At 46.9% G+C, this 128,096-nt stretch overlaps 2 protein-coding genes across 4 annotated transcripts; one reads left to right on the forward strand and one right to left on the reverse strand.

Moving 5' to 3' along the window:
• The first annotated feature begins 17,441 nt into the window (after window positions 1–17,441).
• On the forward strand, window positions 17,442–55,866 carry BTBD17 (BTB domain containing 17). The gene is made up of 3 exons (XM_029599242.1): window positions 17,442–17,568; window positions 36,647–36,923; window positions 53,094–55,866. The coding sequence occupies exons 1-3, from the start codon at window positions 17,478–17,480 to the stop codon at window positions 54,175–54,177; spliced, it is 1,452 nt and encodes a 483-aa protein (XP_029455102.1). The 5' UTR covers window positions 17,442–17,477; the 3' UTR covers window positions 54,178–55,866.
• Window positions 55,867–58,000: 2,134 nt separating this feature from the next.
• KIF19 (kinesin family member 19) lies at window positions 58,001–121,421 on the reverse strand. 3 transcript variants are annotated; one of them, XM_029599240.1, is made up of 20 exons: window positions 121,254–121,421; window positions 116,637–116,717; window positions 89,383–89,493; window positions 81,243–81,330; window positions 78,665–78,801; window positions 76,371–76,496; window positions 75,829–76,023; window positions 74,194–74,340; window positions 72,413–72,535; window positions 71,689–71,827; window positions 69,366–69,537; window positions 68,830–69,022; window positions 67,230–67,500; window positions 65,614–65,735; window positions 64,426–64,595; window positions 63,941–64,046; window positions 62,270–62,366; window positions 61,197–61,603; window positions 59,539–59,698; window positions 58,001–59,185 (listed from the first exon to the last, which is right to left on the reverse strand). In XM_029599240.1, the coding sequence occupies exons 1-20, from the start codon at window positions 121,290–121,292 to the stop codon at window positions 59,025–59,027; spliced, it is 3,045 nt and encodes a 1,014-aa protein (XP_029455100.1). In that variant the 5' UTR covers window positions 121,293–121,421; the 3' UTR covers window positions 58,001–59,024. The 3 variants fall into 3 exon arrangements, with proteins under 3 accessions (XP_029455100.1, XP_029455099.1, XP_029455101.1); XM_029599239.1 differs by having other exon boundaries at window positions 69,366–69,540; XM_029599241.1 differs by lacking the exon at window positions 74,194–74,340 and having other exon boundaries at window positions 69,366–69,540.
• Window positions 121,422–128,096: the final 6,675 nt, after the last annotated feature.

Raw genomic sequence — 128,096 nt, forward strand, 5'->3', positions numbered from 1 at the left:
TAATGGCAGCTTATCCTTTTCTGTGCAATGTCATAGCGCAAGGAGCACAATGAACCAGACGCTGAGGTGGGAAGCGGGAAATGGGAGGCTGGAGGGAGGAAGCCCACACAGGTCCTCCAGAGGCTTGGGGTGCCTCTTAAAGCATACGATAAAGCTAGAGGCATATTTCCCACACAGCACTCTTGAGGTCCTGTAGGAGCTGAGAATCTCTTCAATCACGGTGCACTAATGCTTATTCAGGCCCGGCGCGACCGGGTGTGCATGCCGTACATTTGCACAGAGCGGCACACCAGGGGAGGCAGTGAGCCAGCAGTAGCAGGAGAGGCTGCGGGCCACCGGCGACACCTAACCAGGCAGCAGCTAAAGAGAGCACAGGCGATGGAAGGAGAGACCCAACTTCCTGGTTTGGGCATGCATGTGCACACGCCCATGCTCAGCTTCCGCTCCCCACCCCCACCCCCACCCCCCAAGCAGGAAGATTGGTGGGCCGTATGGCCCAGAGATAGCAGGAGACCCGTGGCGCCATGGTGGAGCTCATTCCCACCATGGTCCGAAGACAGGACAGGAGGCCCACAGGACCGTGGTGGAGCTCATCGAACCACAGCCCAATGATAACAGGAGACCATGTGTGTGTGTGTGAGCTTGTATGTATGTGTGAATGAGTGAGAGCCTGTGTGTGTCTGAGAGCCTGTTTGTGTGTGCATGTGTTATGTCTATATGAGATCCTATGTGTGAGTGTGTGTCTGTGTGAGAGTGTGTGTGTGTGTGTGACTGTGTAACAGCCTATGTGTGTGTCTGTGTGAGAGCTTCTGTTTCTGTGTGAGAACCTGTGTGCTGTGAATGTGTCTGTGTGAGAGCTTGTCTGTTTGTGTATGTTGTGTGCCTGTGAGAACCTATGTGTCACATATAGGCTCTCACAGGCACACACACACACCCAGACTCTCACACAGACACACACTCACACCTATAGGATCTCATACAGACATAACACACGCACACACAAACAGGCTCTCAGACACACACAGGCTCTCACTCATTCATCTTTAAAAATGGCGCCGGCCATCCAGTGCTCCTACCATGTGACAGGGGCCGGCCAATGGCATGGATACCCTGTCACATGGTAAGGGCAAAGGGCCATCGGCGCCATTTTTATTAGTGGCAGCCGACGGCCCAAGAGCGGGAGATCGCTCCCGGGACCCCCACTGGACCACCAGGTACCTGTAAAAGGTTTTGGGGGGGTGGGGGAAGCTAAGGGATTAGTTTTAAAAGGTCGGGGTGGGTTTTTTGTTTATCGGCTCGGGCGCAGCCGATAAAAAAAACCCGATCGGGCCGGATGAAAAAAAATCATGATGTGAATCGGAACTGGAATCAGAACCGAATCCGGTTCCGATTCACTTCTCTAGAGGACATTGAAATGGCACAAATAGTAAACAAATACTTCAGTTCAGTATTCACCACAGAAAACCCAGGAGATGGACCACCACTGATTAACAAGGCTGTGGATGGAGGTGCACTACTCTGGGGAGAGAAGGGTATTGAGTGTTGTGCCGCAGGGATCGGTGTTGGGACCAGTGCTATTCAATATCTTCGTGAGCGATATAACGGAAGGGATTGAGGGTAAAGACTGTCTATTCGCGGATGGTACTAAGATCTGCAATAGGGTGGACACATGAAAGGAGTGGGAAAAATGAGAAGTGATCTAAGAAAGTTAGAGATGTGTCTGAAACATGGCAGCCGAGCTTCAATGCAATGAAGTGCAGAGTCATGCATCTGGGGAGCGGCAACCCAAAGGAACTCTATGAATTGAGGAGTGAAGAGCTGATAAGTACGGAGCATGAGTGGGACTTAAGGGTCATAGTGTCTAGCGATCTGAAGATGGCAAAACAGTGTGATAAGGCGATTGCTAAAGCCAGAAGAATGTTGGGCTGCATAGACAGAGGAATACCTAATAAGAAAAAAGAAGTGATTATTTATTTATTTATTTATTTATTTAAATTCTTTTAATATACCGATGCTCAAGACCAGGTCTTATCGTACCGGTTTACAATAAACTAGGGGGTAAATCATTTAAACCAGTAAAACACTGAAAGTGAAAGTTACATTACAAGAGGGAATGTATAACAAGGCTTTTGAAGAAAAGTAAAAGGAAAGATTAACAATTTCTAATTAGAGAGCAGCGCATGTAAGTAGAAAGCAGTTGTGAACATGGTAAAATTATATACAATAAATACTATATTTACAGTGAAGTCAATAAGGCGAGTTACTGTTTAAATAAGTCGATAATACCCTTGTACAGCTCCTTGGTGAGGCCCAGCCTCGATTACTGTGTTCAGTTCTGGAGTCCGTATCTCAAGGGGCCCAAAAAGCAACAAGGTAGGCAATCTAGAAAAGCCGTGAGCAATGTAAGAAAGTAGATGCCGAAGAGTGTCTTTTTCAATATCTTTATTGGATGGAGACGTATGAAAACAATAAAACCGCCCGACTCAGGCCGAGTTTCGCCACATCCGAGTGGCTGCCTCAGGGGCTTGCAAATAACTGCCAAATTTGTAGCAAATTGGAAATTAATCGCAGCAAATTGGAAATTAATCCTATGAGTTCTTGAACATGAACAGCAGCACTGACGTATCTTAATGAAGAACAAGTAGTTCCTACACTTTTGCTGGCTCCATACACTTAATGGTGCCTCATACGCTTGTGCTGCTAGTTAGTGTGTACCGTCTCCACTCAAATTATGTAAAGCACCATTAAGTGTATGGAGCCAGCAAAAGTGTAGGAACTACTTGTTCTTCATTAAGATACGTCAGTGCTGCGGTTCATGTTCAAGAACCCATAGGATTAATTTCCAATTTGCTACAAATTTGACAGTTATTTGCAAGCCCCTGAGGCAGCCACTCAGATGTGGCGAAACTCGGCCTGAGTCGGGCGGTTTTATTGTTTTCATACGTCTCCATCCAATAAAGATATTGAAAAAGACACTCTTCGGCATCTACTTTCTTACGTTTGCTCACGAATCTCAAGGGGGACAGAGACAGTCGAGTCGGTTCAGAAAAAGGCGACCAAAATGGTGGGAGGCCACCATCATATGACCTAGGAGGTTAGGTTGAGGGCCCTAAATATGTACACCCTGGAAGAGAGGAGACACAGAGGGGACAGGATACAGACCTTCAGATACTCAACTAAAAACAAACCTGGGATAGGAGGCGATGTCCTTTCGTGGATTACAAACTGGTTAAAAGACAGGAAACAGAGAGTAGGATTAAATGGTCAATCTTCTCAGTGGAAAAGGGTAAACAGTGGAGTGCCTCAGGGATCTGTACTTAGACCAGTGCTTTTCAATCCTACCTAATAAACGAAGGATGACCGACGTGCCGCAAATGCGCAGTAGAGACCAGCTCTACCGCGCATGTGCGGGCGAGCACGTCGGTCTGAAAAAAAAGCCAGAAAAAAAAGAAAAAAAATGGCGGCGTCGGGTGGCAGCGGCGTTGAGTGGCAGCAGCGGCGGCGGTGGCATTGAGTGGCGGCGGCAGCGGCGGCGTCCGGTGGTAGCGGCGGCGGGTGGCAGCGGAGGCGTTCGGTGGCAGCGGCGGCGGCAACGAGGGAGGGACTGAGTGAGAGGGGAGGAGAGAGAGGGAGTGGGACTGAGTGAGAGGGAGGGAGTGGGACTGAGTGAGAGGGGGGGACTGAGTGAGGGGGGAGAGAGAGGGAGGGAGAGAGAGAGAGAGGGAGAGGGGGTGAGAGAGAGAGAGGGAGGGAGGGGGGACAGGGAGGGAGGGAGGGAAGTGGGACTGTAGGGAGGAGAGAGGAGTGGACTGAGCGGGGGAGGGAGTGGAACTGGAGGGGAGAGGTGAGAGGGGAGAGTGCGGAGGGAGGAGTTGGGACTGAGGAGCGTGAGAGGGAGGGGGGGGAGGGAGTGAGACTGAGGGAGGGAGGGAGGGGGAGAGGGAGAGTGAGAGGGAGGGAGGGAGTGGGACTGAGGGATGGAGAGAGAGGAAGTGGGACTGAAGAGGGGTGAGGGGGAGGGAGAGGTGGGACTGAGGGAGAGTGAGAGGGAGAGTGAGAGGGAGGGAGTGAGACTGAGGGAGAGTGAGAGGGAGGGGGGGAGGGAGTGGGACTGAGGGAGAGTGAGAGGGAGGGAGGGGGGAGGAAGTGGGACTGAGGGAGAGTGAGAGGGAGGGAGAGGGACTGAGTGGGAGGGAGGGAGGGAGGTAGGGGGTGGTGAAGAGGGGGAGGTGAGAGACAGAGGGATGTAGCCCGTTTTAACGGGCTTAACGGCTTGTATATTTATAAATGATCTGGAAAGGAATACGATGAGTGAAGTTATCAAATTTGTGGATGATACAAAATTATTCAGAGTAGTTAAATCACAAGCAGACTGTGATACATTACAGGAGGACCTTGCAAGACTGGAAGATTGGGCATCCAAATGGCAGATCAAATTTAATGTGGACAAGTGCAAGGTGATGCATATAGGGAAAAATAACCCATGCTGTAGTTACACGATGTTAGGTTCCATATTAGGAGCTACCACCCAGGAAAAAGATCTAGGCATTATAGTGGATAATATATTGAAATCGTAGGCTCAGTGTGCTGCAGCAGTCAAAAAATCAAACAGAATGTTAGGAATAATTAGGAAGGGAATGGTTAATAAAATGGAAAACGTCATAATGGCTCTGTATCGCTCCATGGTGAGCGATACAGAGCCATTATGACGTGCTGTGTACAATTCTGGTTGCCACATCTCAAAAAAGATATAGTTGCGATAGACAAGGTACAGAGAAGGGCAACCAAAATGATAAGGTACAGAGAAGGGCAACCAAAATGATAAGGGGAATGGAACGGCTCCCCTATGAGGAAAGGCTGAAGAGGTTAGGACTGTTCAACTTGGAGAAGAGTCGGCTGAGGGGGGATATGATAGAGGTCTTTAAAATCATGAGAGGTCTTGAATGAGTAGATGTGAATTGGTTATTTACACTTTCGCATAATAGAAGGACCAGGGGGCATTCCATGAAGTTAGCAAGTAGCACATTTAAGACTAATCGGAGAAATTATTTTTCACTCAACGCACAATTAAGCTCTGGAATTTGTTGCCAGAGGATGTGGTTAGTGCAGTTAGTGTAGCTGGGTGCATAAAAGGTTTGGAGAAGTTCTTGGAGAAGTCCATTGACTGCTATTAATCAAGTTTACTTAGGGAATAACCACTGCTATTAATTGCATCAGTAGCATGGGATCTTCTTGGTGTTTGGGTACTTGCCAGGTTATTGTGGCCTGGTTTGGCCTCTGTTGGAAACAGGATGCTGGGCTTGATGGACCCTGTCTGACCCAGCATAGCAATTTATTATGTTCTTATGTTCTTATGCCTGGGAGTGGGAGGGGTGGATATGAGAAAGAAAGTGACTTCCTGGGGGTAGGAGGTGGATGTGAGAGAGAAAGAGAGCATGAGTAGGTGGGTGGGTCGATGTAAGTGACCATGTGTTTATGACAGAGAAGGAAGTTTGTGTGCTCTTTCCTCCCCCCACTAATCTACGACAATCTCAGGGTGAGTAGAAATCCATAGATACTAGATATGGAGAGTGGGGGATTTTTAAAAGCCTTATTAGTTTTAATATTGGGTGTTTGATGTGTCTGTTGGTTTGAAATATTTTATCGATGTTTGGTTAATTTTTTTTAAAATGCTATGCGTTCTTTATTATTGGATGTTATTCTATTTGTCATCTGTTTTGAAATATTTATATGGTTTTATAATTATGATCGATGATTTATATTTCTTTATTTTACTGTTTGATGTTTTATGAGGAATGGTGGTTTGTTTTTTCTGTGCTTACGCTGCATACAGGGTTTGGCTTTTGGTTTCCAGTTCAGTTTTTGTCTATATGTTATTTTAAGTGATATTTTTACCTCAGAAGAGTGTATTTTGAATGTCCTTTTTCATGTAAAATCTGTTATAAATGCATCATTTTTAATTGTTTGTGGAGAGGGGCTCAAGGCTGTAAGTTTCACCTAGGATGCCTGATACCTTGCACCATTCCTGATCGGGAACCACACAGAAAAGCACATATGGAGAGAAAGAGGAGACCATAGCAGTGCCTGCAGCCACACACAGGCAGAGAGAGGAGACTTAGAAAGCAGGAGTCTGGGAGCTGGGAGGGAGATCAGAGATATATTCCCCAAATTGTTGAGCATAACAGTCTGATTGTGTTTACCTGTCTTATGACAGGGGAAACAACATCTGCCTTCCATGGTACAGGGATCAACTCATAGAGGATCCAAGAGAGTCCAGATTTATACCCTAGACAACGCCTGAAAAATCTCACTCTTTAGCTTTCAATCTCAGTCATTGGGATGGACCATCCTTAGCATCTCTGAGGATGGGTTTAGTGTGCGGGCTGGGATCAGCCTTCCCTGCACTCACACCTCTTTCTAATGGGCTTTTTGTTTTGTTCTCCCACCACCGAAAAGGGACCGTGGGAGTGAAAAGGAGCCTTCACCACCTTAGGAGAGTCTAGCCCTGACCCTTGTGATTGATCTCCTGCAGACTGTTTGAACATTGAAATGCAAGCAAACAGTAGACTAAGCAATTTGTTTTTTAATTATTAGTATGGTTTCACTATTATGGTGTTTTATATTTCTTGATTTTATTGCTTGATACTTTATGAAGAATAGACAGATTTCTCTTTTTCTGTTGTTGCATTGTATAACAAGTCTGGCTTGTGGTTTTAGTTCAGTGTTTTGTTTGCATATTTCTGTTTATAGTTATGGTCTCTTTATTCTGAATTTGATAAGTGTCTGTCTGTGATCTGCATGTGTGAGGCACGGCCAACCGGCATCTTGCAAGTTCTATACGCTGGCTGTGAACTAGTGAGTCTCCTGGACAGTAGGGGTACTCAGAAGGGATGGGAATGAGAAAGAAAGGGGCTGCTGTAGGCTGTGCAAAGGCTGACAGCAAGCAAGAGCTTTACAAAATAATACAGCAGTGCTAGGGCAGAGGGGCACTCTCTGAGTAAGCACATGAGCAGCAGTATAACAGTAGAATGTGTATGTGTGTTTGTGTGTGTGTGAGTCTTTGAGGGTGTGTATGTGAGTCATTGTTCTGAGAGGTTGTGTATATGTGAGTCTTTGTGTCTGAGAGGGCTTGTGCATGTCTTTGAGGGGTCTGAGAGGATGTGTGTACATGTGTCTTTGTGTCCTGAGAAGTGGGGTGTGTGAGTCTCTTATGTCCTGAGAGGGTAAGTGTGTGTGTGTGAGAGTGTTTGAGAGGCTGTGTATATGTGATTCTTTGTATCTGAGAGGGTGTATGTGTGTGTATGTGTGTCTGTGTCTTGGAGGGGGTGAGGGGGTGAGTGTATGTATCTGTGAGACTTTTGGTCTGCTGGAGGGAAAGAGAAGCATGGTCTTTTCTTTCAGGAGAGAGGACATTCCCCCCCACCTCCCCCGGTGAAAGGCTGGCCACCCCTGCTATACTGCATGACAGATACTAGGCCACACTCCTCAGTAGGGGTCCCAGTGGCATCCTACACAGTAATAGTCAAGTGTGGAAATGGAATGACACCATCGGCGAAAATTTTACTTAGTTCATCCAAGTGTTTGGAATTTTCACAGTGGAAAGTTGACAACCCTAATAGGCATGTGTCCCCTCATCCTCTTACCAACTCCCATCGCTGGCGTGCGAAAATCTAAATCCTTTTTTGTAACATAGAGACATAGAATTGATGGCAGAAAAAGACCAGATGGTCCATCGAATCTGCCCCACAATCTTGTTTTGAATTCGAATCACAGACCTTTAGTCTGGGCCCTTTCATTGTCACTAGGGTTTAATTGAAACTGCTGACCCCCATGCTTCTTATCTTTAGCTCCTTAAGGAGTTCACAGAGTCTAACCCATTCACTAATTGATGTCTTAACCTGTATTCTCCTTCACAATTTCCCATTTACTTCCTCCTTCTTGTTACTGCTCATCTTGGATTTATTTCCCTAAAGATCCACATAGTCTATCCCATGCCCTTTTAAAGTCCTTTACTGTCTTCTTTCTCACCATTTCCTCTGGAAGGGCATTCAAAGCATCCACCACCCTCTCTGTGAAGAAGAATTTCCTGACATTCAATTTGAGTTTGCCTCCCTGGAGTTTCATATCATGACCCCTAGTTCGCTTTATATCTTTCAAGTAAGAACATAAGAACATAAGAAATTGCCATGCTGGGTCAGACCAAGGGTCCATCAAGCACAGCATCCTGTTTCCAACAGAGGCCAAACCAGCCACAAGAACCTGGCAAGTACCCAAACACCAAGCAGATCCCATGCTACTGATGCCAGTAATAGCAGAGGCCATTCCTTAAGTCAACTTAATTAATAGCAGTTAATGGACTTCTCCTTTAAGAACTTATCCAAACCTTTTTTAAACCCAGCTACACTATCTGTACTAACCACATCCTCTGGCAACAAATTCCAGAACTTAATTGTGCATTTAGTGAAAAAGAAGTTTCTCCCATTAATCTTAAATGTGCTACTTGCAAACTTCATGGAGTGCCCCCCTAGTCCTTCTATTATCTGAAATGTAAATAACCGATTCACATCCACTCGTTCAAGACCTCTCATGATTTTAAAGACCTCTATCATATCCCCTCTCAGCCATCTCTTCTCCAAGCTGAACAGCCCTAACCTCTTTAGCCTTTCCTCATGGGGAGCTGTTCCATCCCCTTTATCATTTTGGTCACCCTTCTCTGTACTTTTTCCAGTGCAACTATATCTTTTTTGAGATGCGGTGACCAGAACTGTACACAATACAGAGGCATTATGACCATCTGGTCCAGGTGATTTGCTATTCTTTAGTTTGTCAATCTGGCCTACTACATCTTCCAGGATCACAGTGATTTGGAGCAGTTCATCTGACTCATCACCCTTGAAAATCATTTCCAGAACTGGTATCTCTCCAACATCCTCATTAGTAAACACAGAAGCAAAGAATTCATTTAGCCTTTCTGCAATGGCCTTATCTTCCCTAAGCGCCCCTTTAACACTTCGGTCATCTAACAGTCCAACAGACTCTCTCACAGGTTTCTTGCTTAGGATATATTTTTAAAAGTTTTTATTATGAGATTTTGCCTCTACGGCCAACTTAATTTCAAATTCTCTCTTTGCCTGTCTTATCAATGTTTTACACTTAACTTGACAATGCTTATGCTATCTCACATCCTCCCTCCTCCATGCAGTCACTCTCTTTTTCTCACACACACCCACCAACTCTCTCTCTGGCTCACACACACAAACACGCACTCTTTCTCGCATATAGAAACTCAGTCCAGGTCCCTTCTCTTCTTTGGGTTGCCGGCAGGATTGAGTCTGCTGACGGCTCTGCAGGACCTTTGTCTTTCTTCTGGCCTACAGCCCTGCCTGCGCCAGGCCTCTTTTCTTCTTAGGGTGCCAGCGGATGGGGAGCGCCGACAGGTCTGCGAGGCCTCTCCTTTTCTTCAACCCGACAGAGCTGTTGAGCCTCTCCTCTTCTTTGCGTTGTTGGCAAGATAGTTGTTCGCTGATGGCTCCATGAGGCCTTTCTCTTTCTTCTGGCCGACAATGACAGCAGGCCTCTTTTCTTCTTTGGGCTGCTGGCAGGACAGGATTTGCTGACGGCCATGTGGGGCTTCTTTTCTTTGGTCCAACGGCGTTGTCAGTTGTCTTTTTTTTTTTTTTCATTTGCTCCGATGATGCTGAGGGGCCTCGCCTTTTCCTTTGGCTGGTGGGCAGCTGAATGCACCACCAGCCAGAGCAAGCCTGCAGCAGCAAAATGAACCCTGGGCCACAGAAAGCAGAGACAGCACAGGAATGAACTACCCTGCCACCTGTTCCCCCACCAGTCCTGACGGGAAGCTCCCTCTACAGCCGGGGAAGACCAGACAATGCCTTCATCACCTCTCCCATCAACTGGGGGAAAACCCACCACAACAGATAACAAAATTAAGAAATCTTGAGGACTAAAATCCAGACTATTTCCAGACACTTTAGACCTCCTTTTGACTTCCGGACATGAAAGCAAAAATCCGGACAGTTGGCAAACCTAATGCCAGCGATGGAAGTTGGTGGGAGCTTGAGCAAGGAATGCCCAAGCTTGAGAGGATGTTAAGGACATAGAGATCACAGATATAGAAATTCACTGGACAGACTCTGTTAAAGAAACTCAATTAATTTACTGCTATAATAAGACAAAAACACAAATATTTTGCATAAGCAGTTTGTTGATTCCAAACAGGATCAATATGTTCAAAAGTGGAGAGGGGTTATTGGCATCATAGCTAACAACTTATACAAGATATAATCAGCCACATTCCTTTGGCGAACCTCGGAGCCTCTCAATGAGTTGTCCACCTTACTAGAGATGTGCATTCGTTTATCACGAATTAGGCAATTTCAACAAAATTGCCTAATTCGTCGTTGTTCGGGGGACGGGAACCATGAAACGGATTTTCCCCGAACTTCAGTGAAAATTTGTTTTTTGGGTTAGTGCAGGGGGAGGGGCACATTTATTTAAAAAAAACAAACCACCCCAACCCTTAAAAGTTACTGTATTACACCCCCCCCCCCCCCACCATCCCGATCCCTCCCCAAGACTTACTAAAAGCCTTGGTGGTCCAGCGGGGTCCAGCGAGCGATCTCTCCCTCTGGGCCGTCGGGCCTGCTATGAATCAAAATGGCGCTGATGGCCTTTTGCCCGTTTGATGTCACAGGGGCTATGGACGGCCGGCTCCATCTTGTGCTCCTACCATGTGACAGGGGCCGACCAATGGCACCGGTAGCCCCTGTGACATAGTAAGGGCAAAGGCTATCGGCGCCATTTTGAATACTGGCAGCCGACGGCCCGAGTGCAGGATATGGCTCCAGGACCCCCGCTGGACCACCAGGGACTTTTGGCAAGTCTTGGGGGAGTCAGGACTTACTAAAAGCCCTGGTGGTCCAGCGGGGGTCCTGGAGCGAACTCCTGAACTTGGGCCGTCGGCTGCCTGTATTCAAAATGGCGCCGATAGCCTTTGCCCCTTACTATGTCACAGGGGCTACCGGTGCCATTGGTCAGCCCCTGTCACAGGGTAGGAGCACAAGATGGTGACGACCGTCCATTGCTCCTACCATGTGACAAGGGCCAACCAATGGCACCGGTAGCCCCTGTGACATCGTAAGGGCAAAGGGCCATTGGCGCCATTTTGATTCGTAGCATTCCCGACAGCACGACGGCCCGGAGGGAGAGATCGCTCGCGGGACCCCGCTGGACCACCAGGGCTTTTAGTAAGTCCTGACCCCCCCAAGACTTGCCAAAAGTCCCTGGTGGTCCAGCGGGGGTCCTGGAGCCATATCCTGCACTCGGGCCGTCGGCTGCCAGTATTCAAAATGGCGCCGATAGCCTTTGCCCTTACTATGTCACAGGGGCTACTGGTGCCATTGGTCGGCCCCTGTCACAAGGTAGGAGCACAAGATGGCGCCGGCTGTCCATTGCTCCTACCATGTGACAGGAGTCGACCAATGGCACCGGTAGCCCCTGTGACATTGTAAGGGCAAAGGGCCATCGGCGCCATTTTGATTCATAGCAGGCCCGACAGCCTGATGCCCGGATGGAGAGATCGCTTGTGGGACCCCGCTGGACCACCAGGGCTTTTAGTAAGTCTTGGGGAAGGATCGGGATGGTGGGGGGGTTGTAATACAGTAAATTGTAAGGGTTGGAGTGGGTTTTTTTCCGAATCGGATTTTTTTTTTTATTTGTTTTTCCGGTTTCGGGTTCGGGTTGCAGCTTCGTTTTTGCCAAAAAATGATCTGTGGAAAAATGAGTTTTCCCACTAAGCACCCGAACTGAAACCCGACCCAACCCAGAAAAACGAAGCTCATCTCTACACCTTACCTGCCAGTTCTAGAGGTGGATCTGGAAGCAAATGTTCTGCAACCTCCGCTTCCAGCCCAATGCAATGTTATGGAGCATGCAGCAGGTCTTAACAATGCTTGTGACCTTTTCCAAACTGCACTGCAGGGCACCACCAGACCAGTCTAAACATCTGAACTGGCTTTTCAGCACGCCAAATGTCAGCTCAATGACATTTCTTTTGCTGGTATGTGCCTTATTATAACATCTTTCGGCCACTGTACATGGGGACAGGAGCAGAGTAAGCAACCACGGCTTACAGCCATAGCCACCATCACCTATAAAAGGGTAAGAAATACTGAATAAAAAACACTATTGAGACACCACCAAACACATACACGACTCCATATGGCATATACATATACTCATTTTATACCTCCACCACCACCACCACCAATACAGTGGTCCAGAAATACTTTCATAAATAAACAATACACAATAACGTACATCTTTTTTAACAATGGGGCAATGTTCTCATGCTGGACCCCGCATGCCTCCATCTCACCTGGCTGTCTATAACCCCTGCCCATAGCAAATATTACTTACCAAGCAGCCAGCCATCACCGTATCTTCCCCGTGGGAAATGTGTTCCAAGCGACAAATGGGCAAGGATGTAGGAATCATGGCAGCTCCCAGGAAACCTTGACACTACATTCAAGATTCGAAGGTGTGCATCACATACAATCTGCACATTCATGAAATGGAATTGCTTGCGGTTGCAGAATGGACTCTCCTGTTCCTACTTCGGGGTCAATACGATATGAGGGCAGTCTATCGCGCCCAACACATTAGGCATCCCAGCTATTTTGAAGAACCCACGCCAGATCTCCTGACGTTGCACTGGGTCCTCTGGATAGTAGATGTACTGCTTCATCTGCTTCATCATCGCCCTCAAGACTCGTCCTAAGTGCCACAAGACAGGTCTTATCCATCCCTGGAGTGATTCCAACCAAATTTTGGAAACTTCCTGTGGCAAAAAACTGCAAAACACACAGAAGTTTCACCAGCTCAGGCACTGCATGGTTGCGATAGGCGATGCAGGTCCTCATAAAGGGTAAAAATTGCCCGAGAGCTGAGCTGGTATCTTTGCACCACATCTGCCTCGAGCAATCCAAGGAGGGTTGTCCGTGGTCAAATGATACGCTGCCAGCAGGGTCTACGGATGGCTCTGGGCTGTACCTAAGAACAAAGGAACATACGAACATAAGAACATGCCATACTGGGTCATCTGGGTCATACTGGGTCCATCAAGCCCAATATCCTGTGTTTACAACAGTGGCCAATCCAAGTCATAAGTACTTTGCAATTCAAGATAACATGTAGGAATAGATACTGTCCACTAATCATGTCAATATAACTTTCCACAAACGACTCTTACAAACCTGACACAAATGGACAGATAGGAAAACATGCAGGGAATGGAAGGACAAAGGAATAGGCCACATGTGGATAACATAAACAGGAAAACCTACATTTAATGAAAGGACGTCCATTATTTGTGTGTCCATGTACAGGCCCCTGGTGAAGAACTTCATGGACACCCATATACTGCCCCTTTCCTGGACATTCAGGAAAGGGGTGTCCAGGTATAGGCCCGTAACAGACACCCAAGTCCTGCTCCGTTTCTGGACAACCAAGAAAGGGGCATTTGGGAACAGGCCCGTAACGGACGTCAAAGTCCTGCTCCTTTCTGGACGTCCAAGACTTGGGCATCCGTTCACCAATATCCATTAATACTGAGTTTTAAATGAGCTACTCGCTTACCTGTGCCTGTGCTATCACCTGGTCCTCTTGTCTTCTAATGTTCTCTGGATTGTTTGCCTCAAGAATCACCCTCCTTTGCCTGGCATTCCTTATTCTTGCTTGCACAGGCAAGAGAAAAGTCAACAGGACAAAAAAGTGAATATAATCCATTGTTGAAATGGTAGAAATCACACGGAAAGCTTTCATGAACTGTTTGCTACTGATAGCACCACCACAATTGTGCCAGGGATAGGGATGGCGCTACATTTCATATGCAAAAAAACTCGTTATGAACATACAAATTTTGGTCATGCATTACTGCAACGGGGGTAATTGCTAATCGAGTCATTTACATGGAATGTAATTGTGATCTGAGCTATTTGCTATGCACTGGTTTGCATGCGGGTATGGATGTGCTAATCCCAGTATTGCATCAGACATTCATCTAGCGCATCCAAAACGTGTGTACAATGCGTACCGGTATATAGCGGCGTGCTGACCGGAGTGCCCGATATTGCATCAGCCTGCTATTCTGTATTCAAGATGTATTCTGGAAAAAGATGACTTTTGTACAATCACACAAGTCGTTTGTACTTACAGTAGTTGATTTACTGTAATCCTTTGCTTATTGGGCTTCCCCTGCCTCTACCATTTGCACATTTCAGGTATTACAAAATTCTGCCTCTCGTTTGATCTCAGGAGCTCATAGATGGGATCATGTTTCCCCATTGTTTCTTAAACTTCATTGACTTACTGTTATCAAGCAAGTGGAATTTAAGGTGTTGATGCTTGTTTTCAAAGCAATAAAGATTTGTCAGCCCTACTTAAAAAGTATAGGCCTAATGGGAATTTACAGTCCCAGGTAAAATTTTTATTACGCATTCCTTCTATTAAAGAGGCCTGGCTGATGGAGATTCATAAGCAAGCTTTTTGTATAATTGGACCCACATTATAGAATGCCCTCCCTGATTCGTTAAGAAATATAGATGTCATTGTTATATTTTGCAAGCAGTTTATTTATTTATTTATTTGTTGAGTTTTATATACCGTCATTCGGTGAAGCCATCATAACAGTTTACAAGATTCAAATAGTAATTCTTTTAACAATTGTGAAAAAAGGAATAACAGGATGCATATTAAACAAAAGATTAATCAAATATAGCCCAGAAGAGAATCATTTATGAGTGAGGAGGGTTTATTTGGAGCTGGTTGGAGTCAAGATGAAAGCATTCCTGTTTTTAAGAGCCTGAAAATGGTTGCCAGTAGTTTATAGTATTGTATAAGCTTTGCTTTTAGCAGTATGGATCACTTGTAGATATTAATTATGTATGTCTATTTTATGTAATTTGTTACATAAATTGATGTGATTTTATTGTAATTTTTATTTGCTGTAATCCGCCTAGTATGGATAGCCATTATAGGCAGAAAAGAACTTGTTTTAAATAATTAAACATTTGTGAGGGTCGGTGCTCTGCATGCGTGACTGAGGTGACGTATTTTGCTAGCATGTAGTTTCTGTGTAAGGATCTGAATCAGTCCAACTTGTTCAGTTTTCCAATCTGCACCTCCCAACAGAAAGAGTATAGGTGTTTTAGAGCACCTTGCAGTGTTTGCATTGTCGCCTTTTCGTAGGCTGGATTGTAGTTTTTGAGTTCTGGGTGTTAGTGCTGGTTTGGCACAGCAGGTTTGCTACACTGTCAGCGAAAAACTGGCACTCATGATTAAGCACAGCCACGGGTTAGGAAAATTGACACTCATAAATTGACCGCCCGTTTTCCGAACCTGACCGCCATCAAGACTTTTTTAAAAAAACTTTTTCCATGAGGCTGCTTTCTGTGGTTCCTCCGACTTAATATTGTGACGATATTAAGTCGGAGGAACCACAGAAAAGCAGTATTTTCTGCTTTTCTGTTCAGCTTTTGGAGCTCCTCAAGACAATGCCAGCTCCAGGGCTGGCGTTAATTTTTGAGAGTTAAAATGTGCGCATCGGGCGCAGAGTTATTTTTTACATCAGGGGTACTAGCTAATAGCCTCATCAACATGGCATTTACATGTGATGAGCGCTATTAGCTATGCACTAGTTTGGACGCACGTTTTGGACAAGCTGATCCCCTTATTGCATTAGGGGTTATGGACGCGCGTCCAAAATGCGGGTTAACCTGTGTGCTAGCCTGGGCACTCGGTACTGCATCGGCCTATGTGTTGAGTGTATATATTTTTTTTTTTGCAGGGTTTTCTGTTATTTTTACAGAATTCTTGGTAGTGGAGTGAGTTTGTGTCACTGGCTTTTAGAAAACACCAGAATTTGAATATTCTTTCTTCGTATGGTGAGTAGTAAGGGGAAGCATCCTAATTCTGCTCTGTGTCTGTTACTAGGGGTGTTTCTGTGCACAGGGAGTGTCTGTTTGCAGAAATGGGATGACACCAATTACACTGGTCATGGTCATGGTGATTTGATTCTAGTGGGAAGGAGGAGAGAAAAGGAGGGGGGATAACAAAGGAAAAGGGAGGATCCAGAGAGCTTTCTCCATTCCTTGTGTAGTGTAAGCACAGTCCCAGCATTCTCCTTCCCATGGGGGATTCTGGCTATAAGAAAGGAAAGTGAGAACGAAATGCAAGACACTCGGGACAAACCGCAGAAAAGAGTGCCAGGATCACCCATGCTCACATTCAACCGTCCCCTGGCAAACTTTCACCTCACTTGGCAGTTTAATGAAAAGAGCAGCGGAGCAGCAACTGTCTGCTTCAATCCTATTAATGCCACCAATAAAGGAGAGAGAAGAGACAAGGGGATCCCACTGGGGTATCAGACAAGGGAGAGGGACTCTGGCACTCACAGCTGCATGCCACATCTGGGTCCAGCTTTCCCCCTCTGGCAGCAGAAGATCAGAGCAAACAATCCCCCTCATTCACGGCCTTAATCAGAGTGCCACTCATCAGGAGACATCTGACTCTACACTGTCTACAGGACCCCCAGCATGCACCATTTTTACACCCCTCCAGGAATTCAGTGCAAACTACAAATCCCAGAAAGCTAGATTAGAAAGGGGAGTTGAAAGAAGTTGTGTACTTACTATTGACCTGAAATCGTCCCTGGTCTAAGCCAGCGTGGAACTTATGTTTTTATGTTAAGCTTGATGGCTCAGATTTGCTTGGCATGCAGGTGCGCAGTTAAAACAGTTATTCTTTCTCATGATTTAGGACAAAGATGATTTGCATGGAAAGTATTTGAAGGCGCTAGTAAGAGGTGGCGAACGGATGTGTAAAGTACAGCTTCTCTTGGATAGCTGGCACTGCTGGTAGGGCTTTTTCTAAGGCAGAAAGGCAGCTGTACCGGCTGCTCTCCTTCCGGGACTCCCATGTGATCGATAGAGCAATCCAGGCCCGGATGCATCCGTCTACAGGCTGAACGATGTCACAGCTCTGAGGTCAGACAGCCTTGGGGCACTGCTCCTGGTGCCTCCCATATGTGTGTATATTTGTAAATGTGCACATTAGTGGTGCATGTTCTAAACACGTGCTGAGTTTGCATATTTGTAAATACATGCATGGATATATGCGCACAGCAGGAAATATACCTATAGCGACAGATGCGCCTATTTGCACGCCTGTATCCGCGTGTGCACGCCTTGGCCGCGGCACTTGACTGACAGCTCCCCCACCCCCGACGCTTGCCCCCAAGGCGCAGGCATCAGAGCGGTTTCCCTGGGAACAGCCGCTGCGGATTTCCGCCAATGAGCGGCGCGGTGGCCGCGGAGACCCCGCCCCGGAGGACCGGGCTGCTGCATAAAGCGGGGCGCGCGCGCCTTGCCAGAAGCTGTGAAGCTGCTGCGCGAGCCGGAGGGATGGAGGCGCGCGGGGCCGAGCAGCGCGGGCTCGGCGGCTGGGGTCGCCGCCTGGCCGCCGTCACTCTGCTGTGCGTCGCTGCCCGAGCAGGTACCGTGCGGGGGGCGGGGAGGATGCGCCGGGCGGCCCGTGGCCCCGTTACAGCAAAAAGAGAAAGGAAACTGGTTCTGAGCGGTTAACTTGATTTCTGATAAATTGCAATGCGTCTTTTGGAGAGCAAAGAAAGTTAAGACCAGTCTACCGTGGGAGTCAGTGTGGTGAGCCGAGGCGATTTTAAGCTGTTTTGATCACTTATTGCATTGTATATGTGTTATATTGAATTCCTGTATCTTAACAGATTTATTTAAAAGTACTTACATTCCACCTGTACGAGAGCAGCTGTGCTAGGCGGATTATACATTTACATATTGTAAAGTATGGCTTGGAAGCCGCTTTGGACAGCGGAAGGTAAAGGATAGATAGGATCCCGGTCTTCCTAAGACGAGCATCCACCTCTGGATTTGCTGTTCTGGAGATGAGCCCTTCCAGAGCTCTCAGGATGTCAGATAACAGATTTTAGAGGTATGTGACCGGTGCCTTTTAGAACAGGCATTTCATTAAACTAGGTTAGTTACCGAGGACGAAGACTTTTCTGCTTCCTGTGAAGGAAAACTTAACAAAACTACCTGGCAGGTGCGCTAAAGGGTTAAGTGTCTTGCGCCACATACCCTGCCCCCCACCCCCTTCTGATTATACCCAAGGGGAACAGAGCAGCTGGGAGAGGAGACCCTCCCATGCTTTACTGGGGGTTTGTTATATTTTTAGTCTGCCCCGGGGCTTTATAAATGACTTCTCTTCTGTTAGCCCACAGATTCTCCTTCACAGCACTGGAAGCTGAACTCCTGTTGGAAAGAATCCCATTGAGGATCTGTACCTCAAAGAAAGGGACAACAAAGCAAGGAAGGGGCATCTTTAGACTCCTTCCAGTACAGCCTTACTCCCGTCCTTGGTGATTCAGGCCTCAAGGGGACAGTTCCTCTCCTGCTTAGTAAATGAGTCCCTCCCCCCCCCCCAAACAAAAGGCACAAAGGGGAAAAAAAAAGAAGCTGAAGGCAGGGGCTGCTGCATCCCAGCTCTTCCCCCACAGCCAGAGTCTCCCTTTGATATGCAAACCAGCCTGGGGAGTGTGTCCCACTTAATTTCCTCAAAGCTCAATGGGTTTTGTCTGATTTCCCATGTGGAGCAGAAACCGAGCTTCTTGGAAAACTGACCTAAGAGGGGCTTTAGATAAGAGAAGCTCCTCCCCCCCTCCTTCATGAACACAAATCAAACACCTGGGATTAGCTTCTTTTTTTTTTTTTAATCTTCCAGACAGAAAAAGATGAAAAATATCTACTTTATTTATTTTCATGGACTTGATACTCCATCTTACCATTATAAATCACAAAACGGATTACAAAGCAAAACTGTATAGAACAATAAAATATATGGTCCATGAGAATGGAAATGAAGCACTGTGGTAATCTGCATGGAGTGGTGGTTTATTTATTTATTTAATGCTTTTCTATACCGATGTTCGTATGTACATCACATCGGTTACAGCCAAAATAACAGTGATATGACTGCATTAGGCTTCTTAGAAAGCATGGGGGGTAACCTGCATGGAGTAGCAGTTACAGCCCTAAAAAACACACTGAGGAAATAGGTGTTTGGTTCCATGTGAGAATTTTGGTCTAGTTTAGGTAGATGCACATCCAGTTGCTACAGGGCAGACTGGATGGGCCATTTTGGACTTTATCTCCTGTTATTTACTATGTTATTGTGATATCATCATAAAATCGATGGTCAGACAAATAATATACTGCCACAACAAGATGACAAACCTTAAAAGTCAAAATAGTCACCTTGATCAACAAACTGATTACCTATATCAAAAACATTTTTTTGGGAACACTTATTTTGTTAATTGAAGAAAAAATGTTAATAAACTCTACAAGATGTATTTAATAATTATCCTTTTGAAAAATATTTTTTTAAGAAAACATTTTTGAAGAATGGAAAGGGTGGTGGTTTCATATTTCATCTATTTGTTAATTGGTAATGTCTTTTTAATCATTAACTGACCAACCGCCTTCCAACAAATATATTTTTATTAAAAATTGCTAACAAATGTCCTCTATTACTTTATTCAAAAATACTTTGTGAAAATTTTAACAATAAAAACATCTTTGCCTCTTACTACATTATTTTCCCCGATATTCTCCACTGTTCCATATATAAAAGAATGTAACAAATTCTTGAAAACACAATGACAAATATATGAAATATGAAATCACCACCCTTTCCATAAAAATGGAAATATTACAATATTTCTCAAAAGGACAATTATTAAATAAGTCTTGTATAGTTTAACATTTTTTCTTCTATTAACAAAATAAGTGTTCCCAAAAAAATGTTTTTGATATAAGTAATCAGTTTGTTGATCAGTCAGACAATAAATAATACATAAAAAAGTGAAACATCCTACCACCCTAGTCTCTTCCTACCCTCAGCTATTATCCAGGAATGGCCATGCCGGGATATCGGAAGCTGTAGTAGGTCAGACTTAGTGACCACATGGGAGTCATCTCTAGGGCTCTCTGTACTTCAGAGATGATCATGAGCAGGGTTGTTGCAATGTGTGGGCAAGCAGGGGATTGCCCTGGGTGCCAAACCAAGTGGCACCTTGCAGCCCTTTGAGTCAGTCTGTGAGTATGTGAGAGAAGGAGAGCACCAAAAGCAACTCTTGCCCAGGGTCAGAGATGAATGTAGGATTTTGGCACCCCCAGGCACTGTTACTGCTGTCGCCTCCTGTCATCCCCCTCTTCCCTCCCCGCTCAAGGTTGGACAATAGGGGGCAGAAGGTCTAAGGCAGTCCCCACTACATCCTGTGGCAAAAATTAAATTCAGAAGCAAATTGGCAAACATTTCCATCCTTTATATAATATTATGAAACTAAAGCAGTTTTACACAATATTCATTAGCATAATTTATATAACTTTTTTATTGGAAGGAAGCAAATCTTCAGCCAGCCTGCTGCCCTAGGCACAGGCCTAGTGTGCCTATTGACAAATCCAGGCCTGCTCAGTGTGCTGTTGTGTCCAGCGACTGCCCTAATCATAAGGGTCTCCTATTGGGGGCCATAGAATGTCATTCTTCCACGGATGCCAAGACAGTTTAGTCCAATGCTGTGGCATTTTCTATAACACTTTCATACGAACATAAGAAGTTGCCATACTGGATCAGACTGAGGGTCCATCAAGATCAGCATCCTGTCTCTAACAGTGACCAATCCACAATACAAGTACCGAGCAAATACCCTAACAGTCATTCATGATTTTATAGACCTCTATCATATCCCCCCTCAGCCGTCTTTTCTCCAAGCTGGACATTCTTAACCTCTTTAGCCTTTCCTCATAAGGGAGCCGTTCCATGCCCTTTATCATTTTGTCACCCTTCTCTGAACCTTCTCCAGTGCAGCTATATATTTTTTGAGATACTGTGACCAGAACTGCACAGAGAACTCAAGGTGCGATCTCACCATGTAGCAAAGAAATACTATGACATTCTCTGTTTTATTCACCATTCCTTTCCTAATAATTCCTGTATTCTATTTGCTTTTTTGACCACTACAGCATACTGAGCCCATAATCTCAATGTATTGTCCACTATGAAGCCCAGATCTCTTTCCGGGGTGGTAACTACTAATATGGAACCTAACATTGTGTAACTACAACATGGGTTACTTTTCTCTATATACATCACTTTGCGCTTGTCCACATTAAATTTCAGTTGCCATTTGGATGTGTTATGGTTTTGAAGGAAATTGTGAACCCCGGGCCGAGATGAGAGATGTCTCCGCCCACAGGGAGGAGCCTCGTGGGCCTCACAATCAGTGGGTGTGGTCTCAGCAAGGAATACAGCTGTGAGAGAGACTTTATTAGGGAGAAAAAGATAATGCATAACCCGAGGAGCGGGAAATGCAATAACACAGTTCTTGAGCAAGAAGTACTCAGGGTGGTACTGAAGATGAGAAGATCCAGTAGTGGCCCACAGCGCAGGGTACACCAGGAGATTCCTGTAGGTTGGTGGAGATACATCTGAGTGCAGATCCGGTAGTGGCCCGCAGCGTGGGGTATGCTGAGGATAACTGTACTATAGGTGACGAGGTAGCAGAGGTCTGGGATATAGGAACCAGGCAGAGGATCTTGAGTGGCTGCAGCAATACCCTGTAGCTCAGGATAGATAGAATCGATATGTTGCAGAATGGTAGTAGTCCGAGGCATGGAGTACACCGTGGAGACTTCAGCAATGTTGGTATCGTAGGAAACTGAAGAAGGTACTCACACAAGGAAGTTCCAGGAGAGGTACTTGAGGATCGGGTCAGGATAAGTCCAAGGCAGAAAGGCCCTCCCTCCAAGGAGCGGATAGCCAAGACTCAGAAGGGCCCCCATGGAGCGGGTACTCAGAGCGTCCGAATGCCACGAGGAGATTCTGGAACTGAAGATCCCAAAGTGGGAGCGGATTTAACGAGTGAACTCCTTGCTAACTCATCTTAGCAGTGGGCCGGTCAGCTTAAGTACACCAGCGGGTTGACTTCACGGGAGGGGACGCCCCCGAGGTTCCCGCTATGACGTATACAAAAGGAGGCACTGCGCGCGCGCGTCTAGGTGATTCCGGAAGTAAGATGGTGGACGGCAGTGCCCATGCCGTCCCGGGGAGGTCGGCGTTGGTTGGCGGAGGCCGCCATTCTTCCAATGATTGATGGTGCAGGGAAAAAAGAGGGTGAGCATGAGAGATCTCAGCAGTCTGCGACCGGGCTCAACAGGATGCACAGTCTTCCACTCTCGCAAGGTCCCTCCTGCAATTTATCACAATCCGCTTGTCATCTGCAAATTTGATCACCTTACTCATCATTCCCCTTTCCAGATCATTTATAAATACATTAAAAAGCACCGGCCCAAGTACAGATTCCCTAGGCACTCCACTGTTTACTTTTCTCCACTGAGAAAACTGATCATTTAATCTTATTCTGTTTCTCATCTTTTAGCCAGTTTGCAATCCACAAAAGGACATTGCCTCTTATCCCATGACTTTTTAATTTTCTTAGGAGTATCTCATTGGGGACTTTGTCAGACACCTTCTGAAAATCGAAATACACTAAATCTACTGGCTCAACGTATCCACGTTTGTTAACCCTTTTAAAAAATGTAGCAAATTTGTGAGGCAAGATTTCTCTTGGGTAAATAAATCCATGCTGGCTATGTCCCAATAAATGTCTATGTTCTGTGATTTTGTTCTTTAGAATAATTTCCATAGCTTTTCCCAGCACTGCAGTCAGGCTCACTGGAGCACTTTTTAAATATTGAGGTTACATTGGCCATCCTCTAGTCTTCAGGTACAATGGATGATTTTAATGATAGGTTACAAATTACTAGTAATAGATCTGAAATTTAATTTTGAGTTCTTTCAGAACCCTGGGCTGTATACCATCTGATTCGAGTGATTTGCTACTCTTCAGTTTGTCAGTTTGCCCTACTACATCTTCCAGGTTCACCATAATTTGGTTCAATTCATCTGAATCATCACCCTTGAAAAACGTTTATGGAATGAGTATTTCTCGAACATCCTCATTAGTAAACACTGAAGAAAAGAATTAATTTAGGGGCTGATGCAATAAATCTGTGTGGAAAATGGGTGCTCAGTAGGGATGTGAATTGTTTTTCTGACGATTGAAAATATCGTATGATATTTTCAAACTCATCAGAAATCGGGGGCTCCCCGAAACCGATAGGAAAACCCCACAAAATTGTTCATGGGGTTCTCTGATCGTTTTGGGGGAGGGCGGGGAAAAATGGCAAACAAAACAACCCCTAAACCCACCACAACCCTTTAAAACATATCTTTTAGCTTTCCCCACCCTCCAAAACGTTTTAAAAGTACCGTGGGGTCCTGGGAGTGATCTCCCGCTCTCGCGCCGTTGGCTGCCACTAATCAAAATGGCGCCAATGGCCCTTTGCCCTTACCATGGGACAGGGGCTATCGGTGCCATTGGCTGGCCCCTGTCACATGGTAGGAGCAATGGATGGCCCGCGCCATTTTTAAAGATGGTGCTGGCCGTCCATTGCTCCTTACCATGTGACAGGGGCTATCGGTGCTGGCCAATGGCACCAATAGCCCCTGTCACATGGTAAGGGCAAAGGGCCATCGGCGCCATTTTGATTAGTGGCAGCCGACTTCCCGAGAGTGGGAGATCGCTCCCTGGACCCCCACTGGACCACCAGGTACTTTTAAAAAGTTTTGGGGGGTCAGGAGGGTGGGAGAAGCTAAAGGATGTGTTTTAAAGGGTTGGGGTGGGTTTTTTGTTTATCAGCTCGGGCGCAGCCAATTAAAAAAAAACAAAACAAAAAACCAATCGGACCGCACGCAAACAATTTCCCGATAGTCCCCGAACCTGGAAGCGGAACAGATTCCGGTTCTGATTCACATCTCTAGTGCTCAGTGATGAGCGCCCGCTTTCCTAACAAGTGCCCAGCCACCTCTCCTGGGCGAGCGATCAAATATTTAAATGAGGGTTCATGCTGCTAACGAGGTGCTGGGGACAAATGTGCACCCCTAGCGCCTCCTTGGCATCGGGTGCTCAGGAGAGGTGGCTGTCAGTGGGTTAGGAAAACGGACGCTCGTTAATTGAGCTTCCCTTTTTTCCTAACCTGACCGCCGGCACAATTTTTTTTTTAAACATTCTGGTCCTTTTGTTTCCCCTGACTTAATATCACCACGATATTATGTCAGAGAAAGTACAGAAAAGCAGTATTTTCGGCTTTGCTGTACACATTTTGGGCTGCTCAGAAATTAACACCTGCCCACAGCAGGCGTTAATTTCTGAGGGTAAAAATGTGTGGGTCGGGCGCACTTTTTTTTTTTTTTTTTTTCAATAAGGGGAGAATAGCAAATAGCCTCATCAATATGCATTTCCCTATACGTACAAGGAGCAGTCCAGAGAAGTGGGTTGTGTATCCCTACCAGCAGGTGGAGTCAGAGAACAATTAGAACTTTGGGCACTGCTACATAACGAGAGTGCCACCTGCAGTCCCTCAGTATTTCTCTGACTCCAGCAGCTGGAAGAGAGGCACCTGCAGTCTTAGTTAATTTTTCAGTTTAGTTAGATTTTTTTTCTCCGGATTTTTTCTTCAGGATTGCTTCCTGAGGTGTTAGGCACCTTTGTGGGCCATCCCTCAGTCGAAGCCGGATGTCCGGGGGGTTACCTCCATCTGGGTTTCGTCTGTCACCACTTGGAGTGTGAAGACCAGGGGCTCCTGGTTACTCACCTCCGTGGCTGCTCCCCCAAAGCTGCTCCTTCGACCTCTGCTCTACAGGACTCAGTAAAATTTTTTAAAAAAAAGTAAAACTGAGTGAGACTTCCTCTGTGGTTTTGAGCTGAGGTAAGGAGTTGGGTCAGGACAGCCAGCCTTGCAGGCTCTCCGGGGTATTTGGCAGCCCTCCAGCTCCCTTTCCCTCTACTCCCGGGGCTCCGCGTTGCTCTGAAGGGACGGGGTAAGTGTTTTCTTTGCCAGCCAGTTTTTGGCGCAGCTCACCATGCTCGGCAGCGCGACCTGTTGCAACGGGTATGTTGGCATTTTTTTTTCTCCCGCCTCAGTTTCAGAGCGCATTTTTTTTTTTCTTCAGCTTCGGTGGGGGAAGTTATCGCGGCCATGCTCCTTCCCAATATCGGACTGCCGGCAGCGTGCCATTTTTTTCTATTTTTTTCCGTTCCTCCCCTCAGCTCCTGGGCCGCATGGCTGCGCGGTTTTTTTCAAGGGGCCCTCGCTTTCTCTCCGCTCTCTGTCAGGCGTGTGGGCACGAAGGCAGAATTTAGTTTTGTTTTTTCCCTCCCTTATCCTTCCTAGGGATGGAGAGTTCGTCGGGCCCTGAGCCTTTCCCCCGGGACGGGGGGTCTTCATGCCGAGGCTCAAAGGAGGAGGGATCCCCTCCAGTCTTAGCCCTTGTGGCGGAGGACAGCGCTGGGGGACTGGGTGAACCAGCTCCTCAGGATCCCATTCCGGCAGATGGAGACCCAGAGGGGTTTTCACCGGAATTTGTCTTGTTAATGCAGCAGGCTTTCCTGGCCAGAAAGCAGGCAGGCTTCAGGAGGCAAATTCAGTCAGTGGGTCTTTCCATGCCGTCGCTCAAGAAGGGTCGACTCGAGGAACAGCAGGCCCGCGGGGGAAGTGATGGTCCCCAGGGGCCGCAGACCCCGCCCCCACCCTCCGGAGTTCTGGATCCGGGTTCGGTTCAGGTTCCGGATTTGGTTCCTGATCTTGAGGACCCTGATCAAGATGCTGCAGATGATGATGATTTGCCACCCACAGAAGGAGATGATCCCAGCGTGGTCCGCTTTTTTAAGCGGGAGGAACTATGACCCCTTATTCCCCAGGTGTTGGACGTTCTGGGGCTTAAGATCTCTCAGGAAGAATCAGATAGTGATAGGGTTAATCTGGTTCTTGATGGAATACGGGGGCCCACTTCGTCCTTTCCACTGCCTAAAAAGGTTCACAAGCTGGTGACCCGCGAGTGGGACGCACCGGACGCGGGGCTCAAGGTGGGCAGAGCTATGGCCAAGCTCTATCCTCTTTCAACAGATGTCTTGGATCTTCTGAAAATTCCGAAGGTGGATGCAGCGGTTTCGGCTGTGACAAAGAAGACCACTATTCCGGTAGCAGATGCTGCCGCTTTAAAAGATATGCAGGGCTGTATGCTGGAGATCCAGTTGAAGCGAGTCTTTGAAGTGGCTGCATTGAGTCTTTGGGCCACGATTTGTGTCAGCCTCATGCAGAGGGCATGTTTGTGCTGAGTTCAGTCCTCTAACGCCACTACAGGAGCTGGCAGTGGTGCCGCCTTGGAGGGTGCTCATTTGGAGGTGGGCATCGCATATGTAGCAGATGTGCTTTACAACCTAGTGTGAACTTCAGTGCGCAGCATGGTTTCTGTAGTGACTGCGCAATTGGTCAGCGGATTTGTCTTCAAAATCTCAGCTGTGAAACCTCCTGTTTAAGGGTAAGCTCCTGTTCAGTGAGGAACTGGAGCAGTTGGTAAAGCTATTCGGAGAATCTAAGGGGCATCAGTTGCCGGAAGATAAAAGGCCCACCAGAAAGGTGTTTCCTTCACGGCTGCGTTTTCGGGATTCACGCCGATTTCGTTCCGGCAGGTATTCCTCACCTTCCACGTCTAAGCAGACCTCAGGACGGCAACAGTCCTTTCGAGGGGGTCGTCCCCCCGGCTGGGATTCTGGACACCTCAGTACAGGAGGTAGTAAACCCTCCCAATGAAGCCACGAGTCCCCATTCCGTCGTCGAAGCTATCAGGGTAGATTGTCCAGCTTTTACACGGAATGGGCAAGGATCATCTCAGACCGTTGGGTCCTGGAGGTGATCAGAGTAGGCTACACTCTAGAGTTTTCACTTCCCGTACAGGAGGTGTTCGTGGAGTCCCGCGTGGCTTCGCGCAGCAAACAGGAAGTGGTACGGGAGACTCTGCAGCGCCTGATCCAGCTACAGGCCATTGTCCCGGTTCCGGAGGCAGAAGAGGGTTGGGGACATTACTCAGTTTACTTTGTGGCTCCCAAAAAGGAGGGCACATTTCGTCCCATCCTAGACCTACAGAAGGTGAACCGTTGTCTCCAAATCTCTCGTTTTCGCATGGAAACCCTGCGGACGGTACTGGCTGCCGTTCGGACGGGGGAGTTCCTTGCGTCCCTGGATCTTATGGAGGCTTATCTGCATATTCTGATATGGCTATGTCACCAGCGGTTTCTATGCTTCAAGGTCTTGGGACAACACTTCCAGTTTCAGGCCCTTCCATTTGGTCTGGCGATGGCTCCTCAAACTTTCACCAAAGTCATGGTGGTGGTAGCAGCCTTCCTTCGCAAGCAGGGTATCCTGGTCCATCCATACCTGGACGACTGGCTGGTTCGTGCCAAGACCAGGGAGGACTGCGAAAGATTGGTTCGCATGGTGATGTTCACCTTGAGATCGCTCGGATGGGTCATCAATATTCAGAAGAATCACCTGGAACTCACCCAAGAGCTGACCTATTTGGGAGCCCGTTTCGATACCTTGCGAGGCAGAGTCTTTCTGGCGTCAGACTGGGTAGCCAGGTTGCAGAGCCAGATACAGGTGCTTCTTCTCAGACAAACACCCACTGTGTGGCATCATCTGCAAGTGCTGGTATCCATGGCGTCCATCTTAGACTTGGTTCAGTGGGCGTTCGCCCACTTACGTCCGCTACTGCGTGCACTGTTGTCGCTGTGGAGTCCGGTGTCGGAGCTGTTCCACCTACCCTTCTCTCTGCTTCCAGAGTCCAGAGCTAGTCTGTCATGGTGGCTTTTGCGCAACAATCTGGAGAAGGGGGTGGATTTGAACCCACCGAATTGGCTGATAGTCTCCACCGATGCGAGTCTGTCAGGTTAGGGAGCTGTGTGCGACACCAGATCCACCCAAGGGCTTTGGTCTCCAACAGAGGCTCGTGGTCCAATCGACTCGAGACAAGAGCAGTACGTCTTGCCCTACAAGAGTTTCTACCCTGGATTCAGGGACGCATGATTCAAGTGTTCTCCGACAATGCGACGATGGTGGCCTACATCAACCGACAGGGCAGGACGAGAAGTCTCGAGGTGGTGCTCGAAGCACGTCTTCTGTTCACTTGGGCAGAGCGTCATCTCGGGGGAATTGCCACATCGCATGTCGCAGGCATGGACAACATGCAAGCGTATTTTCTCAGCAGGCGACAACTCGACCTGGGAGAGTGGGAATTGTCTCCCGAAGCATGGAACCGCATTTGTGCCAGATGGGGGGGGTCCCACAGTTGGATCTGATGGCAACGCAGGAGAATGCGAAGACAGAACACTTCTTCAGCCGTAAAAAGAACAAGGCTCAGTGATCTCGACGCTCTGGTGTGCCCCTGGCCAACGGGGATTCTGTTGTAGGCCTTTCCTCCCTGGCCTTTCATCGGTCGGCTTCTCCGTCGCATAGAACTCCACCCCGGAAGGGTGGTGCTGGTGGCTCCAGAGTGGCCACGACGCCCATGGTTCGCGGATCTGATTCGCTTGGCCCTAGAGGGTCCTTTGCAGCTGGCTCATCTACCGCATCTACTTCATCAAGGTCCCATCTTTTCGGATCAGGAGGATTGCTTCTCTCTCGCGGCTTGGCTTTTGAGAGGCGACGTTTACAATTGAGTGGTTATTCTGAACAAGTTATTTCCACTCTATTGCAGGCAAGACGTTCGTCCACTTCCCTGGCCTATGTGAGGGTATGGAGGCTCTTTGAGACCTTGTGTCATCAGCGTTCTTGCGATCCTTTAATGGTCTAGGTCTCTCTGGTACTGGATTTTCTGCAACAGGGGCTCAAGAAAGGTTTGGCGTTCAATTCTCTTCAGGTCCAGGTAGCGGCCTTGGGAGCCTTGCGGGGAAAGTTTGCCGGTGGTTTGCTTATAGCACACCCTGACATTGTTCAATTTCTCAAGGGGATCAAACATTTACGACCTCCTGTCCGTGCGGTGTGTCCAGATTGGAGTTTAAATCTTGTATTGCGTGTGCTCTGTGGCGCTCCTTTCGAATCTCTACGCACCACTTCCCTGAAAGATCTAACCTTGAAGACGGTGTTCTTGGTGGCCATTTGCTTGATGCGACGGATTTCTGAATTGCAGGCCCTGTCGTGCCGTGACCTTTTTTAGCAGATTCACGATGATAAGGTGACATTGCGCACGGTTCCTTCCTTTGTTCCTAAGGTGGTTTCGGCCTTTCATGTTAATCAGACAGTGGAGCTTCCAGGGTTCCCGCAGGGTTCCAGGGGGGTCGCCTCAGGACAAGGATCTTCTTCCTTTGGATGTGCGTCGGGTCTTATTGCGTTATCTAAAGGTTACCAATGACTTCAGGCGCTCTGATCATTTGTTCATTCTTTTCGGGGGTGCAAAGAAAGGGGACAAGGTGACTAAAGCGACCATTTCTCGATGGATTAAAGAGACTATTACTTTAGCATGCTTGGTCCGCAGCTGCCAAGTGCCTTTGGGTCTCCAAGCTCATTCCACCAGGGCTCAGGCTACTTCCTGGGTGGAGTGTCAGTTGCTATCACCTCAGGACATCTGCCGGGCGGCGGTGTGGTCCTCTTTGCACACATTTACTAAGCATTATCGCTTGGACGTTAAGGCCTCTGAGGCATCCTTCGGTGCAAGTGTTCTAAGCGCGGGTCTTTTGGGTTCCCACCCAGTGTAGGATGGCTTGGGTACATCCCACTTCTCTGGACTGATCCTTGTACGTTTAGGGAAAAGAAAATTGGTTCTTACCTGCTAATTTTCGTTCCTATAGTACCAAGGATCAGTCCAGAGGTCCACCCCTTACTTCAGTTACCGAAAGACTGTGTTGGCTACAATTTGCCTAGTTTTTTCATAAAGCTCCTTTTTTTGCAGAATACGATTGTTGGAGCAGTTTTTTTTCTAACTGTTTATTTACTCATGTTTCCTTGGGGCGAAGTGGGGGACAATGGTTTTTGGTCGCCCCTTCGCCTGTTAGTATTGGTGGTTTGGCTTGGGTACAGGTCAATACTGAGGGACTGCAGGTGGCACTCTCGTTATGTAGCAGTGCCCAAAGTTCTAATTGTTCTCTGACTCCACCTGCTGATAGGGATATACAACCCACTTCTCTGGACTGATGCTTGGTACTATAGGAACGAAAATTAGCAGGTAAGAACCAATTTTCTTTTGCATGTGATGAGCACTATTAGTTTCGCTAGGGGTGGATGTGCGTTTTGGACATGCTAATCCCCTTATAGAATAAAGGGATGTGGCGCACATCCAAAACCCACATCCAACCATCGGTTAAACAGTGCCCTCAGCTGAGCGCACTGTATTGCATTGGCCCCTTAGTCTTTCTGCAGTGCCAAAGGATTCTTGGGATTTGTAGTCTTCCAATTTTTACTGCAGCAAAAGACTTACAAACCCCAAAATGCATCAATTTATATGCTAAGGTGAACAAACAAGACTGAAGACAGTATGCCAGTATTCCCAGTGATATCACCCAGCCTTGAGGGGATAGGGTAAGGGAGCTTCCTATCCTCCAGAGCTTCATAAAAAACTTATTTTATTTAATTTTTATATACCGATGTTTCATGAGAACATATCAAATCGGTTTACATTAGTTAACAAATATTCATTTAAAAATATTTGCATTTCCAAAATCAAAAGAGGAAAATACATTGTTTCATAATAGTAATAACAAAATAGTAAACTAACTAATCATAAAATTTAAACAGTTAAGTAGAATAGTAAGAGCAGAGATAATACAATCATTAGGTTAGAACTCTTAGAAGGCTTATTTGAATAGCCATGTTTTAATGCCCTTTCTAAATATTTGAATGTCTGATTCTGTCCCTAATTCCTGTGGTAAAGAGTTCCACAGTTGGGGCCCGGCTATGGAAATAGCCCTTTCTCTCACATTATTTAGATGACCAATTTTAGGGGAAGGTATGGGTAACATCCCTGTACCTGCTGATCTTGTAATTCTTGATGGAATATGAAAATGTAATGTTGATGTTAACCATTCTATCTTTTCATTGTAGAGGGTTTTATGAATTCCAGTCATGGTGGGGGTGAAAGGAACTAGAGTAAATGAAGAGGGAGTTCCTGTCTCATTTTCTGAGGGAGAGTCCTGATCTTAAGTCACTCTCCATAGTCTATAAGGCTAGCAGCCCTGGCTTGTCCCCACTAATCCTTCCAAATAATTTTCTACTCTTTTGATCACCACCGGGGCAGGATCTGCACGGATCCGTTACTGTTTTCTAGGTAATAAAGGTCTGAAATGTTCAATTTTTCTGTGCACTGACCTGGCTGTTTTGGGTAAAGCAGTTTGGTTGCCATGTATATTAACCTATTATTTCTGGTTGTTTTGGAAATTGCAGGGGGGGCTGGAAACACTCAACAAAGTGTTACAGTGCCTGCCGGAGGCTTTCAAGGAGAAAAGTGGTTTCTCAGTTCACTTCATTCAAGAGAAGGGCTCTTTTGGGGCTTGAAGCCTTTTATGTATTTCCACTGAACTGACTTTTTAAGCCAAACAGTGGGGAGGGAGGGGGGGGATTAAGGAACAGAGCAGGCTTTCAGACTCATTTTGCTGGAGGATGCCTATGTTCCCCTGGCAAGGGGAAGGATTACTGGTCTTTCAACTATAATATGCAAATCAGATTGAGGCTTAGCTCTCTGCTCCATGAGACATAAACTCATGGTCAACAGCCCAAACATTCTAGGCTAGCATTATTCTGAGTACTGTTATAAATCTAGTGCCACCCTGACTGTGCGCCCCCCCACCCCCCCCATACATAACGTAGCATAAACATCTGCAAACCACACAATTAAAACATGAGAATTAGGTGGAATGTAAAGGCTGCAGCTTTATTAAACAGCAGGTATCAACTTTAAAACAACCCATACCCGAGCCTACCCAGAAATAGCCAACCGGGCTAGCCCCTGCCACCCACCGCATACCGAGCAAGGTGGCAATCTATTGTGCCCCCCTGCCTTAGCCCCAAGCAAGGGGGCTGCACTCCTGAAGTGTACTGACACGTCGCCATTAAGCCGTAAGGTGCCAGCCTGGTGCCGTCCTTACCATGATGCACCCCTGCACCATGTCTGAAACCCCCAAAACTGGCTCGGGTACTTGCCATTGGCATGAGGTAGGGTGAGCCCTTGCCCCAAGACCTCAAACCTTAATTAGATCTTCCAAAGCCTCCTGCAAAGTATTGTTAAACAAGCCATATCCTATGTCAGACAAATGCACTTTGTTGGGCCTGAACATGTCCTCGCATTGCCATCCACCCAATTATTCTTGATCTGTCAACCCCCAAAATTGTTGGACCACATACAGATCTGACAATTCACCTTCTTGTGACCTTACCCCTATAACTTTGATTAGCTCCACTCCAGTTGTGGGATGATATCAGACCATAAAATGCAAGTCTGTGAAAACCATGCAGCAAATTCAGCCCAGCCCTCCTTGATTCTGTTGATCAGTTGCTTTGCAGAGAGATCCCCAAGGTCGTTGCCGCCTAGGTAAACTTATCAAAGCGTCAGGAGCAGCTGACTATTTCTTCAGACAATGCAATAATAGAAACAGATGTTCCTAACACATGCCCCGCTTGCCCATTCAAGTCACATGAATGCCACGAGATGCCAGTCCAAAGTGTTATCCATATGGATGAATGATGGCCCTTCTTGTGACCCAGTGCACATATGAATGGCCGCTAATCCATGTGGTCTGCCAAAACTGGGATGCATCTGTAAAGATATTTAATTGTTGTGAGTGGCTGAGTTTGCCTGATCCAGTCTAACGTGGGAATTAATGGCAGCAGATCTCCATCTTCCTATCTGCTGAACAGTATTCATTTGTGATCCCACCTGCGCCATGTTAGTTGCAGCTCCAATCCTGAAAACGTGTGTGGTGAATTTTCCCACATCGAAGCCTATCTTGGTTATTGCCAACCTAAGGATGGCAGAGAACTGGTATCTGGTCAGTGGAACTAGGTCAGTGTGCAACAATAAGTGAGGCCCTCAAGAGAGCCAAATTGCTAGGTATTTCTCCAAGTTCTGCACCGGGCATGTGACTTGCATAAGAACATGCCATACTGGGTCAGACCAAGGGTCCATCAAGCCCAGCATCCTGTTTCCAACAGTGGCCAATCCAGGCCACAAGTACCTGGCAAGTACCCAAAAACTAACTCTATTCCATGTTACCGTTGCTAGTAATAGCAGTGGTTATTATCTAAGTCAACTTAATTAATAGCAGGTAATGGACTTCTCCTCCAAGAACTTATCCAATCCTTTTTTTAAACCCAGCTACACTAACTGCACTAACCACATCCCCTGGCAACAAATTCCAGAGTTTAATTGTGCATTGAGTGAAAAAGAACTTTCTCTGATTAGTTTTAAATGTGTTTCGGGGAGAAGGTTATGCCTTTACCGGCCTGGTCAGTTTTTGACTTGTTTATTCGTATATGGATATCCTGACCCATTCACAAGACATTCCTCATCAGTGTGCCACTAGAGCCTGGGTCGCTCTTGGCAGAGGCCACCAGCTCTCTCATGTGCAGGGCACTGAAAAAGGCCAAAGAATGCCAGATGAAACAGACTGGTTTCGAAGTCTGATGCACACATGGATGGTAGCAGAAACCATGACTTCACCAACATGTCATGCATGATTGGCAGCCTTTTGTCGTTCGCTGGTCCAATCTTTTTTGCTCAATTGGCCAACATCTTTTTGATTAGGAAGAACTTGGTAGGATCACCCCAGCTGTGCTCTTTTGTGAAGAAAGCAAGTCCTGCTAGATGTTTGACCACAGAGCCCCAAGATACTCCCATATCGCTTGCTGTAGAAATGTAGCGGACAAGCAAGCCCTCTGGCACTTGCCAGTGACACCATGCTGACTCAAGAATCCCCTCATTTGTTCCCAATGTTTGCAGTAGGCTGCCCAAGTGGCTGGCACCAATGCTCCCTGCAGTAAGTCCCAGGTGGTTGGAGACCAATCATCCTTAGGCGGTCTGGTATTGGGGCTCATGTTCTGTCAGCCGAGGGCACCTGCTTATAAAACACATCCCACTTAGCACGTAATAAAGCATCAGCATTCCTATTATCAGTGGCAAGCCCTGACTGTGGTGTTAATGTGCAGGCTTGCTAGAACCACCTCCCTCAATAACTTGACAACTCTGGGTCTTTAGAACTTGGACTACAGCCTGGTTATCATACCAAAGTATTATGTGCTTGTTCCGTAGCTTTTTGCTCCAGAGCACCAGTGCTATTAATATATGGAACAGTTCAATCACGCCTCAACCTAGGTGTCTGGTCATGGTACGGCGCACCATGCACCCTGACAAAATACCCCAAAACCCCATCAGCCAGAAGCATCAGAATGTATGTCCAGATCCTGACTGGAGTGTGCCTCACGGACACACCATTGAAATCATCCTCAAAGGCTAGCCAAACCGTGATGTCGGCATGGATGTCTCTGGATACTCTGAAGTATTGGAGCTGCCGGACACCCACTGTAGCAGCAGCAAACATTCTCAGGAAAACCTGTCCCATGGGGATCACTCTGAGGGCAAAGTTCAGTGTGCCCAGGATGGCTTGCACCATGTGAAGATTCAGCTTCTTTGCTTTTGAAGCCTTGCGTAGCAAGACTGTCAGCACAGCTACTTTGTCCTCTGGCAAATGAGACATCATGTTGACTGAATCCAGTTCAATACCCAGAAAATAGTTGATTGTCGATGGGCCCTCTGTCGTCTTGTGTGTAAGAGGAACACCAAACTCCTTGGCGATAGATTGGAATTTGTGCAGTGAGTGGGTGCATGTATCGGACTCAACCAGACAACAAATAAAAATTCATTAAGGTAGTGAATGATGTTGGTTTCGATTCACTCTGCAGTCACCCACTGTAGGAGGAGCTGAAGAGTTTGAAGCAAGCACCTGACACCGAACACCTTATCAACATGCACTTGTCAAAGTAATACTGGTCCCGAAACCGAAATCCTAATAGCAGAAGCTATTCAGGTGCACTGGAAGTAGTTTGAATGCTGATTCTGTCCGTCTTGGCCATCAGAGCACCCTGACCACACTTCCATAGTAGTTTGTCAGAGTCGAAGGATGCATATTGTACCGTGCATTCATCTGGAGGTAGATGATCACTTACTGACAAATCTTGAGGATATGAGAGATTCTATATAAGACAGAAATTGTCAGGCTCCTTCTTTGGTACCAAAGGCAACGGCGAAAGGAATATTTTCTAAAAAGGGACAGAAAGGCCCACTATCCATCCCAATTCCAGTTCCTGCCTGGAGAATCCATCTACTCACGCTTGGGACTCAGCCTTGTTCAGCCTTGTGAGTACGCTTCTCGTTTACTACCATCTTGCTGACGGAACCTCCGGTGTACCCCGTGCCTCGGGCCACTACCGTGCTTTCCTCAGCAAACCATCTTCTACACTTCAGCATGAGTACCTTCTTCTACCCAGCTCTGCTGACCTCCTTCAACTCTCCTACCAACGACAGAGCAGATTCTTGGCGTATCCCGCACTGCGGGCCACTACCGGATCTACTTTGCAAGGTGTGTCATCTGGAGGAGGAATACCCCGGCGTACCCTGCTCCACGGGCCACTACCAGGTATCATCACTGGGCCACCTTACTACTCTGGACTGTCTTACTTCCCACTCGCTCGGTGGGCACTTCACCTATGTTCCAGTATAATAAAGTCTCATTACTATCTGTGTCCTTCTCTGCTGAGGCTACACCTACCGTGTTGAGTCCCCACAGGGCTCCTTCCTGTGGGTGGAGTCAGCTCTCACTACGATCCAGGGTTCACAACCATACCAGAACATAACAATCACCTGCTAGCTTGTTGCTGAAAAGGCTACTCTGGAAAACCAGATTTTTCATAATTTCCTCTAATGCAGATAAGTCACTAGTAGTTCTCAATTCTTTCGTAAGAACATTCCACAAGCTTGGCACTATGGGACTGGAGGTAGGCCAGGGAAATGGAAAATCTTGGTAGGACACAAAATGCTGATAGATTTGTACAACTTTATCTCAGTCTTGCAGATATTGTGGGCCCAACTCCTAAAGTCAATCAATGTATTTATTTAGGACAAGATTTTGAAGTTGATCCTGTGGGCTACAGGCAGCCAGTGCAGTTCCAAGGCAGGTGTTACATGATCAAACAACTTAAGATTAACAACATTTGTACTGCTGTGTTCTGAATGTACTGCAGCCACTTAAGTTGAACCTTATCCAAGCCTATAAGAAGAGCATAAACCGGTAATTGGGTATTAATTTTCTATGTGCTTTGTTAAACAAACGTAATTGTCTGAAATTATATATATATATATATATATATATATATATATACCTGTGTATTCTACAAATATTAAGGAAAAAATCCTCCAAATATCTTACAATAGGGAATGCAAGGACTAGTCTAGGTTAGAGGTCATGGACTTTGCTTTGGGTGCCTGCATTTCAGCCATGAGCCTTAACTGTCAATAATGATCACCACCCTCTAAGGGGGGGTCCTTCACGTTACTGCTTCTGCTCCAATTAAGCTGTTCTTGTCTTCTTCCCCTGCAGCTCACAAATCTGATCTGGGTGGTGATGCTCCCTCAGCCACCATTAACCATTCGCCAATGCTCATCCATAGCTTGCGGGACCTGCTGTACAACAGCAGTACCAGCGACAGCACGCTAAAGGTCCTTCCTGCCAACTCACAGGAAGTGAAGGTCTTCCACACCCACCAGCTGCTCCTCACCCTGCAGAGCACAGTCTTTGAGAACCTCTTTCACAACCAGACCACAGTGACGCTACAGGAGCCTGCGGATTGTGCAGCGCTGTTTGAGAAGTTCATCAGGTAGAGTGTGTGCGTGTGTTGGAACTGCAGAGTGTGGGGAGAGGGGTGCTGAATCCAAAGATGACCCAGATGTGGGCGAGTTTTTTTTTACTGGCAAGGAAGATATATTGAGGGATGGAGGATTGTAAGACAAATAGCTGGAGATGGGCGAGAGAAGGAGAGGGAAAAGGCACTAGATCTGCCAAAAAGATGCTTTCAGACAAGTGTCAGAGTGTAGCTGGAGGGGTTATTTCTCACCTGTTAATTGGTAACCAGTACCATGGGCTTACAGCGTGGGGCTCAGCTCTTTGCGCACACTTCACTCCTAGGAGCAGAGTATGTCCTATGTGTTACCAGGCCAATTTTCAAAGCAATTTAGACAGGTAGAAAGCATGTTAATCAGATCTCTGAAAATTGCCCCAAATCTCTTAATGTCCACATGTTGTGAAATACTTTTGTACAATGTGATTAGAAGTTTTTTCTAGGGGACATGTTTAGGTTGGAGGAGGAGGAAAGGTACATGAGGAGATGTCATTTTCAAATCTTCATGCATTCTCTTCTAGCAGAAATCTACTCATGGAAAAAAGCAGGGGCAAGTGGCCACATGTTCTATATACCTATAGCAAGCTTCAAAACAAAAGTGCACATATACTTTTGCTCTTAACAGTTGTCGTGAATTCTTTGGGTAAAAAGTCTCTGTCCCAAAGCGGTCAGTGTGAAAATTGGCCATTGGTTTATCAGCTATTTATTTATGTATTATATTCTGCCTATCATAAGCCACAGCCATTCTAAGCAGATAACAGTGTAACATAAACATCTTATGTTACATTAAAAACAAACATTAAAACATAACAATAAAAATAAGTTACAGCCATAACAATCATGTATATAATTTGACCTTCTCATTTTGTTCATGGACATAAGTAAGGGTTCAATCTCATGTTTCCCAACCTTCAGGAAGAGACTTAAGACTTGGCTCTTCAAACAAGCTTTCCCAGACTCCAGCTAATGTCCTTCAACTTCAAGTTCTATAACACAACCAGCTCATTTAACTGTTCGTTGTAAATATTTAAAATGCTATTAACCTTTTCTTTTTCCTTCCTCTCCCAGTTTAAGCATCCCTGTTTTTTGTAACTGCTTTCTTCCGCACTACAGTTCCAGTTTGTTTTTTCTTTCTGTGCACCACTGTTTTAATGTAAACCAGCATGATGTGATTTTATCATGAATGCCGGTATATAAAAACCTTAAATAAATAAATAAATAAAATGTTCCTGTATGTACCTGGATCAGTCCAGACAGTGGGTTGAGCCTCCTTTCCAGCAGATGGAGACAGAGAAACTCAAAGGGTATCCTATATCAGGACAGTGCCCAACTGCATCCCTTCAGTATTTCTCTGTCTCCAGCAGATGAAGGTGGTTGAACCTGCGGTTCCCAGTATTTAGCTGTTTTCTCTCTGTGAGTTCCCTTCCTACCTCTAGTTTTCACAGGATCAAGCAAGCATTAATTACTTAAATTACAATAATTTATTAAAAAAAAAAAAGGGGTTTGTTCTCAAGTGAGACATAAATCTGTTTCCTAGCTCTTATAGGGGGGATATTTCCTCTTGAGACTTCAGCCTAGGACCCCTTCTTCCCGGTGACCCATTGCCTGGCTTGGGGTAATACTGGTGGTCCAGTCTCTCCCCCCCTTTATGGTGTGACCCCTGAGATGCTCCATGCCTCGGGTCCCTTAGCAGAGATGCATTTATTCCTCTGCTCTTGTTGGGGGGGGGAAAAAAAAGGCACAGCTTACCTGCGATCAAGCTTAACTGGAAGTTAACGGGGAAGGAGCGTAGCAGGGCTGATTCTCCTGCTCCCGATCGCTTGCAGCCAGGCACAGCTGATTCTGCCACTTTTCTCCGCAGCAGCTTTCTTTCCCCCTCCTCCGTGGTTATGCCGCGCTCAGCTTTTTGTTTAGCCTGCGGGGAGCCTGCTTTGCGGCTCTCCCGCAAAGGGCTTTGCTCCCTTTGTTTGCCTAGTGGGGAGGGACCCTCCACGGCAGCGACGAAACCGGTGATCCGTGGTTGGGCCATCAAACGTGCTGCTAGGCCGGCCCCCTCACTGAAAACCGTGGGAACGGTGGCCATTTTGTCCTTGGCTCTCGCAGCAGATTTGGGATCTGAGGGGGGAAGGGAGCCTGATTGTAATCATTTGCCGCCGTATTTAAGCCTTGTGGACTCTCTGGGGGCAGTCCCTGATCCACCCCCCCCCCCACAATGTCCCCTCCCCCAATGCCCGGGATAGCTCATCACTTTTTTTCCACAGACTTTGTTTTATTGTTGCACAAGTCCTATCTGGCGAGCCTGGAAGAGCAAAATAATCCCTCCCCGGCCCCCCCCCCCCCCGGCAAAGATCCTTCAGCTGTCTGTTGGGCAGGGCCCTAAAGCCCCAGATATGCAAGGCATTAGGGTCAGGACCGTACCAGATCCTCCTCCTTCTCCTGCCCCTATGCCAGATCCAGATATGTTACACTCAAATCCGCCAGTTGAGGGACACGACCCGCAGGTTTTGCGTTTGTTCCAGCGGGAAGAGCTTGATCCACTCATTCCTTTTGTCCTGGATGAATTGGGGTTAGAGGTTCCTTCTGAAGAATCCACCAGTGCCTCTACTTCACGCAAAGTGGACCCAGTCCTGGCTGGACTGAGGGCTCCTCCACGTACGTTCCCATTTCATCCCATGCTAATGCAGCTACTGCTCCGGGAGTGGGAGTCCCCCGAATCCAGGCTTCGGGTTGGTAGGGCAATGGACAAGCTCTATGCCCTGCCAGACCAATGTTTAGATATGCTCAAGGTCCATAAATTTGACGCTTCAGTGTCCGCGGTCACCAAACGAACCACCATCCTGGTGGTGGGAGCAACGGTGTTAAAGGATCTTCAGGATCGTAAATTGGAATTGCATCTCAAAAGGATTTTTGAAGTCCTGGCTTTAAGGGTTCGGGCGACAGTCTCATGCAGCGGGCAAGCCTCAGGTGGGTCAATAATTACTCAGCACCCAGGACTTCCCGTCTGCAGAGGTGGAACGGCTGGAAGCCGCGGTGGCATATGGGGCTGATGCCCTCTATGATCTCCTCAGGGTGCATGCCAGAGCTATGGTTTCAGTGGTTTCGGCCCAGCATCTCCTCTGGCTATGAAATTGGGCAGCAGACTCCTCTAAGTCTCAGCTGGGCACTCTCCCGTTTACATAGAAATGACAGCAGAAGAAGACCAAATGGCCCATCCAGTCTACCCAGCAAGCTTTCACACTTATTTTTCTCATACTTTATCTGTTACTCTGACCACTGAGGTCAGGGCCCTTATTAGTAACTTTTTGGTTCTAATTTCCTTCCACCCCCACCATTGATGTAGAGAGCAGTGCTGGAGCTGCATCAAAGTGAAGTAGCAATCCTAATTGGTTTGGGGTAGTAACTGCCGCAATAAGCAAGCTACTCCCACACTTGTTTACCTAGCCTATGCAATTTAGTCCTTCTTGGTTGTTGTCTGAATATAAATCCTCTTTTCTTCAATCGCTCTGCCATTGAAGCAGTGAGCTACGCTGTATATGTATTCAAAGTAAAGTATCAGGCTTGATTGGTTCCGGGAAGTAATCGCTGCAACAAGCAAGCTACTCCCACGCTTATTTGTTTACCCAGCCTGTGCAATTTAGTCCTTCTTGGTTGTTGTCTAAATATAAATCCTCTTTTCCTCATTCCCCCTGCCATTGAAGCAGAGAACTGCTTGGATATGCACTGAAAGTGAAGTATCAGGCTTATTTGGTTTGGGGTAGTAACCGCCGCAACAAGCAAGCTACTCCCACGCTTATTTGTTTACCCAGCCTGTGCAATTTAGTCCTTCTTGGTTGTTGTCTAAATATAAATCCTCTTTTCCTCATTCCCCCTGCCATTGAAGCAGAGAACTGCTTGGATATGCACTGAAAGTGAAGTATCAGGCTTATTTGGTTTGGGGTAGTAACCGCCGCAACAAGCAAGCTACTCCCACACTTTTTTGTGAATGCAAATCCTTTTCCCCACATTTCTTCTTGCCGTTGAAGCATAGAGCAATGTTGGAGTCACATTAACCGTGTGAATGTTTATTGAATAAGGGCATTAATCACCAAGTAGTAGCCGTCATTCCCACAAGCCACCCCCATGCCTCTTCTCTTCATTCTCATCCTCAAGACTTTATGGATCCACAGTGTTTATCCCACGCCCCTTTGAAATCCTTCACAGTTTTGGTCTTCACTACTTCCTCTGGAAGGGCATTTTGGGGAGGACCTGGAACAGCTTATTAAATCCTTAGGGGATAACAAGTCTCATAAGCTGCCGGAAGATCGACCGAAACAGTCCAAATCCTTTTTTCCCTCACGCTCTCGTTTCAGGAGGCAGCGCAGGTACAACAGGCCACGAGGAGCTTCCCAAAGAAATCCATCCACTAGATCTGTCGTGGTCTCATTCCTTTTGTGGGCGACGACCTTTCCGAGATGGAAACCCTCAAGGATCCGCCACAAAGTCTTCGCAATGAGATGCGGCTGGCCCATTCCTCCATTCCCAACTTAGGAGGACATCTGTCCCTATTTTTCAAGGAATGGGTCAAAATTACTTCAGATCAGTGGGTCCTCGAAGTAATCAAACAAGGCTACGCTTTAGAATTTGCTTGGGAGCTCCCAGACCATTATTTAATTTCACCCTGCAGACCTCGGAAGCACCCAGCTGTGTGCCAGACTCTCGACAGGCTTCAACAGCTCGGTGCCATAGTCCCAGTCCCCCTGAAGGAATAGGGGTCAGGCCAATATTCTATCTACTTCATGGTTCCCAAAAAGGATGGCTCCTTTCACCCAATCCTGGATCTAAAGAGTCAACAAGGCGCTCAAGGTCCCCCATTTTTGGATGGAGACCCTGAGGGCGATCATCACAGCGGTTTGCACAGGCGAATTCCTTGCCTCTCTCGACTTGATGGAGGCATACCTCCACATTCCAATCTGCCTGGAACATCAGAAGTATCTCCGCTTCAACATCCTGGGATGTCATTACCAGTTTCGAGCGCTCCTGTTCGGTCTCGCCACCACTCCACGCACGTTTACCAAGGTCATGGTGGTAGTGGCGGCCTTCCTCCACCGGCAGGGCGTACTGGTCCATCCTTACCTGGACGACTGGCTCATTCGGGCAAAGTCAGAGCCACTCTGCACAATTGCAATCAACAGTCTTGTCCTTCCTCACCTCCCTCTGTTGGATAGTCAATTTCTCCAAGAGCAACCTCCAGCCCTCTCAAGTCCTTGAATTCTTAGGGGCACGCTTCAACACACGCATGGGCAAGGTTTTGCTTCCCGAGGCATGGGCACTCAAGCTCATGGATCAAGTACATCTGTTATCTCTCTCTGTGCCAAAGGCCTGGGACTATCTCCTGGTCCTGGGCTCTATGGCTTTAACTATAGATTTGGTTCCATGGGCCTTTGCACACATGCATCCTTTACAGAAAGCTTTGCTGTCCCACTAGAAGCCAGTCTCGGAGGAGTTGCAGGCACCTCTACTGCTCTCCGACTCTAACATCGCCAGCATGCAGTGGTGGCTCTCACTCACTCACCTGTTGAAGGGGATGTCCCTGGAAACACCCCAGTGGCTTATTGTTACGACAGATGCCAGCCTCCTCAGCTGGGGAGCAGTGTGTCAGAATCAGTCTATCCAGGGTCGATGGTCCCCAGTCCAATCTCACTGGTACATCAATCGTCTGGAGGCCCGAATGGTCTACTTGGTGCTCAAAACGTTCCTGCCCTTGCTCCGTCGCAGAGCGGTGCGAGTTCTCTCCGACAATGCCACCACAGTAGCTTACATCAATCTTCAGGGCGGCACCAGGAGGAGTCTGGAAGCCAACAAGCTGTTCTCCTGGCTCGACTGGTAGCCTCCCACATTGCAGGGAAGGAGAATATTCAAGCCGACTTCCTAAGTCGTCAACAGCTAGACCCCGGCAAGTGGGAGTTGTCCGAAGAAGCAATGGATCTTGTCGTGCGCATGTGGGGGGGCCCCCACTTAGACCTGATGGCCACTCTGAGTGTTGCGTCTGTCGGTCGCAGACGTCTGCGACCGCTCTACCTTACCTCTTTTTCTCCCCTTTCACTCTCTTTGGGCAAGATGGCTGCCTCTGGTGCCAAGGGCCTTGGTGTTTCCAAACCAGCATGGGCGTCCCCATGCGCCATGCTCACTCCCGTGGCCTCCTAGGGCGAGAGCGCGCACATCTTCTATGCTCAAATACACGTCATGGCGGGAACCTCGGGGGTAGCCCCACCGCATGATGTCAGTACCTCCGGGTATATCTAGCCTCTGCTACCACCTTGAGTTAGCAAAGACTTCGCTTCGTTACTCTGACTTCTCTAAACTGCATACTTAGATGCTGCTTTCACACTAAGGGCCTCGCTCCAGTAAGAAGCTCTAGACAACCGCTCCTCGGGGTTCTCTCGCTTCCAACTTCCCTTCGGGGTTCCTCACTAACTAAGACAACCGCTCCTCGGGAGTCTTTCTCTCTATTCTACTTTCAGGATATTGGACCACTGGGTACTCGCTCCTCGAGGGCCTATCTACCTTTCTATCACCAGGAAGACGCCTTCATTCTGTGAGTACCTCTATGATCCGGTGCTCCAACTCCACCCACCAGAAGCAGCATTACCCGCACTGCGGGCTCCTGCCTATCGTGAACATCTGGGTGAGACTATACTTCTGAGCCTGTTGAGCGTACTGGCACTTCATGGATTAGTGCCTTACCTTCCTGCTTTCACCATCTATCTACAGCAGTACAATAAAGACTCTATCCATTCTGTGTCTGCTATCTGGGTCACCCTATCGCAGTGGTTCCCCACGGGGCTCCTCCCCGTGGACAGAGTCATCTCCATTGGGCCTCAAACACAACACTGAGGAATGCGAAGGCTCACAGATTCTTCAGCTGCAGATGGGAGCACTGCTCGGAAGGGGAGGATGCCCTAGAGCTGCCCTGGCCTCGCGACAGGTTCTCCTCTACGTGTTCCTACCTTGGCCTCTGGTGGGAAAGGTAATCAGAAGAATAGAACTTCACAAGGGTCTGGTCATTCTCATAGCGCCAGAATGGCCTTGGAGACCATGGTTCACGGATCTGGTGAACCTCGTGACGGACGGTCCTCTTCGCCGCTGTCACCTCCTACGTCTACTGCGGCAGGGTCCCATATTTTTCGATCAGGCGGATTGCTTTTGTTTAGCGGCCTGGCTTTTGAGAGGCGGAAACTGAGGAAGAAGGGTTATAAGGAGGAGGTTATTTCCACTCTGTTGCGTGCGCGTAAGACTTCCACCTCTCTCGCTTACATTTGGGTATGGAGAGTGTTTGAGAATGTGTACTGCCTCAGAAGTACCGGCGCGTAAGGCCCCAGTATACCAGGTTCTCTCCTTCCTCCAGAATGGCCTCTCAAAAGGTTTGTCTTTTAATTCCCTGCAGGTTTAAGTTTCATGAGAGGTCTAGAACGGGTAGATGTGAATCGGTTATTTACTCTTTCGGATAATAGAAAGACTAGGGAGCCCTCCATGAAGTTAGCATGTGGCACATTTAAAACTAATCGGAGAAAGTTCTTTTTTACTCAACGCACAATTAAACTCTGGAATTTGTTGTCAGAGGATGTGGTTAGTGCAGTTAGTATAACTGTGTTTAAAAAAGGATTGGATAAGTTCTTGGAGGAGAAGTCCATTACCTGCTATTAATTAAGTTGACTTAGATAATAACCACTGCTATTACTAGCAACAGTAACATGGAATAGACTTAGTTTTTGGGTACTTGCCAGGTTCTTATGGCCTGGATTGGCCATTGTTGGAAACAGGATGCAGGGCTTGATGGACCCTTGGTCTGACCCAGTATGGCATGTTCTTATGTTCCCTCTTAGGGCGGGTAGATGGTTACGTGGTGGCAGCCCATCTGGATGTCATTCGATTCCTCAAGGGGGCTAAGCATTTGAACCCACCTGTCTGGGCTACTTTTTCATCATGGAGCCTTAATCTGGTACTTTGAGTTCTCTGCGGGTCGCCTTTCGAACCCCTCTGGCGGGCCACGCTCAAGGACCTAACGCCGAAGATCGTATTTCTAGTCTCTTTTTGCTCGGCCAGGAGAGTGTCTGAGCTCCAAGCCTTGTCTTGTCGGGAGCCTTTTCTTCGCTTTTCTGATTCAGGGGTTTCCCTCAAGACAGTATAGTCCTTTTTACCCAAGGTTGTGGCCTCTTTTCACTTAAATCAGTTGGTGGAGCTTCCTGCTTTTTCGCCAGAGGGCGTTGCGAGTACGCCTGGCGGAGACCTATGGTGTTTTGATGTAAAAAGGGTACTACTGCACTACTTAGAAGTCACTAATGAGTTTCGAGTCTCTGATCATCTTTTTGTCTTAGGGAGCGGGCCCAATAAGGGGAACAAGGCTTCTAAGGCTACCATCACTCGCTGGTTGAAGGAGGCGATTGCGTCCGTGTATATTTGTCAGGGCCGGCCGGTTCATTGCGTTCACAGGCTACCTCTTGGGTAGAGAGCCAGTTGGTCTCCCTACAAGAGATTTGCAGAGTGGCTACTTGGAAATCTCTTCATACCTTTGCTCGGCATTATCACCTCGATGTGCAAGCGCCAGTTCTTGGCTCCTTTGGCAAACAGGTACTTCGAGAGGGACTATCTCGATCCCACCTCACTTAGGGAAGCTTTGGTATATCCCACTGTCTGGACTGATCCGGGTACATACAGGGAAAGGAAAATTGGTTATTACCTGTTAATTTTCGTTCCTGTAGTACCACGGATCAGTCCAGACTCCTGCCCTTAGTGGAGGGTCTCAGATTTTTTCTTTGCAGCACCTGCTCGAAGGTTTATTCATTCAAAGATAAGACCGATTGACAAGGCACCAGAAGTGTTTACTACAGATATAAGAGCGAATACTTCAAGTTTACAGTTACATTTACAATTTCAATGTTAAAATATTATTACTTGCTTGATCTTATTCTAGTTGGGGTTACTTTCTTCTGCTTTGATAACGTTTTTACTGAAGGGATGCAGTTGGGCACTGTCCTGATACAGGATACCCTTTGAGGTTTTTTTCTGTCTCTCATCTGCTGGAAAGAAGGCTCAACCCACTGTCTGGACTGATCCGTGGTACTACAGGAACGAAAATTAGCAGGTAAGAACCAATTTTCCTATATCAGATGTATTCTAGACCATCTTTTCAATTTTAACTCAAGGTGATTTAAAACATTTTTTCACATAAGTCCCTTCCTAAAGAGCTTACTATGTGAGTACCTGCAAAGACAAGAGATCCAAGAGACTTGCCCCAGATCTCAGGGAATGCCAGTGGGAGACCCAAGATTTGAACCCTGGTTCCCTGTACGTACCCGGATCAGTCCAGACTCCTGGGTTTTGCCTCCCCTCCAGCAGATGGAGACAGAAGTTTTGGCGGACTCTGTCCTAAACCCTGAGGTGCCACCTACAGTCTGTCAGTATTTCTCTGTCTCCAGCAGATGGTGGAGGTGCAAAACCTACAGTCTGGTCTTAGTCAGATAGTTATATAAAAAAAAAAAGAGAGAGAAAATCTAGAGACAGGAGTTTAATTAGTTTAGTTAGTAAGTTTTTACAAAAAAAAACAAAAAGGAAAGAAGGACTTCACTTCTCCACATCCTTTGGAGCCTCCCAGGGGGTTGGCAGGTCCCAAGGGGACTGTCCCCCCTGGTATCTGAGGCACTAGGAGCGAGGGGTTGAGGACCTCTGTGTCGGCTCCAGCGCCCCCCCCCCCCCCCCCTAGGTTTTGGGTGATACTGGGGAGCCCAGCTCACTCACCCGCGGAGGCAGTGGACCCAGGAAGACGTCAATCAGGTTTAAAAAAAAAACAAAAGTAGTTTTGTTTTTCCTGTTTCAGAGGCACAGTGCCTTGCTGTACCGGGTCTCCCTCCATTATCGGGCTGCGCTGGGGGCGGGCTTATTTTTCAGTCATCGTTTTCTTTACTTTTCTCTCATGCTGCGGTGGGCGGCCTGCAAGACGCGCGCCCATCTCCAGAGACGGCCTTTGTTCCGCCTGTCTCCCTGGGGGGGGGGGAGAGAACATCGACTGCCACCAGCAGCAGCGTTTCTAAGCCGCGGTGCAAGCCGGGAAGGCTCGGGCGGCTGCACTAGGACGCCCCAGACCCTCTCCTGCTCAGCACGGGAACGGAGGCCATTTTGCAAACTTTTTGCGCGGCTGAGCTAGCCGCGCTGGGGGAGGGAAATTTCCCCCCATCTTTGTCGCCGCACTTTCAGGCTCCTGAGGCAATCGGGTGGAGGAGGTCGCTGGCTAAGAGGGACAGAGCCCTGAGGGGAATTTGGACTCCTCTTCCTCGTTTCCTTCTGATTTGATTAATCTTCTGCACAAAGCCTTCAAAGCCCGCAAAGCTGCCAAGAAAGGGGCAGGAACTGCCTCGCTGGTCTCTGGAGCGCGTGCCCCTAAGCGGTCTCTGCTTCCAGAGAAAGGGGATGCTGCAGTTCCTCGGCCCCATGTGCTTCCGCCCCGGTCCGTCTGGCAGGTGATATGTCTTCACTGGATTCTGACCCAGACGGCACGAATTTGGGTGACAAGCCCCTGCTGGGGGCGGATCCTGATGACTTGGACCAAGTCAAGCCTCAAGGCATGGAGGGAGATGACCCTAAGGTGGTCCGTCTCTTTAGTAGAGATGAGTTGGACCCGCTGATTCCGGCTGTATTGGAAGATTAGGTACTGAGGTACCTAAGGAAGATTCCCAATTGGGAAACATTGACCCAGTCATGGGGGGTCTTCGGGGTCCGACAGTCTTTTCCATTTCATTTGTCTGTCACTGATTTACTGTTCTGGGAATGGGACACCCTGGACTTGGGTCTGAAGGTCAGTGGATAGGCTGTATCCCCTGCCCGAGGAGGCATTGGAACTGTTAAAAGTGCCTAAGGTGGACATGGCGGTGTCTGCTGTAACCAAAAAGACCACCATCCCAGTGACAGGAGCAACGGCGCTTCGAGACCTGCAGGACCATAAGCTTGAGGTGCAGCTTAAGTGCATTTTTTAAGTGTCTGCACTAGGAGTCCAGGCTGCTATGTGCAGCAGTTTTTTCCCTGCGTGCAGGGTTTCGTTGGGTCCAACATCTGTAGAATATTACTTCTTTTTAAGAGCAAGCCATTCAGGCGGGACATCTGGAAGCTGCGGTGGCATACAGCACTGATGCTTTGTATGACCTCCTTAGGACATCAGCCCACTCCATGGTGGCAGCTGTCTCGGCCCGCCGCCTTCTTTGGTTAAGAAATTGGTCACCCAATGTCTCCTCTAAGGCTCAGTTAGGTTCTTTGCCATTCAAGGGCAAATTTCTGTTTGTATCATATCTTCCAGTTCCTTTCCAAACTTTGGGAGAAAACAAGGTCCATTGTTTGCTGGAGGATAAGCCTAGACCAAGGAGTTCCTTCCCCTCCTGGTCTCGTTTTCGTGGGAATCGCAGATTCCAAGCTTCTCGTTCATCGGGGTCCTCCAGGCAGCCTGCTGTCTGGCAGCAATCATGGTCTCAGTCCTTTCATGGCCACAGATTCGGAAGATCTGGGGCCTCACAGTCCGCAGGCAGAGGTAAATCCTCTTAATGAAATGCGGCTGGTCCATTCCTCTGTTCCGCTGGTGGGAGGCAGACCTTCTCAGTTTTATGAGGAATGGACCAAGTTAACATCAGACCAATAGGTCCTCACGGTGATAAGACAAGGCTATGCTTTAGATTTTGCTTGGCGCCTTCAAGATCGCTTTCTAATCTCCCCTTGTTCCTACGAAGAAAAACATCAGGCGATCAGGGACAGTGTAAGGTAACTGATCAATCCCAGGGCAATAGTTCCAGTTCCCCCCCCCGAAGGACGGTGAAAAGGCCGTTACTCCATTTACTTCGTAGTTCCAAAGAAGGACGGCACCTACTGGCCCATACTGGATCTGAAATGAGTCAACACGTGCCTTCGGGTTCCCCGATTTCGCATGGAGACTCTGCGATTGGTCATTGCCTCGGTTCACAAGGGTGAGTTTCTGGCATCCCTTGACCTCATCGAAGCGTATTTACACATCGGCATCCATCCAGACCACCAGAAGTTTCTTCAGTTCTCTGTGTTGGGTGATCATTTTCAATTTTGCACCCTTCCCTTTGGTCTGGCTATGGCTTCCAGGATCTTTACCAAGATCATGATCGTAGTGGCGGCGCACCTGAGAAAAGGTTTGTTTGTGCATCCCTATCTGGACGACTGGCTGATTTAGGCGAAGTCAGAGGAGCTCTGTCGTTCGGCGGTGAGCAGAGTGCTTCACCTACTGCAGTTTCTCGGTTGGGTAGTCAACCCCGCCAAAAGCCACCTGACTTCTTCGCAGTCTTTGGAATTCCTGGGAGCTTTGTTCGACACACGGCTTGGCAGAGTCTTTCTCACCAAGGACAGCATTGTCAAACTGCAGGGACAGGTTTGAGATTTGTTGACCAAGAATCCTCCAAAAGTATGGGATTACTTGCGGGTCCTTGGTTCCATGACTTCCACCCTACAGTTGGTGCCATGGGCTTTTGCTCATATGAGACCTCTACAGTCAGCATTGCTGTCCCGTTGGAATCCCGTTTCCGAACAGTTCCACCTTCACCTTCCCCTTACGGATTCGGCTCGGTCCAGTCTCGACTGGTGGCTCCTCTCAGACCACTTGAACCGGGGTATGCCCCTGGAAATGCCTGTCTGGACTGTTGGGGAGTGGTCTGTCAGGACAAATCTGTACAGGGCCTCTGGTCACTGGAAGAATCCAATTGGTCTAGAGACCAGAGCAGCGAGGTTGGCGTTGCAAGCTTTTCTACCACTTCTGCAGGGGAAATCGGTCAGAGTCCTGTCGGACAATGCGACAACAGTGGCTTATATCAACTGCCAAGGAGGATCCAAGAGCCAACCAGTGGCACTGGAAGCTCGGCTCCTGATTCACTGGACAGAGTATCATCTCGCCAGTATTGCAGCCTCTCACATTGCCAGGGCCGACAACGTTCAAGCTGACTTTCTCAGTCGCCACAGTCTCGATCCTGGAGAGTGGGAACTCTCCGCAGAAACTTTCCAGATATGCGACGCGTGGTCCAGACCGAGCATGGATCGCATGGCCACGTTTCGGAATGCCAAGGCTCCTCATTTCTTCAGTCTGCGCTGGGAGACGGGGGCAGAAGGAGTGGATGCTTTGGTTCTTCCCTGGCCGCAGTCCTGTTGTACGTGTTTCCACCCTGGCCATTAATCGGAAGAGTGCTTCGAAGAATAGAGACTCATCCGGGGGAAGTGATACTAATTACGCCAGAATGGCCGAGGCATCTTTGGTTCGCGGATCTAGTCAACCTAGTGGTGGACGGTCCACTACGGTTCAGGGAGTTGCCGAACCTCCTGCATCAGGGACCCATCTGTTTGGACGTGGCGGATCACTTCTTTGAAGAGCAAAGGATACTCAGATGCGGTGATAGCTACACTTTTACGGTCGCGAAAGACTTCTACCTCACTAGCTTATGTTAGAGTGTGGAGGATATTTGAGGCCTGGTGCATTCAACACAGCATAGATCTCACTCGAGCGGTAGTGTTGGATATTCTCTCCTTCTTGCAGGCCGGCCTCGCTAAAGGTTTACTCTGCAACTCGCTGTGTGTGCAGGTAGCGGCTCTTGGATGTTTCCTTGGAAAGTTTCGAGGAGTTTCTTTGGCCGTGCTTCCTGACGTGGCACATTTTCTTAAAGGGGCAAATCATCTCTGTCCTCCGCTTAAAAGGCCTTGTCCATCGTGGAATTTGAACTTGGTTCTTAAAGCTCTATGTAATGTGCCATTTGAGCCCATAAAGAGGACTACTTTGAAGGATCTTACCTTAAAGGTGTCGTTCCTTGTGACCATTTCTTCAGCTCGCAGAGTGTCAGAGCTTCAAGCATTGTCTTGCAGGGAGCCCTTTTTGAGGATTACGAATTCTGGAGTTTCCTTGCGGACAGTTCCTTCTTGTCTTCCGAAGGTGGTCTCTTCTTTCCATTTGAATCAGTCTTGGAACTACCATCCTTTTCTGGTTTGGATCCTTCTGATCCCCATTCCACTGAGTTACGAAGATTAGACGTCGGGGCCTTGCTGCGTTATTGTTATGCTCCGCGGCCACAGGCGTCTGTGGCCTCTGTTGGTCACCTCTTTTCTTGCTACTCTGGCTCCGTTGGGCGAACTCGCAGCCTCTGCCAGCTGCCGCCAGCCTTCTGGCCTCCGTTACCAGGCCCACCTGTGCAGCATGGACAATGCCGACTGCCATCTTACCCTCAGGGTTCCTTAGGCGCACACTCACCAACCTGCTTTAACCATGTCATGGCGGGAACCTCGGGGGCATCCGTGGTGTGAGACTATCGGATACCCACTCCTTGGGGGGCCCCTCTCGGCTATCCGCTCCTCAGAGGGCCTTCACCCGGACTCCTGCCTGCCTCGCTCCCCGAGGCTTTCTACGGAACTACCTCCTTCTCTTCAGTCTCTGTACTACGCTGTGGACCACTGCTGTGATATCTACGTGGGCATCCTCTCCAGTGTACCCCGCTCTATGGACCCATGCTGTGATATCGCTGGAGGAACCCTCGCTGGTGTACCCTGCTCTGCAGACCACTGCCGTGACCTCCCACCGAGGAACCCTCCAGTGTACCATCTCTACAGACCCCATGTAACTTCAGTGACTGTAACTATCGCTCGGCATTCCTGCTCCTCGGGTAGTGCCGCATCTATTGCCTGACTACAGTATCTGAGCTGAGTCTGACATCAGCATCTGTGCTGATGTCAGACCCCAGGAGAGGGTCACCCCCCTCCTGGGGTGACCCTCTCCTTCTCTTTCTCTACCTCTGCTGTATCCCATCCCGCAGCCGTGACTCCACCTCCCGACGGTGAGGCTCAATGGGGCTCCTTCCCTGGGCGGTACCACTTCTCACCTCGGCCAAAGAGCCTACACACTTACATATCCTAACAATTATTTGGAGGTTATAAATAGTTTTCGCATGACGGACCATTTATTTGTCTTCTGGAGTGGTCCCAGGAGGGGTCATGAAGCGTCAATAGTGACTTTAGCCCGTTGGCTAAAAGAGGCCATTAATTCGGTTTACCTCCTCCTAGAGGGTCTCCACGTGCATTCTACACATTCCCAGGCAGCCTTGTGGGCTGAGTGCCAACAGATTTCGCCACAGGAGATTTGTAGAGCAGCCACTTGGAAATCGCTACACACCTTTACTCGTCATTACCGATTGGATGTGTGAGCTCCAGACTCTGGGAGTTTTGGTGAAGGTGTGATCCAAGCAGGACTCTCAAGGTCCCACTCTGGGTAGGAGAGCTCTGGTACATCCCAGGAGTCTCGACTGATCCGGGTACGTACAGGGAAAGGAAAATTAGTTCTTACCTGATAATTTTCATTCCTGTAGTACCACGGATCAGTCCAGAGTCCCGCCCTTTTTCAGTGCAGGGATAATGGAGAGTCCGCTCGTTCAGTTCTTGGTTACTTTGCTCTGCAGATAAGTGATTACATTATTTGAACTTTTGTATTGATGTTTTCCAATCTTGTTACGGGCTCTGCTACCGTTTGGGTTAGTTAGCCTGGTTTCTATGGGTTTCAACCCCAGTTATAGCAGATAGTTAAGTTGGGTTTTGATTCATCTGCTTGGATACATTAAAATACCTACGGACTGTAGGTGGCATCTCAGGGTTTAGGACAGAGTCTGTCAAAACTTCTCTGTCTCCATCTGCTGGAGGGGAGGCAAAACCCAGGAGTCTGGACTGATCCATGGTACTACAGGAACGAAAATGATCAGGTAAGAACTAATTTTCCTTTTTCCACCCCTTGCTCTAACTACTAGGCCACTATTCCTTTTAGGGCACTCTTTCCCCATCAAAATCATCATTACTGCATTCTTCAAATGACACTGCTTTGGTTGCTGCAGGCATTCAACAGCTCAAAGTATACATTCTTATAAAAAACACATTTTTTTTAAAAACAGGATCATATCATTGATAAAATGAGCACAGAGAGATGAGATCCCGTCTTTAACAAAAGAAGGGATCCTCAAGCATGTGAACCTTTGTTATGTCAAAAATCTCAGTGTCTTATCTGGGAGTAATAAAGCCTAGGGTTGTGTGCTTCCTTCTATATTTGTGACAATGAGTGACTCACAGCTCACCAGATTGAATTTTATTCTGCAGGTATTTGTATACGGGAGAGATCTCCATCCATCTCAACCAAGCCATCCCCCTCCACCAGCTGGCCAGCAAGTACCATGTGCCTGCACTTCAGCGAGGGGTGGCTGACTACATGAAGAACCACCTGGTCAGTGAAAGCAGTCAGGGGCATGTTGTCAGCTGGTACCATTACGCCATGAAGATCGGTGACGAGGGCCTTCGGGAGAGCTGCCTGCAGTTCCTGGCTTGGAACCTGTCTGCGGTCATTAGCAGCAGTGAATGGGTGTCCATGAGCGATGAGCTCATGGTCTCACTACTCCAGCGTTCGGACTTGGTCATCCAGACAGAGCTGGAACTCTACAACGCCATCGAGGAGTGGGTAATCAAGAATAACCCTACAGTACCCACTGTTGAAAAGGTGCTGAGATCTATTCGGTACGCCATGATCCCTCCGATCCACTTGTTCCGCATCCAGAAGCAGTCCCCGGTGCTGGTCAAGTACTACAGCACTGTCCAGGATCTGCTCTTCCAAGCCTTCCAGTTTCATTCAGCCTCTCCTTTACAGTTTTTCAAGTACTTTGACGTGAATTGCAGTATGTTCATCCCTCGGAACTATCTCTCCTCCTCCTGGGGGTCCCAGTGGATCATCAACAATCCAGTCCGGGATGACCGCAGCACCAGCTTCCAAACTCAGCTGGGGCCCAGCAACCATGACAACAATAAGAGAGTGACCTGGAACCTCCTTTTTTCCCCCAGATGGCTCCCAGTTAGCCTGCGGCCTGTCTATTCTGATTCTGCCTCCAGCGCCATGCCGTCTGTGCGCATGGAGGACGGCAGGCCCAGGCTCGTCATTACCCCGGCAATGAGCAGTTCAGATTTTGCTGGTGTGAGCTTCCAGAAGACCGTCCTCGTCGGGGTGAAGAAACAGCAGGGCAAACTGTTTGTGAAGCACGCCTACAGCTTCCACCAGAGCACCGACGAGGTAGCTGACTTCCTTGGCCAGGCCGATCTGCAGAGACGGAACTCCGAGTACCTGGTAGACAACTCCCTTCATCTGCACATCATCATCAAGCCTGTGTACCACTCACTGATCACCATAAAGAAATGAGGTACAGTGGTGCTGCCAAGAACACTAGCAGAGAAGAGACTCTGCAGGCTCAGTGTCGACTTAGAATGTATCTTTAGCCCGTGTTGCAAGGAAGCTTTGTGTTCCCTGTTAATGCAGCCACATCCACTTAGTCTCCTAAGTAAAACTTACATTTTTACATTTTTGTGTCACTATTCTATAAAAAATTGATTCTACCACCCAACACATCTTGCCAGCGTCCGACAGTCAACAGCTTTATCTTCTGAAGTCAATCGGAGAAATCATGAGCTGATTTTGTAGCCAGGAATGTCCATGGAGATGTCAGAGTGAGAAATCATTTTTAGCTTCTCATGTGAGCATTTGAAAAGACTTCACAGTTTCAAGGGTACATGCAGCAGTACCCAGGTGCTTAACTTAGTTTTGCCCTTTTTGGTTTTTTTGCATCATTCAATCAGGTGCCAGATATTTGCTGTGGTGTTAGGGTTATACAACTGTGCCTTTTTTAGTAAATGACCCTTTAAAATTCATATTTCAAAGTAAACTTTATTCCATCATAAACACAGCTGCAATCTGCCTTATGGGGCTATTTCTCCATTTAAAGACATTTTGCTTGAGAAGACATTTTTTTCTTTAAAGGGCTAGTAAAATCAAACCCGAAATGGTTATGCTTAGGGATCTTGCTAAATTCAAAGTTAACCTTAAAGGCCAAATCAAAACTGGAATCTGCTCCACTTTTTATAAGCTTAAGAAGATGAAGCGGTTGAAATATTATGTTACAGCTGACTATTTTAGAACAGTTTTACAAACCTATCTCATGCATAATCATGGCCGATACCCTGAAAATTAGGTCTGTTTGTAGCTCTTAAAAACCGGAGTTGGCTACCCCTGCATTAGATGCAGTGCTACCTAAACCAGGGCTTCCCAAACCTGTCCAGGGGACCCCCATAGTCAGTTGGGTCTTCAGGATATCTACAACGAATATGCATGGGATAAATCTGCAGACTGGGAATATGCAAATTTATCTCGTGCATATTCCTTGTAGAGATCCTGAAACCTGGACTGGCTGTGGGGGTCTCCAGGACAGTTTTGGGAAGCCCTGACTTAAACCCTGCTGCGAGTTCTACAATTATAACTTAGAACATGGCCACAAGGGTCATTACATGAAGGAGACTTAGTGATAGTATCACGACAAAGCTGAGGAACTCCACCAGCTCAGTTTAAAATCCTCACAATGAGTCATAAGGCAAGTAGAATTCTCACTGTAAGAATCTTAACAAGTTACTGGTTCAACACACTTTAGCACACCACATGCATTCTTCAGGGCAAAATCTGTTTTGTTCTTTCTTTGCATGGGTACAGGTTACAGGAAACAAGATCCAGGGCATTCTTTTGCAGGGCCTGCTCTGTGCCATGCCCTTCCTATCATGTTGAGGGAATAGGTGAACCGTTTGATCAGGAAAAAGTTAAAAGCTGCATTTATTTAAATTAGTGTATGATTAAGCAAGCTTTTTATGTGTTTAGATATTCAGAATTAATAGGGGGAAGGGGGACCAATTGATTTTGTATAATTTTTTAATATCATGGATGCCATGTTTTTTTTGTTTGATTTTTATGTAATTGTGAATATTTTGTGATCTGCACTGGACAATTTTATTGTAAGTTTGTGGCACACAAGAATGAATAAGTAAAAATAAATATCAGTTCTCTGGGGTAACTTTGTGTCTCATCACCAGGATTGCTGGTTGCATAGTGTCAGAGTGAGGTGATAAGAAATGGACTTGCATAGTGCACACAATTGTTGCAAAAGTATGACAGCAGGACTAGTAAACACTGTATGAAAAGTCATCCTGTAACATCAATGCAGCCTGTGTCGCAGGAGTCACCCATTGTTTAGCACTAATGCAGTGCCCTCACCTGTATACACATTAAGGCAGGACTTCCCAAACTTTTAGCCAAGGTCACCTCGATTTTAGGCCTTGAAAATTCACACGATCCCAGAGGAAGACCAAAACAAACTAGAAGAAGGGCGGTGGTCCTCCAGATAATCACTCAACCCATTCCTTTTCTCAACCTCTGTTCTCTTCAGAGGACCTCCTCTCAACTTCCACCTCTCCAGCTGATCCTCTGTCACATTCCCCAGCTCCTTTCACCTCCCTGACCATCCCCTCTCCTTCCCTCAGGCCCTTTTGCAGCCCCTGCTGATCCTCCTTTAGCCCTCCAAGCCATTCTTGTCATTCCTTAACTCTTATGCTATTCCCTCCAATCCTTCATTTACTATCCCCTTCCAGCTAATCCTCCAGCTCTTCTCTTACATCACCCAGTAGACCTGCTGTCATTCCTCCCGCCCCCCCATCCTCCAGACACTCCATCTCCACCTGATCTAACCCTCGAGCGCCTCCTGTATCTGATCCCTCCCTTCATACAGCCCTATCTCCAAGCATCCTCCCGGTTAGGGTCAACGACAACATTTTGGTTTGGACCCTGGACCAAAAGCAGATGGCAACTTATGGGCAAAGAAGGCAGTCTGCTGACAGGGGAAACATTTTTCTCTTGGGAAGGTTCAGTGGAGGGTGAGGAGAGAGGAATAGTGGCAATTTCCATAGGTCTGTACACACTTAGCCCCTCCCCTTCTCTCATGGCTGGTCCCAAGCCCCACAGTCATCTGCAACAGCAACAGTAATGAAAGTCAGCACAAGATCACCTGCCCTGCAGCAAGCCTGATCTCTCCTCGCACAGAAACTCAGCCGTGCTGCTGTAGGGCCTGTGGGTGTGTGCTGACTCGCAGGCCCTACGCTGACGTCTGCTACTGGCACCTGAAGAGCGCAGCCATCTGAGGCACTTGTGACCCCCACCTGAAGGTCCTGTGACCCCATTGGTGATCCTGACCCACAGTGTGAAAGTGGGTGAAAGCTGGGCAATAAAAGCACAAACAGCCAGTCTGTTTCCTGCAATTTCTGAAAAAGAAAAAAAGCATGAGAAAAAAAAGTGTAACTGCAAACAATGGTACCAGGGCCTTTAGTCCCGAAGGGCTAAATTTAAGGATTGGCAAAAGTTCTGAAGCATTTTTTCCCCTTCCAGCAGTGGCAGGAAATTAATCACTGAGGAGAAGATGCTGCACCATTTTCAGAATTGTGCCAGAGACACACACACACACAGGTGGCAGGCAGCAGTATAAGTCTGAAGCAAGTTTGCTCGTGCCTGAAGCATGCACAGGAACTGCTCAGCAACACTGTGAAAAACGACAATGCGTGAGCCATCTTGCACTTTTTTTTCTTTTTGCCCAAAGCTTAAATCTGTTCCTAAGACTTGATTTAACACAATTTTATCACTGGGCTGGCCTGTTTGAATTGACTCCCAGCTGACCCAGATCAGCCTGAACTGACACCCCTCATATATCTATTCGCAGTTCTCCGTCCAGCAAACACACGAGTTGAGCAGTAATACAGTCATGCTTCATAGAGAAATGGCAAATGGAATCATTGTCATCTTCTTTTGCAAAGTAAAGAACAGAAATGCGTGTTTCATCTTCATCTGTCATACCAATTGTATCCCACAGCACTTGACAGGCATGGAGAGCTGCTGTCTATCAAACAGCGCTTTCAAGGTACAGATAAGTACAAAGAGCCCGACTGACTATCTCTCAAACTGCATTTTAAGGCACTTCAGACAGTCTGTTTCATGCAAACTGAATCCGAGAGAGAGGTATGGACACGGCAGCATCCTTCATACCCTCTGTATCCCCAGGGGCAGCAGTGGTAAGTGACATCAAGCTCGGATGCAGTTCCTACAGGGGGCCCCAGGGTCACGCATTCTGCTGATACACACGACAAAGTCTGACGAGGGCCAGGCTCCAGCCAGATTTATTCAAATCACTTACAAAATGGGGGCGGGGAAAGTACAAACTGTCCAATTATCAGCACAAAGAAAAACTGAGAAATAAATACAAACCTAGAGAGAGTTTGTAGCAATGCCCAAGTGCCTGACTGAGTGCGCACACAACCAATCTCACCTCCCTTCATTACGGTTTACCAGAGCGACTCCTACTCCTTTACAAAATGAAATGTGTCCAGGTGTGATGCTGACATTTTCCTCAGCAATATAACAAAAGGATGGGAAAGCTGTGGCTGGCAGAGAGTGAAGTTGCAGAAAATGACCCCCTTCATCTCCTTAATCGTCAAGATGCACCCCCGAGGACTGATGAGTTGCATAGTAACAGGACCGCAACACTCGCCCCCCAAATCGTCCGCATGCACCAGGCAGGATTGCGGGGGGCTGAGGCTGCGGCTCAAGGCATTTTAACAGCTCCAGTCTGCTGACCCACCGACCTCTTATTTCCTTCAGAAAAACTTCCTGCAGCTGCACTGCTGGTCCCTAAACTCCTCACAGGCCCAGAGTGCAGGAACAGCTTCCTAAGCTGCGCCATCTGATGTCTTGCTGCAAACCACCCCTCTCATCCCCCCCTGGAAATACTGCATTTAATTCCACAGCTGTATCTTGCCCCGGCTCTCACTCCTGCCATAGAGTCTCATCTTCCATGTCCCTTTTAATAAAAAAAAAAAAGTGCTTAAAAATATCTTTCCTGTTGTAAAAAGACTCTTAGGCACAAAGCAAAAGCTGTAACCTCCAAAGTCCCTTCCCATATTCCAGAGCCCGAGGTGGGATTGAATTGGACTTTCCTTAAGCTACTGTGGAGTTTCTGCCCTTATGCGGGGGTCTCGCTCTGGGCTCAAGACAAGCGCAGAGTCTCTGGCTCCAGCTCTCAGGTCCCCTTATCTGCCCCTCCTATGCTTCCGATAACACAAGGGCCATTTAGGGCTCTCAGCAGTGTGAGGGAGGGTCATTTCTCTGTGCAGTACCAGGTTTTCAGTTTAGTGTCTGCGGACCCTGCCGTCTTTGCTGTACCCATTGGTGCCGTTTGCTGTGATGTAACTGAAGCGCTGGCCGGCCTGGGGGCCTCTCTTTACATTGCCCAGATGACTGAGGGGATAAGTGATGGAGGAACTGTCCGACAACATTACTACAGTAGGACCTGCAAAAAAAAACCAAAAGCACAAAAACAGAGAATATAAAGGCATATAATCTATCTAATTTACTTCCTGGTGCAGTACAACAGACCCCACTTTAATAGAGGGCTTTCCCTTAATCTATTTGCTGCCAGGAATCCTCCATTTATCCCAGGCTTTCCTGAACTTGTTACTGAGAATGATGGAGCTGGCTGGTGGCTCAGACAATAATGCCGCAGGCTCGGGTGAGAGGGATTCCCTATTCCAGCAAAGCTGGTCAGGCTTAGTCATTTCACCGTCATGCTAAAGTTCCTGACAGAGATTTCGGTTCAAGGTTTAAGCCATGCATGCCTTCACCAAGCAGTCTAGCAGCACCTACCTGAGGGATGGTTTTGTGGAAGCTTTGCTTTTGCGAGGGGAAGAACCACCTTCCCTGTTGGGCGGGTACTTAGTGGTGTTAGTCCATTGCCAGCCATCCTGTGCTCTGAGGTGCTCTCCAGGAGCTGGAGTCGCACCACATTGTTCTTGGGACGTACCAGCTAAGGATGGAAATTTGGAAAATATATGAAAGAGAAGTTATTCTCAAATGGCATTGGATCAGGAGCAGGTGTGCATGTGATAGTAAGAGTTCCCTCACTGCCAGCAAAACATAACTACCTGCCAGAACATGCCTTGCTTACCCTACAGCTAGGTTTGCCAACTGGCTCCAGATTTTCAAGACAGGTCATTCCAGTCCTGGTTTTATCCCACTGCATGCAGGGACTTATAGTCTTGCTTTTCTAAAGGAACTGCAATATAGAAGTCAAAACTACATCCCTGCATGCAATGGAGTAAAACCAGGACTGGATTAACCTGTGTCAAAAATCTGGAGCCAGTTAGCAACCCTACCTACAGAAAAACTGGTTTCCTAAGGCAGGGCTTCCCAAAACAGTCCTGGGGGACCCCACTGCCAGTTGGTTTTCAGGATATCCACAATGAATATGCATATCATGGAGACTCAGTATATACAAAGTTATCTATGTATATTTATCTAGGTTTTTCAGGATATCCAGTTTTTGAAGTCTTCACTCCTATAGAAATAACCGCCAGTTCTTATTTACTTAACCCTATTCTGTAGACGTAAACTTTTCATGAAGACTGTAATCTGTAAACACCTGTATTTATTATAAGAATTTGTATTTACTATTTATATTTATTATTTAGCCATTAACATTGTTCTGTTACCACTTGGTACTATTTCTCTCCTTTACCTCAAACTCTAAGTTCCTACTAAGTTAGCCATGTTATTTATACCCAATTGTTGGATGTAATTGTATATTTGTTTAATTGTTCAGTCTGTTTGATGTAATTTTCTGTTCCTTGTTCTGTGTAAACCGAAGTGGTATGCACAAGTGCATGAACTCCGGTATATAAAAGCCTTTAAATAAATAAATAAATAAATATCCACAATGAATATGCGTGAGATAAATCTGCATATTATGGAGACTCAGTACATACAAAGTTATCTATGTATATTTATCTAGGTTTTTCAGGATATCCACAATGAATATGCGTGAGATAAATCTGCATATCATGGAGACTCAGTACATACAAAGTTATCTATGTATATTTATCTAGGTTTTCAGGATATCCACAATGAATATGCATGAGATAAATTTGCATATCATGGAGACTCAGTATATGCAAATTTATCTGTGTGTATTCATTGTGGATATCCTGAAAACCTAACTGGCTGTTGGGTCCCCAGGGCAGGTTTGGGAAGCCCTGTCCTAAGAGATGCAATATGGAGGAGCTGGGGCCTGACTTACTGAAGTTTTCTGTACACACAAAGCAGATCTCAGGGAAGAACCGTTTTTTTCTCTTCTGTCCTGGCCTTCCAGGATGCCCTTCGCTGGCTTAGATGATGATTTTCTCTAGTCCATATTCTGGCCAACATAAAAGCCATGTGACCCACAACCTAGCACAGCTGTCCCAGGGGTGGAAAAACCGAGAACATCTCTAGATAGGTTCTGTAACAGCAGAGCCTTCTGTGCTTACCCCTTGACCCGTGACCTCGAATGACCTTGACCGTCTCTTTTTCCTCTTGGCTTCCAGTGACTCTTCCCTCTTCTCCAGTTTCTTGCTCCCCTTCTTCTGTGTTGGCAGCCAGAGGCCTGGGGACTTGGTGTGAGGGTTAGCCCCTTCTGATGTCGCCATCTCGCCGGTGCTGCTGGACAGGTTGTCTTCGCTGGCTGCATGCTGCAGGACGGGGCTGGGGGGCTGCTTGCATGTGGGGATCTCCTGGAAGAAGGGGTCCTCGCTCTCACTCAGTGAGTGCAGTGACAAGCTGCTTCTCTCTTTCATGGGCTCCAGCTGGTGCAGCCGGTCAGTCTCCAGCACTCGGGAGCGGCGCCGGGCTGCCTTCACCGCAATGCTCTTTGTGCTGGTCAGAATCTCTTTTCTCTCTACGGACAATGCAGAGACCGTTACATGGCGGATGGTGAAGCTCTCTCCTATCTACTGCCCATTCAATTCAATTTTGGGAAAGAGCCATTTCACTTTTCCACTCCTCAGACTCGAAATTCTTACGTCGGGAGGAACTGGTATGTGCAGGGTGTTTGGCTATTTTAAGCAACAATTTTGTCGACGGCATGAACATACTGTAAGGAGAATATAGGGACTAAGGGCAAATATACTGAGGCATAAAATATGAGCAACTGTTTGGCATATCTGGTTCAGAATAGTGAATGCATGGAGATACAAAAAAATAAAGGAGATTCAATAATTAGTAGCGTACTGCGGCAGTGAGATACATAGGGGGTATTAGTGGATCCAGGGATGTGGTTACTGTGCTGAGATACAGGACTGTCAACGGGTATTAAGGGACACAGAAATGTGTTGCAGGAGGGTGACAGTGAGGGAGTTACTCATGCTGCTTACCTACCAAAACTAAAGTTTGCTAAAAGAAAAACCAGATACTTTCAGAATACATTTATAAGATACATTTTGAAAATGTAAGTTAATGACATTGAAATTAAAAAAAAAAATCCACAAAATGCTGAATTCTGAAATAAAACATTCCAGCTGTTGCACTACACAGAAAGAGCAGCAGTTAGATGGATAAACATTACCTTTACGCGTCAGAGGAATCTCTGATAAGTTCTCACTGCTCTCAGGGGATGAGTTTAAATGTCTGGTTAGGCTGACCAAACTCCTTCGAGGCGGATACTGGGAACACAAGAAGGAAACTTTATGTAAATATGAAAATAAACTGGATTAAACCAAGCACATGCAGGAGCTGCTTTGCTTCTAAGGGTCTAGGGTGCTGCTGTTTTTTGTAAGGGGTAATTTTCAGAGATTTTAGCGCATAAAATTGGAAATTCCGCTGGTATCCTGAAGTATGCATGAACTAGCAGTGTTGTGTGTAAATGTCAATGAAGAAAGGGACCATTTCGGGCATTCTGGGGATCGGTCGTTTGCGCACACATGCGTGCATTACCAAAACTTATATGTGCGTGTTTAACTGGGTCGCAAAAATGAAACGGCACTTGTCTTTTGTCTGCGATTTTTGGGTGGGAGGTCTGGGTTGTGTGTGTGTTGGGAGGTGGGGTTCAGAGCAAAGCAGTGGGGAATCTGGGTGACTGGAGGAGGTGTTGGCGAGCTGGGGATTAAAAGTACATGCACAAGTATTATCAAAAACAGAGCATGCTCACATGTTACAAAATGTCAGTCTCCATGCATAAACTATGGTCAGTATGTGCACACGTTACAATTATTATTTCACTCATAAATATGTAATAAAATAAATATAGCAAGTATGTGGTTCCCTGCATGAAAAAAATAATATACACATGTATTGAAACAACGGTGTATTTTCAGGGAAGTGATATGTAGTATTTTATTAATTGTGCAGCTCCCACAACACAGTTTATAAAATACAGGTATAACCTTGTGTGCAACTACATATACGTATACGTGTGACTTACACACACTATTGAAAAGTACCCTTTTAATGAATCCAACCCTGCCAGGTCAACTCTAGGGAGTTAAAGTACAATTCAGTTTACTCCCATAATCTCTTTGTTGAGAATGCCAGCCAAAGCCCCAGTGAGGAGGGCACAAACCCACTGGAAACTGAAAGCCGGGCACCAACTCATTCCACATCTGTAATCCTGCACACATCTGAATTCCTGAGCCTTTCAGTCCTAGAGGTGACAGGCTCTGCATCTCTGTGCCTATCCCCTCAGCCTCTCAGTCCTAGAGGTGAAAATCTCTGTACCTCTATACCAATCTAAGGGGGTCATTTTTTAAAGCTAGCGCACGTGAAAAGGGACGTTTCGCACGCGAAAAGTCCCTTTTCGCGTGCGATAGCTACAAAGGGGCGGAGTTGGGGTGGCGTCTGCCCCGGAAGAGGAGGAGTCGGGGCGGACGCCGCGAAGGCAGCATGGATGGCGAAAAGGTAAGGAGCCTTTTCGCTGCCCATTTTGCGCCCAATAGCATCACCTTTTATGATGGCGCTATTGGGTGCGAAAGCCGGCCCCAGCTTCGCCCCCCGTTAGCGTGTGATTCAGGGAGCCCTGAGACATTGGTAAATCTAGGCCTAAGTTATCTGGTCCTCTGCATGTCCTTTTCCTGAAGGGCTGTCCCCCTTCCTCTGGTGCATTCAGTCCTCTTTCGTGAAATGATACATTGCTCCATTGCCCAGCCTCTGATCTCACCCCGAGAAGCCTCTTTCCTGGAGCTTTCAGTCCCTACCCCCCCCCCCCCCCCCCCATTGCCGTGGGAGAGAGAGCAGTACCTACCTTTTGGGTTGCCATACCGTTCAAATGGATTGGTGGCGGAGTCATCACCGCAGATTTCTTCATCTGCCGAGCACGGGGGCTGGTCTTGAACACTTTGTGTGAATCACTGCAGGAGAGGAATATACTGCACAGTCTGAACTTCATGCTATAATGTGTCATGTCCATTTTCAAGCACTTTAATGGGACACAGAATACCATTCTCCCTACAGCACACCCCTTGTGAGACAAGTCACCCCGGTGTTATCCAGTGTTCCTAGACTGTAAAGAACTTTAAAAGCCCAGGAGTGGTAGTCAGTGCTGCGCTATCTAGGCGAGTGCCAGAGCTAAATGTCTCCTAGGGAGCTCTATTCCAATATTCTGCCAGCGTCCCAGCATGGGATTAGCAGGAACTCTATTCTCTGAGCCAGTACTGACCAAGTGCTTCAATATGGTATCGTTCTAGTACAGAACCAGGGTTAGCACTGCAGGGCCCTAGAGCCTCTTACCTCTCGGTATCGGAGATCAGGGGTGGGAGGGTGTTTTGGTGAGAATCCCTGCACAGGTTCTGCTGATTTTCTGAGCTGCAGGTTCTTACGCTCTCCTGGTCCGAGTCCAGCTCCAACACAGTCTCTCCTGCTGTGAGTTGGGGGATCTTTGGCAGGAAGCTGTGACTGTCCTGGGGGGCATACAGAACAATCTCATTTCACTTGCTAATCCCAGTCTCAAATTCAGTCAGAAACCTGTGTAAATTAGCGCTCATATTATGTCTGTAAACTGTGCCCCAGCAATTCTGGTCCCCCGTGAAAGTAGGGAGTGTGAATTAGTTTGGAGTTAGGATCTTTTAAATTATTTTATTTATACTATTTTTGTAGCAATATGTATTAATGTATGATTTGTGATATTTTTTATGAATCGTATTAATATGTGTATTTGAATTGTGTTTTGATATTGTATTTATGATTTTTTTTTTTTTTTTTTTAGAATGTATTGCTATGTATTGTATTACTCCTCTATTTTGGGAACTGCTTTGGAATGAGGAAGGCAGTATACAAATGGAATTCAACATGTTCCCTTTCCCCAGCAGTTCAAGAGCTCTTTGCCTTTGCTGATGCCGCATTTATAATAGCATTCTGCATTTTACAAGGAGTCTTTGGGGGCTGTGAAACCTTCTGAAGGACCCAATAAGACAGTGTAGTATGGGAGCTTTCCAACCCATGCATGTCCTTTCTTCAGATGTCACGGACTTTAGTTTTCTCCAGGACCAAATCAGCTACTAGAACTGCATCACTGATATCCTGATAACCTAACTGAGTTTTCTCCAGGACCAAATCAGCTACTAGAACTGCATCACTGATATCCTGATAACCTAACTGATAACCTAACCTAACTCCAGATTTTGGAAGCCCTGCACTAGAGGCTCAAATTACACTTGTAGCACCCTGAAAGATTCAGTTACACTCCCATATTCACTCTCATTTACATTCTGAATCACTTTTCATTTTTCTCCTTTATTGCTTTTGGCTTTTCAATAAAGTAAATCAAGGACTGAGCTCTGGGAATTTTTCTTGCATAATGCACAACATTGTTTCTTCAATACTTTGGTGCAGGCCCTTTAATGCTCTCATACATGCAGGGTACGTGTGATACTCTGATGCATGCACTACCCCTTTATAACTCTGATGCATGCAGGGTACCTTTAATGCTTTGGCTGCTACTTTGTCGACAATTGTAATACGGTCCAGACTGCACTCCTCCAGCTCCCGCAGATACACCTCATATAGTTCTTCTAGGTGATGTGGCACCAAGAGATTGTGATCTACAAAGAATAATGTGACCAGACAGTGAAGGAACATAAGATCATAAGAAATTGCCTTGCTGGGTCAGACCAAGGGTCCATCAAGCCCAGCATCCTGTTTCCAACAGAGGCCAAACCAGGCCACAAGAACCTGGCAATTACCCAAACACTAAGAAGATCCCATGCTACTGATGCAATTAATAGCAGTGACTATTCCCTAAGTAAACTTGATTAATAGCCATTAATGAACTTCTCCAAAAACCCATCCAAACCTTTTTTGAACCCAACTACACTAACTGCACTAACCACATCCTCTGGCAACAAATGCCAGAGCTTTATTGTGTGTTGAGTGAAAAAGAATTTTCTCCGATTAGTCTTAAATGTGCTACTTGCTAACTTCTTGAAATGCCCCCTAGTCCTTCTATTATTCGAAAGTGTAAATAACCGATTCACATCTACTCGTTCAAGACCTCTCATGATCTTAAACACCTCTATCATATTCCCCCTCAGCCGTCTCTTCTCCAAGCTGAACAGCCCTAACCTCTTTAGCCTTTCCTCATAGGGGAGCTGTTCCATCCCCTTTATCATTTTGGTTGTCCTTCTCTGTCCCTTCTCCATCACAACTATATCTTTTTTGAGATGCGGCGACCAGAATTGTACACATGCTCCATGCAGAAGGCAGACAGTAACAAGACATAAGCCCTGTGTCTTCACTGAGCCCTGACTCTTCCCCTCTGGAAGCAGGGTGCAAGATCATGTCAATGAGTTTAGTGGATCTCAGCTCAGGGCTCTCACTTGTCCTTACAGGGGGACCTCAGAAAGTGGACTTTTCTTTAACAAGTCACCTTATTAGGAAATTCAGTCTGAGGACAGGAATGTGTGTTCAAGACATTTGGAAAACCCAATAAATAATGTGCTGTCTGAAATAAAGAGGCTAAATTCCTAAGAACTCTCTTTTGTTTTACTTAAGTGTGATAAGGCCTTGCAGCAGATGGGAAGACAGTCAGCAGAGCTGGTGCAGTCTGTGGAAATAGGCCTGCCTCGCTCACAGAACCTGGAGAGGCAATTTTCAATCCATGCGTCTTGGGTCAAAGTTTTATCCACGGACTTTGCTCCTATTTTCCTCACCTTGAAACTCTCTGCAGGTGTAAAGTACCTGCTTTTTTTCTGCCGGTATTTATTTTTCATGGAAAATAACCTGAATAGATTGGAAAATATGATCTACATGGGATGTTTTCCCCCAACCTAAGCATGCCCCCAAGAAAGCTTCCTCTAAATATGGCTAAAGTGGCTGACAGTCTGCATGGTGCACTGTGGGGCGCTGTGCAAACTGTCAACCACATTCAGGGAGGAGAATTTTTAGACAGCCAGTGTACGTGCCCAGATGGCTTTGAAAATATCTCCTGCACATGTCCCTCACCATGACAAAGAGTTTTGATTCTGTTGGGTACTCTGAGGAATGACAGCCCAGTCAGGGGCTACCCCACACTGCTGATCCAGACGGCAGACCCCTACCATTGATGATCTGCCGTTGTCGCTGGATGATCTCGGCGCAGAGGCTGCGGTGCTGCTCATAGCGCTGCACCATGTGGTTCCTCTGCCGGATCATGTTGTCCTTTAGCAGGGCGTTGGACTGCATCTCTGTGTTCTCAATCTCCAGCTCGTGCACCTTGCACAGCAGAGTCAGCACCTCCCGCTGCTCCTCCGAGCTGATGCGCCGGGGCAGGAGCTCCTCCAGCCGCCGGGCCCGGTAGCGGATATCCTTCAACCTCTTCTCCAGCTCCAGCTGAAAAGGAAACAGTAAGAACTGCAGCAGTGCCCGTGGCTTTTGTTCATCCCTAGAGGATTGTTAACTGGTTAATTGTTAATTGTTGCCCCATCTCCTTGCCCCATCTCCTTCAAGAAAAAACTAAAAACATGGTTATTCAACCTTGCTTTTCCAGAACCCTCATTTTAGCTAACACATGCTCTCCATTTCTCGCAACATATCCCTCCTCATTTCTCTTCACAATTATGATTTGGTTTATTATAAGATCTCTTTCATTATTCACTTTTTCTCTAACTCACGTTACCTTGAAGAAACCCTCAGATACCCTTTAATCTTTTTCTGCCTAATGGATCCAAGTTCAATTCAATTGGATCGACCGTTTATTGTGACTTTTATTACTATGTTATGCTAATTATTTTCCTGGTCAATTTTCTTTATGACTATGTTACCCAGAGTTTTTCTTATAAGTTAATGGTTCCATGTACCGCCTACAGGCAAGTTCTTTGTTCAATGTAAACTGGTTTGATTTGTATCTAATGCAAGAAGATCGGTATATAAAAACTAAAAATAAATATATAAATATATAAATAAATAATATACACAGTTTTCTGAAAAAATGCTTTTTTTGGGGGGGACTTGAGTGTGTGTGTGTGTGTGTGTGTGTTGTGTAGGAGCAGTGGAACACGTTTTCTTTGGTGAGGGGACAATTAAACCCACCTCTGACCCTGCACCTCCAAACATCCTAGTTGCTGGTGCCGTGTAGGGTAAAAAATTGGTCAGGTCATAATCCCAGTGGTCCACCCCAATCCATTGCGCGTGTGTGTGCATGTGTGTGCGTGTGAATGCAATCACATCTTCCAAAATGGCAGCACTGATGGTTTGAGACCCCTGACAAGAACTGGAAATGCCCGCCCCAGTCCCACTTATTTGACCACAGCCTTCGTGGAACAGAATGCGGTGCCGAGAGCGGAAGGAACAGGGTGATGGGAAGCTCACGGGTTAGCACCGGGGAGCAGAGCAAGTTAAACAGACGGGGAGATCTCAGGCTAAGAGGAACAATATCTCGCCACCTTCAGGACAAAGGATGTTTCACTCAGGAAGTGCTGAGAGTCTGGAAATGCTCACAACTACAACATGAAGAGCCTGATTCACTAATACCTTTCTTTCATTCTGTGTCTGTGGCAAAAATAAAAAAAACCTTGATGAGTCAGGTCCTAAATCCCTCCAGAAAAATTAACCAATGGCTGATAAACCTGAAAATGCACTTAAACTCCACAGAAGAGATTCCATTTAGAACTTATTTTGAATTACTGCTCACCACCAAGTAATGAGTTCAGAGTCCAGTACCTTCTGGTTCCTCAGCTTTTTCTGCTCCCCCATGAGGCCAGTGATGTTCTCCCTTGCTGAGATAACTTCCTGGGGCTCCAGGATATCAGACTGGTCATCCCCAGGCTCTGAGTCCTTCTCGCTGTCGTCTTTCCCATACGTCTCTTTCCTCAGCTCCTCCTGCCGAGCATGGCCCGTTTTCTCCTGCTCCCAGCTGCGGGCGGCAAAGAGACCCAGCGTCAGCCCCTTTACACTGAATGCCCGGCAGGCTTTGCAAAAGGTCTGGTCCATGTGGCAGGATGGGTAGCAAAAGCTCTCCGGTAGTGAGGGAGGCAGTGAATGAGAGAATAAATAACATCCTGCACTGAGACATGGGGAATCCTGCTGGCTGCTCCACTCCCATGATGCTGCCAAGCTCCCTTAGTCAGCGTCATGGACGGAGGCTAATGAAACGGGCCAGGCACCTGCATTTCTCATTTGCAGGCTCTGGCTTAGAGTGCCTGGTCTGGAAAGGGGGCGCTTGCTCACAGGATCCAGCCCCCGGCAATGAAACCTACTCGGCAACGATCAGCAGGTGCCGCGACATGTCCAGCTGGACTTCCATGTGATTGTTCTCAAGCTCCATCAGGTGCCGCCGAATGCCCATCTGTTCCCGGAAAGCCCCAAGCAGCTGCTCTCGCAGCTGGTCCATCTCCTGCCGATCGTAGGGAGACCTTTGGAGCTGGACCTCTGCTACGAAAAACACAAAACACTTAACCACGAAACCATTCAGCCTTCAATGCAAATCCCAATAAGTCCTAAATCAGTTAATCACGCCCAACTAATCAAAAGTACACACCATAGGGGGTAAATAGTCAGAACTGGGTGCCCAAGGGCAAACTTTGTAGGTACTTTTTACATATGTGGGTTTGCACCATAATCAAAGCAAAAGTACATTGCTTTATTGCCCACCGAAAAATTGCCCAATAGAGAGATTTATTCCTGGCTTTCTCTGTGGGTAATTTTTTTGGCACAAAAATTGCAAGCAATGCAAATACCCCATCAACAGCAAATGCGCTTTTACTTGCAGACAGCTTGGGCAATTTTTAAAACTCCACTTTCTGTGGGTCGGATGTTTTACTCATGGAAAATAGGGCTTTGGATATTGCCCTCCCCATTATGCACCAGTACACAAGCATTTTGAAAATTATGCTTTCGCTTTTCTGTATGTTTCTGATGGGAAGTTATTTGGAAAGGGTCTGCATCAAAAACCATATGATGTGAGATTTAAGGACCTAAGAGGAGAGGAGAGACCAGGGGGATATGAATGGGGCACTAAAAAAAATCATTTTTCAGAGGAAAATAATTCAGTAAAATGAGAGGTCACAATATGAGGGTCTAATGGAGGTAGACATGGAAGTAACATCAGAAAGTATTTCATCACAGAAAGTGTGGTAGATGCATGGAATGGACTGCTGGTGGGGGTGGTTGAGACAAAAATGGTAACAGAATTTAAGAAAGCCTGTGATAAGCATAGAGGATCCCTAGTAGCAAAGAAGTAAGAGAAGATCCAAAGACTGGCTGAGGTCTATGACCTTGCATAAGGGTGAAATTAGACAGATTTAGATGGACAAATGCTTCTTATAGTCTGTGACAGTGGTTGGAAAGTTGCAGCAGTGCAGAAGCAAAGGGAGTGGTGATAAGGACAGAGAAACGAAGCACAACCTAGCAATACTGCAGGCCATGGTTGGTGCCAGTGGTTTACAACTCCCTAGAAACCAATTGAGCTGATGTTGGCAGTTGATGGGAGCTGGGCACTGTCATGTAAGTCCATGGGGACTTTGAAAGCTGGATGTTAGGACAACAGTCTTGCTAGTTTGCTAGTTGTTCAAATTATTACAGAGTTTGGTGGGAAGACATGGGGGGTGGTGCAAAAGTTGAGTATGGGATTAGGTATGGAACCTTGTGTACTCGTCTAATTAGGATGGTAGAGAATCAGTTGGGTAATGTGTATGGAGCAATAATTACAACAGACAGTGTTGTTATGGCTGCATTGTGCCTCCAAGAAGCCATAGGCAACCTGCATGGACTCCCTGGTTGAACATGGGAGAGCTGGATGTTTTGGAACATCAGCTAATTTTGGTGGATGTGTGGATCACTACAGAACTTGGTAATAAGACATGAAAGGGACCTGGGTGTTTGATTAAACATTAGTATTAGTTTTGTATTAAGTATTAGTCTTGTAAGAATCAAAGAGCAAGATGACCATGCCTGACATGGCCTATCAGTGAAAGTAGTGGAGGGCAGCACTGTGGCGGGTTTTGGATATGCTTGGGACAGATTTGTAGGGTAGAGGTGGGAGAGGTGTGAGAGGTCAGGCAGAAGACATTGGGGTTGGGGGGGCAGCACAGAGGAAGTTAGAGCTGCTTTTCTTAGACATTTTGCATGCTCATCTACCCAAGGTGATGGAAAATCAGAGGAAGAATCTCAGTTGGGCATACTGGGTGGGTCATTATTTATTATGTTACTATAAAACAGGGGTTCTTAACTCAGTCTTCAGGACACAATTAGCCGGCTGGGTTCTCAGGATATCCACCATGAATATGCCTGAGATGGATATGCATACAATGGAGGCAGTGAATGCAAATTTACTTCATTCATATTCATAGTGGATGTCCTGAAAACCTGACTGGCTAGGTATGTCCTGAGGACTGTGTTGAGAAGCATTGACCTGATTTCCTGGAAAGACTCGGCATGTCTGGCTCTATAGTTGATGCCACATAGGACCTTAGGAAGAAGGATAGCAGTAAGCATTGTGTGGTCTGTTTTAGGCCTCTCATGGCCCTGACTCCATCCCTTCCCTTGCTGATGCGTTCATAGCTGGCTCTGTGCTGTACACACCTGGCAGGTTGGCTTTCGGCTGCTTCAGGCCTTGCTCTTCAATCTTCCTTTTCAGCCTCTTGATCTCGCTGCGTAGGTCCGAGATGATATTCGTATACTGAGCGATGTGGTACGAGACATTCATTAGGTTTCGCTTTACCTGAGAGAGGACAGAGGAGGAAGGAAGGAAGGAAAGCAAAAGAAGGGGAAGTAAAACAGACAAAGATTATGAACTGAAAGTCTCCAGTCTTACTGTAAAGCTTGATTCCAATCACTCTTTTTAATTCAGCTTTAATCAAAATCCATATTAATTGCCATTCCAGTGCTTGGTCATAGCGATGTACAACACAATAAAAAACACAAACATTAAACAAAGCAGCAATGTTAAATAATAAGCAAATAATAAGTAAAATATCAACCTAATAGTGGACAATAAGCAATAAATCATAGGTCTAATACAAATAAAACCTAAACAACAAGATCCAAATCTGAGCATCTAAATACCAATATATGTACAAAACAATACAATGAAAAGACACAAATTAAAACATATGACAAGACAGCCAACAAAGCAACTCCAAAACAAAACTATACACACAATACCACACAAAGATGAGTCAGAGAAGGAATCTTGCACAGAATAAAGGTGTTATTGGTAGACTTGCAATGTGGATGGACACAGATGCTACTACTGAAAGATGTAGAAGATGCAGAGTAGGGAGCTCCCCCAGTCAGGTTTTCTTACCCGGGTTTTGATGTTTTTGGCACGATCTGCATAGGTGAGGGTATTTCTGGACTCCTCAAATGCCATGCTGGCCGGGCTGATATGTGCTATCATGACCGTCCTACTGTTTCCACCCAGGGAGTCCTGAGAAGGAAAAATAAAAAGCAGACTTACAAGTAGTATTTCAAAAGATCTACATTAGCCAGAGTGTAAGGCATTCTCTCCTGCTGAGTGTAGCATTTCTGAAGCACTGTTGCAGGCAGCAAGGCAAGGGGAGGGGAAGAGACAGAACTAGATGAGAAGAGAGGTGACATGGAACAATGCTGCTTGGGTTTCAGGTACAAAGAACTTCTGGCTGCTGCTGGATCAGTCTAGCAACTTATCCCAGCTACACAGGCTCAGTAGTAAGAACCTTGTCCATTTTCTCACAGACTTTGGCAATACTGCAGAGGTTTGCCCTTGCTTTCTGCAGCTCCCGGCCACATACTAGCCAGGCTCAACCCTGCTTAGCTGCCAAGTCCAACAGGTTTAGGCTCATATATGGTGGTGTTGCTTGCAGGGGGGTGGGGGGAGTGGAGGGGTAGGCTCAGTAACCCCTCCCTAAAGACCTCAATCATATACCTTACATAAACATCCAGAAAGCACTGCCTCCAGGTCTAAATCCTGCTGTGGAACTGGAAAACAGTGGGGCAAAGGAAGGTTTCTGCCCACTGAGCTGTCACTGCTGTTAAAGAGTCAGCTGCTTTCATTTTGGTTGATGATATCACAAAGGCACTCCAACACTTCCAGCCAAACAGCTGTATTAGATGTTTAATTAACATATTTTTAAAAGGGATGCTATTGCATTGGTATGGGGTGGGTTAAGTAATATATGGAGGATGTCCGCTGGACATAGCTTTCTCCTTGCTGTTTTTTTACAACTATCTAGAGGCTATAGCAACACTTGTCACTGGTGAGCGGGGAGGATAAATCCATTTTCGATGGGGAATCATTATGCACATGGCTCTCTTACACAACTTGGCATCAATAGTTGAGATGGGATGCCTAAGTCATGAAGCCCAGAGATGTGCAACGTCTGCCACTGGGTCAGGCTGCTAGTCTAAAATTTGAGAGTAGAATGGAGTTGCCCCTGTTCATTCAGCCCTGACACAGCACCCGCCTTCCTGAACCCCCATCTCCAAAGGCTGCCCTGTCCTCTTCCTGCAGCCCACACACTACTCTGATGGACCTCTCCCCTCCCTCTCCCTCAGTTGATTTCCCTTCTGATAATTCATCCATTTCATCCTTTGACTGTAACATTCAAATTGTCCGTATAGAGACATTATAAATATTTTATGTTTGTTCGCTTAACGCATTTACATTGTTTAAAAAAGATAACGAAAGTAAAAGCTGAAGGCTGCAGAGCTGAGATACGAAGGACCTGACTCGGAGGCAAGGAAGAGGCAAACACCTTTCATAAATCATGTCCTGAGTGTTAAAGAGATCTCAAAGTGTCCCCAGTGGCCCTCAGACAGGTACTCTCCTCTCTTTCCAGGCCTCTGGCCCCAGGCTACAGCCCTTCTGCCTCAGGTTCTACTGCACCAAGTACAACTGGCTCCATTATGTATAACTCAAATTTCATTCGTTATTAAGTGCTTTCTCGCCAATGTACATATTCTGCCCCATTTTTTCATCTTGACCAGCCCTGTATTGCCACACACAGAATTAAGTGGCCTGTCTGCCATGGATAGAAGCCTGCCTGTGTGATGGTGCTTACGGGAAGAGGGTCTCAGACACAGGCTACAGCAAGGTGGGGGCAGTACCTTCAGAAGCCTGGTGAGCTTGCTGTCCCGGTAGTTGATGTATTTGTTCCCTCCCTTGTCAGTGAGTGCGTTGATGCAGTTCCCCAGTGCTAGCAGGGACCTATTAATGTGAGCTCCCTCCTTCATCCTTTGTCCACGGTTCTGTGTCTGCACCACAGGAGAGAGGAAAGAAGACAAGAAGAAGATCAGAGTGAGCACTGAGCAGGACATGGCAAGGCCCCTGCCGAACTAGTGCCTTTCAGGTTGGTTTTATCCCAAGTGGGCCATTTCTTCTCCAGTTACGCAAGCACGCCTGTGGTTTTACAAGGCCAGGCGGTGTCCAGGGGGTCTTGCTGTCAGAGAAAGGAATGTGTATCAAAAGCACTGCACATAACAGACAAAGGATAAGAGACCAGCCCATGCCAGTACAGCTGTGAAACTGGTGCCAGTCCTGCAAGGGGTCATGAAAAAGAATGTAGAAAGACAGCTGAAAGTTTCCAAGCTCAGCAAAGCTGCAATTCCCTTCTTCAGCGCCATGTGGGAGAAAACTAGGGGTAGGCACACGTTAGGTCAAGATAGGGGTCAGCAAGCAATAGGGCAAATTCTCCAACCTCCTCTATGCAGGAGCCTCCTTCCTCTTTAAGTGAAAACTGTTTCTATTTGTTATGGTCTCAATCCTGCCATTCCTCTGGCCCCAATGCTTTTCACCGAGGAGTTAAGGCATTCCTGCTTTCTCTCGTTAAATCATCTACCATACTTCAGAGTTCACCATGACAATCAAAACTGTCTTGTGGCCCTGAGCAGGGACCTGTCCAGTGAATGCCTCTGTGTCCACCCTACTGTGCAACTCCAGATTTAGCAAAACACAGAAGGGAGGGAGCCACAAGGTAATAAACGTCTCTGCCTTTATTTTTTATTTGCTTTATAAAATTTTTAAACAAATCTTTAGACAGCAGCCAGCCAAGAGAAGTCATAACAACCCAAAAGCACTAGGTGGCGCTGCAAGATGTTCTACACCAGCAGAGACAGGAGTCACCTGTTGTGTGGTCGGTTATAAGTCAGTTTTGTTCTGCTCTCTGGAGCAAAGATATATTTTAAAAACTGCAGGGATCAGCAGGTAGAGTGTCTGTCCAGCAGTCTTCTCCTGCCAATAATCTCAATATCTTGGGAACACGCTGAAAAAATCCCAAGGAACAGCCATGGAATGAGCTGTGCACAATGATTTATTTTTCCTAATTGAGCTCAGAACAGAACAGGAGATGTTCAAAGGACTTCCTGGGTGTCATAGATAAAGAAATTTCATCCCCCACCAGCACAAAAAAAAAATAAATCCCAAAACATCATGCAATAACAATTTATTCTTAAATCACAGAGTACAAAGGCCTCCGTCACCAAGAATTTACAATGCGAGTCTGAGCACAAAAAGGTAAAATGAATAGTTTGAGGGGGTGGGATTTGAACCTGATTTTGAGAGATTTCACCACAAGGCTCTAGTCCCAGGCCTTAGTGTCAACAATGATCTTGCCCAAGCTGAGATTCTGACTGTCTCCTTCCTACTAGTAACACAGTAACCTCTTAATTTTCAGCACTTGGAGCTGCCCTCTGACAAACTGTCTCAAGATGACAACGGATGACAGACTGAGAGGATTCTAGTACCTGAGATGCTCTCTCGGATCCTGCCAAGTCAATCATAAAGAGCCGTCCAACCCGCACCTCCTGTAGGATGTTCTTCACACGGCTCTTCTGTCGCACAGTCACCTGGAGCACTGCGTGGGACCGAGATGATGTCTTGTTAGCTGCCGTGGGCTCCTGTGTTCTCTGCTTGTTTCCTTTCATAAGCAGCTGCATTACCTAAAACAACCAAGGACTTCAAAAATCACACCCGCATATATATGAGTGTGTGTGTGTGTGCCACTCCATCCATCCACTCATTCATCCATCCATTTGTCTATTTGTCAACTCAAATGCATTAGCCAGATGTGTGATGTGCCATCCTATTGGTCAAGAAGTCAAACCCATTTCCCAAAATAAAAAGCATGTTTGACCTCTGCCTGTTCCTTTTCATATACAGCTACATTACTTAAACCAAACAAGGACTGAATTCATCAAATGCTTATGTGTATCTGTGCTGGGTCTCTGTAAAGCAGCTGAGCAGAGAATCCCCTTCTGCAGTACGACAGAGGGCGAGGCTGCAGTACCTCCTTGGCATTGATGGTGGAGACTTCAGTGATGCCAGCCACCTGGATCACCCCTTTTGAGTCCTCTCTCAGGTCCAGGTATCCCAGGGATGGATTCAGCAAGTCACGAATCATCTCATTGTATATCTATAGCAGTCAGAGAAAAGGTAAGACAGCAAGAAGCTGAGTCTTCACAAAACAACTGGCAGATCTTGTTAGGAAGGAGCGGCAGAGGACTCTCTTACTTCACTGTACATTGTGAACAGGAAATCACATGAGCTAGGAGACTATTCTACTGTAATCTGAAAGGAGAGCTATGTTCTCTTTAAATATTTTATTCCTTAAAGGCCAAAATTATAAAGAATACACTAAACATGCACTTTCTTTGGATCAGCTGTGTAACAAATTAGAGATGGGGGGGGGCCTAGATGTTTCAGGGATTCAAAGCCGGTCACCTCTGGGGCTGGAGAGCTCAGGGAATGGGTTACAGGGATACAGAAGCTGTCACCTCTAGGACTGATGGATTTAGAGCATGGGGTGCGGGGATACATAGGGTCACCTCTGGGACTGGGAGGCTCAAAGGATGGGTGCAGGGATAGAGAACCAGTCACCTCCTGGCCCGGAGCGCTCAGGGGATGGGCATAGGGATTACAGAGCCTGCCATCTCTAGGACTGGATGACTCTATGGACTGCCCTCTCGTTTGTCCCTCTGGGCAGAGGCCATCACTAAATACAGCCATCAGACTGGGCACCGGATCAGGCCATGCTAAATAATCACTCTGATGGCTGTGAGTAATTTGTAAGGGTGGCCCCAGGAAGTATTGCTTTCAAATTAATATTCTGCCTTTTGTGATACCTCAAAAGCAGATTGCATTTGGTGCAGAAGGGTCTATCCTCTGTTTTTTAGGCATCTATCACAATGACGTTGATTTTGTTGGAGTTGCCAAGCTCCCTCTGGTTCTTCCTCAGCTCAAGCCCTAAACATACTCCTGTGACACTGCTGATTCTGTAAGAAGCAGAACGAGGCACTTGGGAGTCTGAGGCTGCCCAGAAGACCTCCCCTTCTCAAGCCGGGTAGGGCAGGTCCCAGCTCCCATTCTGCCTCTTGTCTCTTCCTTCTGTAGCCAGCTCTTGCCTGGTTAGCTGTTTACTCTCCATACCTTGTTACATGGGTAAATATTATCTTGGCTTGCTTGAGCAGCATGCATGAGAGTATCTGTTCCTAAGGTGATTATCTGCTGTATAACACATGCCAGGGAGGCACCGGGTAGGGCAAAGGTTATCAAGAATTCAAAGAAGTAAGAACATTAGAGAGCGGCAGGAAGGGAAGATGCCAAGTGGCAAGGCGTGCGTCACACTTACAGAAGCTCCTGTTCTCATCTCACTTTCGCATTTATATAGGTCACACATTCACTTCTGTACACATATATCACAGCCCCTTAGATATACCATATGTGCACAGAAAAATATAGGGGCAGATTTTCAAAGGGATACATGCGTAAGATACGCGCGTAACCCCAAAAAGCTGCCCCTTCCACCCCCTGTGCGCGCCGAGCCTATGTTGCATAGGCTCGGCGGTGCGCGCAAGCTCTGGGACGTGTGTAAGCCCTGGAGCTTTCCTGGAGGGGGCGTGTTGGGTGCATGTCGGGGGGTGTGTCGTGGCCAGCGCGTCATCGGAGGCGTTCTAGGGGCGCGGCAGCAGCCGGCGCGTCATCGGGGGCGTTCCAGGGAGCGTGGCCACGGCCTCCAGACCAGCCCCCGGAACATGGCGCGCCGGCAGCCAGCCCGCACGCGCAAGTTACGCCGGCCTCGGGCAGGTGTAACTTTTGAAATAAAGGTAGGGGGGGGAATTAGTTAGGGGAAGGAAAGGGAAGGTGGGGGGCACTGGAAAGAAAGTTCCCTCCGAGGCCGCTCCAATTTTGGAGCGGCCTTGGAGGGAACAGAGGCAGGCTGCCGATTTTGCGCAGCCTTGCGCGCGCCGACCTCGGATTTTAAAAGATACGCGCAGCTACGCGCGTATCTATTAAAATCCAGCATACTCTTGTTTGCGCCAGGTGCGCGAACAAAAGTACATGCTCGCATACTTTTTAAAACTCTGCCCCATAGTGCCTATACATGCACAAACAACTCAAAGATATGTGAACTGAACAGAACACATACAAATCCACCTACACAAAACTGCCATGAAGAAATTTGCATCACTGAACATGTCAATAAATACACACCCTGCATGCGAAACACACAGCGAGTGCCCATTACATTCACGTATACAGCACCTACACCTCCCTCCTGGAGAGAAACCGAGTAGCACCCACCTCCAGATAAGACATGGAGACCTCATACTCCATGTCATCGCTGGTCTCCTCGATGGCTCTGAAGAGATCATTGAGGGTGCGCACATAGATTCCAGGTTCGTAATCCGTCCCCAGCATGGTGTATGTCTTCCCACAGCCTATGGATCAGGCAAGAAGCAGAGTGTCACGGGAACAGTATGGCACACAATGAACAATAACACCACTTAGGGATGGAATGGTGCAACACAGACCAATGGAAGAAGGAACCAACATAAGTCACAACGTCAATCCAAGCTAAACATTATTTTTTAAACCAAAGCTATGGTTAATTGAAAAAAAAAAAGAGACCATCAAATATGGATCTATTCATTGAATGAAATGTTCGCTTGTGAAACAGCAATACAAACCGAAGCTTAGTGACAACAAAGCCTGAGGCAGGCTTTTCAAAGGATCTGCATCGGGCACTGGTGCACTTTGGATGATTATTTACAAGAGGCGTTGTTTAAACACAGTGACATAAAGATTAGTAAAAAAATTCTTTAAAAAAATACATGAGTTTTTTGAGACATTGGATTATGGTGGGGAGCTATTTCACAAGCGAACATTGCATGCAATGAACAGATCTGTGCATGACGGTCTATTTTTTTTTTTTTTTTCAGTTATCTGAGTTTTGGTTTTAAAAATAATGTTGGAGGTTGGGTTAATGCTGTGACTTGCCCAACATACTGTAACTTCACAAATGCTGTAAGAATGGAAGAGCACGGAAGCTGCAGCAACACTGTGAGGAACTCTGTAAACAGCAAGGAAAGCCTGAAGAGACTGAGGGGGAGGAGCCAGGCAAGAAGCTCGGGGATGGGGGTGCAGGGTAAAAGACATGCTAAAGTAAGAAAGGAGAGGCTGAGGAGGAGGAGAGGATTCTTACTCAAGCTGCTTTTAGACAAGTACAGTACAGGACTTGAGAAGCAGCTATGCAGCCACCACCAGGGCGGGAAGTCATATGCACATGATAGCTTGCTACATGGCAGCTTCCATGGGAGAAAAGGAAGAATCTTATCATCATCTAAACATTTTTGGGTGGTAGCACTACCAATAATAGAGTGGCTTTTATTTGGAGGGATAGGGTAGGGGCAAAAGGAGTAGAGGCAAAAGGAGTTATAGTGACGTTTTCAAAATTACAGGTTTGTGCTAGCACTGAGCACAACAGGGGTATGATGTGGCCCAATTCCTGGAGGGAGGTGTTGGGCCAGTCCTGAGTTTTGGCATCCTTTCCTGGTGCATTATGGTACTTTTAGTGCTGACTGCAGGTGGAAGAAGCAGAACTACAGTTCCCATACTGCACTAGGATAAAAGTTGAAAATCATAAAAAGTCTCCCACCAAAACATGGGTCACACCATGCATCTAGGATAAAATCTGTTTTGCTGATTTGATCCTTAGCCTTTACCCTGTCTAGCCTATGTCTCTTTTTTTCATTCTGTGCACAGGATGTGGTGGGGCACAACTGTAGATGGAAAAGCTTTCATTATCCTTTCTATCCAGCCTCAGAGAAAAGTTGTCCCCTAGGTGGCAGCTGCAGACTAGGAGACCTTTACGAGAAACAAACCATTTTTAATTTAAGGCCTAGACACTGGAGACCAATCCTGTAGAATTGTGTGTGGACAGTTTCTGTAGAAACTAGGGGCGAAGGTAGGCAGTTGATTGAGAAAAGTAATGGGATAATTGCAGGTTATTTTTGGCTGAAAGACTTATTTTTCCCCTCATGTGGCATATCCCCAGTACCCACGCTGAGCTTGTTACTACCTGCATGAAATCTGCCACTTTTCCATCTGTCTTTGATGGTCTTCAACCCCCAAAGGTCCTTTGACCAGATCTTTGGTTTGTGAGCATATCTTTGGGTCTGGAACGTGCAGCATATAAATGTTAAATTAAATTGCCAAGAAATCAAACTGCCAAGGAGAGCAGCGCGAGCGAGGCTGTGATCCTGTGAGATCCCTACCATCAAGACTGCTTAGTACTTGACGGAGCTGTCACTGCAGGAAGATCATGCATGATGAAATGTTAGGAGCCAGGCTTCTACCATCAAAATGCCATATTTAAAAATATTTTTAAAAGAACCAGACTTTTAAATGGATGCTGTTTCTAAAAGCAAAACCTTATATAGTAGATCATGCATAACAATATTCTTAAAAACAAATATGCAGCCATCCACTTTCTGGCTTCTAATGTCAGTGGATGATCCTTTGTTCTCTCCCAAAGTCAGTGGTGTCTGTGCTTCAGTAGAGGAACTCTACAAGCTCTTCTGTGATATATTCCAAACACCTTGAGATCCATATTCAGCCGCTATCTGACTAGCAAAGTTAGCCAGATAAACATAGCTGGCTAACTTTGCAGGGATATCCAGCGACGGATTAAGTACCAGTGAACACAGCTGACATAAGAGTTAAGTATGTGGAGCAGATGTACCAAGCTAATATAGATAGCTAGAGGGTCTTCAAGATAATGATAGTATGGGCAGAATTAATGGACGTCAACAAGCTCAACACTGAAGAAAACACAAGTGGACAAAGATAAATGTCAAAAACATGAGACATCTTGACTCACCTGTGGGGCCATAGGCAAAGACTGTGGCATTGTAGCCAGAAATGACTCCTTCAATCAGACCCTTGGTTGTGAAACGATACACCACTTCCTACAAGCCAAAGAACACCGCAGAATTACTTTTGCCAAGTTAATTAGAAGGCAAGTTTCAAAACAATGTGGGCAGGTGCAAAGTCCCCTAGGCACTTTTAGCCGTGGATTTTGCACCGGTTCTCACAGGGGAAGTATGCATATATTTTCCCTTTGAAAACTGCCTAAAGAAAATGTCTGTGAAGACTTATTTTCTGGCCAAAATGTGTAGCTTTCAAAAAGCAAAACTTCACGCATTATTGCCTCCCCTGTTTTAACCCTGCCCAGGAATGCCTCATTGGGAATATGGGGTAACAGTACACACCTTGCAGCACATACAGCTGGGCAATTTTCAGATAGCCCTGTTACCCATATAAGTAGCCATATACATGGGTAAATGGATTTTGAAATTGGCCCCTATTAATGGGCAGTCTGGGTGGACCAAATGGACCTTTCCTTTCCACATCTTCGATGTTTCTGTGTTTGCATCTGCAATGGGGAAAGAGTATGGAGGTGGGGTCAGGCAGAGAGAAATGCCTCTTTTGGTTTTATGGTCCTGACCTCCTGAGTTCCCTGTAAAGAGCCGGTTATAGGCACATCTGAGAGAGGAGTCGTATTTGCAACTAGCTACACTGGGCAGGAAATGGTGATGGATTGCAGTTTTGAAAGGTCAATTAAAGTGGAGGGCCAGATCAATCCTAACTCGCAAGGCAGAGCATTACCGACTTCCTGTACAATGCGCTGTGGGGAACTCATGCACAGTTTACACCAAGATGGTCTATCAGTGCCATAGGTCCCTTTCTGCCAATGGTACACACAGGTAGGTGGCCGCCGGTGTGAGGCTGCTATGTGGCTCCCACCTCCTGGTTTCTTACTTTTAACTTGCGCCTCATGTCAGCCGATCAGGCTGAAACAATTATTTTATGCCCCCTTCATCTGTATCACTATCTACTGTGGTGTCCCAACCATGTTCCTGTGAACCCTACAAAACACTCTGTTACTCTGCAAGAGCCATTGACTGACTGACTGACAGGTAAATATTATAATCAGTTTGCAGAATCCGCCTTTCACTAATGTCCTCTCTAAACCTCATGGGAGTTTATTAACAGCAGCAAACAAATCTAACATGCTGCACAGAAGACAAGGAAGGACAGAAACCCAACGGCACATCATGAAGAAGGGGAGAGGGGGGACTGAAAACTCCCCAGCACAGGAGAGAAGCGGGAATTAATTCACAACGGTCCCTTCAGGGTCAAATGAACATTCTCACTACCTCTCAAACAGAAGGAAAGAAAAGGAACTAACCTGTACTTTTTTTTTTCGCATAAAGACCGGTGCTTCCATTAGGAAAACTTAGCAGTTGCCCAGAGCACCAAAATTTTGGGGATGACAAGATCCAGCTAGAGAGGTGCTGTACCAAAGAAGGGAGCACTGTGCTGGAGACACTGCTGCTGGTAGGAGGGAACCACAGTGCTGGAAACACTGCTGCTGGTAGGAGGGAGCACAGTGCTGGAGACACTGCTGCTGGTAGGAGGGAGCACTGTGCTGGAGACACTGCTGCTGGTAGGAGGGAGCCACAGTGCTGGAGACACTGCTGCTGGTAGGAGGGAGCACTGTGCTGGAGACACTGCTGCTGGTAGGAGGGAACCACAGTGCTGGAGACACTCCTGCTGGTAGGAGGGAGCACAGTGCTGGAGACACTCCTGCTGGTAGGAGGGAGCACAGTGCTGGAGACACTGCTGCTGGTAGGAGGGAGCACTGTGCTGGAGACACTGCTGCTGGTAGGAGGGAGCACAGTGCTGGAGACACTGCTGCTGGTAGGAGGGAGCCACAGTGCTGGAGACACTGCTGCTGGTAGGAAGGAGCACAGTGCTGGAGACACTGCTGCTGGTGGGAGGGAGCACAGTGCTGGAGACACTGCTGCTGGTAGGAGGGAGCCACAGTGCTGGAAACACTGCTGCTGGTAGGAGGGAGCACAGTGCTGGAGACACTGCTGCTGGTAGGAGGGAGCACTGTGCTGGAGACACTGCTGCTGGTAGGAGGGAGCCACAGTGCTGGAGACACTGCTGCTGGTAGGAGGGAGCCACAGTGCTGGAGACACTGCTGCTGGTAGGAGGGAGCACTGTGCTGGAGACACTGCTGCTGGTAGGAGGGAGCCACAGTGCTGGAGACACTGCTGCTGGTAGGAGGGAGCCACAGTGCTGGAGACACTGCTGCTGGTGGGAGGGAGCACAGTGCTGGAGACACTGCTGCTGGTAGGAGGGAGCCACAGTGCTGGAGACACTGCTGCTGGTGGGAGGGAGCACAGTGCTGGAGACACTGCTGCTGGTAGGAGGGAGCCACAGTGCTGGAGACACTGCTGCTGGTAGGAGGGAGCACTGTGCTGGAGACACTGCTGCTGGTAGGAAGGTGCACAGTGCTGGAGACACTGCTGCTGGTAGGAGGGAGCACAGTGCTGGAGACACTGCTGCTGGTAGGAGGGCTTGCTGTGCTGGAGCTGCTATCAAGAGGCAAGATGAATGAGGGGTGTGCATGAGCAAAGGTTTGCTTAGGGCACTGAATACTCTTAAACCAGCTTTGGTTGGCATCTGATTATAATTCTGACTTCCACATTTGGATGTGTGCTATTTTTTTTTGGCTAGTGAAACAGAATGAAATTTAACCATAAATGAAAAAAAACTTGAAATGTATTGAATGGAACATAAACAAGGTTTAAGTGTGTTTTTAAAGAGTCACTGATATTTAAATTGAAAGTAGTTCACTCTGAGGAGAGAAGGGTGATGAGTGGAGTGCCTAATGGCTCAGTCCTAGGGGCTGGTTCTATTCAGTCTTTAAAAACAATATAGCAGAGGGCTTAGAAGGAAAAGTCTGCCTTTCATTGGATGACAGTGAAATATGCAACAGAGTGGACGCCTCTGAGGGAGTAGACAGAAAGAGAAGTGATCGAAGAAAGCTCAAGGAGTGGTTGACTACATGGCAGTTAACATTAAGTGCAAAGAAGTACAAAATTGAGCATTTGGAATGTAAAACTCCAAGTGGGTGGTACACAATGAGGTGAGGAGTTGGGTTGAGATACTTATGTGCACTAACTGGGAGAGAGATCTTGGGTCATTGGTGATACCTTTCTTAGAATATGTGTCCAATTCTAAAAGCCATATCTTTGAAAAAAATATAGACAGGTTGGAGGCAGGGCAAAGAAAAGCAATCAGATGTTGCTAGATCTACATCAAAAGCCATATGATATGAAACTTAAGAACCTAAATATGTATACCTTAGAGGGGAAAAGAGACAAGGGTATACCAATAGAGACATTCAAATACCTCAAAGGTATAAATGCACAAGAAGCACATTTTTTTCCAGGGAAACAAAGCCAATGCTTATTTCTGAGATAAGCAGCCTGGAATTTATCAACCTTTTGGGATCCTGCTAGGTACTTGTGACCTGGATTGGCCATTGTTGGAGATGGGATACTGGGCTTGATGAACCTTTCTCGAACAAGAGGTCATAGTATGATGTTCCAAGGGAGCCTCATGATGTTCCAAGGGAGCCTCATGAGCAAGATCAGAAAACATTTCTTCACAGAAAGAATGCATGGAATGTTCTCAAGGGGAGATGACGGCGACAGGAAAAAAAAAGTAACAGAACTGAAGAAAGCCTGGAATAAGCACAGAGGATCCTTAGTTCAAAATCCAGAGATAAACTTGGTTTATGGCACTACACCAGGAATTAAATTGTTAGGGGGGGGAGGAGGAGGGGGAGGTGGCATTGCTGACATTGAACTAGGGTCTGCCTGGTTGGAGGCTGTCTTAGGCATAGAGAAAGCCAGCTTCAGAGTGCAGATAGCCTGCTGTATGCCCCCCCCCCCCCCCCGGTTCTCAGGGGGTTCAACGGGAGTGCTGGAATACCTTTCTAGTGTTCCCAGCATTTAGATGGTTAGGAGGCCAAAGGAAGATTTGGGATCCCAGAGTCCAGCCCATGGAGTTGAGGTGCCACCCAGTGCCACCCCGTGGTTAAACATTGGGGCTGAAAACCAGGAAAGTCAGAATTCAAACCTCAATGCTGTTTGTTCTGACTTTGGGCAAAGCCACTTCACCTTTCATTTCCTTAGGTTCAAACTTAAGATTGTGAGCCCTACATTACCTGAATGTAATTCACTCAGAAGTGCCAAAAGATGGAAAATAAATAGGATAAGAACATAAGAACATAAGAAATTGCCATGCTGGGACAGACCAAGGGTCCATCAAGCCCAGCATCCTGTTTCCAACAGAGGCCAAAAACCAGGCCACAAGAACCGGGCAAGTACCCAAACACATGCTACTGATGCAATTAATAGCAGTGGCTTTTCCCTAAGTATAACTGATTAATAGCCATTAATGGACTTCTCCTCCAAGAACTTATCCAAACCTTTTTTGAACCCAGCTACACTAACTGCACTAACCACATCCTCTGGCAACAAATTCCAGAGCTTTATTGTGCGTTGAGTGAAAAAGAATTTTCTCCGATTAGTCTTAAATGTGTTACTTGCTAACTTCATGGAATGCCCCCCTAGTCCTTCTATTATTCGAAGTGTAAATAACCGAGTCACATCTACTCGTTCAAGACCTCTCATGATCTTAAAGACCTCTATCATATCCCCCCTCAGCCGTCTCTTCTCCAAGCTGAACAGCCCTAACCTCTTCAGCCTTTCCTCATAGGGGAGCTGTTCCATCCCCTTTATCATTTTGGTTGCCCTTCTCCTAATCTGTATTAATATTATGCTGTGATGCTCAGTCTGGAACTCTTGTGCTACATTTGTAAGTAGAATTCTTGTCTCCAGTTGTGTTTGTGTGATGTCTATGAAGAGAACCTACTGTGAAATATCCTAGACTGAATAGCTGGACTGCAGGTAAGCCTTACCTGAACTGTGAGTTACCTGTTAGGTTTACCTGTAGTGCATAAATCAGGAAGTATTATTTTGTCACTGTTATTAATTAAACCAGTATTGAGATACAATACCCATGTGAGTGTGCTGCAGGGGCCACCAACCTGACAGAAATTGGGCAGAGTAGGTGAGCATCTCAGTCCTTATCTGTCATTAAATTCTGTTTTTATAAGATTCCAATCCCAATTGTAAATGATATTCCCTTTTCACAAGTATGAAATCCACAAGGCCATAGTGAAAGTTGGAGGTTAAAATACTCATCTGCTTTGTTGTGTGAAATATCTTATTTTAATGTGTTTCAAAAGTTTGCAAAGCACTGTTCATTTCAATATGGCCCTCCATCCGTCTTGTCTATCGCAGGAGCTGTCCAGACCCTGGTGCTGAACAGCAATAAAATGCACTTCTTAACCCTCTTGGGGTTTATTCGTCATTCTGGTTCTGTTTAAAGCCATCATTTTGTCTAAGATCCTACATAAGGGGCACCAGGGGAAACAGGGTGTCATGCTTCTCTGTGGACACTAGATGGTACTGATGGGGAAGATGAGTTCTTAACCTTATTTTTCTTCACTGGAAAAATAAAATATAGCAGTCATCACAGAAATAATTTATGCTAGCTTCTTCCCCAGAACATGTGAACATTCCATTGGTTCATTGACAGCGATGCCTCAAGGTCTCTGGTGTCCTTTGAAATGGTTGTGACATTTGGATGTTTAATGATATTGCTACCTGGAGACATAATAACCTCCTGCTCAATGATCCCACCCTCACCCCTCATCATCCAGGTGTAATAATGCCTTGCAGCATTGCCACATCTCCACCTTCCACTGTGTTGGACTGCATCAGATAGCAACAGAATCTCAAGAGAACCTGGCAGGTGCCAGCTCGGTGGGTGTTGTGCTTGCTTGAGTATCACAACTGCCTCTCTTCTACCCTTCTGCAGCACCTCTTTAACCTCTTCTCTCCTCTCAGCTGCCACAGGTCTGAGAGACGGAAGAGGTGACACAGGAAGGAGACCTCGTATTGGGATGTTCCAGCAGTACCCAGAGCACCACCTGGAGCTGGCCCCTACCTTATTAACATCTCTGTACATTTATAAAATCTTTGGCAAGTGAATATTTAAAAAGACAAAATAAGCCCCAATGGTTTGCTGAACTCTGAGACAAAAGGTAAAAGAGCAGCACTGCTGTAATTGTGATCACTGGAGGATGAGCTTGCATAAGTCACCAGCGGAGACACCCCCCTGCCCATGATCACATCTCTTCCTTCTGCAGATCAGGGATTCCACAGAGAGAAGGAGAGAAAAAGGAAGGGTTACAGGTGGAGTGAGAGTGAGAGAGACAGCAAAAGAAAGAGGTAGTAAAGAGGAACGTGTTACAGACAAAACAGAGAATGAGTGGGACAGAGAGAGAGAGGGATAGAGAAAGACACATACATACACATGACAGTAAGAAATGCAGAGACATCAAGAATGAGATTTCATGTGAAAACCTCCAGAAGTACATGTCTGAGTCACAGAGCACACTCCACAGTTATTACTTATACATGACACAAGCCATTACTGCATGGAATTTATGCAAATCCAGGGCTGAAATTTCACTCCCAATGCAGTTCAGTCTTAGAAGGGCCAGGTGGAGAGCAGTAATGGATCCTAGACAGGTGGGTTGTGTTAGCAAGGTGTTGTCCACCCCTTTCATCAGTAATTAATCACACTTTCATCAGTAATTAATCTCAGAGGTTGGGTGAGAGGTGACAGGATGACCTGCTGACCAATCCCACCACAAGGCTCACAAACACCTTTAGCACCAAAGAAGGTGGGGGTCACCAATGAAAACAGGCAAAATATTCTAGAGGTACGTCCCCATCAGAAGATGTGAGGATGCTGTGCCATAGTCACTGTAGCCTGAAATAATTCTTTTCATGGCATTTCAGTGGGATCCCCAGTGAGCAGAGTTTGGTGCTCTATTGTCTGCATCCTCAGACTTGCAGCAAATACCTGATCCTTCACAATAACAAAGAGACCAGAGATACGTCCCAGAGGCAAAGCTTTCCTAGAAATGTTAATTAATGTGCCGTTGGCATACAAGGCCACGAGGGAGCACTCAGCATGTCCCAGTGCTGCTCTGCAGGCCCTGCCTCTTGGCTATATAACACCTTTACCTTTAAGAGAGCTGATGGCACACAAATAGAGAACCACGGTGTTACAAAACTGAGCAGATGAGCCTCTCACTCACATTCTAACTGGTCTGGCACAAGTATCCAGACATATATAGGACTACATCTCTCTCACTCCAACCTGTAGTATTCTATATCCTCTCCTGACTCACTTAGCCCCCGTCATTACAGCAGTCGTCCTTGGTCAAGAACCATGCAACAGTACTCTGCAATCATGGGCCTTATATCCTGCCATTAGTCCCTCGACAATTGGGGCTTTCTTCCCCAGGGCTGTGAACACTGTCTCCGCAGCATCCCCAGCCCTAGTAGACCCTGGGGGAGCAGAAGAGCAGACCGGGGATTGAACCCCTCTGTACAGTAATGCCAGCACTTACTACTGAGCCACTAGAGTAGCCCCACAGAACTAATTAGACAAAGTAGCAAGAGTACTCAGACCTGTACAAAAAAGCCCTGGTCTCTGCTCCCTAGATCTTATCGACTAAATTGTTATTACAAGCTAGCATTTATTTAAAGCTTGCTTCAGTGGATAACAGAAGTAATCTTACAGCTCTGATTGTGTCTTGGTAATTGGAATGCAAAGGCACTGCAACATGAATTGAATTGCTCTCAATGGCTGGAAATAAGGCAAATTATTGATTTTTACACTGCAGAGGTAATCATCTTTTGCAATGACACAATAAAAGCAACACTACTTAAACAAACAGGAAATGTCATGATCAGCAGGTGAACTCACTGTTGCCGTGCATCTGAGGAGGGGGAACAAGGCATCCCAGAGCCAGGATCCCCAGACAGCCCCCAGGTCATTAGCAACAGGATGGACCCAGTCTTGGGTTTATCCCATAACATCTATGGACAGAAAGTTCCTGTCTTCCTTAGAGGCACTGGGACTACGTGTGCTGGGGGTAAAATCAGGCCTGGATCCGTGGCTACTTGCTCTCATCTCCATCCAAACAGATTGCAAATCCTTGCTCGCTTCCTCACCTGGGTCGCTGTGTAATCAAAAGCTGCGTCAAACATGAAGGACTTCTCCCGGGAACGGTTGGCTCGCAAAATATCATCTGGATCTTCCATAGGGTCCATTAGAACCACCATCTGCAAGAATCCAAAGTACTGAACTAAAAACTGATTAAGCAATAGACAGACGATGGAGAGAAATGGAGATGAATATGACAGCAGATAAAAAAGGGTGACAGGTGGAGTGCCTCAGGGTGCCAGTGCTATTCAGAGTCTTTGTGAACGATATTGCAGAGGGGTTTGTCTTTATGTAGACACCCCTGAGGGTGTAGATAGAAAGACGTGATCTAAGAAAACATAATGAGTGGTCAAAGCTTTGGCAGTGCATTGCCATGCAAAGAAAAAAAGAGCACAATTATGCATTTGGGGGTGCGGAAGTTCAAGGGGTGGGTGATAGGTATGAGGTACTGATGTGCACTTACCAGGAGAGAGACCTAGGGGGTGATTACTGTCTGATGATCTCAAGGTAGCAAAAAAAGTGCAACAGGATGATGGCCAGAACCAGAGGGATGTTGGGGTATACAGGGAGAAACCAGGTGAAAAAGGAGATGAGAATGCCTCTGTACAGGGTGCTGGTGAGACCCTACCAGGAATATTGTCTCCAGTTCTGGAGGCCATACCTCTGAAAGTACATAGACAGACTGGATGCAGTCCAGAGAAAGGCTAGCAAAATGATGCAGGGTGTATCCTAGCTTAACCTTAAATGATGCAGGATGTAGACTTAAGGACCTAAATATATATTACCCTAGAATAGTGCTTCTCAACCTTTTTTCGACCAAAACACAACTGACAGATGGTTCTCACATGCCTGACACACTGAACATGTGACCATCATGGGGCTAAATGTAAATATACATTCTGCATCTTCAGGAATCCCCTTGACCCCCAACAATGGGTGCAGAGCAGAACTAGGGCATTACCCATACAACTCACCATACAAAAAAAGATATTCTGGTTCTGATGACATCTCAGTAAAAGCAAAACAAACTCCTTTTACTACCAGGCAAAATAGCCCTCCTTATGAAAAGACAGTAATTTACCACTAATGCATATCCTATTGAGAAAACACAACAAATAAGATTGATGTAAATGCCTACATACTAGTAAAATACCTCATCTCGGTCACACTCAGAACTGACCTTCACCAAGTACAGAAAGACCACACATTATAAATATGGAGACAGAAACTGGAATGGAAAACCAAAAAAGCCACTCTGCATGCAGTGCAAACCTGGAGAAATGGAAAGAGAAATATAGCACCTAACATAATCCCAGGATCTGCAATAATGCACACAAACTAATCTGCACAAACTTACACCTGTATTATGGAACACACTCAAACAGTAACAACCCTACCAATAAAAAGGCAGCACTACAAATATTAAACCAGGCCCTAAACACTAATACACCTCCTATAAGGAAAACAGAACAAGACAAACTGCTATAGATCCCCATACAGAAATTTTTATTTATTTATTTATTGTTTTTTTTTGTATACTGTCACTCGGGTTCCACAGTAACAGTTCACAACAATAAATAATAATAATACACAATAAATATAATAAAATCAACTTCCTAGACTAAAAAATAAAACAAATTAGAACCATTCAAATAAAAACAACTCATAAAACAATTGACTATCCCTCCCTCCTAATAAATGTTACAAAACAGCTGATGAACAGAATAACATCCAACAATTAAAACTCATACAAATTATTAAAAAATGTCCAAATATCAATAAAATATTTCAAAACAGCAGACATCACATATTACCCAATTATTAAAATGGCAGTCAATCATGAAAAATAAACTTTAAGCCACCTTTACTTACCCTCTCCAGCAACTCTCCTACTCCTTTCCCTTGTAGGTCAAAAGCACACACCAGAAGCAGCAGTGGCTGCTGAAGCTCTGTCCTCATGGGCCTCTTCCTTAAGGCCCTCAACCAGTCACTCACACACAGTCTCTGTCTCACACACATCTGTAACCTCCCTAACCAGTCTCTCTTCCTCACACACACAGTCACCTTGCTGACCAGTCTGTCTCATACACACAGACACCAGTCACCTCCTCGACCAGTCTCTCTCCACACACACACACCTCCCTGACCAGTCTCTGTCTCTCACACACACACACCATTTTATTTTTTTATTTATTTATTTGTTATTTTTATATACCGACATTCGATCTGAGATATCACATCGGTTTTACATTCAGGTACTGTAGGTATTTCCCTATCCCTAGAGGGCTTACAATCTAAGTTTTGTACCTGAGGCAAGTCACCTCCCTGACCAGTATCTGTCTCTCTCACACACCAATCACCTCCCTGACCAGTCTACGTTTCTCACACATACACCAATCACCTCCCTAACCACTCTGTCTCTCACACACACACCAGTCATCTTCCTGACCAGTCTCTCTCTCTCTTTCTTACAGAAACACATCACCTCCAGCCAGTCTCTCTCTTAATCACACACATGCTCTCTCACTTACATACAAGCTCTCAATCACACACAAATGCTCTTGCTCCCATTCTACCACACACACACAGTGCTGCCACTCATGCACTCATTCTACCACACACACAAGTACTCACTCATACATCCAGGCACACATTCTACCTCACACACACACAAACTGCCACTCATGCACCCAGGCACCTATTCTAACACACACACATAAATCTGCCACTCACACACACTCACACACACACACACACACACACACACACATACACACAAAAGCTGCCTCACATACATATACAAGCAGGTTTCCTCTCTCACATGGAGCCTCTTCTCATTGTTTGGCCCAATAAGCCTGGCCTCCACTCTTCAGCTGCTGCTGGCCTGGTCTCTGGTGGCGGCACGCAGCTTCTCTCTGCTTTTCATCCACCACCGGCCTGACCTCCAGCAGCAGCACGCAGGATCTCTCCACTCTTCAGCTGCCGCCAGCTTTGGCCTCCGGTGACGGCACGTAGCGTATCTCCTCTCTTCAGCCACCGCCGGCCTGGCCTCCGGCGGCGGCACACAGCATCACTCCGCTACCAACTGCATTGGCCCACCAGGGGATGATCAATCCCCTGATCGGCCAATCCGCCCCTGGGGAGAAGGGAAGCACAAGTGGGGCAGTGGGACACCGGGAGCCGCAACACACCTGCCGGCGCTTGGCAACACAGTGGTGTGTCGCGACACGAGAGAGAACAATAGGCAATATGATAGATTAGATACATTTAAAAACCTCAAAGCCACAAGTAGCAAACCTTTTTTTTTTTCAGTGGAAAGGAAGCTCTAGAACACAAGGTCACTGTTATGAGGCTCCAAGGAGGCAGGACTAAGGAGTAATGTTAAATGCTTCTCCATGGAAAGGGTGGTGGATAATTAGCATAGCCTCGCAGTAGAGATGGTGGAAGTGTCAGAAATCGAGAAGGTGTGGGACAAGCACAGAGGATCCCTAGTCACAAAGGCTTGAAGGGAAAGCCAGAGATCAGCTGTCTCTGGCATTGCAGGAGGAAGTAAATTGGGAGGAGTGGATGGGCATTGTGGCCTTTATCCTGCTGTCAGATTCTCTGTTTCTGTAGTGGCCAACCTGTCAGACCTCCACAGCCCATCCCTTCTGTGAGAGGAAATCTCAGTAGCAATCACACTCCCTCCTCCACCTCCACAAACTGTCCCACCACAGAACGGGCAGCAGTGCAAGCTCCCCTCCACACTCCCCCACCCGCACATGCTCTCCTAGTAGTAACGCACTGGATTGGAATGATCTTAGATATTCATCAGCAAAGAATTATATGATTTTTTTTTGATTTTTTTTTTTTAATATCGAAGCAAAATTTTTTTAAATGAATGTAAAATCTAGAAGCGCTTTGGTTTTAATTGGAGAAGACGCAAAAAGTGTCTTGGCTCATTCTGGTTAATTAATGCAGAAAGAGTTCACCTCGAAGGATAAGGGTCACCCTTCACACCTAAATTAAATGACCAGTTCCTTAGCTTGTTGTTCTGCCATCTGCTGCACAGGCCCAGACACAGGAGCTGACTTCCAGCTGCCTGGCAGCTCCGCAGTGCGAGGAGAGCCCCTATCAGCCATCGGCCCCCGTCACAGGTGAGCAGCCAGCGGCGGTAACCCACCAGGTGCTCCAGGGACCTGGGATGGACATGCTATCCCCCAGCGTACCTTGTGTACAATTAGCGTTGCCATGGCAGCGTCATATGATAAGAAATAACAAGAGTTCACCGCTCGGGAGACTCAGCGCCTGCCTGAGCAAGCAGGAGAGTCAGTGGGAGTTTGTGCTCCCAGTGACCGGAGATGCTTTCAAGCCTGCCCAAAGGCAGGGAAGTGCAAAGAGCCTGCCCAGGCGCTGCCCCGGGTCAAAGCGTCAACTGCGGGAGGCCAGGATCTGCGACACTAGGCATGAACACGGGGAGCCCGAGCCTTCACCTGTGGGTTGCTCCTGGACGCCGTCAAGATAGGGAGGGACCCCAGTGTGCGGTCCAGACATAGAGCGCGTTCTACCATTGCTAGGAGCGTCCCCTCCAAACTGCCTGCACCTGGCCCATCTCCCCTGCCCCCAAAGGACTCACGCTGCTCTGCTCTCTATTGAGGAGCTGCTAATGCTGAGGCCGACGCACAAAGCCGAGTGTTAAAACTGTTTTGCTGAAATCCAGCACAGAGTTTCCTAACTCAGGTGCAGGAAGCTAGCATTATGCTAATGCATCAGGAGTTAAAATGTGGGCAAAACCAGTTAAAATGCGAGCTCGGTACAGGCTGAATGCACGTTTTTAAAGGTGTATGGGCACTTTGGGCGCGAGCCTGGCTGTAGAGGGAGGGGGATGAGTCTAAGAGTAGCCATGGGGCAGGGAGGACCCTGGGATGCTGCTCTTAGAAGGGGTGGAGGCTGCGCTCCCAGGGCTTCCCTGCACAGGGCCGAGGTTGAGGGTCTCCACCTTGGTGATGAGCGGCAGCTTCGGGGGCTCCTGGTAGAAGGAGTAGACACTGTTCACGGTGATCTTTTTTTTTGGGGGGGGGGGGGGGGGGGGGGCATTCTGGATGGCCATGGTGATGGAGGCCATGTAGCTGTAGAGCGGCTTAACAAGCGCTGGAAACTTGGAGTAAACTCAGACCAGGCCCAAAATTTTCAGCGCTAAGAAAATGTGAATTAAGCCATAGCACCTTTTTGCACTGTGTGTGTCTGGGGGGGGGAGGGGGTGGAGGGGGGAGTTATACGCACATATCGGCAGTAAAGTTTATGCTCATAAAATGCGCTCACACCTACGGGTACAGCTGTGCGCTCTGCTGCACGCACCTCATTGCACTGGACACTCGGGGGGGGGGGGGGGGGGGGCTCCCAGGGTCTATAAATGCAGCAGGCAATGAAAAGTTGGCGAAAGGTGCTGGAAACAAGAAAAGGGTAAACTGCTTGTGTGGAAATAACTTTCTTTGTAAAAACGTTTTTTTTATTTGTGGCATCCCTTCCCCCCTACGTGTGAAAAAGCTTTGCATTCGGCGCACACCAAGGTCAGATCAGGGCTTTACTGCAGCTAGTTCGGTAAGGGACATTCTCACAGGACGAGTAGGGACACCAATTGTCATCTGCTGCTTACTTCCCAGCAGGGTTCAAACACAGCCTTCCAGCACCTTCTGCCCTGGTGCCACCAGAGACTACGGTCTCGCCAGGACAGTTTGTTCCAGCAGAGATCTTCCTTGAGGACCTTCCCGTGTATCCGGTTAGTGAGTGTCACTGGAGCTCCTGCTGCCCATGTCATCTCACCCTCTGTGTGTGTGATCCCAGCTCTTCAGTTAATTAGCGCTCTGCCACAGAAAGACTTGGAGGTGTCACGAGCCAGGTGAATGGCTCTTGTGGTTTACAAAGGCTGCGCATTAGTAAGATGATCACCGAGCGTGGTTCTCTCTCTCGGCCTCCTTCCTCCGCCCCGCTGGATCACAATAAGACCCGGGAGAAAGCTGCTTTGCAGTACAGTGCTTCTCTTTTACTTTCCTATTGAACTCGATGCGCAGTGACATACTATGCGCCTTGGGAAGCCTTGGATCCTTCTTCCCGTTCCCCTCGGCTTGCGGTCAAGGGCATCCCCATTGTCTCTTCACATATAACAGTGAGGTGGGAGTGTTGGTTCTAGGGAGCAGAGCTTGGGTTGAAATGGTAATGCACCATGACCACCTCATGCTTGCCGGCTGTCCTGTGACAGGGGTGCAGTATCTTCTCATTCACACACACACATAGGGTCCCAGAGGGGGGGGGGGGGCCTACCTCGCTGTCTCTCTCATCCAGACTGCTAAAGAGATGACATTTTTATGACATAAGAGGCTTCTACATTCCCAAGAGACACACAAACCCACAGACCACATTGTTTTATGAATTAAAGGCTAATATACACACATGGTCAGTGGCATTATGATAGCTAGCAACAATCATCTCTAATAAAAGACTCGGTCATTACATAGTACAGAGGCTTCACAATCTTTTTTGCCTCTGTACTATGTAATGACATTGTTCAGTTTGTACTGTATGCATAAAACCATTCAACCCCCTCCTCCCACGCATGCACAATTCATCCTGCAGATCTGGATCAGTGGCTTGGAAAAGGCTGTGGGCACCTCAGGAGGACACGGAAGGGTAAACTACTGGCCTGAGCCTCTCTCCCCTCCCCCACTACTGTCAGCCACATGAGTGATCAGCCAGCGATGCCACGGTCAGAGGTGGCACCGGCCCAGAACTGTGCTGGCACGGAAGCAGAGAGCACTGACGAGACAGAGGACACGTGACTGGGGACAGACACGGGCCACGGTCTTTCCTGGGCACCGCCCTCCCTGCAGGATCCCTCCTCTTAACTGCCTGCTCTCAGGACAGACCTTAGCAACTTGGAGTCTGTTTGCTAACAGTAATCAGATGAGAAGAGAAACAAAGGGCCCCTCCTTTCTGCTAAAGCCATTCCAGGAGACAACCCCGGGCACCCACCTTGCACACACAGCAGCAGGAATGCAGGCAGAATTTAATAAATGGAACCGCCCCCTCCTCTTATCCCAGTAAGAAGTGTGCTGTCAAGGCACTTCTTTTATTTATTTATTTTTAGGTCCCGCTGTGTTTTGTTTTTTTTTGGGGGGGGGGGGGCTCCCAGCTCATTGGGAACATGAGCCTTCATTCATGACTACCCAAGGTTCCCCCCCCCCCCCCTCTATTTTGTATCCCCCTCCCGGCTCACCTAGGCAACAGTCCTTGGCTTGGACCATCCATCAATCCAGGTTCTCTTTCTGGAATTCATGGCCCTTAAATCTTGCCAGGAGGTGTCACTACTACTGCCAAAACGCCTGAGACTTCCTCCACCTCTGCCTCCACAGCATCCCCAGCCCTAGCCAGAGGACGCAGCCCGGGAATCCAGCCCAGGCCCTCTGCACCACTGCGCCCCCCCCATCAAGACATTTTCTTAATGAAGCTCCTCGCTCTGCATAATCAAAAGAGAGAGTGCTCAGGCTCTCATGAAGCCCCCCCTCCCTGGTTATCACAGAGACAGGAAAAAAAAAAGGATTGCAAAACCCAAGACTCTGCTGTTTTCCACCCCAAAAAATCACCAAACTTGCATGAGGCACTCTTACCGAAAGATGAGGGTCTCACCCGCCAAGACATGAAATCCTCTGATTGGCTGATTCCTTCATCCTCGCCTGTACTGAGGGACGGTTTCCCCTGGTTCCCACATGTCCCACATTCCTGCAGCCCTCTCTTCAAGGTTCCCCGGAATAATCCTGCTCCTGTGCGGCCCGCTCCCGGGTGCTGCTCCCGAAACCATCGTCAGTGAACACAGCGCACGGCTCAGGGCATTATCCCCCCCCGCCGGGGTGCAAGTCCGGTCAAGGCAGAGTCCCCAGCAGCATGAGGGTCCCGTGCGGTCATCACATGGCAGGGGCGAGGCCAGGGATGCACCTTAAGTGCCTCCGCGACAATGGGATGGCAGCGACGGTGAGGCCTAGACTCCCCGCCACATCTGGAACGGTCACATCCACCGAATCGTAAGGAGGCCCATCCTAGAGAAGAGTCTGGGTCTGAGCTTGGGGGACGCATCGGTCCTCGACACCGGGAAGGGTCTCCGGTACCACCCTGCAGCGATGCGAGGCCGCAGGCTGGGAGAGCACAGATGGCGCATTAAATCCCCATTTCCAATCAGGAGCAGGAGTTGAATTCTTTGTGAAGGGAGAGAAAGAAGTGCAAAGTGATTTTTTTTACCAGAAGAAAAATACCTTCTCACCAGGGTCTTCCAGATTTAGAATGAGTAAGACCCCCCCCCTCTCCCAGTAGGAGTGTGCATTAAACACAGAACCAGCAGGGGAAGGAGAAGCTGAGAATCGCAGGGGAATGGAGTCAGGAGAGAACTCCCGGATTTTCTTCTACAGCCCTAAACTCAGACGGCTACTGGGCTCCTCGGGGGAAGCCTCGGCACATCACAGAAGGAAAGCTCTCAGACTCACACTAATGTCTGCTTACAGTGCAGCCCAAGAGGGATCCCTGCCCTCTCCCTCTTGTGGGAAAGGATAGCATGAGAAGAATATCTGGCTAAAGAGAGATCTAAGAAAGCCTTCCTACAGTGCTCTCCACATGATTACTGTCCTAGGGCTGGCTGGGACCTGTGACTTAGCACTGCAGCGGGCAGAGAGGGGAAAAAAAGGGGAGCAAGAGAGAGGACCAAAAGGGTTGGGCACAGCACCGGCAGCAACAAAAAGAGAGGAGCGGGTAAATGAGACCCTGCAGATCTGGAAGCAGGCACACCTGTGCCCCTGCAAGAAAAAGAAACCTCCCCCGTCTCCTGCTGCCAAAGTACAAACACCTCCCACAGCAAACACACTTACTTCTCCCTTCCCCTGGCAGCAGACCACCTATGCCCCTCCCTGCCACCCCAACCCCCCCCCCCCCCACACACAGGAGACACACCTACTCCCTATCCCTCCTCCCCTCACAGCAGGACACCTATCCCTCCCCCCCCAACACATAGGAGACACACTTTCCCCATCCATCCTCATCCTCCTCCCCTCACAGCAGCACACCTATCCCTCCCCCCCCCCCCCCCACACACATACACACACAGGAGACACACCTACCCCATCCCTCCTCCTCCTCCTCCCTCAAAGCAGCACACCTATCTCCCCCCCCCACACACACACACACACAGGAGACACACCTACCCCCATCCCTCCTCCTCCTCCTCCCCTCAAAGCAGCACACCTATCTCCCCCCCCCACACACACACACACACAGGAGACACACCTACCCCATCCCTCCTCCTCCTCCTCCCCTCAAAGCAGCACACCTATCTCCCCCCCCCCCCCCCACACACACACACACACTCACACACAGGAGACACACCTACCCCCTATCCCTCCTCCTCCTCCTCTCCTTACAGCAGCACACCTATGTCATTCCCCCCCCCCCCCCACATACAGGAGACACACCTACCCCATCCCTCCTCCTCCTCCTCCCCTCAAAGCAGCACACCTATCTCCCCCCCCCCCCACACACACACACACTCACACACAGGAGACACACCTACCCCCTATCCCTCCTCCGCCTCCTCTCCTTACAGCAGCACACCTATCTCCCCCCCACCCCCCACACACAGGAGACACACCTACCCCATCCCTCCTCGCCTCACAGCAGCACACCTATCTCCCCCCCCCCCCACACACACACACAGGAGACACACCTACCCCATCCATCCTCCTCCTCCTCCCCTCACAGCAGCACACCTATCTCCCCCCCACACACACACACACACACTCACACACAGGAGACACACCTACCCCCTATCCCTCCTCCGCCTCCTCTCCTTACAGCAGCACACCTATCTCCCCCCCACCCCCCACACACAGGAGACACACCTACCCCATCCCTCCTCGCCTCACAGCAGCACACCTATCTCCCCCCCCCACACACACACACACACACAGGAGACACACCTACCCCATCCCTCCTCCCCTCATAACAGCACACCTATCTCCCCCCCCCCCCCCCACACACACACAGGAGACACACCTACCCCATCCATCCTCCTCCTCCTCCCCTCACAGCAGCACACCTATCTCCCCCCCCCACCCCCCACACACAGGAGACACACCTACCCCCTATCCCCTCCTCCCCTCACAGCAGCACACCTATCTCCCCCCCCCCCCCCCACACACACACAGGAGACACACCTACCCCCTATCCCTCCTCCCCTCACAGCAGCACACCTATCTCCCCCCCCCCACCATACAGGAGACACACCTACCCCATCCCTCCTCCTCCCCCCACAGCAGCACACCTATCTCCCCCCCCCCACCATACAGGAGACACACCTACCCCATCCCTCCTCCTCCCCCCACAGCAGCACACCTATCCCCTACTGCAGCAGACACCAGCACTCCCCCTCCTTCAGCAAAACCCCCACCCCCACAATGTCCGCTCAGCTCTGTTCTGTACTGACATACAGAATAGGACTGAAGACTCAGGACAGAACAGGCCTGCTAAGGACTGAGACCAGGGAATGGGGAGCAAAGAGGAGGGGGGGGGGGTATTCTGTCCTCTGGCAAGATACAAGTCCTGAGCAAGCAAGGTGACTCTGACAGGAATTAGTTAACAAACAGTTCTGAAGAAGCCTTTGTTCTCAGCTTCTAGTTACCTTCTGAATCCCTCTCTTGTCCTATGCTGCCCCTCCTCCTCCTCCTCATCCTCTCTGCTTCTCTTCCGAAGCCAGCTGGCCTTTCATCCAGTTTCCTTCTCCTGGAACACCGTTCTCTCTCTTTCAGCTCCTACCTCTCCCCAGTTTACACCAGACAATGGCATCCCTGTGCACTTGGGCCCGTGGAAGGGGCAGCGAAAGTGGACCTGGCCCGAGCTCGGACAGCTTTCACTTGTCTCCCCCACTCCTCCAAGCCAGGGGTGCACAGGGCACAGCACTGCCCATCACTCCACAGGTGAAGCACAAATATGAAAAAAAAAAAAGGATCTCAGAGCTCAAGAACACCAGCGGCATTTCATCTTAGAAATGATCAGATAACCAGGAAACCACACACAAAGTGACTCAGCAGACACTGATTCCCTCTCTCATTACCGGGCATGGCCTTCCTCTAAGTCTACATTCTGCTTTTACCCTCACCCTTCCCCTTCCTCTCACATCAAAACCAAGAAATCAACCTTAATAAATGCCCTATCCCACCTGGCCTAAGGCCATCCCTTCTCACTCCTCATTCTTTCACTTACTTTATTACAACTTTGAATAGAAACATAGAAACATAGAAACGATGGTAGACAAGGACCAAATGGTCCATCCAGTCTGCCCAGCAAGCTTATGTTAATAACTTCTGGCCATACAAGCCACCTTTATAATTATCAGTTTCCCAGACTGTCAAAGTCAGGGCCCTTGTTGGTCGCTGTTTGAGTCCAATTCCCCGTTACCTCTTGCCGTTGAAGCAGAGAGCAATGTTGGAGTTGCATCAACAGCAAAAAGGCTTCTTGATTAAGGGTAGTAATTGCCATATCAGCAAGCTACCCCCGTGCTTATTTGTTTTCCCAGACTGTGCGCTTCAATGTCCTTGTTGGTTGCTGTCTGAATCTAATTCCCCAGTTCTTCTTTTCCCCCTGCCGTTGAAGCAGAGAGCAATGATGGAGTTGCATCAACAGTATGAAGGCTTATGGGTTAAGGGTAGTAACCGCCACACCAGCAAGTTACCCCCATGCACTCTTTTCTTCATTTCCATCCTGTAGTCTTTAGGGATCCACAGTGTTTATCCCATGCCCCTTTGATTTCTTTCACCGTTTTTGTCTTCACCACCTCCTCCGGAAGGGCATTCCAGGCATCCACCACCCTCTCCGTGAAGATTTCATGACATTGGTTCTGAGTTTTCCTCCCTGGTATGATCCCCCACTTCCTGCCTGATGAAGGAGTTTAGGGCTCTAGGAGGCCAGTCACAAATGTATCAGTGTAGGCCATTTAAAAGGGCTCATCTAGAGTTTGCTGAACTTTATTTGTATCTATCTACAGTAAGCAGCTTTATACCCTGTAGAGTACTCACCAGCCATTAGTTAACATAAGAATTAGAGTTCTTTGGAGTTATTATTGCTTACATCAATATATGCACACAATATTCTATAGGTCATCTTGGCTTCCTTTTTTTTCTCCAAAATCATATATATGTAAAAGCCTCTGTGGAAACCAAAAAGTGCTTTAGACCTCAGACAAGGGCACCAGACACCAGTGTTTTGTTAGGAATACATTCAATCCCCTTTGTTTGTGTTTTGGTGATTTCCTTTTTTTTTCTTTCAAAAACCTTCCAGCAGTTCCATGAAATCATTAATCGAAAATAACACTGAACAGGATTCACCACTTTCCCAACAAACTCTAATTACAGAACATGGGACAACTAGGACCACTAGAGGAGACCGGTTTTACCCCCTCCTGCAGTGTGAGGCGCGGGGGCCTGCCGGTGGTTCCTACAGGGTAGCAGGGAGACTATTAGCAAACCGCAGACAGAAAGCACACCCCATAAACATCTCTGTGACCGAGTAAGACCTAGAAAGGGAAGGACCTAATGGACCATAAGTGTCCCATGGCCCAGATCTTACAGGTTCTCATACTCTGCCCAGCTGGGACCCACCGAACGGCTGTGAGAGGCCACAACACAGTGGTATTGCTGGACTCATGGCCTTTCCAAACAATGCTAACAATCAGGCCGATACAGTAAAAGTCGCGGGAGAGCAGACAAGCGCCCGCTCTCCTGTGTGCGCGATTCAGTAAAAAAAAAAATTCAAATTAGGGCCTGCGGTAAAAAGAGGCACTAGGGACACTAGCGCGTCCCTAGCGCCGCTTTTTTGACAGGAGCGTCGGCTGTCAGCGGGTTTGACAGCCGACGCTCAATTTTGCCAGCGTCGGTTCTCAAACCCGCTGACAGCCACGGGTTCGGAAACCGGACGCCGGCAAAATTGAGCGTCCGGTTTTCAACCTGCGAGCCGCGGGCCGATTCTAAATTTTTATTTATTTATTTATTTATTTATTTTTTAAACTTTTGGGACCTCCGACTTAATATCACCATGATATTAAGTTGGAGGGTGCACAGAAAAGCAGTTTTTACTGCTTTTCTGTGCACTTTCCCGGTGCCGACAGAAATTAACGCCTACTTTTGGGTAGGCGCTAATTTCTGAAAGTAAAATGTGCGGCTTGGCTGCACATTTTACTTTCTGTATCTTGCGGGAATAACTAATAGGGCCATCAACATGCATTTGTATGTTGCAGGCGCTATTAGTTTCGGGGTGGTTGGACGCGCGTTTTCGACGCGCTATTACCCCTTACTGAATAAGGGGTAAAGCTAGCGTGTCGCAAACGCGTGTCCAAACGCGGAGCGCACTGTACTGTATCGGCCTGAATGCTAGAAAGGTCAGTAGGTGATTCCCATTATGTTTAAAAATGCAGCTCTGGTTTTGCTCTCATGGGTTTCCTGGCTTTCTCCAAATCCTACCTGACTATCCACAGCTTCATCATCCAACAGTGGGGCTCTTCCTTAGCAGAGCCAGGAAACAAGAGGAGGAGAGAGAGAGAGAGCGCACACAAGGAAGAAAAGAGAAGGAGAGCACGGGCAGGAATGCCATTCTGAAGCTATTCGGACCCAGGAACTCCCCACTGTAGGAAAAAAGTGAAAAGTAAATAGAACACAATGACTCGTACTGTCATAGAGAGCCTCTCCTTAGCTCCTGCTTGTGCAGCCAATGTACTGCAACTCAACTGCACCAGGCTCCCTCTCCTCTGTCACAGACTTCTGATAGATAACAGGGGGATGGGGGAGAAGTTGCCAACTAAGCAGGACTGTCCCGCCTTGCATCTTGAGCCTCAGAAGCTCAGTGTGAGAATCCCGTATCCCGAGGGAAGGGACGCCGCTCTCCTGAAATGGGATTCTTCTTTCTGGTTTCTCTCACCATCCTCCATTTCAATGCAGATTTTGACCTTTTCTGAGTAGCTCTGGCTACAAAGTTGTTTTTTTCTTCTCAGAGAAATTTAAAACTGGAAAACAGGATGAGCGAGAGCGCCCAGCATCAGCTCGATCTATTCACCGCTGCTGTTTGGGATCCTTTCCCCATTACTGTACACCTCCCTCCACGTGATAACGTCTACCCTCATACTCCCCCTCATATGATAACAAATACACTCCCCCCATGTCATATACACACTGCCCTCACACTCTACTATGTGATACACTCTGCCCTCACACTCCATGTAATACACACTACCCCACACCCCTGTGTAATAAAAACTAACCTTACACTGTCCTATGTGAGACACACGGCCCTCACACCCCCTTATGTCATAAGGCTACCCTCGCACTCCATGTAATACACACTACCCTCACACTCCCATATAATGCACACTACCCTCACACCCCTATGTAATAAAAACTAACCTTACACTCTCCTATGTGAGACACACTGCCCTCACACTCAAATATATATAGGGAGGAGGAATAGCCTAGTGGTTAGAGCAGTGGACTATGAACCAGGAGACCAAGGTTCAAGTCCCGCTGTCACTCCTTGTGACCTTGGGCAAGTCACTTTACCCTACATTGCCTCAGGTACAAAAGGTTAGATTGTAAGCCCTCTGGGGATAGAGAAATACCTACAGTACCTGAATGTAAACCGGTGTGATATCTCAATTGAGATGAATAACGCTACCCTCACACTCAAATATAATGCATACTACCCTCACACCCCTATGTAATTAAAACTAACTTTACACTCTGCTATCTTATGTCATACATGCTACTCTCACACTCCATGTAATACACACCCCTATGTAACACACACTACCCTCACACCACTATATAACTAACCTTACACTCTATATGAGACACACTGCCCTCACACACCGTTATGTCATAACGCTACCCTCACACTCCATGTAACACACACTACCCTCACACTCCCATATAATGCACACCACCCTCACACCCCTATGTAATAAAAACTAACTTTACACTCTGCTATGTGATACACACTGCCCTTATACTCCCTTATGTCATACATGCTACTCTCACACTCCATGTAATAAAAACTAACCTTACTCTCTATTTGAGACACACAGCCCTCATACTCCCTTATGTCATAACGCTACCCTCACACCCCTATGTAACACACACTACCCTCACACCCCCATGTGATGCACATTACCCCCACACCCCCATATGATACACAGTACCCTGACACACCATGTGATACACACACTACACTCAGTCTCCTTGGAGCTAATCACCGATTTTCAGAAGTGGAACTATTCATGGAAATGAATCCTATTTTCTCGGAGATTCCTGGGCAAACCAGGCAGAAGCTGACAGATAAGACAGAGGAACAGTGATATATAATTCTGGGAGGGTCTACCCACTGCCAGAGATTAAAACTGTGCTTTTTATTTTGGGGTTTTTTTTTTTAATTTTGTTATCCCTCACCCTCTCTCCCCCTTCTTTCCATCTGTCCCAGCTACGTAAAGCCGTTACCATAGGAACAATGCCCTCCAATAAAGCATGTCACCAGTGAGGCTTCTGATAGCATTGTCCCCCCCATCCTCTACACAGAGCAAGAGCCACTCAACGCCCCATTCCTCCCGGCTCTCTTTATCTCTCCACTGTATCTCTGTTTACCCTGGGATGTTCATTTGTAATCCACTTAGAAGAACTTGTTGAACTTGGCGGAACAGAAAATTTTTTAAATAAATAAATGTGAAAATCCCAAGTCACACACATTGTTTAAAACTCTCTTGGTGTATGTATAGATTTATGTCTGAAATGTGCGCATCGTTCTGTCTCTGCCAGTGCATGTCAGAAGGGAGAGGGGGGGGAAGGACCTTGCAAATATTTTCGACTTTGACTCCCGAACCGAAGCAATAAAGCTGAGAGGCAATGTGCTTTTCCAGTATCCTTTCTCTCTCCCTTTAGGTGCTTTGGGTGTAGACCCTGGTTTACTTCTCACCACATCCGAGGTGGCTCATGTGCACAAGAGGACCCCAGTCTAGAAAAGAGAGAGTGGGGACGGAAATCGGAGAGGCTCAGGCCAGGAGCCCTTACAGAAAAAAAAGAGATGAGAGGAACCTTTAGTGACCAGCCAGCCATTCAGTGAAACCCCTGAAAGTGGAGACCCACCTCTCTTTACAAAGTGACTCCAGAGGTAAAAGTGGGCCAAGCCCATCTCAGGCCCCAGAATTCTCACTTCTCCTGATCCCAATGCTGTGGGAGAGAGCAGGGCTTGGGTGTCATTGCTTGTGTGCAATGGGTCTGGCCAGAGCTGTAGCCGGGCAATTTGGCGCCCCTGGCCACCAGCTGGGAGACTCTTTTCAAGGTTTGTACAGCAATGCCTATGGCCAGCGCAAGGGTATTAGGTGCCCTAGGAAAATGTTACAGCCTTGTACCACCACCACCCCCACCCCCACCCCCACACCACCACACCCTCCTCACATACAATTAAAAATTATGAATTTATAATAACAGAATTTACATGAAAAAGAACATTCAAAGCACAGTCTTCTGAGGTAAAAAAATATCACTTACAATAGGTATATTATATTTACATGCACTGCTGAGGTGCCAACCAGAAAACTCTGCAAAAAAAGCAAGAGACGCTTGGAATCTGTGTGGTATTAGGCCTACTGTAATGCATCTTGGGCATGGGCATGACCCTCAGAGAGCCACTCAAACAGCAACAGCCCTAAATATTACACCAAGCCTAAAATAGTAATAACCCCCCCATTAGGAAAACAGAACAATCCAAGCTGCTATAGATCCGTACTTAGAAACTACAAACTAACGGATTAACTCACTTCAGTCACACATGCACACATAGACCCTCAAATACAGAATAAAGAGACCATACAGTATACATAGAAATTTACAGACAAAACCTGAAATGGAATCCACAACAAGCCAAATTCTGTATGCACTGCAACAGTGTAAAACATAAAAACATTACTATTCCTCAAAAAACAAAATTAGTAAAACCATACCAATAAAAAGAATAATTCAAAATAATGAATGCATATAATAACATTCAATAATTAAAACTCATATAAAAATCTTCCAAACATCAATAAAATATTTCAAGACAGACACATCAAATAACACCCAACAATTAAAATAAGGATTTTAAAAAATTCCCTGTTATCCTTACCTTGGAACTTTTGATTTCCAGATGCCCTGAAATTGTCATGGATTAGCAGGCAGAAAGTAACTCTCCCAAATGTGATTCCTCTCATACACACATACTTTCTCTCATTCCCCCACATACATAAACACATGCTCTCTCTCTCTCCCACACACATCCACACATACTCTCTCTCACTCTCCCACACACATGGTCTCTCACTCTCTCACACAAAAGCACACATGCTCTCTCTCTTCCACATACATGCTCTCACTCTCCCACACACATGCACACATGCTTTCTTTCACTTTTTCTCAGACAAACTCACATGCTCTCTCTCACTCTTCCACACACATGCTCTCTCACTCTCCCACACAAAAGCACACATGCTCTCTCTCTTCCACATACATGCTCTCACTCTCCCACACACATGCTTTCTTTCACTCTCCCACACACATGCTCTCTCACTCTCCCATACACAAGCACACATGTTCTCTCTCACTCTCCCACATACATGGTCTCTCACTCTCCCACACATGCACACATGCTTTCTTTCACTTTTTCTCAGACAAACTCACATGCTCTCTCTCTCTTTCCCACACACAAGCACACATGCTCTCTCTCACTCTCCTACACACATGCTCTCTTACTCTCCCACACAAAAGCACACATGCTCTCTCTCACTCTCCCACACAAAAGCATACATGCTCTCTCTCTTCCACATACATGATCTCACTCTCCCATACACATGCACACATGCTTTCTTTCACTCTTCCACACACAAGCACACATGTTCTCTCTCAATCTCCCACACACATGCTCTTTCACTCTCCCACACACAAGCACACATGCTCTCTCTCACTATCCCACATACATGCTCTCACTCTCCCACACACATGCTCTCACTCTCCCACACACATGCACACATGATTTCTTTCCCTCTCCCATACACAAGCACACATGCTCTCTCTCACTCACCCACACACATGCTCTCTCACTCTCTCACACAAAAGCACACATGCTCTCTCTCTCCCACATACATGCTCTCACTCTCCCATACACATACACACATGCTCTCTTTCACTTTTCCTCAGACAAACTTACATGTTCTCTCTCACTTTCCCCACACACAAGCACACTTGATCTTTTTCACTCCCTCACACAAGCACACATGCTGCCTCTTGCTTACTTCCTCCTTGACTTAGCAGGCAGCAACAGTCTCCTTCTTCAGCCCCTGTGGCCAAGGGAATGACTTCCGGCCACAGGGTATTGGACTACTTCTGGCAGGGCGAGCTCCTCCTCCTCCTCCAAAGCAGCGAGGCCACACCAAAATCGACGGCGTGGTAAATGCTGCCTTACGATGTGAAAAAGCAGTGCGGCCCTGCCAGAATCACCAGCGTTGTAAGCAGGGCAGCGCTGCTTTTCCACTTACTAAAGTGGCACCGACCACGTCATTGATTTTGACGGGGCCACGCTGCTTTTTCTTTTGCTGAGGACCCGCCATCCGCACTACTCTACTTGATGTGGGTCTGGCAGGGCCTGAGGAGAATAGAAGGATGGTTCAATGCAGTAGTGACTTGGAAAAAACCTCCCTCCCACACCCCAGCAGGTGTGGCAAGAGCCCTGCCTCCAATAAGGAAATTCTGTCCTTGAATCCTCAAGGGGAAAGTTAGCAATTCGTCACGCACATGAAACTGCCTTTAAAATGCTGTGTAGAGAGGAAAGGAGACAGACAGAAAAAGGCAAAGGAAGAAAGCAAGAAAGGCAGAGAAGTTACGTACAGTGCCGATGCAATATCGTGCGCTCAGGCTAGCGCACAGGTCAACCCACTGTTGGACGTGCGGTTTGGATGCGCGTCCATAACTCTTGATGCAATAAGGTGATCAGCGCGTCCAAAAACGTACATCCAAATTGGACGTAGCTAATAGCAGTCATCACATTTAAATTCCACGTTGATGAGGCTATTAGCCAGTACCCCCTTATGTAAAAAATAACTGTGCGCCCAATGCACACATCTTAGCCCGCAAAACTTAACGCCAGCCCCAGAGTGGGCATTAAGTCTCGAGGAGCCGAAACGTTTAACAGAAAAGCAGAAAATACTGCTTTTCTGTGGTTCCTCTGACATAATATCATGGTGATTTTAAGTTGGAGGAACCACAGAAAGCAGCAAAGTGAAAAAAGAAAATGTCTTGAAGGCGGTCAGGTTAGGTAAACGGATGCTCAATTTACCAACGTCCATTTTCCTAACCCATGGCTGTGCACAGGTTAGGAAAACGGACACTGGTAAAATGGAGCATCTGCTTTCGTAACCCTCACTGACAGCCACTTCTCCTGGGCGCCCAATGCCGAGGAGGCGCTGGGGATGCACAATTCCCCCTAGCGCCTCCTTTTTAGCGCAGCGACTCATCAGCCTACTGTATTGAGCTCCCAGGAGAGACAAGAACATAAGAACATAAGAACATGCCATGCTGGGTCAGACCAAGGGTCCATCAAGCCCAGCATCCTGTTTCCAACAGTGGCCAATCCAGGCCATAAGAACCTGGCAAGTACCCAAAAACTAAGTCTATTCCATGTAACCATTGCTAATGGCAGTGGCTATTCTCTAAGTGACCTTAATAGCAGGTAATGGACTTCTCCTCCAAGAACTTATCCAATCCTTTTGTAAACACAGCTATACTAACTGCACTAACCACATCCTCTGGCCACAGATGGATGGGCGCGCGCTGGGAAAGCAGACGCTCAATCATGAGCGTCCATTTTTCCCGCGCGGATATTGCATCGGCACTGTATGCAATCAACTCACTTTAGCCCCCACCCCTAGGCAAATGTAGAAAAGAGCAAAATTATGATTTTTCCAGAAAAAAAACAAAAAAATCTCAACACAAATACAGATTATTCCTAAATAACCAATACGTTGAACACACCCTGGATTATATACATACCTTGGCTGACAGTAAGTATATACGGGAGTTTTAAATTGGTTATAAAGACGCCATAAGAAAATAATTAAGGGCTCTATATGCAATAAAGAACCCATTGGACAGTCTCAGTCCGCCAACAAATTTACTATTATATCATTTGACAACATCAATCAACCAGTCCTCTTATACAGGCATGAAGTCTGTGATCTATCATTAACCCTAAACTTTACAAAATGACAACAGAAAACCTACACCACCAGTCACAGGAAATCCCGAAGAAGAGCCGAGGGACCTGAATCAGTATACCCTGGAGGAGATGAGAGAAAGGGGAGATACGATACAGACTTTTAAGTACCTGAAAAGTGTTAATGATGCACAGGAATCAAACCTTTTCTGATGGAAAGGAGGCTGCAGAACCAGGAGTCATGAAATGAAACTTCAAGGGGGTAGACTCAGGAACATCAGGAAGTATTTCTTCATGGGAAGGGTGTAGGATGCATGGCATGCCTTTATGGAAGAAGTGGCAAAAACGAGAATGGTAATGGAATTCAAAAGGGCATGGGATAAAACACTGTTACGCGTGCCGCCCGCGGCTGCCCTGCGGCGCGGCCCTCTCACCTTTTCAGACGGACTCCAGCTCCTGGCTGCTCTTCACTGGTGGCGGTGGGATGCCAGCTCCGACCTCGGGTTCCCTCCGGTGCCTCCGGCCCTGCCACGCTACCCACTGTTGCCAGCCAAGATGTCCCTGTTCGTCGGGCCTCTCTGCGTGGTCCGCGGAGAGACGCTGCCATCAGCACCGCGCCCCTTCCTAGGCGCGCGCATGCATCATTGATTCCTTTAAAGGGCCCGCGGCAGGAACCTGGCCGCAGACCCGGATGCTGACGTCAGACTCCTCAGCATATAAAAGCTCAGGCCTCGCTCCATAGCGTTGCCTTTGCAACAGGTCTCCTTGTACTCCGAGTACTCATTGCTGATCCTAGAATCGTCTTCGTTGTGTTCCTGCTCTCCCTGTTCCTGTTTCGTCTATGTGTTGGACTGACTCTTTGGATTTGACCACCGCTACGCCTGACTACTCTTCAGCTTATCTCCAGCCCCGGACCTCCGCTACGCCTGACTACTCTCCAGCTTATCTCCAGCCCCGGACCTCCGCTACGCCTGACTACTCTCCAGCTTCTCTCCAGCCCTGGACCTCTGCTATGTCTGACCATGCCTGCTTTCTCCGTGCCCTGACCACTGCCTTGATTGACTATGCCTGCCTTCTCTGTGCCCTGACCACTGCCTTGATTGACTACCCCTGCCTTCTCTGTGCCCTGACCACTGCCTTGATTGACTATGCCTGCCTTCTCTGTGCCCTGACCACTGCCTTGATTGACTACCCCTGCCTTCTCCGTGCCCTGACCACTGCCTTGATTGACTATGCCTGCCTTCTCTGTGCCCTGACCACTGCCTTGATTGACTACCCCTGCCTTCTCCGTGCCCTGACCACTGTCTTGATTGACTACGCCTGTCTTCTCCGTGCCCTGACCCTTGCTTTGAACAACTACGCTACAGACTCTCCTGTGTCCAGAGTTCTATGCTGCTTGCCACCACTTCCACTCGCCGCTGGCTCTGATCCCAGCCTGTCAGTGACGCCTCTCCTCGCCTATCCTCTGGACGTGGACTTACAAGGCTTAGACCTTCCTTTACTCAAGCGCCTCCAGTTCCTCACTGTTCCTTTGGCGCCTGAGTTCCATACCGAATCCAGTCCAGGATAGGACAACGCCATCTATCAGCTGCTGTCTCTGGGTTGAATCACCTTTCATCTAACCTCGAGGCCCACCTAAGTCCTGCAGGCCCCAGCACCCAAAGGCTCAACCTGAGGGGAATGAGGGCTGGTATAGGTGACGCTCCAGTGGCCTCTAGCTTCAGCCCACTCCACCTGCTGACAATGGGAACCTATAGGTCCCTGCCTACAGGTTGCGTCAACTCCACCTCAGCCCAAGGGTCCACCTCCGACGCAACAAACACAGAGGATCCCTAGTGATTAAAGGATGGGGATGATCAAAAGGGGTAACCTTTGTTAACTGGGGTAACCTGCACAGAGTGGTAGCTACTACCCTAAATAGAAGGCATGGGAGTAATGTGCAAGGAACTGCAGTTTACTATCATAAAATAAAACAATTTGTTTAACATACTGGATGGACCACTTGGATCTTTTTCTGCCAACATTTACAATGTTACTATGTTAGTCATCGTATAAAAAAGAATATTCAAATTCTGGTGTCACCTCAATAACAGTGACAAACTTCATCCACTACTAGGCACTCTCAGATGCAACACAAAACAATGGAGAAAAATATGATACCAAACATACCATATCAAAACAGCACTAACTTTTAGGATTCAAACAACAAAACCTCTGCCTATGAAATGGCAGCACTGCAAATACACTGGGCCCTAGAGCACCACTACACCTCCTACTGGGAAATTAGAACACAGTGGAATGCTACAGATCCCTACACAGAACCTACATACTAGCACAAGTCAAACCCAGAATACGAACAGACCCTCAACAAATACAGACTAAGGGACCACAAATTAGAAGTAAAAATATTCAAATAAAATTGAGCTGGAAACCCCGAGAAGCCAGACTGTATGCAGTGCTGTTGGAAACAGGGTGCTGGGCTTGATGGACCTTTGGTCTGACCCAGTATGGCAAATCTTATGTTCATATGTTCTAAAATATGTTGTCCCCTGACACCCGGCCATAAATGAAAACTGACCAGAAAAAATATGTACCCTGCAGTTTTGTTTTACTTTAATCACTGTCATGTATTACTTTGGCAGCACATGTACAAACGGTCAGGTCAACAGAGCTTCCTGAACCTGAATCCAAAGGAGAGAGGGCAAAGTAAAAGCAGAGAAGAAAGAGAAATGTAGAAGGGAAGAAAAGAAAAGACCACAGCAAGAAAGAGGGACATAAAAGGAAAAAGGCATCCATCTGAGTGAGACAACTGGCAAGATGAGACAGTCACTGCTGAGCCTGACTCAGAAATCCCCCCCTCTCACCCTCACAGTGCAAGGTTCCACCCGTGTGCCCAGCAGCAGATAATCAGCTTCCATGTACACATCGCCCCTCCCAACCACAGGAGTGCCATCGACTCAGCCCCACTCTTTCCCTCTCTAACATTCACCACAGAGTCAGCAGCAAAGCTGGAATTAGAACTCAGACACGAGCTAGGAGTAGGGTTGCCATCTGGCTCCAGATTTTCAGGACAGGCTGATCCAGTCCTGGTTTTACTCCATTGCATGCAGGGACCTGTAGTCTTGCTCTCCTAAGGAACGGCAATAGGGAAGTCAGAACTACAAGTCCCTGCATGTAATGGGATAAAACCAGGACTGCATCAACCTGTCCTGGAAATCTGGAGTCAATTGGCAGCCCTAGCTAGGAGATGGAATAACTCAGGGTCACACACAGAGAGGCAGAGGTGGGATTAGAACTGAAGCACAGGAGATATAAGAACAAAAGATTTGCCTTACTGGGTCAGATCGAAGGTCCATCCAGCCCGGTATTCTAATTACAACATTCACCAATCCGGGTCACAACTACCTGGCAGCATCCAAAACAGCAGATAAACTCAATGCCGCTAACATCCTAGGATAAGTTGTGGCTTTTAAGTTTACCTGGTTAATAATGGTTAATTGACTTTTGTACAAAAATAATAAGAGGACAAAAACCTCAAAAACAATGAGGGCAAAAATAAGCAAAGGTGAAACCCCTAGTGTAAAAGTTCATAATCGTATATACCAAACATATGTTGGTATTATTGAAACAAACTTCTATATAAGTGAAAAAGGTGCCTTCGTACTACTGCCACAATGTATCCATCTAACCAGAGGGAAGGTTTTATTTATTTTATTTGTTTTTAGAGTGGCTGTATGATATATTTACAAAGTTTTGAAGACTTTATGGATTTGCTTGCACTTTGTATTTAGCAAATATCTTTAGTGCCCAGTGATTAAAAAATTGTAAGCCATTCCACATATCCATATGTTTAAAACAAATGGGAGCAAAGTGCGTGGCGGCTATATGAGGGCACCTTTTTCTCTTGTATAGAAGCTTGTTTCTATAATACCAGCATATATTTGGTGTGTAAGATACTTTTACACTGGAAGATTTCACTTTTGTATATTAATGACTTTTCCTCCAAGAACTTGCCCAAACCTTTATCACATTTTATGACAATGAATTCCAGAGCTTAATTGTGCGCTGAGTGAAAAAATATTTTCTCCGATTTGTTTTGAATGTGCTACTTACTAACACCATGGAGTGTCCCCAAACCCTTGTGGTTTTTTTTGGGGGGTTTTTTTAAAGAGTAAACAACCGATTCACAATTACCCTTTCTATTCCACTCATGATTTTAAACACCTCTATCATATCCCCCCCTCAGCCGTCTCTTTTCCAAGCTGAACAGCCCTAACCTCTTTGGCCGTTCCTCAAACGGGAGCTGTTCCATCCCCTTTATCATTTTAGTTGCCCTTCTCTGTACCTTTTCCAGTTCAGCTATATCTTTTTTGAGATGCGGTGACCAGAATTACACACAATAGTCAAGGTGCGGTCTCACCATAGATACAGAAGTATTATGACATTCTCTGTTTTATTCTCCATTCCTTTCCTAATAATTCCAAACATTATGTTTGCTTTTTTGATCGCCAGCTCACACTGCGCCAAGGATTTCAAAATATTGTCCACAATGACACCCAGATCCTTATCCTGAGGCAGAAGGAGATAACAGGCACAATGTAACCTAACATTGTGTAAACATAGCATGGGTTACTCTTTCCTATGTGCATCGCTTTGCACTTATCCATATTAAATTTCATCTGCCATTTGGATGCCCAGTCTCCCAGCAATTTCCCACAATTCGCTTGTGATTTCACTACTCAGAATAATTTAGTGTCATCTGCAAAAATAATAACCTCACTCGTCATTCCCTTTTCTAGTCCATTTATACATCCTGCTGAGAGAGCTTCCAGGTATGGTGAAACACTCTCAGGATACAAGTACATTTTTGCACTTGGCATTGGCAGTAACATGTAAATGCATTTTGCTGAACTGGGAAATGTGGCATAGCAAAATCATTCAGATTATGCAAGTAGAGTGGCTGGACATGAAAATGTCTAAGCGTGCATTTTCTGCCCATTATGTAGAAATGTGAAAGATTTTTTCAATCAGCTGCAACCAAAACTGAAAACTGGTGTTCTTGCAATGGGATACTCCATGGACGGAGGAGTTAAACCTTGATCCTTGCATAAGAAGTACAGTGTTGCATGTAGAACGGAGCTATTATGTTATTGCATGTTTTCTTTTGGGACACAATAGAAGCTATGGCTTGTAGGGGGGATGTACTGACATTGTGTGGGGCTGCCCAAGTATACAAACTGATTCTACCTACTGGCTAGCACAAGGGGTGGTTACATACAAGGTAGTGGGTATAGGTATGTTAGTCTGAGGGTGTGGATGGCTGAATGTATGTGGGTGGCTGAGTAGGGTGAGTAAGGATGATTGTAGGGGGAGGTATGACAGGGTAGGGGGAGGGCCGGGATAAAATTGTTAAAAATCTATGTGGCTCGGGTGTTTGGTGGTTTATGTTCTTCCGGTGGTAAATATAAGTGATACGAGAACTAATGTTAATGGTTTTTGTGCTTGGGAAGGACATTTGATTTGTGCTTGCGTACATTGTATTTAAGCCACTTTCAATAAAAAATATTTTGAAAAAAAAAAAAAAGCACTGGTCCTAGTACAGAACCCTGTGGCACTCCACTGTTTACCTTCCTCCGTTAAGAAAAGTGACCATAAAGTCCTACTCTCTGTTTCCTATCTTTTAAAATGACTTGCCCAGGGTAATGCAGAGAGTAAGTGATAGAGCTGGGATCAGAAATTAAAACTGAGGCAGAAGGGGATCACAGGCATTATCCAAGGGTCAGGCAGAGATGAAGCTAACATTAAACCATTAGAAGCCCTAATGAATGAATGAAGGAAGGAAGGAAGGAAAGACCACTACACTAGGACATTAGTAGACACAAAGAACCTGTGCTCTTGGAGGTGTCTCACAATACAACCTCTTAGTGCAGGGGGAGCATACGTACAGAGAGCTGCAGAGGAGGCCCTTCGCCTTTTTACTGAGTCAATGATAAATGTAGCTGAGGCTCACAGGGCTGTAATCATCCCTAGATTTGCCCAAGTGACCCAGCTCAAAGAGAGGGATTCTAGGCCAGCCCTGGATTTCTGACACTCCCATCCTGGTACCTGCAGCGCCGAGGTCAAAAAATGGTAGGAGTGGGGGCTACAGTTTCCACAGTGCACTTAACTGGCAAAAAATCTCCCTCCTTGGAACAGGTTCACTTGGGAGCTCTGCTCTCAGTACTAAATCACAGGAGCCAGGCTAGAAGTTAAAGCGTCACAGAGTGTGGGCACTTGTGTCACACACTCAAATCCACAATTTCAGAAGGTGCATCCCCATGCCCATGGAAGCAGTGGGAATGTGGCAGGGGACATCACAGACAGTGATTAATGCAGTAATGTCACTCATCACAGGCAAGATGTGTAAGGTTGCCAGCAAACGTCAGGACTTCCTTGTTGTGGAGAAGCAGCCTAACAGTTAGAGCAGCAGCCTGAGCACCAGGAGTCAAATCCCTCTTCTGCTCATGACTTTGGCTGAGTCACTTCACCCTCCATTGCCTCAGATACGTACTTGGACTATAAATCCTCCAAGGCAGGACAATGCCTCTTGTACGTGAGCTTGGATTTGGAAAAGCGAGCCATGAAGCAGGGACAGGCTGAGCCACTTCTGGGTTTGCCCCCTTGAAGTCCTGCCTTTCTCAGGGCAACAGGAAGTACAAGTCCAGAGAGGTCACAAGGCAACACCAGGACTCACCCAGACCATCCCGATGGACTTCAAGACACAGCCTGGGATGCTATGTGGAGTTCTACCCTGGAGATGTCATGGCTTTTAGCTTTTCCTTCCCTAAGCTCAAGAACCCAGGGCATGATGCTGAAACCCTCTGTACCCTGCAAGGTGAGCGGATCTCCTGCCCTTGGATCAAATTCATTTTCTACTTCCCACAAAAAAAAAAAGAGGAAAAACCCCTGTTGGTATATATAGCTGGCACTTTACCTGTTCATCCACCCTGTGTGCAATAATACCAGCGCCTTCCTCCAGCTCCACGTCGTTGATTGGCCGAATCCGGAGTGCCACCTGAGACATAAATGGAGAACCAGTCACTACAGGCATGACAGCATGATAGAGCACAGCACCGTGACCCCCACATCAATGCCCCTTTCCTGCCACATGGGGATTTCTGAACTCAAATTTAGCTGATAAGCTCATTGGGACCATGTAAGGTTCCTTGTATAGTGCTGTGTACAGTGAAGGCACTACGGAAACATAAAATCTCGTTGCCTGGCTATTCTGTTACTTAAGAACATAAGAACATAAGAACATGCCATACTGGGTCAGACCAAGGGTCCATCAAGCCCAGCATCCTGTTTCCAACAGTGGCCAATCCAGGCCATAAGAACCTGGCAAGTACCCAAAAAACTAAGTCTATTCCATGCTATTGTTACTAGTAATAGCAGTGGCTATTCTCTAAGTCAATCAATAGCAGGTAATGGTCTTCTCCTCCAAAAATGTATCCAACCCTTTTTTAAACACAGCTATACTAACTGCACTAACCACATCCTCTGGCAACAAATTCCAGAGTTTAATTGTTGAGTGAAAAAGAACTTTCTCCGATTAGATTTAAATGTGCCACATACTAACTTCATGGAGTTCCCCCTAGTCTTAGTGGTGTTCATCTTAATAAGAAATCAAGTGGTGTTTATCTTAATAAGAAATCAAGATGCTTCCCTTTAAAAATGGCTTGCTAGTTCCACTCTCATTTGCAGTCTGTGGTCCTGTCAGGCTGCATGCCAGGGCCTAACAGTCTCATGCTGCCTGATTACACCACACACATACACACACACACACACACAATTAGCCCTGGAGTTTTAGTTTTATGTTTAAACTCCCTTCACTAAGCACAGACAGACACTGGCTCACAAATGACCTCTACTCTGATCTGCAGTGGGCTCTCTCGTTAGAGAATAAGATGCATTTTATCCTTCCATGATGTCCCTTGACCAGATCCTAATAAGTGTTTTGTACAGTGGCTTTCATTAGGTGGGCACCAAGTTGAGATCAGCCAAACGTATCACACCTAATGGCCTTATTATAAGCTAAAAATAATACCCCAACGTTTCCCCAGCTGCTGAATGCACTGGGACTGTGGCAGCCTGTGCGTCCAGGAAATGTACTACACTGTGATCATGTTATTACATCACCCGAAATGCTGCGTTGTCCAGGGAGAGCATGGCCTCAGTACCCAGAGAGCCTAGCATGCCACACGTCTGGCCCAATGCTGGCAATTAGTGTATCCTTCGAGGAGAGGAATCAGTGAGGAGACCTAGATCTGGGACTCAGCTTCCCACACAAGGCAGACAGAGCAGCAGCACCAGTTCACATGCATGGAGGCTGGCTGGCACAGACAGTACATTACCAGGGCTCAGGCTAATTACCCCAACCATGGTATTCCCAGCTGCTGAGATGGCGTGCTATCGGTAAGTCTGGGTCACTAGACAGAAACTGCAGCTTGCTGCAAGTCACACAGCACGAAATGGGTAAACTAAACAGGATCCCACCATGACATGATTAGAGCTAGGAGCTGTAAAGGAAGGGTTAGGGTTAGGAGCTGTAATAGCGCTAGGGTTAGGTTTAGGGACTAAAATAGGGTTAAGCTTATGGCTAAGGATGTGTTAGGGTTAGGCTTATATTTATGGGCTACGATAAAGTTCGAGTTAGATTTAAAGGCTGTAATAGGGTTAGGGTTTATTTTATTTATTTATTTATTTATTTACTTATTTAACAGATTTTCTATACCGACATTAAAATACACATCATATCGGTTTACATTATAACAGCAGGTAGAAAATACATAGAACGGGGAGGTGGGCGTGGATAAACAGCAAAAACAAGAGTTAGAAAGGGCTCTAACTGGGAGCCCGAGGCAATAGTTAAAAAAATGAGGGGGGGAGGGGGGTGTAATGAGGGAGCTATATACACAGGGTGGGGTGGAGGGGTATAGATGGGAAACTATTTACAGAGGGTGGGGTGGAAGGAAGGTGGGGCAATTAATTACAGGGGACGCAGGGTGAGGGAAGATTGGAGCAAGGTTAATCCGGAAAGGCTTGGTGGAAAAGCCAGGTTTTTAGCATTTTACGGAATTTATTTGGGCATGATTCCAGGCGGAGGTTTGAGGGCAGTGCATTCCATTGGGTTGGGCCTGCAACTGAGAGGGCACGGTCTCTGGTTGAAGTTAGTCGGGCCCTTTTAAGGGGTGGGACTTGTAGGGTAAATTTGTGGTTTGCTCTGGTGGGGCGGGCAGATTGAGTGAGACGGAAGGGTTCACTGAGCCAGGTGGAGTTATCATTGTATATGGCTTTATGTATGATGGTGAGTGATTTGAAGAGTATGCGTGATGGGATGGGAAGCCAATGCAGGTCTTTTAGGATAGGGGTTATGTGGATAGGGTAGGGTTAATGTTAGGTGCTGAGATAGGGATGGGGTAGGGGACTATGATATGGATAGGTCCCTGGGGTAGAGTGGTTGTGATAGGAGTGGTGGGGGAGAGGAGCCTACAATATGGAATGGCCTTTTGGATGATGCATAAAAAAAAAAAGGTGGAAATGGGCCCCCTTTCTCTGAAAAACCAAAAAGACTAAACTCATCTTATTCCCACCTCTTCTCTTCCTCCAGTCTGCCACAGAACGGAGCCGATGCAGGCTTCCCAGAGGAGAAGATGGGCACACAAGTGGATGAGATGGTGGCCTTGGGAATCAGTTTGTACAGCTCTGGGTACACTGTTGGTGCTATAACTACTAGTCTATCATAAAACTCATAGCTAAAGGAGAGCGTTATGCTCTTCTCCTGTGCATATAAAGTAGTAAGGCAACAGGCAATGACAGAAAGAGACCATTTTGGCCTATCCAGCCTGCTCAGTTATCCCTCTTCACACTGTAAGGATATATCACAGCTGCCAGCCTTCTTATTCAAAGCATTTTTTTTTCTTCCTCGTTGGTTTTCTATCATCCTAGATAGAAGACCATACAAGACCCCCACCCAGAATCCTCCCCCCCCCCCCCCCCCACACACATGTCTTACCAGCAAACTTTGCAATAATCTAAACGGCTGTCAAAACTAGTAAAGCTGTCACTCAAATATCAGCATTTTAAGTTCCCAGGGCTTTGCTAGACAATACCTGGCCACCATCAGCCTGGGCCTGCACCGCCCCAATTGTTTTCTGTGGAGCTGGAACCTGCTGGATTCAATCTGGCTGCTCCTTGAGGCTAGGATATAGCACATGTACATACACACATAAATCTATGTACACGTGTGTGTGGTGTGTGTGTATATATATACGCACAGTATATTTCTTTTTATAAATACTCACTATGTGTTTTTACTGGCTATATGATTTTAGTATTTGAACCAACAGGTTGTTAATTCATTTTAAACACACGATATATATACTGTTGTATTTAGAAAGGTTACCAGCTGGCCCGCCTATCCCTCTGAACTACATATACTGTACACAGATATACATAATGTACATTGGTACATTATGACCCACAAAGTCTGGGTGCCCACAATGTCATGACTTAGAGCATTACAGTACCATCCATTGAGCTATACTCAGAACATCCTGAATTTACAGCATTTCATCATTTCAAGGAGCAGCTGACAAAAGTTACTGGTCCTGAGCAGACCTGAGTGTGGTGACAGCGAAACAAATTGAGGCAAAGTGTTTCCCCTGTGTGTTCATTTATTCTACTTGAAAATTTGATTACTTCTCAAACTGCATCACAACACGGGGGCCAACATAATAAGCTGAGCATTAAACCTGCTGCTGAAATTCAGTGCATAATTTCTTTACACACAAGCTAAAACATTTTTTTTCCTCCGGATACAGTAAGATCATGGTATGCTAATACCTCGGGAGTTAAAAAAAAATACACACAAACCCAAAAATATGCATAAAAATGCTTAGCACACAGAAAAACAGGATTTGTGTGCATAATTATATTTTATGTATCGAAAACATGGTTTATGTGCAGTGATCATGTTTTCTGCACATAAAATAGGACTTATGTGCACAAAAAATGTGTTCAACGCAGAAAATCCCAATTACAATTCCCAGTACTGGAACTCCAGTTTCCCTCATAGACTAATATTAGCTCTGGAAACTTTACTCCGCCTCGGACTAGGAGTTAAGTTTCCAATGCTAAGAAAACACAGGTAAGGCAGCGAACCTTAGCATTAGGGGTGTAATAGCTAATGCCTTCATCAGCATGGGATTTGCTAACCAGTGTGCACATTTTTTTTTTTTTGGTGCAAAACTCCTTGCTGGGTCTGCAGTAAAGTTTGCATGCAAAAAATATGTGCACAACTGAGGGTTAAACTGCACATGCCTTATTTCATTGGCCTCTCAGAGAGGATGAGGAGGGCAAGGGCTGTCTAGCTCATCCTGACCTTGCCTTTGGAGCTCACACCGAGGAAGTAAAGGTGGTGGCTTCAACATTCAGTGCCAAATTAGCCCTGATCAACCCTAAGAGAAGATTGCGTACTACCTATATCTATCTATCTATTTACCTAAGAACACACGCACGCCAAACCGACTGCAGAATGTGCATTACTTACTGTGAGTTGCTGGTCTTTGGATTCACCTCCCTCCTTCATGGTCCTGGCTGTGTGTAATTATTACAGTCTCTTGCATGCAGCAGGCGGTGAGGGGGCACTAGCAGAGATGAGCCGCCCGCATTGCTCAGCACCGCCTGGCTGCCCCCTCGTCACGTTCACCCCACCCCCTTCCCCAGTGCCTCGAGTCCCCGGAAATTAACTCATCCCGTTAAATATCCAGCAGGACCTCTCACCCAGGCGGGGCTGGGAGCTTCTGCACCCCCCGGGGCCACATGTCTAACTGCGGTACAGAGTCATTACATGCTGATTTTTTACATGGCTTCTTTCTCTAGGGTGGGTAGCAGCATTGCCCGCTCCTGTCGAACCTGCCTGGGAGCTGCGCCTTGTGGCTGCCTTCCCTTTCTCTCCCGTATCCTGGATCCCTTAGAGATGGGGCTTTAAACTGTACACAACAACCAGCTCCGGCTATTCCTGGGCACACAAGCTGAGCTCCATGTTGCCCTCTGGTGGGCAGTGGTAAGCTTGCAGCTCCTGATGGATTTGGATTTTTATTTTTTTTATATATATAAAACGGAATGTAGCTGCTTTGTGAATCTACTGGAACCCAATGAACGTTAGTTCTGGAAATCTTATGTATCGAAATGTATTAATAGTTCAATGAAAAGGAATCACCGTAAATGGTTTTGTCTTTTTGAAGTGAACTACATATGAAGTGATGTAGTTGCCATGCTAGTTCAAGTTAGCTGTTTTTTTATACGTAGCTATAATACAGCAGTGAATTTGTATTGTCTCTAGAACACTACTTGCATTCACATTGGATTAAAGAATAAGTTTCACATTAGTTCTGTAGAAGTAAAAATCAACCTGTGTGGACTACAGGATACCCAGGCTATACTTCAAACACATTGATTCTGAAAACATTCCACTCAGGAGGGTAGCGTTTACTCCTGGATCAATTATTCCAGGAGTAAGTAATGATGGATTAAATGTATGTGGACGGATTTTTGGAGTCAACTCCAGGATTGCTTTTGTCAATCCTGGAATATTTTCACAGTTTGAATGGAACAGAGACTGAAGAGAGATGAATGGACCCAGAACTGAATGCTGGAATAAGTGTCTAGAAGCAGAAAGGTTATGTAGGTGGAATCTGTATTAGATGTAGAAAAAGCAAAGGTTAATAATGAAGTAGGCCACGCCTTTTTATTGGTCTAGTTTAACACATTTGTGACTCACTTCATCAGTACACACAATATTACAAAGTTTTAAAAGAGCCCAGACTGATGTTGCCCCAATGCACAGTTAATTGCAGGCTGGATTGCGAAATCCGTTTATGTTTTCAAAGCTGTGAAGAGCTGTAAAGAATGGTGGGGTTGGATGGAGTGGGCTGGTGTGGGGGCTGAGGGATTGGGAGGGGGGAGGTGACGTTCCCTGACTGACTTTCCAACCATTACATTTCCTAAGGTCTTTTTGTTTAGATCCGTAAAGGATTTAGAGAGGGGTGAAAAAGGGGAGGGGGATGCACAAATACAAGAGCAGAGTTTTCTGCTGAGGGAAGGTTGTGTCTGGCAATGAGTGAGGAAATCAAGGTCCCTATTAAGTCCCTTTTTGTTTGTTTCAAAGGGTTTGGCCACTTCAATTTCAAAAGTCTTCCACTGTTGGGTAATTAGGAGGCACAGAAAACTTCAATTCCTATGTAAATCCGGAGGATTTACGCGTGTAGGAAAGTTAACGCACGCCGGGCCTATTTTCCCGGCCACGTGCGTAAAGCCCCGGGATGCAAGTAAGTCCTGGGTCTTCGGAAAAGGGGCGGGGGGGGGGGGGGGGGTCCGGGGGGGGGGGGGCGGGGTCAGAGGCTCCCGGCACAGCAGCCATTTGCCACTGTGCCGGGGATCGCGTGCCGGCAGGCTGCTGGTGCATGCAACCTGCGCCTGCCCAGAGGCAGGCGCAAAAGGTAATATAAAGGTCGGGGAGGGGTTTAGGATAGGGCTAGGGGGAGGGAAGGTTAGGGGACGGGGTAGGAAGGTTAGATTAGGGGGTTGGGAAGTTCCGGGCCGCTCCGAAATCGGAGCAGCCTGGGAGGAAACGGGGGAAGGCTGCAGGCGTCGGCGCATGCAAGTTGCACTAATGTGCACCCCCTTGATTGCACCAACCCCCGATTTTATAACATTCGGGCACTGGCACGCGCATGTTATAAAAACGGGCATCTGTGTGTGCGCGCCGGGTAGTGTAAGCACATGGACGCCCGCACGTATCTTTTATAATCTACCCCTAAGGGAAAAAGCTTGTCACAAATGTATTAAGTTAGTTCAGTGCAAAGATCTCACTCACCTGCCCTGTATTTGTACGACTGTATGTGTTCACGGATGTAGGATGAGGGTTATGGGCACTGCTGGTGCATATACAATCTACAGGTTTATGGATATCATCCCTGTGGTAGGCAAGGGCTTAAAACAATGTATATCCCAGCTTGCTTTATAAAGCTCGGTATCCTCCTATATATATATATATATATATGCCTGTATGCCCCTCCTATAGCAGGTTGATCAGTGGTGTGGAGGAGAGCCTTCCAGGACCCCTTTATAAAATTCTTGCATGAACTTTAAAGGTTTAGCACAGTGTGGAGTAGAGCTGGTGAGAGGCCCTTGAAAGGAAACTGGTGGCCCACAACTGAGTCTGATGCAGGGCTGAGACGTTATTTCTTTAATAAATTTTGATTACACTGCATTTCGCTAGTTATGTCAAAGCGGGCTACAAAAAAATAATCAAAACAACAACACAAAAAATATACTAAGTACAAAGAATAAAAATCAAAACAACATCACAGTACAAATAACTAAATCATCCAAACAAGTAGGTTAGTGATTGTCCAGCCTAATGACTAAAATGTGATATCCAGCAATCTAATTCAACAGACCTACCAACTCAAATTTAAAAAGCTCTTCAGCCAGTGAAGAAACTTTATTTATGTATTTAAAAAATGTCTATACTACTTAGACATAGTTCAAAGTGGTTTCCAAAAAATACATGCATAAAATAATTAAAACATGTTAACAGCATACAACTGAAACAATATAAAATCCAACATAAAACAAACAGATAAACTATATAGCCACATAGCATTGGGATCTCAACCAACTTCAAAATTAAAATATAACTGGAACAAATAGGTTTTCAGTAATTTCTTGAAGATCTTGGTACACAGCGACTTCTTTAATTGTTCAGGCAGTGTTCCAGTAAACTGGGCCTACAACTGAGAATGATCTCTCTCGCGTCTCATCCAGGCGTGCCATTTTTCTAAAGACATGTTTAAAAACACCAAATACCATGACTGAGAGGAATGAAGTGAGCACACAGGAGCATAGATTTTCAATAAGGACTTATCCAAGGACAACTAGCAACTTCCAACAGCTTGTGAATGATGGAGGCAATTTTATAATTAATTATATTGATGACTGGGAGCCAATGTGACTCAAAGAGCACTGGTTGATATGCTGTCTTCTCCTGATGCCAGTCAAAATGTGAGCTGCAGAATTTTGCACAATCTGCAGCACTCGTAATGAAGAACTGGGTAACACAGTATAGAGCAAATTACAATAATCAAGACTGGAAAAAATAAATGCCTGCAACACTGCACGAAAAGCAGATGGCTCTAATAAAGGTAACAATCTGTGCAGTACCTTAAATAAAGAAAAAAAGCCTTAATCATGGCATTTATTTGAGGATGCATCGTCAAACTAGGATCTAAAATAACCCCATAGCTCTTTTCCTGTGATGAAATAAATAATTCACAGCCCTCAAGGGCTCACGGCCTACCTGGCCGCATCAACGGAGCCATCCACCAGCACCGGGAACAGTGAATAGGCCGCACTGAGAACGCTCTTCCCCCAGAACATGGAGGCAGTTGCCGGCGCCAACTTGGCTCCCCCTACAGCCCACCCACCTCCACCAACTAGATTAACGTGGCGGCGATGTCAAAGAGGGCGCATGGCCTACCTGGCCGCGTCAACGGAGCCATCTACCAGCACCGAGGGTAGCACCTAGGACATGCTGAGAGCGTTCCCCCTCCGCAATGAGGAGGGAGAGGAGAAAGTCACCAGCACTGACTTGGCTCTCCCACCTACAGCCTGCCCAGCTCCTCAGACTAGATCAATGTGGCACCTATGCCAAAGGCTCGCACGCCGTGGGCATGTGCCAAGGGCGCATGCACAATGAAGAACAGCAAAGGAACTTGCCTGATTGTACACCCCTTTTTGCGAACCTGAAGTGCTTAATTCCATTGATCCCTGGACGTAATACTACAGTCACGGATCAGATGTGCTTCATTGAGCCTATACTTGGACGGGGTCTGTATGGAGATCTAAGGAGTGCCCCAAGAAAAAAAGCAAAGAAGGAGCACACACTTGGTCTTCCCAACGATAAGTACTAACTCTTCTGCAATTTCTTCCTGCTCAATGTTTACTCTGCTCATAAGAACATAAGAAATTGCCATGCTGGGTCAGACCAAGGGTCCATCAAGCCCAGCATCCTATTTCCAAACCAGGCCACAAGAACCTGGCAATTATCCAAACACTAAGAAGATCCCATGCTACTGATGCAATTAATAGCAGTGGCTATTCCCTAAGTAAACGTGATTAATAGCTGTTAATGGACTTCTCCTCCAAGAACGTATCCAAACCTTTTTTGAACCCAGCTATACTAACTTCACTAACCACATCCTCTGGCAACAAATTCCAGAGCTTTATTGTGCATTGAGTGAAAAAGAATTTTTTCCAATTAGTCTTAAATGTGCTACTTGCTAACTTCATGGAGTGCCCCCTAGTCCTTCTATTATTCGAAAGTGTAAATAACTGAGTCTCATCTACTCGTTCAAGACCTCTCATGATCTTAAAGACCTCTATCATATCCCCCCTCAGCCGTCTCTTCTCCAAGCTGAACAGCCCTAACCTCTTCAGCCTTTCCTCATAGGGGAGCTGTTCCATCCCCTTTATCATTTTGGTTGCCCTTCTCTGTACCTTCTCCTATTAAATGTTCAGTCTCTGTCAAAACAAATCCCTTTCATTGATGACCTGCTAGAGGATTTTCAGCCCACTATTTTTTGTATTTCTGAAACCTGGCTGACTGACAAAGATAATGTACTCTTATTTTCCACCCTAACTATGCTATATATCATCGTCCTAGACTTAAACAAAAAGGTGGGGGTTTATTAATAATGTGTAAAAAAAAAAGAACTTAAGCTAGTACCTTGCAAAGTAGAGATTAACCCTCCCTATGAAATGGCAATTCTAAAATCTCCTCAACTAAACATAGGACTGGTCTACTGTCCTCCAAGTTTACTGCAAAAAGATTGCTCACCACTGATATAATTATTCGCTAAGGTGTTTCCATCACCAGATTCCACCTTAATTGTGGGAGACTTTAACCTCCATGTAGATAAAACACCGAGAACAGCAGCCTTTCTAGAGACAATGGAAGCTTTGGGATGATCCCAATTTGTTTCCAAAGCTACTCATAAAGCAGGACATACTCTAGACCTAATATTTGCCAATACAATAACTGTCTAATCAATACTGCCCTGGTCCGATGATCAACTAGTAAAGGCGGAAATAGCCTTCCTCAACCAACTCATAATATAGATAATAATCATGCTTTTACCTTTAAGAAAAAAATAGACACAGAGGTACTTTCAGAATCAATAGAAAATAAGCTCCTTGAACTACATCAATCCAATGCCTCCTCGGCATTTGATTCCTGGGATCAGATGGTCAATGATATAGCTGAAAACCTCAGTTCTGTCCAGATTAAAACTATTAACAAAGAAAGGAATACTGCTAAACTTAAGAAGCCCTGATACAATGGTGATTTAAGATGCACCAATCAGAACCTTAGAATATTAGAGAAACAATGGTGGAAAATGCCCATCTTCTGAATCCCTAGGAAAATATAAATCTCTTCTAACAAAATACCACACACTAACCAATAAAGCAGAAAAAGATTACTATGCTAAACAGATTCATGGGGTAACATTTAATTCTAAATTGCTTTTTGATGTTGTTAAATATCTAATTAAGGACCCGTCATCCTCCATCTCAAGAAACTATAACTTCTCAAAGGCCGCTTACCATGAATATGCCACAGCCTTCTTAGATAAAACCAATAGGTTAAAAACTCAATTCACTATCCGTTCTCCCACAATAGCACCTGAAGAGTCACATGGCCTGGAAAAGTGGCACATGTTTGACAGAGTAACTAATCTTGAAATCAGTCAAATCAGTAAAATTAAGCTTGCTAATCATCCACGAGACCCAATTCCAGCCAGTTCCTTGAAACAAGTACACCATGTTATCACTCCAACAATCATAACCTTAATTAATCATTCATTATCAGACGGAATTGTACCACATGGATTAAAACAAACAGGGGTAGATTTTAAAAGGTACATGCGGGCATCCATGTGTGCGCACTACCCGGTGCGCACACATGGACTCCCGATTTTATAACATGCACGTGCCAGTGCACGCATGTTATAAAATCGGGGGTCAGCACGCGCAAGGGATGCACATTAGCGGCCTGGGAAGGAACTTCCTAAACCCCCCCCCGACCTTTATCTTACCTTTTGTGCCTGCCTCTGGGCAGGTGCAGGTTGCGCACGCCAGCAGCCTGCCGGCACAGGGCAAATAGCCGCTGTGCCGGGAGCCTCTGACCCCATCCCGACCCCGGATTACTCCGCTCCGCTCCCTCTTTGTCCCTTTTCCGAAGCCCCGGGACTTACTCGTGTTCTGGGGCTTTACGTGCGTGGCTGGGCCTTTTAAAAATAGGCCTGGCATGCATTAGCCATCTGGATTT

This window comes from Rhinatrema bivittatum, chromosome 4, assembly GCF_901001135.1.
Source record: "Rhinatrema bivittatum chromosome 4, aRhiBiv1.1, whole genome shotgun sequence".
Classification (NCBI taxonomy): Eukaryota; Metazoa; Chordata; class Amphibia; order Gymnophiona; family Rhinatrematidae; genus Rhinatrema; species Rhinatrema bivittatum.

Coding starts and splice junctions, on each gene's coding strand:
- BTBD17 (XM_029599242.1), top strand. CDS start 17,478: ATGGAGGCGCGCGGGGCCGAGCAGCGCGGGCTCGGCGGCTGGGGTCGC. Junction 17,569..36,646: donor GTGCGTCGCTGCCCGAGCAG/GTACCGTGCGGG, acceptor CTTCCCCTGCAG/CTCACAAATCTGATCTGGGT. Junction 36,924..53,093: donor CTGTTTGAGAAGTTCATCAG/GTAGAGTGTGTG, acceptor TTTATTCTGCAG/GTATTTGTATACGGGAGAGA.
- KIF19 (XM_029599239.1), bottom strand. CDS start 121,292: ATGAAGGAGGGAGGTGAATCCAAAGACCAGCAACTCACA. Junction 65,736..67,229: donor ACAACGGCAGATCATCAATG/GTAGGGGTCTGC, acceptor TATTCTTTGTAG/ATCACAATCTCTTGGTGCCA. Junction 61,604..62,269: donor GATTCCTCTGACGCGTAAAG/GTAATGTTTATC, acceptor CATTGTCCGTAG/AGAGAAAAGAGATTCTGACC.